We start from the raw sequence: 122,081 nt of genomic DNA, 5'->3' as shown, positions 1-122,081 counted from the left end.
ACTTGGGGATGAGAGAGGTAGAGCGAGAGCTGCATCAGAATCCCCTAGAGGGCTTGTTAGACCCTGACCCCGGGCTCCACCCTAATTTCTGACTCAGCGGGTCAGGGGTGGGCCTGGGAACGGACATTTCTAACAAACACCTTGGTGATGGGGCTGCTGCAGGCCCAGGGAGCCACTTAACGCAGTCTCTTTCACTCAGCCGTCGACAGTGACTCGTGAACTCCGAGTTAAAACATTTTTAATAGCTCTCTGATGTTTTGATATATCCCACTAGGAGCGCAGTCGGACTGCCTCCCTTGTCCGACTTCTTTCTTGGTACTTATACTGCCCACCGAGCATACATTTAACTTCATTTGTTGTATTTTTTTCTGACGTTTTTAGGGAAAGCTTTTTAGAAGTTTAACCTTATTTTGTAATAATGTAAAATATTTACATGCTTTCAAAATCGTATCTTCCAAGCAAGGTACATGGACAAGAAGGCAGTGTGTACTTGGGTCCGCTCCACCCTGTCCCTTCCTTCTCCAAGTATTCTCCTTCCATAAAAAAAGTTCATGCGTATCTGTCCTTCCCTTTCTTGGGTAGGAGATTGCAGACCACACACACACATTCCCCCCCTCGCTTTTTTTCTCAACATTTCCTGGAGATCGTTCCTGTTGGTGTTTTCAGTCCCGCAGAACTCTGTTATGTAGCCATTCCGTGGTTTGTTCTCCTTGGCCCCTATCCGGGGAGAGAAATGGTTTTGTATTTTGCTGTTTCATATAGTCCTGAATCAAACAGCTTTGTGTGTGTGTCTGTTGGGATAGATCCCTTCAGGGATTGCCGGGGCTACGGAAAACATGTGATTTTGCTAGATGTTGCCAAATTCCCCTCCATGATGGTGCGCCCTTTGGAAGCTACAGCTGGACCTCACTGAGAAGGTGGTCTTTGGGAACCCTAGGGGAAGAGCGGTTTTAGGAGCCCTTGTCTCCAAAGCCCCAGAGCAGGGGCAAGGCCTGTGGCAGGCATGATCTCTTGAACTCGTAAATGCTGTGTGTGATTCAGACTGCTACAGTCATTTCGTATTTTCTTTTCTTTTTTTTTTTTAACTAAAAAAAATTCTTTTAGGTTCATTTTGAGAGTGTGTGCATATTCAGAAGAAGAGCAGAGAGAGAGAGAGAGGGGGGGCAGGGGGAGAATCCGAAGTGGAGCCCGACGTGGGACCCGAACCCACGAACCATGATTACGACCTGAGCCGAAATCAAGAGTTGGAGGCTTAACCTACTGAGCCACCTCTCCATGTTTTCTTTATTTAAAAATATGTAAACCGACAAGGGCTAACTCTTCAGTGCTCTTCATTTAGATGCACTCATCCAGTCTCCTGTCTATGTTTCATCTCCTGAGTTTTAGGCCGTGTTCGATCCATGAATGCCGGAGAAGGGGACTGTTGTCCTGGTTAGAATTGTTTACTCGAACCTTTTGGCGCTCTTGGCGTGTGCCAAATTGTCTTCGTGTCAAAAAGGAAGGCGACTCTGGGGCTTTATGTCTTGTGCGTAGTCTCTGCGTATTGGCTGTGGTTCCTTTCCTGCTTTCTCCCGCCGCACACAACTCGATTACTGCCAGCGTAGATTGTACTTTTCCCCTTTGATCACACCCGGGGTGGTAACTGTTCTAGAGACCGGCTGCTGGGGGAGAGAAGAGCCGCGTGGAGAGCGGCCACGTGCACATGTCACAGCGGTGAGAGCGGGGTGCAGTGGGTGTACCTTGAACTCCAGTGCTGGAGGGGCAGGATACACGACTCGTGATTTAACGTCTGTATTTTGGCAGGACAGCGGACGAGCCGACAAGGGAGCTCTCTGTCATCCCCATCGTGTTGACTGTGGGAAATTGCTTTTCTTTACGCTTGGCCTCTGTGGTGCAGCGCTGTGGGAGGGAGGGCTCACTTGCTTCCCAAGCACGCGCCTCGCGATGAAGGGAGGGCAGAGTTTATACGCTGAAGCGAGGGGTCAGTTGCCCATCTTACAGGACAGACTACACCTGGGTTTCTGCTTCTAGAATCTGAATGACTTCTGGATCTTCTTTGTTTTTTCTCATTAACCTCACTCCCCACTTCCAAGCCCCAAATGTGAAAACCTTGTATGTGCAGATACTCGGGGAGGACCACGGGGGAGGGTTTCTATATCCTGTGATTATGCATCTGACATTAGGCTTCCCCACGAAAGAGCTACCGGTTTGAAGCATTCATTAATTTTCATTACTGTGCTGACACGGTACGGGAAGTATAGCAAACATGCTTTACACAGGATTGAACGGGCTGGCGGGACCTCCCCGCTTGTGACCTTGGACGTTTTTATCGTCCGTTTGAAAGTCCGTTCTCCGAAAAGCTGTTGAGCAACGGAGTCATGTATGGTCTGTGGGCAAGTGCATGCGGTGTTCGGGTCACTGACGGTGCTCTCTCTTCAGCCCCCCGTTTTCAGACGGGAACATGCTGCCGGCTGCTGAACCGTAGCTTGCGTTCGTTAACCGCAAACCCGAAGAGTGGCTCTTTCTGAAGATTTTTCTGTAAGGCGAAGGCTAGATACGTTATATATTTCCTTTGACGTATTTGTTCAAAGGTAGAATCATTGAATCCCTCGCTTGGAAGGGCCTCGAAATTGGTCGTCCGTCCCTAGGCCAGGCACCCCACAGCTGGCAGCCTCCAGTATCCCGGCGAGGAGGTCCTCAGAGCGGGGACACCCAGGCCTCCAAACGCAGGTTCCTCGGTCTCTCACCAGCACTCGTTCACGTTGAGTTACAACCCGTCCGTCTTGGCCACCCGTCCGTGCGGGAACCTGTGGAGTCCCGCAGGCTGAGTCTAATGCTTTTAAGATAAGACATTGCCCGTTAGGTTGTCGAGGACACCCACTTTGCTAACAGGCTAAAATAATCTGGACGTCTTCGAGAGCTTGAGATCAAGTGAGAGGAGTGTTTTATTGCAGAAGTTACTATTTCCCTTTACTAAGATTATACTAAAGAATTTGAAGAAAAATTATACTGTATGAGAAATTTGTGTCAACAGATATTTAAAAGCTTTATTTAAGATCTTTTACCCAACATCAATCTGCAACTAAAAATACTGAGCTTGAAAATACACGTATTAATTATGAGGGACGCCACCCATCAGCTGCAAATTGGCTGAACCTTTTGTTTTTCTCTGCAACTCTCTCATGGTTATAGTGTCCCGATCCTTTTATACTTCTGTGTTAAGATTTCATAGCTTTGCATGTTTAAGGGCTGGTAACTGGTAAGCAAATGACAGAAATGTTCGCTGTTGAGGGAAGGAAGGGTCTCCTGGAACCTGTATCTTCAGTCAAGCAGCATCGACAGAGCCTGTCTGCAGATTAATCAGCACACAATAAAATTAAGAAATAGAGACGCAACCCAGAGCCGTAGAGAAGAGTGTTGAGCACGGAGCCAGGCTGTCTGGAGGTGAGTCAGTCCCAGCTTTGAGGCTTATTGGTTGCTTGACCTTGGGCAGGTTAGGGAGATGCACCTGCTCGGGCCTCAGTTTCCATTTGCGGAGTGGCCTTCTCTCCTCGGGCCGGCTTGCGAGTGCAGAGCGCGTGTGCCCAGTGCTGAGGGTGTCCCCGGTGCACTGTGCAGTGTTTGGACAGTAAATGGACGGCCCCTCTCTGACTTCTTGTAGCCAGCTCTCACCTGGTGCCAAACCGCCTGTAGCTTAGCAAGCCCTCCTAGAACCTCAGCAGAAAGGTATTTTGCAAAATTTGTCGTTGTTGCAAATTAAGCGCTTTAATTTTTCTTGTGGTGTCGTAACAAATTGTATAGACTCAGTGCCTTAAAAGAGCACAATATATTATTTTAGGGTCGTGGAGGTCAGAAGTCTGAAGTGGGTCTCATTGGGCTAAAATCAGCGGGCCACCGGGCTGATTCCTTCTGGAGGCTCCGGGGGAGAATCCGTTGCCTTGTCCTTTTCCGGCGTCTAGAGGCTGCCCACGTTGTTCGGCTCACGGCCCTTCCTCCGCCTTCAGAGGCAACAGTGACCAGTTGGGTCCTTCTCAGGATGCCACCTCTTTGCTTCTGGCCCTGCTGCCTCCCTCCTCCCCCATTGAATACTCTCCTGTGAGCACCTTGGCCCTCCCGGAGGATCCGGGGATAATCTCTTTGTTTAAGATCACCCGGGGAGCAGCCCTGTCTAGCTGCACCCTTGCCGTGTGAGGGAACGTATTCACAGGCGGAGGAAGGCAGGACCGTGACGTAGATTCCGAAATGCCCTTCCCACGTGTCTCGGGGAAAAAAAAAATCATGGGAAGTAATGGTTCTACAAGTGTGAAAACCCCGTGTCCTTCCCAACTGAAAGTAACTTTTAATTTAGCCTTGTGTTTCCCCTGAGGCATAATTTATAGCTGTGAAGTACTCAAACCACATTTGGTAATTTATGCAACTTTTTCTGTAGACCGTTTAGTGCCAAATTCAATCCTCCTGTCGTAATTGAGTCCTAACATCGTTTAAAAGTTGTTGCATAAACATCGTAGGAACATCAGATTTATAGCTTTCTGAAGGTAGGTACGGGCGTTTTTCTTTTAGGTAAAGAGAATACCTTTATGTTATTTTAGTTGAGACATCCCACATTCCTGAAATGCAGAAAGCAAACACCCCTGTGATCTTGTCCCTCAGATAGAACCCCTTGGGACGGTTTGCTTTGGACGGAGACTTCCAGGGGGTAAAGTGCCAGTTGTTGGCCTTGTTTGAGGCATTTTTGCACAAAGCAGGGCATCCTGACGTCCTCTAGTCTGTAAGTGTCAACCTAACGTTGATTCTGTTCCAGCTGTTGTCCACTGTTACGAATGAAAACTCTGGGGGCGCCTGGGTGGCTCAGTTGGTTAAGTGTTTTGACTCTTGGTTTCGGCTCAGGTCATGACCTCACCTCTTTCTTGAAAGAAAGAAAGAAAGAGAGAAAGAGAAAGAAAGAAAGAAAGAAAGAAAGAAAGAAAGAAAGAAAGAAAGAAAGAAAGAAAGAAAGAAAGAAAGGAAGGAAAGAATTCAGAATCTGAGTCTCAAAAATTTGGACAGTAAATAACTTTGTGACTTTGTAGTTGTAGTGGACCTAAGATAAAGGCTTCGTGCTCAACGTGATTGAAGGTGAATGTCGTGCGGCTCTTCTGGTTGCTGTAGGACAAGTGGTCTAGGGTTGTGTGGGCAGCTCGCGGCTGGCCTGGCGCTCGCGTGGTGTCGTCAGGTGGGGGGGTGGGGCATCTGGGCCTGCTGTTAAGCTCTGGTTAGATTCTCATCTCGGTGACAGCATCTTGGGTCAGAAAAGACTGTAGCCGACAGGTTTCTATTTTTAGTTGTGATCGACTTCTTTGAAGATTAGAGCTGTTTCAAAAATAGCTGTTTTCCTACTGTTGGTGATCTAAAATCGAAGTGGTACATCTGTTTCTGAAGTCATATTTTGTAAATTGGACACGTTCGTGTCTTTTTAATGGTGGTATAAGTTCCTAATTACTTTCTCTACAATTGAGTTCCCAAGCCCTTCTGTTTTAAAGGTCTGAGAAAAATGTTGAGTTTGTTGAAAAAGACCCATTTATGCTGAAATCACTGAAGTCATATTTTTTAATTCTTTTTCACTCTGTGTTTAGTTAGTTCCTATCTGCTTTTAGCATAAAAACTTTTGAATAACATGATTAATACATATAAATATATACTTGTAAACATTTCAGAATACAGTCATAGTTCAGGAAATAATGAAGGTCTGGCCAGTCATGTTACATGTTACAGCATGTAACAGAAAATCCGGTTAACTATTGGCAGAAGTAATAAGAAAACAGGTTCATATAATCAGAAGCCTGGGACTCTGCCTGCCTTTGTTAGGGGTGTCCGAGCTGGACTTTGCTCAGCGGGTCTGGGCGGCGCCCCGGGTGGTTACAGCCCTGTCTTCAGAGCAAGGTGACTGTCCCAATGTTTCCCTTCACATTTGAGTGGCTCCTGTGCCTATGCTCCTCTCCCCCCTCCTGCCAGGGTCCTGCCGGCAAGGCAGTACCCTGCGCAGAGGGTGACTTGTGGTCCGCAGCCCCCTGGAGCCGCCTATGGGTGTGGGGGCCACTGTGTGCTCCCTAGTCCTCCTGTCTCCACGTGTCCCCTGGAGTGACGAGAGCGGGGTCATACTTGTAGTCACACACGCAGGGAGAGAGGTTTATGTTAATGGGATTATGCTTTGAATTACCCTTAGTAATTATTTTGAAGTCTCCCCTTTCCCTCCCTCTCTCTCCCTCTCTCTCCCTCCCTCTCCCTCCCTCTCCCTCTCTCCCCCTCCCTCCCCCGTCCCCCTCCCCCCCCCACAGGGATCTTAGTTGTTGCAATAAATACTTTGACTTTACTTTTTTTTTTATTTTTTTATTTTTTTCAACGTTTATTTATTTTTGCGACAGAGAGAGACAGAGCATGAACGGGGGAGGGGCAGAGAGAGAGGGAGACACAGAATCGGAAACAGGCTCCAGGCTCTGAGCCATCAGCCCAGAGCCCGACGCGGGGCTCGAACTCCCGGACCGCAAGATCGTGACCTGGCTGAAGTCGGACGCTTAACCGACTGCGCCACCCAGGCGCCCCTGACTTTACTTTTTTAATAGGGTTCTCAGGGTGGAAAAGTAAACAGGACAATTTCCTGAACACGGTTCTCTAAACTTGAGCACATCAGTCTTAAGCCTCATTTTTGCTTTTAGTAGCTACTTAAAAAAAATTTTTTAATGTTTTATTTATTTATTTATTTTTTATTAAAATAATTTTTTTAACGTTTATTTTTGAGAGACAGAGACAGAGTGCAAGTGAAGGAGGGGAAGACAGAGGGAGACACAGAATCTGAAGCAGGCTTCAGGCTCCGAGCTGTCAGCACAGAGCCCGACGTGGGGCTTGAACTCACAGACTGCTGAGATCACGACCTGAGTCGAAGTCGGCCCTCAACCGGCTGAACCCCCCGGGTGCCCCCGTAGCTACTTTCAAAGAACTGAATCCTTGGTGTTTCTCCCTCTGTTGCTCATGGGATTAAAGTTGAAACATCAGCTTGGACGTTCTGTCTTACCATTCAGACCTCAAAGCTCTAAGGCCTTTTCTACTTTGTGGCTATTTTGGGGACTCTACAAAGTATGTGTTGCTGATTACTTATCACATTAGCTGAGATTTCATTCTTTAAGAGTTTTAGCTTCAACTCCTATCTTCCCCTTTTCGTGCTCTGACTCTCCAGAGCCCGTTTTCAGGGGGCATCGCAGGTTTTCATAACCCTCGATCTGAAGGTGGAAGAGAATTATGATAATAGGTGTGTATTCTGGAACATCACGGTAGCTTTTCTCTATTCTGATTCCACAGTGTAGCTAGAGCCTCAGTGGGTTAGAAGAATTTGGTCTCCAAATGTAAATCGGGGGGCATGGTTCTGTCTGCTCGGGCTGCCTTTGTGGCTGAAGCAACCCAAACTTGCAGTTCTGGAGGCCGGGAGTCCAAGATCAAGGTCTCAGTAGGGTCTGCTGCTGAGGCTTTCCCTTCTTGCCACGTAGACAGCTGTCTTCTCTCTGTCCTCCCACAATCTTGTCACATCCCTGCTGTCTCTCTCTGTGCGTTCACATTTTCTTTTCTTAGAAGGGCACCAGTCAGATGGGATCAGGGCCTGGAGACCTTAAAGACGTCATTTAACGTAATTGCCTCTTCAGAGACCTGATCTCCAAATATAGTCCCATTCAGAGCCACTGGGGTTAGGACTTCAACGTGACTTTTGTGGGGGAACACAGTTCAGTTCAGAACAGGCACTGAGGTCAGCTGGTCACATTTAAGCCCACAGTTACTGTGCTGGTTGACCTGTAATCTTTTAAAATTAAATTTAGGACACAAATTAAAGATTTATTCCATGAGAGAATTCAAGAAAATTACAGTCTCCATTTACATGAGTTTTACTGTTAGGATTTTCCTGGGAGCTCACTTGGTGGGGGGGCATAAGGGGCATTCATCGTTCTGTTCTGTGTCCACATGTATGTCCGCTGGAGACTCTGGGACGAGGACGGGCGAACACCAGTGAGACAGGGGACAGCTTCCGTGTGGTTGCCCTTACTGCCGTGTTAGCACAAGAGTGGTAATTTTTGTACATTAATCTTGGAACCTTCTAGAGAGACAGTAGGAATGGCAGTCCACGGTAAGAAATGTGCTGCTAACTGAATATTTTCTTACTTTAATGATTTCTAAGGTGGCTGCCAACTGAATGTAAAACATAAAAATTGTTTTTATTTTAACAAAAAATGTAGTAGGAGGAACCCAAAATACTTTGTGTCAGGCCTCGTTCAAGGTTATTTGTGTGGCCGCAGCCCTCGGTATTATTTTCCTGCTTCGCAGATGGCCCTCGGAGGCACAGGAGGGTGGCGGTGTCCCCCGGCTGACTCAGCTGATTAAGTAGGTGGCGTTGGCGAGGAGCCGGGGCCGGGCGGTCAGGCTGTCAGCGCCCGTGTGTCCGGTCCCCTCGCCCCCGCCCCTGATGCTCCGCTGCCCGGAAACACCGCTCCTCTCAGCGGGGACTCGATACCGTTCCATGGTTTGGGGGAGGTGTTTTGTTTGGTCTCGTCTTGTTTTTTTTAATGTTCACGATAGCAAAACAAGCAACTGTGTTAATGGCCCGCATCAATTCCCAATGATTTCCTTAAGATCAATACGAAAGCCATTTGGATAATGGTTTTGCTTCAAGTTTGAGGATCCTCGAGCGTAAGAGTTTGAGTCATCTACGTTAAAAGGTTCTGTTGTAGCTTAGGAATGATGTGGTCGTGCTATGATTTAATGAGAGCTAATGGACTTCCCGTTGCGTTGGGGCTAAGATGACAGAGCCGAGTTAAGCCCGAGCGTGTGGCCCGAAGTCGGGCACCCGGTTCGTAACTAGGCCCCGCCCGCAGCCCCGTGGCCCGAGCGCCTCGGCCTCTCACGTGCCGCCTGCATGTCACCTTCCCGGTCGGTGAGGTCGGGTGCTTGCCGGCATGAGCGGTCAGTGAGGCCCGCCGGGCGTGGTGTGTGTCACGTGCACGGACACTGTGCCGTACGTCTTAGCTCCTGCCAGCGTGTCGATGCATATCGAGTCTGTTTCAGTGAAGAAATGCGTGTTCACTTCTCAGGGTTTCCTTTTCTGCACGGCGTTTGCGGCTGGTCTCACAAAGTCAAGGAAAGCGATGGCTGTGGATCACGGGCTCGGGAGGCAGCTGGAGGGAGCCAGCTCCCTCTCTCCTGAGCTCCGTGGCCTTGGGCAGGGCGCTCCGCTTTTCTGATCCTCATTCTCTGCGTGGGGAAAGGGGTCCCTGCCTCGTGGAGGTGCCGTAAGGGAGAAGCTGGGTTACGGGTGTCAGGTGAGATCAGTTATTTATTTACTCGTTTTTTATTTTTGGGATCAGTATTTAAAGGTATAGAACGATTTTGTTTTGTGATGTCATTTTGCTAAATCTAAAACTGTCTACAGTTAGCAACTCAATAAATTCTAGAGCTCATGTTGCCCGTTTTCACCTAAAACTGTTGTAACTGCCTTTCTCTTTATTCCTGTTGTAGGTGCTGGGGATCAGAATTTATTTACTTCTATTTATCCAACGCTTTCCCAGCAGCTTCCGAGGGAACCGATGGAATGGAGAAGGTGTGGCCTGTTTGTTTTTTTTGGCTTTATCTCCCTCTTCACTTTTTAGACATTTCTGTGAGCAAGTGAGGTAGTCAAAGTTAAAGCCTAAGTTCTAAAGTGTATTGGAACGAAACTGAACATGTTACAAAATCTCTTGGCCTCACTCTTTAAGGAGTGTGTTGGCTTTGTTACCGAGACATAGGGTGGTAGAAGCAAGACTGATCTTTTGAGTTCAGGGCCCTCTTTTATAGGAATGACGTGCGTGCTTCTTCCTGGTGGCTTAGAGTGTCTTAAAGACACAGGCATTTTGGAAACAAGACCTGCACTCTGACCCCGCACGGCACCGGAAGGTGTCGCCTTCACCTGTGCTCTCAGCAGGACCGCTCTCCTCCCTGAGCTCCTGTGCTCCTCTCTGAAGGATGAGCACGTTTATGGAAAATGCTACATAAAAATTGGGGGGAAACCAGATCAGCCGTCCCGTTTTCCCTTGCCTGTGTATTGTTCATCTCATGACTTGGTCGGAGAAATGGTTGGCGTTTGAATGATCTCATTGGGAAACTTCTTTCTGCCGAGATGAGATGTATTATTTCTGGAAGATGCTTGGATTTTGACTTGCTAGTTCGGGTAATCTGCTTTTAACCGGTTGTCACTCACACTCACGAAGTCCCGGTTGTCACTGTCACTGCATTATTTCTTACTGACCAGAGTGTGTGTTCCCTGACACCATGCAGATGAATGTGGCTTTCTGGGTGTCACTCACCAGGGCTCTCTACGGGCTCTGGGCTCGTGTCTGTGTCCGCCTGTAGCATTAGAAGGAAATGTGTTACTAAATTTAAAGTAAAGGGCAGATAGAAAATGGGAGAATCGGTCACCATCTGAGGAGGCCCAGCGCCGTCCATGAGAGACATGATTCGGCGGAGGAGGAATTCGTATCTGGAGAAGATTTCTCATGCACGTTATTCCAACATCCAGAAAGATAAAAGAGGTGTGTCCGTGAAGCAAGAAAAGGGCTTACGAGGAGACAAGGAGAAACTGTGTAGATTCAGCGTGTGCTCATCTCTTCGTGTTCCCGAGCCTCCCTGAGCCGGAGGAAAGGGCTGAGGAGGCAGGAGGGCGCAGGCACGTAGCCGGGCGGGGGGGGGGGGGGGGCGCCCCGGTGCAGCGGAGACTCCACACCTTCCCGGGGAAGGAAGAGAGACGGGGGCCTCGGGAGAGAAGGCCGAGCCCGTGTGTCTGCAGAGGCGGCTCCCAGGGAAGCAGGTCACCGGGCCCAGGACGGTGGCGGGCGAAGGCAAGGGCGCGCTGGAAGGGGGCAGGCGGGGCGTGGGCAGGGAGCGGTCGCCCACCTCTGCGGGACAGAGGACGCCCACCTCTGCTGACGAGGCACCGCGGAGCGGGGAGAAGTGCCATTATGGCAGCGGCCGGTCGGGATCTGAACAGGGGCAGCCACGTCGTGGCGGAGCTCAGGCCCCACCCCTGCTCCCCAGGCAGGAGAGTGGAGAATTCCTCGGGACGGGCCGATGGCCCCAGGAAAAGGCCTAGCGTGCTCCCACGCGCTCCCACGGTGCCTTCCCGATGGGAGCAGGAGGCCTTCTGAGGGCCGTGAGCCGGGGAAAGGGACCGCCGGGCTAGCTGAGGCTTGACTGTGTGGGTGGCCCTTGGGTTTCCGGCTCTGCCGGAGAGCTTGGGAAGGATTAGAAATGGTGACCGTGGGCTCGGGAAATGAAGAATGCCGCGAGACCAGGGGCACGTCACTGAGCCGCTGTAGCCCGAGTGTGTTGCTCGAGCGTGAGCAGTGGCACACACTTAACACTAGGGGAAGCACGCGGCAGGGGTGGCCGTCGCCCGCGAGAGGGCCGTCGGGAGGGTGCGGGGCGCGCAAGAGGACGGACGGGCAGGCGGAGCCTGGCCTGCACCTGTCACGGGCGGTCGGACATCCTGTCTCAGAGCGTTCGAGGAGATACAGTGGGTTGAATTGTGGCCCCCAAAAGACAGGTCCATCTGGAAGCTGTGAGTGTGACTTTATTTGGAAGAAGGCTCTTTACTCATCTGGAGTAGCGTGGGCGCTACATCCAGTGACAGGTGTCCTGAGAAGACACAGGCACACAGGAGAAGTCCGCTGGGGGTGGAGGCAGCCGTTGGCGTGGTGGGTCTGCCAGCGGAAGACCGCCACCGTTTGCTGGAAGGGAGGAGAGACCAGAACGCAGCCTCCCCCGGAGCTTCCAGAGGAAGCCAGCACTGCCAGCACCTTGGTTTCAAACTTCTGGCCTCCTGAGATGCGAGCGAGTTAATGTTGTGTTAAGCGTCTGGGTTTGTGCTAATGTGTGAGAGCAGCTCTAGGGAGCGAGCACAGCCGGGAGGCGGAGGAGGCTGGGCCAGGCAGCCGCTTGTCTGTGTGAGAGAGAGAAAGGCTTTTGGACACCATTTGACACGTTAAAGTAGGTACAGGTGGCTCTGATGAAAATTTACAGGTAATTGAGTAGATCTTGGATCTAAACTTGAAGCCGGAACTTTACTGGACGCAGTGAACAGGTGTGTGGTGGAGAGCCATCGGTGAGCCGGAGGACGGGGCTCTGTCGCCCTGCAGCTGGGGCTCGGTGCCGAGAGCACAGGTGCGGGGCCCAAGGACACGCCAAGATGCGGGGACAGCCACAGGTGTCGGAGCAGAGGCTAGAGAACCGGGGGCAGGCACCACGTTCCCCGAGGCAGATGAGAAGCTTGCTGGAGCCCACTGAAAGTCCAGTGGGGTGAAAGCCGACCGGAGCAAACCAGAAGCCGTGCCGGGCAAACAGACGGACAAGGACACCGGTCTCTAACGACACTGCAAATGCAGCGGGGCAGACCGCGCTTCTCAAAGTACTCACGGAAGACACCTTTCAACCTCGAGTCTGTGTGAGTCAGACTCCGGTGTGGAACGGAAGACCGAGTCGGCGCCCCTGCCTGTGGGCCCGGCTGCCGTGGGACTGAGAAGGTTTGTCCCTCGAAGGGCTGGGAGCCAGCTGGGGCCGGGATCTGTCACTTCTGGCTGCACCAGGCCACGTGTGTCTGCTCCCGAGCGCCATTCAGATGTTGTGTTCGTTGCTTGCCATGACGTGGCGCCGGTTGGGAAAGAAAGAAAAACGATAGAAACGTTTTCAGACACGTGTGATCGGAAACCTTCCCACCCTGAAGGAATAAAAGGACACGTCGCAACAGGCAGGAAAACGAACCCAGAATTCGTAGGATGAAAGGCACAGCTGCCGGTAAATGAGTCAGAAAAACATTTTCTGTTTTTCTGAAGTTAAGGTGTCAGCCCTTTTAAAAATTAAAAAATCTAAAACTTTAGAAGTGGGGAAGAAGCAGAGGGAAGAAAGTACTTGATGTATTCAGGGAGAAGAGAGACCTTTACTCTAGTCTTAGAAGAAAAAAGTGTATGCATATTAAAAGATGAAAATGTAACAAACAGGAGGACAGAAATAGATGGTTAAGCTTTCGAACCAGCAGAGAAAAAGGATGGAAAAAGAAAATTTGATTGGTTTCCCGAAGGACAGGAAGGAAGAGTGAGCCCGCAGGTAGAAAATACACAAGGTCAGGCATCCGCATGATCATGTTAAATGTGGTTAGTTTCAGTTTATTACACGTAGACTCTTTATTGAACAAAACGTACAAAATCCAGCTGTAGGATTTCTAGGGGTGGAAAATCCAAGTGTGGAGGAAAGATACCCGTAGCATGGTGGACTTTTCACAAGCGCAGTGATCTGGCACCCATGCCCTGATAGCCTTTCTTTGGGTGTCTGCAGCCTTCCGGGGCTCCTCTGTCCCTCCTCCCTGGGGGGTGGGGGGCAGCTCTCTGCCACCAGTCGTCCTCTGTTTTGGATAATACAGGTGATCACACAAGTATGTGTGTGGCTTAAAGCTTTCATATCTTCCAACTGCGCTTCTGGGAATCTCTTTTTTTTTTTTTTTTTAACAGTAACTTCTTTTTATAGTGAAACTCTTAAGTAAAAGCCGTTTTTCTCAGAAGTCTGTGTTGCAAAGAAGCCTGTGTGTGCCACTGAGTAAAAGGACAGACTTTATGGAGAGGGAGCTTTGATACGTAATTTTGAGCCTTGTTGAGATAATTTATGGAGTCTTTTTGGACAGAATATTATCGCTGTAATTCAGGACTAATAGCATATGTGTACTTCCAAACTCACGGATGTGGTTACAGTTCCTGGCGGATTTTTCCCTTTTCTTTCTGCTGAACACCCTTCATTTTCCTCAGTGACGTTTTAAAAATTGTTTGTAGGTCCTATGGCCGTGCTCCAAAGATGATTCACCTGGAATCCAACTTCGTTCAATTCAAAGAGGAGCTGCTACCCAAAGATGGAAACAAAGCTCTGCTCACTTTCCCCTTTCTTCATATTTATTGGACGGAATGCTGTGTAAGTATTTCTGTAGGGAGACAATTACGAGAAAATGCCTTGGAGCAGGATTCAGAATTCACGGGTCTAGCTTTTGTTCAGGCGGCTCTAATTAATCAAATTGACTTTTCAACGTACTCTGTTTTGGTGTGCTCTCTCCTCCGTTCCTCAGCCGAATGTCTGGCTTCGTCCTTCCGTGTTTCTGCTCTGGTCCAGTGCGTCGCCCTCTTGGTCATCACCAAGTACGGTCTTCTTGTGTTTGGAGATCTTGTGAGCCCCCCGCGCCCTCGTGGCCTCTAGGTATTGTTAATATTGACTCCGAGCTTCCTTTTCCAAACTCCCCACGTTCACTCTCAGGTGGTTACTTGACTTCGTAATCCTTGTTGGTCTCCCCTGCTGGTTTGTAGGCTTTCTGAGGGCAGGGGATGGCCCTGCTTCCCCACCACCGTGGTGCCCGTACAGCGGGCGCTCCACGACTACCCGAGTGACGCTCGACGTCACAGCCCTTACGTGTACTTTGCAATCGTGTGTGTATGAGCCCAGAAGGAAGCTCGTCACTCTTGATAGAACTCTTGTGCCCTGAACTGAGAGGACACCCTGTGGGTCATTTCTTCCTGTCTGTTTCGGCTCTAATAAAACAAGCATTTCATGATAAATAGCACACATAGGTCATTCCACGTTGTGACAGTTTCACTTGAACGTGAGCACGCAGAGGTAGCATTTTGTAATTATAATAAGAAAGGACTAGAAGCTTATGCCTGGACCCTTTTGCCTTTGCTGATTTTGTTTTGCAGCCTTTCCCAGTGGAGACAGTCGTGCAGGGTGGGCTTATACCTCCAGCAGTGAGCATGACGTCCCGTGGGAGATGTCCACCGGGGAGCTTGTCAGAGATCAGCGCCCAGGGCTTTTTTTGGGGTCTGGGCACGTGGGCACCCTCTGCCTGCCTCGTACCAAAACTCTAGGCTCCCAGAGGGCAAACAGGTGTTCAGCACAGGCCGTATTTGTCCATAGAGCCCGGGCCCCGTGAGGCCCTCCGGTCACGTGGTGGTGGGAACCATCCCACGATCCGTGTTCCCAGGCCTCAGCCAAGGGCCCACCCTGTGAGCAGGCCCACGGACGGCCGTGCCGGGCCCGCGGTGCTAACTGCCCCTTCTCTCCACGCCTGCGCGGTGGCAAGTTTCTCCATGCTGTAGTTAGTGTTTTCCCCTGCCACTAATAAGCTATGTCTGGGGGGCCACGGAGACCACCGGATTATCTTGCCCCTCGTCCGGCTCTCCCGCTTAGGTTGAGCACCCAACAATAATTCCTCTGAACTGGTCTTCCTTGGGGCCACAAACACATTCTGCCGAACGGATCAGCCAGTGCTCCACTCCAGGAAAGAGCCTGCGTGGACCTCTGTCTCATAAGATGTTGTCATCAGGTATCCTTGCTTATCTCGCTGCTCAGGTCGTCCCAGATTTGGCCAGGGAGGGTCACTGTAGGCTGGCCCCGTGTCCTTTTCAGGGACGTGTCTTGAACTTTCCAGCACAGCACGGTATCCCGGGCTCTCCTGCCTTCGCTGTCCTTGTCCTGGAATCAGCCATTTCTTTGCAGAGCGAGCCCTCAGGCCTCTGGCAGTGAGGGCGTGTCGGTGCCTGTGGCCCTTGGGCGGGCAGAGCTAGGAAAGCGTGTGTCTGAGGGACCGTGGGCTGACACCCGTGCCTCCCGATTTGAGCCTCACCCGCGGGGCTCTCTGTTGCCGAGTCCCATGCCGTGTTTGCATCTCCCGTGGCTCTGGACAGCATCACCACGGTTGACACGTGCAGACACAGTCTCAGCATCGCTGTACCTGCGCGACAGCTAGAAACACAGCTGCCGAGGCGTCCGTGACTATTCGCGGGCGGCTAACGGGTTCACGGCGTGTCTTCCTGCCTGGCCGGCAGACCAGGTGCCCGGACGTCTGACCCCGAGCGAGGGGCGTCTTTCTGCTTGTGTAAGTCCACTTTTGTGTCTTTGGAAGTGCTTTGTACTTTTCTCCATTGTAGATTTTAATGGTTTCTTGTCAGATTTCTAAGATTTTCCTTTTTTTTGCTAATGTAAGTGGGGTTTTCTCCCTCATTGTATCTTCTAGTTGGTTTGTTTTGTGTATATGAAGGCTGTTGATTTTTTTCAACAAGGTTGATGTTAACCTTGATTTCTCTTATTGTTTGAGTTAGTTTTGTTGCTGATTCTCTAGGGCCCAAAGTCTGGGGCTTTTCCACATATCCTATCGTGTCGTCTTCTCTTTCTCGGTTCTTATGCCTCGGGTTCGTTTTGTCTGTCTGGACCCGTTGTTAAGGAGTAGTGGAGGTCGTGGGCATCGTCGCCTGGTTGCTGACCTCAGTGGGCTGCCTGCGGTGTGTGCCCAGTAAGGAGGGAGCTGGCCCCACGACTCACGCAAACTTCCATGAGCACGTGAAGGGGCTTCCATCCGCTCCTGTTTTCCCAAGGATCTTCATTAGGAATACATCTCGAATTTTGGTAAAGCCTTTTTCAGACTCCATGGAGACAGTCGTATGGGCTTTTTCCTCTTAAATTCATGGATGTGTTGAATCGTATTCATGGATTTCCTATTCTTGAGCTGTACTTGCATTCCTGGTATAAATAACGCTTGGTCAAAGTATTGTTTTCTTAATGTGGTAGTAGTGTCTGTTGATTCAGGGTTTTTTGCGTCTGTGGTCACAAGTGATTGGTCTATAACTTCTTTGGTGCTATCTTTATCAGGTTTAGGTGGCAATACTGTACTTGCTTTGTAAATATAATTTGGAAGTTTTCACTTATTGTCTATTTGTGAGACAATTTATGTGGCTCTGGGACTGTCTAGTCTCTCAGGTTTGGTGGAGTTCTCCCTTGACACCTTCTGGACCTGGCGCTTTCCTGTGGGATCGCTCTTTGATCGCTTTCTCTATCCCTTTTGTGGAAACGGGTCTGTTTCAGTTGCTTGTCAGTTTTGGTAAACTACCTTTTCCTTAGAAATTCTGCATTTCAATTAAGTTATAAAATTTAATTTCATTGGGGTGCGCCAAGTGGTCTTTTTTGGCTTTAAAATATGCTCTGTGGCGGGGTGCCTGGGTGGCTCAGTCGGTTGAGCGTCCGACTTGGGCTCAGGTCACGATCTCACAGTTTGTGGGTTTGAGCCCCGCGTCGGGCTCTCTGCTGTCAGTCTGTCAGTGCAGAGCCTGCCTCGCACCCTCTGTCCCCTTCTCTCTGCCCCTTCCCCACTTGCACTTTCCCAAAAATGAATAAATACTAAAAAAAAAAAAAAGAAAGAAAAAAAAAGAAAAAGAAGAAAATACGTTCTGTGGCAATAGTTATTTCCCCATTGTTATTTCTTTGTATATTTGTACTTTCTCCCTTTCTTCCTTGATTAAATTAGCTATTAGTTTGTAGTTTGATGATTCTTTCTACCCAGAGAAGCAGGGTTTTATTTTCTGATACACTATTCATCTGTTTGCTACTTTATTAATTTCTGCTTTCATTTTTATTATTTCCTTCCTTTTGCTTTCTTATGGTTTACTTTGTTCTTTTTCTAGGTTTTGGTTTTCTTTTTTGGGGGGCTAGTTGGGGACACATTTATTTTCATTTTAAATATAAACAATACAGGTCTTTAAAGATAGGAATTTCAATCCCAGTATTCAGTAATTTTTCAGAAATTCTCTGTTTGTTTGTATTGCCTCTCTTACCTCATAGTTTAACATGAAGTTTTCTTTTTTTTTTAAAAATTTTTTTTTTTCAACGTTTATTTATTTTTGGGACAGAGAGAGACAGAGCATGAACGGGGGAGGGGCAGAGAGAGAGGGAGACACAGAATCGGAAACAGGCTCCAGGCTCCGAGCCATCAGCCCAAAGCCCGACGCGGGGCTCGAACTCCCGGACCGCGAGATCACGAGATCCCGCGAGATCGCGAGATCGTGACCTGGCTGAAGTTGGGCGCTCAACCGACTGCGCCACCCAGGCGCCCCTAACATGAAGTTTTCTTATTTCCAGAAAGAAATTCTTTAAAATGTTTACTTTAAAACTTCTGATTTTATTGCATTGTGATTAGGGTGTTGTTTATAATATTTCTGCTTTATGAAACTTATTTTTTCTCTGTGACCTAATAGTTTTTGTGGGTATTCTGTGTGTGTCTGAGAATGTATTTTCACTTTTTTAATTTTTATGTTTTAATTTTTTAAGTTTTTTATGTTTCTTTATTTTGAGAGAGCGGGAGAGAGAGAAAGAGGGGGGCAAAGAGGGGTAGAGAGAGGTGGAGAGAGAGAATCCCAAGCAGGCTCCACACTGTCAGCACAGAGCCCCATGAGGGGCTTGAACTCACGAACCATGAGATCCTGACGGAGTCGAAATCAGAGGCTTGACTGACTGAGCCCCCCTCAGGCACCCCTCTCTGCTTTTTCGGTTGTAACGTTAAATGTAGATCCGTAAGAGCTGCCTTACCGATTTGCTGTTTGTGTCATTTATATTTCAATGTTTTGTCCACTCACCCTGCCTCAGCGGACAGCAGTAGGTCGAAGTCTTCTATTGTTGGTACGTGTCTGTGGCATCTGCAGTTTCTGTTTTGCGTCGACGGGTCACGTATCACTTAGTGCATAGGTTCGTGGCTATTACAGTTTTTATGGAGTGAAATCTGTCATTTTAAAAAGTGGTTTCTGAGTAGAGCATATCATGTTTAGGAAGGCCTTGTCTGTCTGAAGATGATAAGTGGTTCTCTCCTATGTTTCCTTGTAAGAATTTTATTTATTTATTTATTTATTTGTTATTATTTTTTAATGTTTTTATTTATTTTTGAGACAGAGAGAGACAGAGCACGAGCAGGGGAGGGGCAGAGAGAGAGGGAGACACAGGATCCGAAGCAGCTTCAGGCTCCGAGCTGTCAGCACAGAGCCCGACGCGGGGCTCGAACTCGCGGACCGTGAGATCATGACCCGAGCTGAAGCCGGACGCTCAACCGACTGAGCCCCCCAGGCGCCCCATCTTGTAATAATTTTATAATTTGTGTTTTATCCTTGGATCTGTATAGCTTCAAGGTATTTTTGTGAGTGGCGGGAGCTGTGGGGGTGTAGGGTCTAATTTTATAGTCTTAAGTGGGTAGCAGATTGGTCTACCGTCATGTTTTAATGGTCTGTCTCTTTTCCAGTTACTGAAAATGTCACCTTTGTTTGAAACCAGCATCACGTATGCACAGTATTCTGGACACTTCAGTTCTGTTAACTCCTGTCTATTCTGTGCCAGGGCCAGACTTGTAATAATTCTATTTTTATATGTATTGATATGGGTTCTTTTAAGAGAAATGCCCTTGCTAGTGTACAAAACTTATCTTCCAAAAGTGACTGTATCCACATACTCCATCGTCCCCCATGCTCTTCTCCACATGGCAGTGACTTTCTTCCATCGAGAGGAAAAATGGTCGTGTTTCCTCTAGTTGAATCTGAATGGGCATCTGACTGGCAGGAGGGACACTATGACTTTTTTTTAAATATATATTTAAACAATTTTTTATTTTGAGAGAGAGAGATAGCAAGCGGGGGAGGGGCAGAGAGACAGAGAGACAGAGAACCCCAAGCCGCTTCTGTGCTGCCAGCGCACAGCCCGATGCGGGGCTCAAACTCAGGAACTGTGAGCCAAAGTCAAGAATCGGATGCTTAATTGATTGAGCCACCCAGATACCCCGACACTGTGACTTTTGAGACTAAGTCATAAAAGGTAATACATCTTCTGTGGTGTCCTCTTGGGTGCTTGCTCTCAGAGCCCAGCCACCGTTCTTTGTTTTATAAATTGTTTTAAATAAGTTTATTTATTTATTCTGAGAGAGACGGAAACAATGCAAGCAGGAGAGGGGCAGAGAACGAGGGAGAGAGAATCCCAAGCAGGCTCTGCCAGATACAGGGCTCAAAGCCATGAAGCCGCGAGATCATGACCTGAGCTGAAACCAGGAGTTGGACGCTCAACTGACTGAGCTCCCCAGGTGCTCCCCCAGCCACCATTCCATGAGGAAGTCAGGTGTCCCCGCGGGAAGGCCACCTGGGGAGCGTCAGTCCCTGCACTCCGGCAACGATCGCCTTCTTGTTGCCTTGTCCGCAGCCTGCAGGCGCCACGGGGGGGGGGGGGGGGGCAGAGGAGCTGGGTGCCCCATGCTGTGTAGACTGTAGATGTGTGAGCAGAGAGAGGGGATGGGTCGCCTTGTAGCAGTTTGCCACAAAGCCACGCAGAACAGGAGGAGAGGTCGAAAAGAAAAGGAAAGAGCAGAGGGGTTTGCTTGGGATCGCCTTGAGTCAATTCGGGCGACTGGGGAAGAATTTTAGTAATCGCAAAGCTTCCCATCTGGGAATGTGGTTTTATTCTCCATCGTCTCTGCCCTTTTTTTATGCCCTCAGTCACGTGTTCTAATGTTTTCCCTAATTCTTGCATTTTTATTGCTAAAGTTTTCGTAGACGTTATGAATGAGGGGTTTTTTTTCCCTCTGAAAATTACATTTCCTAGTAGGGAGCCCGTGTTTTGCGGTTGTTTTGCATTGGTTTTATTATCTATTAAGGAAAGTTTTCTGGGGCAAGGTGATCATAATTGGAATTTTAGGATGAAGAGAGAAACTCCCGTGTTGTTGTAGCAGTCACTTTCCGGTTCGTGGTGCAGACCCTGGGCATCCCTCCTTCCTGCCAGTGTGCGCCTGCACCTGCCTGCTGGTCCCTGCCGTCCCTGCCGTCCTCCAGGCTGGTTGTTACTGGTTTTGCCTCATACACTTACATCGTAGAGATGAGTCTCTCTTTGAGTTACCACTTCTGGTGCCTGCCCCCCTTTCTGGCGCACAGGGGAGAGTCCTTCCAGTTTCTGCAGATCTGAGCAAGTCTTTATGTTTGCAGAATATTTTACTGCATGTACAATTCTGCTCTGACAGCCGCTGTGTTTCGATTTACATTGTGACCCATGAGGAGTCTTTGCTACTTTCACATAAACTTTTTTTTTTTTCCCCCCTTCTGCAGTTTGAGATTTTTTTTTTTCTCTTCATGGGTGTTAAACCTTGTGTGATATGCCCTGGTGTGCTTTTCCTCATGTTTCTTGTGCGTGGATTTTTTTTAGGCTTTGTGGGTCTGTAATTTTAACTTAAATTTGGAACATTTCTGGTCGTTACTGTAGTTACTTGTTCTGTTCCTGCCTCTCCTCTCCTCTCCTCTCCTCTGGGGACCCCAGTCACTCACATATTGGCCCCTGGAAGCCCTACTGCTCAGGGACACTGTGCTGATGGCTTTGCAGTGTTTCTCTTTGTCTCATTTGGATGGTTTCTGCTTCTGTGTGTTCAGGTTAACTAATTGTTCAGTCTGTGGTATCTAATCTGCTCGTAACCCCCCACTCAGGGTATTTTGCAGTTCAGACGCCGTGGTTTTCAGCTCTAGAAGATCCTTAGGGGTCTTTGCCTTTTTCAACAATTATCTTCCATGTTAAGCGGAAGCTTAACATCAGTTTTTTCTTTGCTTCCTTGGACACACTGGATATGGCCGCAGTAAGGGTTCTCATGGTTTTGTCTGCTAATTCTCTTACGTGTGTCATTGCCACATCCATTCTGTTGGTTGATGTTTCTACTTGTCATGGATCATATATTCTTACTTCTTTGCCTGCTTGGCAATTTTTTATGGGATTCCAGACATCGTGAGTCTTTCATTCTTGGAATTCTAGACATTTTCTTCAGCTTTGCGTAATTAAGTTACTTCAGATCCTTTTAGCTATTGCTTTCATGATTTGGGGGTCTGAAACAGTGGTCAGCCTGAGACTAATTCCTCCTTCCTTCCTCAGTTCTCCTCCCAATGCCCTGCGGATTCGGAGGTTTCCAGCGTGGTCTGTGGGAGTAGGCCCTGATCCCAGGCCCTGTGGGTGTTGGGTCCCGTCTGGATGGGTCTCTCCTGGCTTTGGGTAGTTTGTACACTCCTCTGCTGGTCAGCCCCTCTGAGCGCTCTCTCCAGGGGCCCCCTGACCTCTGACCTGTGACATCACGGCCTTTGCGTCCGGGGCCCTGTGTTTGCGCCGCGCGGGGCGCCTGGGAGCTCCGAGCACTCGGCTGGCCCGCTGCACGGCTCGCCTCCCGTGTCTCCCTCTCTGCGTTTTGGTTGTTTCCGGTGGTTGGGTCGGTCTGCCCCCTGCCACTTCACCGTGTTTGGAGGCAGCTGTCCTGCTTATCGGTTGAGGTCCCGTCTGCACCCGTTGACTTCGAATTGGGGAGTGTAATCTGTTACTGTTAGTATCACTTTGAGTGCTCACGTTGTCCCAGATTTGGCTTCTGTGACCTTTTGACATGTCCCTGTTCTCGGAGCTCTCCCTAACACAAGACGTGCCAAGGTCAGCTCGTCCCTTCCCTGCCTGAGCCCCGGGGTCAGCCGCTTCTCCAGGGAGCACTGGTTCCTTCTAGTGGGAAATGGTATTTAGAGACCAAGCCCTGGACTAGACGTGCCCTTTGCTCTGGAGCACGTATGTGTGCACAGGCGTGTCCGCCCCCACACACGTGTACACACGCACGTTCCGATTGCAGTCCTGGTGCCTTTCCTTTCCACGTTTGCGACTTCCTTCTCCGAGAAGCCAGGCACTCCTTGTCGTGCGTATGTCTGCTTACTCGAATAATCGCTGTCACTGAGCGTTCTCTCACTGCTGTCCTGCTCCTCTCCCCCCACAGGTGCCCTCTCCCTGCCCTGGGGCTGATGCTCCCCACAGGACCGCTTCCCTCCTCACCTCAGCTGACCCACAACACCCAGATGAGGTCACCCCAACAGGGAGGCCCTCTTTGCCGTCCGGGCCTCTGACACCTCAGCCAGCCCCCAAGCCTTCATCGTCTCTCTTGGGGTGTCACATCTTGCACTCTGATACCCTTCTTGCCCTGCATGGCTCTGGTTCCCCGGGCGGGGCCACTCTGCACCCTCCCTGCCAGTGGCTTCTTCCTGTATTGGCTTTGCTTTCTGGAGACACCCTTCATCTCATTGGCTCAGCCTGGGCTCTTCTGAACGGTCACCGGGTCTTTTTAGTAATGTGCGGGGTTTGCTCACTGTTGGAAGCCATGGCCCAGATTATCCACTGCTCATCTCCCCCAGAACTTCGGGGGACTCCGCCCTGCCTGTTGCTCTGCGAGGTCTCTGTCCCAAGCACAGTGTCCCGAGAGGGGATGCTGGTGTCCCCTCAGGGGGTGTGGCAGCCCCCCCCTGGTTTGTAGACCTGGGAGCCAGGGCTGGGCTGGGCAGAGGGTGCCTGGTCCCAGCCCTGTGGCGGCGGCCTATTTCAAAGCGGTCGGGGTGTCTGTGGCCTTTGGTTTCACTCTGCAGGTGTGATGCACTTAGGCCCCTGGCCTGGCAGAGCACCAGCAGCGTGGAGTGGGAGCATCCAGTCCGGGAGCTGCCCTTCTGTGGAGGCTGCGGCGTAGGAACACCTTCCAGGGCACGTGGAGTCTCAGAAAACCGGTCTTTGCGGGATGGCTTTCCTGTTAATTTTTCAGCAAAAGATCTTTCCAGATTGTATTTGTATGTAATGTAAACTGAGGATACGGAGGTTTTAAAAATCAGACTAAAAATTATAAGTACTGATTTCTGGAACTTTTCACTTACTGATTAAACCAAAGGAGGGGCTGGGTGCAGAATTTGAGGTTTCTTGTTCATGGCTCGTTCCCTTTAGCATATTCTATCTAGAGAGGCTAAAAAATCCAGAGAAAGTATGGGCAGGATAACAAAGAATCTTTCTATTAAAAAAGGGGAAAATCTATGTATTTATAAATAATAGCTAAAAATTACAGTTTGTCCGATTTGGAAGTGAAGCATGTTGGTTTTAGATTTTTCACTCTGAATTTGCCAAGTGGATTTATGGAGCATAAGGGCAATTATAGACCATCGCTGATAGCAAGTAAACTTTCTGTGTCTCCGCCTGTCTGTGGAGGGGCTGAGGCCGGCCCGTGGGCTTTCTGTGCAGGCCGGCGTGTGCATCTCTGAGTCCGGTAGTGTTGACTCTTTAGGAGCAGGACGGCTCCCCTGTTGGTCCTCGTGAACTGGAATGGCTTTCAGGAAGCCCTAGGTTGTCCTTTTCCCCTGGGTTTGCATCTGAGGCTGCCTCGCCCCCATGTGGCCTGCAAGTGGCATTGGCTTTCGAGGGGTTCTGGGCGCCGGCAGAGGGCTGAGGGGCTACGGAGGAGGCGCCCGGAGGGGCCCGGGCATCCGGCTTCCTGCAGGTGCACGGCCTCTGGCCTGCAGGTCCCAAGCCGGGTGGTGGTGGGGGCCGCTTAGCCCCACTGACACGGCACTTGCCAGGATGGGACTCATCACGTAGTTGGTGTGCACAGGGCCTTTGGCATAGCAGACCTGAGTTTTGTTTTGTTTTTTAATTTTTTTTTTTTTAATGTTTATTTTTGAGACAGAGCATGAGCAGGGGAGGGGCAGAGAGAGAGGGAGGCACAGAAGCTGAAGCAGGCTCCAGGCTCTGAGCTGTCAGCACAGAGCCCGACGCGGGGCTTGAACTCACGGACCGTGAGATCATGACCTGAGCCGAAGTCGGACGCTTAACTGACTGAGCCACCCAGGCGCCCCAGACCTGAGTTTTAAAGTCCCAACTTACCCAGTGGACTGTGTTGCCTTGGGCAGCTTACTAGGCTCTCTCTCTCGGTCTCTTCCTCTGTGACACTGGAACCATCTTCCCTCGGCATCCCTGGGCCTGCCCAGAGCACCCACAGGCGCCAGGCTCTGCGTGGAGGGCCCCATCGCGAAGCTATAAAGCGCGGCGGCCAATGTATTCTCTGTTAGTACACACGTGTTGCTGTTAAATTAAAGGGCGTTGATTAACTTTCCTTCACGGTGACTTATTTATTTTTAGGATACCGAAGTGTATAAAGCTACGGTAAAAGACGACCTTACCAAGTGGCAGAATGTTCTGAAAGCTCATAGCTCTGTGGACTGGCTCATAGTGGTAGTTGAAAATGATGCCAAGAAAAAAAACAAAACCAACATCCTTCCCCGAACTTCTATTGTGGACAAAATAAGAAATGATTTTTGTAATAAACAGAGTGACAGGTAAGTGGATCTTTAATTTTACCTCATTGGCAGACCCCTGGGTGATAGAGATGGCTGGTTTCTGCGTAGGGGTACTTCCTCAGCGAGTGCACGGGGCGCCTGACACGTCAGCACGTGGGGGTGCTGCACACCGGGTCCCCGCTCATGGAGCTCCCGGTCTGCTGGGTGAAACACGGGCAGCTGTAACCCCCGGCGTGCTGCCCGGTGACCGCGGCGGGAGAGACTGCACAGTGGCTTCCCTTTGAGGATCCGTGGCGCGTGTTGGTGTGGCCAGGGCTTGGGGACACCTTGTGTCCTTGTGTACGGGAGGGTCCCTTAAGCCTGTGGTGGGTGTGTTTACCTTCACACCTGTTCGGAGTTCCTAAGAACCAAAATCCTGAAATGCCGACTGTATCTTTAGAATCTTCAAAAGCGAACCACGAAACCGCGGCGGCCGCTGTGTCGCGTGGACTTCCTTTCCCCGTGCTCGGCTCTGTCCGGCCCTGTTCTGGCTGCTGGGGGTCACTTCCCTCTCGGCGGTGCCACGGCCCCGCCGGGCAGGCTGGCGGACTTCCTGGTGCCTGCTCGACGGTGTGGTGTCACGGCCGGGCGGGCCGGGCGTTGCTTTGCGCCTGCGTCGCCACACCTGTGGTCGCCCCGGTGGCAGGTGCTCAGAGTGGAGCAGGGGGCCGGGCTACGGAGCGAGGGGAGGAGCCCGGGCGGAAACCCCGGGCCCGTGGCCGGAGTACCGACCGACACTGCCACGCGCTCTTAGAATTCCGTGACCGCGTCCAGTGTCAGGGCCCCCCGGTGGATCAACGGTTCTTCAGGGGAAGGAGCCTCTGTGGGCGTCCTTTTTATGTTCCACACAGTTGTGGGCGCTGAGTGATGTTCAGACTTGTTTTGCTTATAGTTTGAGATAAACGTTAGATTGTCGAGCTCACGGTTTCTCTTAGAGAAATTTTGTGCCATCTGGACTTGGGGGATTTTTTTCCTACGGTCTGTTATTCCTGAGTTAGTTGTCCCAAAGGAATCGGCTTAGCATGTCAGCAAGACCCCAGAACTGAGGATCCTTTCCCTGTGTGGTTTGGCTGTGCGGGCTCACTTGCTCTGGAAAGGGGAGCCGGCTGCCGGGAGGCTGGCAGGGAGCCCAGCTCTGGGCCCCGTCGGGGGGAGGGACGGGAAGCAGGGTGTGGGGCAGCGGAGCCGAGGGGCTCACCAGCGGCCAGGCCACACGGCCTTCCGGTCATGTTTCTTTGGGATTTTATTAAGAACATAAATTGGTAGTAATGGGGCAGATTGGTCTAAGCCTGTGAGATGTTCGAATTCTATAATTTTTTCAAAGTGCCCATTGACTCCTTTTAAGGCTATGGTGTAATTTTATCTAATCGCTTAAAGTACGTTCCTGCTGAGCCCACTGAAACCTAACTTGTCTTCAGTGACGAATTCTTTGTACATAAAATTCAACTTCCTGAGATTTTCAGCATTTCTCAGTATATAAACATGCCTTCTAACGTTTTGATTTTCATTAATTTGCAAGCTACCTTCAACAAATCTGTTCTTTATTATTTTTTTCAGTGAAGAGCTGGGTCCATACCTTCGAATTTGGAAATATCTGTATTGACAGTTGTTGTATTAGCCTGTTTGATTTCTGGCCTTTGGAAACATTGGCCCACCTGGCCCTGCGGTGGCTTTCTGTTTTCTTTAACTTTAATCTTGTACGCAATTTCTGATTATAAACACTGCACGTTCATTGTAGGATTATTAGAAGAAGGTAATGAGCAAAACGAAAATTGATCTTAACTCTTGGTGTTTGGTATGTGTTTTTCAACCTTTTCCTCTCTACGCACGCTTAGACACGGGTAGTGTGTGTGTGTGTGTGTGTGTGTGTGCACATGATACACCACGCATTACATTTTGTGTTTGCTTTTTCCGCCTAATGCGTTGTAAAAATGTTCCCGTGAACAATAAATGTATTTCTCCACCATTATTGTCAGTGAGCACGTAACACTCCATAGCAGAGATGGTATTGGAAGTTGTTCACCCAGTCCTCTACTGGACAGACACGTTACCGCCTGTTATAAACAGCACTGTAAACATCTTTTGGGCTCGGGTGTTGTGTACGTCCTTAGTTATTTCCTTAGGATAAATCCCTAAAATGAAAATTGCTTGGCCCAAACGATTTGTGCATTTTTCAGGCTTTTGGTGAGTATTTCAGGCGTTTGGTAAAGGGTCAGAGGGCTGCCCCGTTAGCTGTGTTCGCAGCGGCCCCGGTGACTGGTGGAGGCCCGGGCCTCTGGCTCCCTGCCGCCCTGGGCAGCGGCCGCCAGCGCACGCCGAGGAGCCCTTCTCCACGCTGGCGCCCGCCGGTCTGGTGAGCTGTTCTGGGCTGTCTCTCTTGAGTTAACCGCCTGGGCTTAACGCGAACTTCTGAAGCACAGTTCTTTTTTGTTAGAAAAAGAAAATCTAGAAACTGCAAGTTGAAGGCACAATAAGAGAGAGAACGTAATGAACGTTTTGTCTGCTTGGTAAGCACCGGCTCACGGAAGACGAGGACCATCTGGGCGGTCGGCGTTTGCCGGCAGTTTCCTTCCCCATCCACCCTGTGGCTTTAGGGGACAGTCAGGGGTACGTGTCGATGATGACCCAGGCTGGAGGATGCCTTGAGGATACATGGCCGAACCGATAGACTCTCGCAGCTCATGCAGGGCATAAAACACGTCAGTCCTTCAGGGCTGTAGGAATGAGCTGGCGGGACGCCTTGTCTTTCGTGGTAACAGGCCCGTGGGGTGGAGTGACTGGAATGACCAGCTACTGATTCTTAAGTTTTCTTCCTGGTACTGGTGGCTCACCTGGTGGATCATCTAGGCCGTGGGCTTCGCGTTTTGGTCCGCTGGTTTGTGATGCCAGAGGTCCAGCCCTTCCTCCAAAGGCTGTGATGGCACACGGAGACTTAGAATCGGTCCGTTTTGCTAGTTGCTAGTAAATAAGGCAACACATTCACCACGGAGAAATATCGAAGCTCACAGCATCAGTATTTTAAAATCATTTCTGAGTTCATGTTTATTCATCTTCTTTCTAAATTTTTATCATAAAAGATAAAGAAATCTATGTTTTCCAACCTGTTAGATGAACATACTGCCTTTTCCAAATCCATTGGAAACTTGTAATTTTGTGCCTTTGGTATTTCCGTGCCACAGATAGTCTTTTTAAAACAAAAAAAAATTTTTTAATGTTTGTTTCTGATAGAGGCAGAGCACGAGTGGGGGAGGAGCAGAGAGCGAGGGAGACAGAGAATCTGAAGCAGCCTCCAGGCTCCGAGCTGTCAGCACAGAGCCTGACACGGGTCTCAGAGCCACAAACTGTGAGATCACGATCTGAACCGAAGTTGGATGCTTAACTGACTGAGTCCCCCCACTGGGTGCCCCCAGATAGTCTTTTTGTAGGGAAATTGTATCATACCTACATGTTAAGCCATATTCTTTAAGCTTTTATTTACTGATGACTTCTAAACCCTGCTCTTGAGGAGCTCACGGCCTAGGGCCCAGGGGGAGAGACGGAGCTATGGAGAGGGAGTGTATACTGCGTGACACTCACCGCCGGGGTAGTGGGGTCATAGGGCAGCGGGGGAGAGGTTCCGGGAGGACGTGCGTCAGCCGAGCCGGATTTGGAAGGGTGAACGGGAATGTGCTGGATGAAGAGAGAGTAGAGCTCGAGACGTTGGGTGGGCTTGGCTAGGAATAGTGAGAAGGGCTGGGCAGCCGGCCCGGGGCAGGCCGCAACGACCCTCGTGTGCCATGCCAGTAACTCTGAGTGCTGTCCTGTCAGGTACGGGGGACCAGCGGCGTTTGTGAAGTGGGCAGCGCGAGTGAGGCTTGGGAGCTGGTTGTGTGGGGATCGCCTTACCTTCCAGGGGGCCCTGGAGGCCGGATCTGAGACGACTCATCATATACCCCCCCCGCTGCCGGGGTTCTGCACCACTGCTGCTCCTGTGGTGCTAAACCAGTTCACGATGAAACCTTCTCCTAATCTGGCTTCTCAGCATCTGCCTGGTGGTTGCCAGCGGTTAACGAAGGAAGGAAGTAGGGGCGGAAGCAGTTGGGCTGCGTGCTGTGCTCGGAGAGTGTTTTCCAGACCGTCCGTTCGTGTCTCTGCAGGTGTGTCGTGCTCTCCGACCCCTTGAAGGACTCTTCTCGAACTCAGGAATCCTGGAATGCCTTCCTGACCAAACTCAGGACCTCACTTCTTATGTCTTTTACCAAAAACTTGGGCAAGTTTGAGGACGACATGAGGACGTTGAGGGAGAAGAGGACGGAGCCAGGCTGGAGCTTCTGTGACTATTTCATGGTCCAGGTATGGGACTAAGTATAGAACTAGACGCTTCCGTCTTCTCTTCCTTTATAAATAAGGCAGGCTTTTTGTGGTCGCTCGTATCAGCATAGTTTTTAAAACCAAGAGACAAGGTAGTAGCTAACAGATGTTTCCGTCTTTGGGCTCATGAAGCAGATCAGAGGTGGTCTCCTGGGTCATTCTGCCGTCAGCTCTCCTGCTCAGCATCTATCCGTTTTCGAGAGGGCCTTGTCCCTCAGAGTGATTTTGGTTTTGTTAGTATCTCGGGCCTTCTGGGGTATCCGCCATGGAAGTGTCTCAGGCAGAGGGGCCCTCGCCGTGGTGTTGATCCTGAGGACAAAGATGCCTACTGCCTGCATGGCACCGATTACATTAGGGCTCCCCGGGGACATTTATTTCCTCTGTAGCTTTGATTTATTATTATTATCTTTTTTAATGTTTGTTTATTTTTGACAGACAGAGCATGAGCGGGGGAGGGGCAGGGAGAGAGGGAGACACAGAATCCGAAGCAGCTCCAGGCTCTGAGCTGTGAGCACAGAGCCCGACGTGGGGCTCAAACTCATAAACCGTGAGACCATGACCTGAGCCGAAGTCGGACGCTCAACTGACTGAGCCACCCAGGCGCCCCTGTAGTTTTGACTTATAATCTGGGGTTCTGATAAAGGCTAGTTTCCAGTGAACCTTTCTAACACTGCAAAGAGTGACAGGAACGTGGCCCTTAGGTTTCCTTATTCTTGTTCACCATGTTGAGACAAAAAAAATTTTCATATTTAAATTGCACTTGTGTGTTAATTACTGAAGAAATAATGCACTTTGAACAAATAAAAGACCAATTCTGATTAGAAATTTTGATGTTTATCTCTGACTCTATTGCTTATGTCTTAGTGGTATTTGGGTGATCGGGCGCACATGAGGGAATTACGTGTGTTCATGTTCACGGGATGAGTGACCTGTTACCGACCTTTCCAATGGCCTTGTCACTTCGCCTTTCAAGTATATCTACACTTGATTTCTAAGAGTTATAAACCCGGAGGGGGAGAATCTAGGTGGACCCAATGGTGTCAGATTGGACTCTGAGATACCATTGTGAACCCATGGTGGGATGGATGGATGGATGGATGGATGGATGGATGGACGGACGGACAGGTGGATGGATAGATCAGGAATATAGATCCGTGTGTGTGAGGATCGTACGTACGCTTGTATTTCCTCGCCCCGTCCTCTGACAGGGCCTGGAGAAAAGATGACTTCCCGGTAGCGGTAAACCCACTTAGTGCTAATAAGGTCTTAGATTCTAAATTCCGTTCTGAAAAAGTGCCAGGGCTTCTGGGAGCAGTGGTTGATTCTCGGGCCGGTGTAGTCCTGCGGGGGCCTCGTGCTGTCAGCTTGGAGCCTGACTTGGGACTCGGACCCACGGCCATGAGATCATGACCTGAGCTGAAAACAAGAGTCGGCGGCTCCACCGACTGACCCCCCTGGGCGCGCCCTGCCTGAGCGTCACTCTTAGTGCCGCAGGCTTTTCTCCGTTGTAATCTTTACTGGCTACACATTGTTTCAAAAGTCGACTGACATGTTTGCTTTTTTAAAAACTTTTGTTTGGATCACCAGGAGGAACTGGCCTTTGTGTTTGAGATGCTGCAGCAATTCGAAGATGCCCTCGTACAGTATGATGAACTGGACGCCCTGTTTTCTCAGTACGTCGTCAACTTTGGTGCTGGGGGTGAGTAGTGAACTTGTGGAAGCAAACTCGAGTCTCAGCATAGTTTTCCTCACTTTTAAGTAGTCTGCAGGCTGCCATTATTTAGCCATGATTTGTTCCCCCAATAATTAAATCACCGTTTGTTGCTTTATGCAAATTACATAGGATGCATTTTTGTGGTTCTAATAGGAAGTGAGACGAGAATTGAGAATTGGTCGTTTTCATTGTTAGAAGAATCTTAAATAAAAGCATTTAAGAAGAAGGTATTTTTTGTTAGGTATAGAGAGTCATCTCTACAACTTACAGCTGCCTAGGTATGCTTCCGATGCTGTGCCTCCTTGCTAGCCTAAGAGTGGGCCTCCTGTACCGTGTTGACAAGTTGTCTTTGTAATATTTGGGTGCTCGTTGCAGAGTTTTAAACGACACCACTGTAATGAGTGTTCACCGCTCTTTTAAAATTTTAAAGTCTTGAATTATTTTGGAAGTACAAAATTAGCACAGCGAGACCATGTACAGAGAAAAACGTTGATCATTCTCACTGTTTTTTGGTTGATAACTTGCTTTGCTGGAAATGGCATCATACACATCATGTGGACGTTTGTCCGTAGCTTGTCGCGCTTAGTAACAGCCCTCTGTGGGCATCGTCCCAAGTTAGCACATGAGGTTTTGAGCTGTTACTATCACTAGCTGCATCATGCCGTGCAGTGTTTATCTGAGCGTCCCTCGGTGTGGGACATCTGGGTTGTCCCCAGTCCCGCCGCCGCAAACAATGTGGTGCCAGACATCTTTGTCGGGTGTCCCGAGAGAACCCTGATACGGTGTGTGACGAAAGGAGTGATTTCGGGGAACCGCGGTGTCTGCTAGAAAACCTGTAGGACGATGAGGTACCGGGACAGCCCGCTGAAGCCCCGGGCACTGGCTTTCTTCTAGAAACGATGAACGCCACCCATTCGTTCTCTCTCAAACCCAAGTTTGGGAGGTTCAGGTTTGGATCTCTTACTTTGCTGAAACACAAATGTAAGCATAGCCAGAGCAAAATATTTACTAATTAAATTTAAAAATTTTGAGAAGAGGCAAAATTACATTTTATGTATCCATATCATACATGTTTAAATATCTTACATATCTCTTTGAGCATATTTCACATAAAATCTTTGCCCTCTTAGTTTTAAAATAAATCTGGGACCAATTAAAATCCGAAAGTAAGCCTGGACCAAGTTGTGCAGCTCAATGATAAGACTGTTCATTTTTGTTCACTGATTTAGTGGATGCTTATTGAGATCTGTGTATGTACCAGGTGCTGTTCTGAATGTAATAGGGAACAAAACAAAACCCCTTCCTTCATGGGGTTGACGAAGGGGAAGCATAAATAACTTACGGTGGGAAAATAAATAGCTTGAAGTCAGACAGTGTGATAATGAGAATAAACAACTTGACGTCAGGCAGTGTAATGGGCGCGGGCCGCAGGAGGGGTTGTGGGTGAAGGGGCAGAGTGTGACGCTAGGTGCTGGGTGATCTCGGACAGCGTGGTCCTGGAGGCCGTCTGAGGAGGCGGCACCGGCACAGAGGCCCGAGTGGAATGTGAGAGGCAGCCAGGGGAATGCTAGGCAGGGGGCCGGCCGAGGGGCCTGCTGGTGGAGGCTCCCGGGGGGGTGGGGGGGGCACCTCCCTGAGTGTGCACTTGGACAGCTCTGTGTAAATCCCGGTCAGTGAAGGATGCTGTTGTAAGTTGGCACTCGAGGTGTTTACTAACGTCAGCGTGCCGACACGGAGTCATACCCGGTGGGGACATAGCATGAAATGGTATAACCGCTCTCTTTTGGAGTGAGTGAATAGATTCAATTTTTGCCATATGGATTGAATGACTAGTTATCATGGGCTCTTATGCTTACTTTAAGACCGTGTTTGAGTCTGGGGCTGTCCGTGAGAATTGGGGAGCCTCATTGGAAGAATTGGAAGGTTTTGACAGGCAAGAATTTTTACCTTCTACCCCCCACTACTACTCCTTCTTTGTGCCTCCTGTCCTTCCTCTAGGAGCGTGATTTAGGTAGCTGACACGGTTGAGTTAGAGACAGGCGTGAGGCTTAAGGATGGGTGAAAATGGGTGAGGGAGACAGAACAGACAGCACGGTCACGTGAACGGGCTGCTCTCGGCGCCCGGGCAGAGGGGAGCCGGCACAGCGTGCCCCAGCCCAGGCCTCGAGCCTTCTCCCGGAGCTGGCCGAGCGCGGAGCCTGGGCCTCCCTGACCCCGAGCCCGGCAGTCTCCCGTTGCCTCCCGACCTGCTCGTGACCCCCTGGGTGCGGGACACCGGTGTGCCTCGTGGCCCGGGCGCGCTGCCTTGTGCCTGTCATCAGTTGCCGAGTACCGGGCGGGCCGCGGGCCGTCACTACCCGGTCCGCACGTCTCTAGACTGGTTCCGTGCCAACGCTGAGGGGGCGGACCGGTGGTGAGGGGGCGACCGGTTGTTCAGCTGCCCGTCGGTACCCGGGGTCCCGCAGCCCCGAGCGAGAACCTCGGTGAGGTGAAGTAATGTGTCGTCAGCGCCTTTCATGATGTGTGTCTGTTTAGATGGTGCCAACTGGCTGACTTTTTTCTGCCAGCCGGTGAAGAGCTGGAACGGACTGATCCTCCGAAAGCCCATAGACATGGAGAAGCGGGAGTTGATACAGAGGCAGGAAGCCACCCTGTTGGACCTGCGCAGTTACCTGTTCTCTCGCCAGTGCACCTTGCTCCTCTTCCTGCAGAGGCCGTGGGAGGTGGCCCAGCGCGCCCTGGAGCTGCTGCACGGCTGCGTGCAGGAGCTGAAGCTCCTGGAAGTGAGTCCCCTGTTCCCCGTTTCCCCGCTGCCTCATTGTTCAAACACAGGACTCCGAGCCCCAACCCCAGGCATCGAACCGTTGGTGCCTGACGGAAGAGTTTTCTTTTTTTCTGAACGTTCTTAATTTTTAGTGTACCGTTTATTCCCCTTTACGTGAATTAACCGTTCAAAAGTGTCATTTCCGCTCTCAACGCGGTGGAGTTCGTGTGGCCCGAAGCAAGGTGTTTCTTCATATAAGTTTTTCAGGTGCCTTTGGCTTATTCTGGGGGTCAGGGCCGGGGGTCGGAGGGGGCGGGCTGGCCTTCCCTGAGAAGGAGAGCTCACCTGGCGGACACGCAGTGTTAGGTTTTGTAGGTGGACCTCCGTCTTACTGCAGGACCGTCTTTTTGTCTTGCACGTGAACACACGGGTAGCACCATGAGGGACGCACACCGGCTGTGCCACGTGCGTCAGCAGCACGGTGTCTTGGCCACGTACGTCGTGAATGCGCATGCGCATGTGCGGGTGAGTGGGGGAGACCAGGCAGTGAGGCTTGACGCTGTGCGTCACTAGTGAGGCGTTTGCCTTGAAGGATGGCCTCCCTCCAGGCCCGCTGTGCTCGCCCACGGCCCACGGACCCAGACACGTTGCAGTGAAGTAAAGGGAACTTTATTGACGGTCTCGTGGGGGGTGGGGGGGGTCTTCACCTTTTTTGTTTCTTTACCCGGAAAAAGGCACACATGCACATACAGAATCTTGCACACAATTTCAGAGGATTCGTAGACACCCCCACCCCACCCCACCCCACCCCGTTCCCCGGTTAAGAACTAAGTGAGTGTTCGAACTGCATCTTACAAATGAGGAAAGTGGGCCTGGAAATGGTTAGACTTACCCAGTAACACAACCAGTCTCAGCATCAGACCCTCCACGCCAGACTCGCGTTCTTTCTGTCACACCCCTGCCAGCGTGTCGAGGGCCGCAGTTATAAGAGGTCCTGGCATATAATTGTACTGCATGAGCCGAACCATGGTGGAGTGTCTTTCGTGATACGGTGACTTGGATCCTGTGTATCCTAGAATGCTAAGTAATAGCCTTAACACTTAGTTTGAATAATCTTAATTTAAACAATGTTTTTTTACCCAAATGAAATTATTTTAGTTGATTTCTAAAGGAGAAATGCTTAGCCTAGCTGAGCTACAAACTCAGGAATGTAAGAATTTGTATCAAATTATTTTTCTTGCCTAGATACCTAATCGAGCAAATGAGGGAAATAGCATTTTCCACCTTGAAATGATACTCTTTCGGCTTCATCTAACCACATAGACTTGGGTGATCTGCTTTGGCCTCTCCGATCTGACCGTACAGACCAGGGGGCCGTGAGGTAACCGTTCATTAATTGGACAGGGCTGTCTGTGTTCGTGTGCCTAGATACTTCACCTGATTCCGAGATTTTGTCACCTTTAGCGGACGGGGGGGGGGGGAAGCAGGGTGTGTGGGAGAGGCCACGCAGTTCACGCTCAGTACCTTCAAAGCGATGACCCCAGGAGGGTTATTAGGAAGCACTGTCTACGGCACAGCGCACGGGTGGGAAACCGCGGAGGGTGGTGCAGCCAGTCTCTAGTGCTGGTCCCCCTCCTGTCACAAACCGAAGGATTTAAGAATCTGTCCGAGAGGCTTTCTCTCGCCTTAGGAAATTGACTGGTCCCGGCACGGCCAGTCTGGCGGGAGAGGAGACACTGGGAGAGTGGTGAGGGCTGCTGGCCCTGCAGGGAGGGAGCCGGGCCCCTGCGGCCCCGTCCTTACACCTTCTGGAAGCTGGAGGGCAGGGGAGCCTGCGGAAGCGTTAAGTACAGCTCCCCGGATCTGGGAGGCCTGCCCGGGGACACCAGCACAGGGTAGGCATGGGGGGACCATTTCCTCAGATGCCGGCTCCCAGGTGTCCTGGTCCCACCACGGATCCCTTCTTGTCCCGACACACCAAATGGGGCCAGCGGGCTGCATGGGGACGTGCACGGTGGCCCGCTCTTCCGTGGCCCTGCCGCCCATCCCAGCTCGTCTCCCGAGCGCTGTGATACTTCTGGCCGTGGCAGGAGTACGCAGAAATGGGGCGCCCTTCCGGCTGGAAAGAGGCACGTGAGCAGCAGGTGGCTTGGGCTCTGTTCGGAGCCGCTCCTGGCTCGGGGTTGGCAAGTCAGCCGGAAGCGGTAGGATTCTGCAGGCTCTCGTCCTCCCCGTGCAGGTGCCCCGAGGGCTTGGCACACGCTTGGTGTCGTGTTGTGCACTTCACATCCCTTGTTGTAATGTTTCCGCTCCCTTCTTTCCTGAGTAAAGTGGTCATCGTCATCGACCCTTCCTCCGGGGGAGGCCGTCCCCCGCTTTCAATCACGTTGATTGCACTTGGCACCTCTCCGGTTCTGCCGTGTCCTGCTTGCTCTGCGTGGACCACAGCTGGATTCAGGGTGGGGACACACACCCCACTGTCCGCTTTCCCTTTCTCCATGCTGGCGACCCACCTTCTCGTTCCCTCTTCTCCGCGTGCCGGGCCATCCCTTGGCGTCCCCAGCGCACGAGGGCCATGGACAGTAACTGGGCCCTGGAAGTGTGGCCTGCCGGTTAAACCGTGTGGGGCCCAGAGCTGCCGACCTCCTCTGTCGACTCCGCTCGTCCCATAGCTGAGCCTGCGCAGTCCTCACACAGCACCTGCTCTCACGTGTGGTCAGCCGTCCGCTTGTAGCTGTCCGCTGGGAGCTTCCCTTTGTCCCCTGTCCTGTCCCAGCAATTTGGCCATAATCTCGTCATCAGGTGTCCTTGTGAGGGTCGGCTTTGGGGAAGACAGTCTAGCATAGGCTGGGAGGGGGGGCTCTGGAGCCAGACTGTCTGTGCTTGGACCCCACCTACCCCTCCCCGCTGGAGACCTTGACTCACTTACCCCTCAGAGCTCCCCTTTTCCACCTGTGAGATGGAGGCAGACCCGTAGCTGCCATTCGGGTGGTGAGGACTCAAGAGGTGACGCACATCCAGGGAGCAGAGCCGCAGCGCCTGCGTGTGTCAGCCCTTCGGACACAACTTGTCATCTCAGCCTCTCTCTGTAGGTTGGTTTTGGGTGAGGGAGAACACTGTTAGGTCCCGAGTAACAGTTTTTCCGTTGGCAGTTACCTAGAAAAGTTTACTCTTAGGGTTTCTTTTAAGTTTTTGTAGAAACTTTCAAAATCCCAAAGACCCCCAAATTATTTACGTTTTCTGTACATTTAATTCTACTCTAAAAAATAGACTCAGTTCCCGGTGTCTGGGATAGCTTTTTGGTGGGGTGTTTCTCGCATCCGTGTCAGTGGCCAGTGCGGAGCTGTGGCTCTGACCCCAGCCGAGGGGGCTTGCGATGGTGCCGTGTGCGGAGGGAGAGGCCGGGGACCCGGCCAGCTTGCCGGCTGGGCCCGTGCGCGGTTCTTTTGGGTTAGGCCGCTTTTGTGAAGTCTGTTAAGCCTAAGCGTTACAGCCTGTTGGTGCATTTCCAATTATGACATTTCTTTAGCAGAAGACGCTAGTATGTTTGCCTTTGTGATTCGTAAAACATGTCCTCGTAACAACCGCCTGGTTGATTTTAGCCATTGATGTAAAGTATCTTCTTTGAGAGTCGGAGGCCGTGCGGTGGCCAGATGCCGTGGGAGCAAGCCCCCACCTCTGTCATGGGACCTGGCGTCCCACATCACGGGTGCCGGTGAAGAGCCTGGGCCAGCTCTCATTCCAAATGTGTACAGCTGGGGATTGGGCCTGCCCTGTGTGCTCTTGAGGGATCGAGAGGGAGCATCCCTAAAGTATGCCAGTGCTGCGCGAGTTCAGATGACGCTTTCACAGGGTTTCTCTTTTTTTTGTACAACATTGAAAAAGATTTTCTCTCCGTTTACCAAAAGTTGAATATGTTCTCTATATAAATTTGGAAGGTAAAGATAAACATACAGAAGAAAATGTCACCGCGTGTCCTGATGGCAGGAGGTTTCCTTTCCAATCTACGGCCTTTCTGTCTACAGAGGAATGGAGTTGTTTAATCAGTCCTATTTTGAACATTTGAATTGCTCAGAATTATTTGCAATTGTGTCAGTGTGTATTCTCATCCATTTATCTTTACATGATGTATTCATGCAAGTGGACTTGCCCTTTCAAGGACACGTGTTTTTACAGCTTTTAGTGTGCATTGTAGAACTGCCTTCCAGAAAGATCCTCTCATTTTTCAGTTAACAGAGCAGTTCCTATTTCCCTGCATTTTTGGTAAGAAAAAAAGTAATAACGTGCAGATATTTTAGTGTTTACCAAATTATAAGTGAGAATATAAGGAAGATATTTTCTAGAAGGCCGTTATACATTTGTTACAATGACTGCCCAAATGATTTTTTTTTTTTTCCCAACGTTTTTATTTATTTTTGGGACAGAGAGAGACAGAGCATGAACGGGGGAGGGGCAGAGAGAGAGGGAGACACAGAATCGGAAACAGGCTCCAGGCTCCGAGCCATCAGCCCAGAGCCTGACGCGGGGCTCGAACTCCCGGACCGCGAGATCGTGACCTGGCTGAAGTCGGACGCTTAACCGACTGCGCCACCCAGGCGCCCCATCCAAATGATTTTTTTAAAAACGTGTCCTCCACGGGGTGCCTGGATGGCTCAGTCGGTGAAGCGTCTGATTTTGGCTCAAGTCGGGATCTCAGGGTACATGGGTTCGAGCCATCCAGGGCTCCATGCTGACAGCTCAGAGCCTGGAGCCTGCTTCGGATTCTGTGTCTTCCTCTCTCTCTGCCCTCCCCTGCTCACGCTTTTTCTCTCTGTCTCTCTCTCTCTTTCAAAAAATAAACGTTGAAAGAAAAGTTATGCATTAAAAAATAATAATAAAGTAAATAAAAACGTGTCCCCCTCAGTACCGATTTGTCTTTTGTTGGGTTCGGTTCTGATTATGTTCACAGGGTAGGCCAGGAAGGCTCGGGATCCCAGAAGAGTGACCTGGTCTAGAGACTGGCCGGAGCCATGCACAAGAGGCCAGTCATGGCCAGTCTGCTGGTTTGCGAGCGGGGGCCACGTGTGCTAGAAGCTTCCACATTAAACTGGATGGAACAGAAAAGGCGTGCCTTCCAGGCTGGCCCCTAGGATTGGCACCCCGAGGTTCGGGCTCAGCAGAGGGCAGAAGCAGAGGTGGAGCTGAGGGGTGTAGCTCCGGGTCGTTGAGTGTGTGCTGCTCCAGGCGCTCCGCGGGGCCCCTCCGTGGACAGGTGCCGTAGCCGAGGCGGCGTGCACTTGCGCGGCCCCGGGACCTGCACGCAGTTCCACAGCCTCCAGCCGCCGCAGCTCTGAGCCTTGTCCCTGAGCGCTGGGCTTGATCGTGACCGATTTTGTGCACGTTAGCAAAACGGGTCTTGGGGAGCAGAAGAGCCTAAGAGGTGGTTTTGGGGTCTGGAAACGCTCGAAAACTTTTCCACATAAATTAGGGGTAACTGCATGTTCACTTTATGCCGTTTAGGACTTGCTGAAGGCTTCATGGGAGCGCTGTGCCTGCGGATAGTGGGTGACACCTGTATTAAGAAATCAGTTTTAAAAGTCTGTTGTTTACAAAAGAGGTTCTCCAGAAGGCCCAGAAGTCTGTGGACAGGTGGTCAGCATCCTTCTTGTTCCATCCTTGTCAAGAGCTGCTAAGCCCACCGCCCGGTTCCAAGTGACACAAAGAGCTGTGGCAGGCTTGCCTTCAGCAGAGGAGAGGCTCATCTTTGCTGGGTTTGGGCAGCGTGGGGTTGGGGGGCTGTGGGTTTCGGGGGACTGTCGCCACCTGGGTGAGTCCCGTGGCACACTCGAGTGTTTGTTGACCCACGTGTGTCCCACAGGGGCCGCCACACCCAGACCGGCCTGCAGAGGCGAGCGGGGTTGTTTGAGTGGGTTTAGAACTGGATCTCGTGGAGACTTGTTGCCATGGCTGTAAACAAGCCCTCTTTCCCAGAGTTCGTGGGACTTTGGAACAATTCTCAAGCTGTACCACAGTGGACAGAAAGAACGTTTAGAAAAGACTGACGACACCAGACAAAAATCGGAACTCGCACGTGCTGATACAAGTGCGAATGTGTCCAGCCGCTTTGGAAAACTTTTTGTCACTGTCTGCTCAAGCTGCAACCCACGCCTGTCCGTGGACTCAGCAATCCCAGATTCCTAGATACGTGCCAAGAAAAATGAGTCCCGCCGAAAGACAGTAGGAGCTTGTGAACTATCAGGAGGGTCTGACCTTGGCTGACGTCCTGGCTTGGGTTCCCTGGAAACGGATGGAGCTGGTGCAGTTGTGTTCCAGACAGCCTGGCTTAGGACCGGGTCACCAGTCGCCTGGACTGGGAGATGACAGACGTCTGATGGGGAGCCCGTGTTCTCAGCCCCCCTTGATGGCGGCTCTTGTAACCGCCCCTTGCTGTACCCGTGCAGCTGTTACCAGAGACCGTGGCTCCCGTGAGCCGTGAGGCATCCCGAGAGACCCGGTGTTGATCTCTCCTCCTTGCCCTGATGCCGCAGGGATCCCTGCAGGAGAGGGGCACCTGATGCTGCCCACCTTCTCCTCCCGTGTGGATTGGCTCCGGGGCTTGGGGGTCTCCCGAGTCTGAGAAGGTTGCTCCCCTAGAGAGGCGGGCAGCACTACCAAGAGTTTTGCCCATAGTAGCCAAACCCCGGAAACCACCCAAAGGCCTGTGGACAGGTGGATGGACGCATACGTTGCGGCGGATCCGTAGGAAGGCGTACGGCCCAGCGGTAGGAACAGGCCTCTGACAAGCCTGGCAAGGTGGGATTGCACTGTTCCGTCTGTTCCATGTGATTCCGCTCATGGGAAGGGCAGCAATCAGGCAGAAGTCACCGGTGGCGACAGAGGACGGAAAGGGGTTCCTCTTGGGGTGGGTGTTGACCGGGAAGAGGGCCTCGAGGGGACTTTCTAAGGTAACGCAAGTGGTCAGTTCTCGATTTGAGTGCTGCTTATATTTGTACAACTTCACGGAGCTCTAAACTTAGGATTTGTATCCTTCACACATCTCCCCGTATGTGTTTGTAACTTAGTTTTTTAAAGCAATGAGGAAAGTATGGCTACGATTATACTTTAAGCGAAGTTTGTTTCACGAGTGTTTCTGGAAGTCTTAGATGAGCCACTTCTGAAGTCCTGGCTGCCGGAGCCCAGCTCTGTCAGGCCCGGCGATGTGTTGAGAAGCATGCAGAGGGTCGCTGGTCCCTTTGGGGTGTTTCAGGCCCGGAGATGTGTTGAGAAGCATGCAGAGGGTCGCTGGTCCCTTTGGGGTGTTTAGTTGGGATTTGCTTGGGAGCCAAGACGGACGGACACACGTAAGTAGCAGGGCGAGAGGCCGGTGCACCTCGAAGCCCGAGATCAGGGGGTGCTGTGAGGTGCCGCGGGCCGTGCCGATTAACACGCACGTGTCCCCCAGGAGGAGCTTCCACGGAAGAGGGTGTGTTCCGGGAAGTGCCAGGAGCTGCGGTCACCTCTGCGAAGGGAGCCCGTGAGAACGCTGAGGTTACCGAGCGGACCTGCGGGAGCCAGGGGAGGGACCGGCTGGGGGGCACCCGTTCCGGTCCCGGAACAAGCGCCGGGTCTGGGTAGTAGAGCGCCTCCCCTTGGTTCCTGTGCGGCACCTGCCGGCTGGGTCGCTCTGCTGGCTCTGGCCTCCGCCGCGGCGCAAGTCGAAGCTCCAGCAGCGGCCGGTGGCGGCCACGAGTGCTGCCCTGTTTACCCCCAGAAAAGCTGCCGCTCACTGACCCTGCTGCTTTCTCTTACACGCTGCTTTCCAGAGGGCTTGCTCCTTGCAGAAAAGAAAGATGCCAGGAACATACCTATTCCACGGTCTTTCCGTGAACTAAAACCTTCATATCGTGGCGTGTGCCTCTTTAGGGTCTGCACGTGCACACGGGTGCCCTCTGGGTGCCTCACTCTCAGGTTCTTGGCCACTTTCGCTCCTCCCAGCAAGTGCTCCGATCCCGGAAACCTGCCAGCCCACACCTGGCTCTTCTCAGTGTCCATTGCCCCATGTCCCCTCCTAGTGCTCCCCCTGCTCCCTGCAGCCCTTCTCGGTGCTCCCCTGCCCACGTGTTCTCTCTCAGAGCTCCCCCCTGCACCCCTCACTGTGGGGTCCCCTGCCATGGTCCCCCCTAGTGCTCCTCCCTGCAGCCCCTCCCGGTGCTCCCTGTATGGCCCCTCCTGGTGCTCCCCCCACACGGCCCTGTCAGTGCCCTCTTTAGCAGCCCCTCTCAGTGCTCCCCGCCATGGTCCCTTCAGGTGCTCCCCTCCCAAGGCTCTCCCTGTGCTCTTCCCTGCGGCAGCTGCCTGCTGTGACGACTGGGGTTTCCCTTTCCCTCTCTGGGTTCATCCGAATCAGAAGCACTGTGCACAGCCTTGATACGTGCCCTTTATTCTCGCGGGCAAGTAACCAGCGTGTGCCTGAGGAGAGGTGGCGTTCAGCAGAAGTTTCCACAGAATGGCTGCCTGTGGTCGCAGGGTCTTGGAAGGTGACAGTACCCAGGACATGTGGCACCTAGTTCGCAGGAGGGCCCGCCGAGCTGAGTCAGCTGACTGAGAGCCCACCCCGGTTTGACTGGGGAGGGAGGGACGTGCCCCATCAGGCTCCCGGGCTGTCTCCTGCTGACAGTTCTTCTGCGCGTCCCTGCGTGTGGTCCGTTGTCTCTGCCAGGTTTTCTCTTCAAACATCTAAATGGTTCATCTCATTTTGCAGAGACGGGCCAATTTGGCTTTTACAGGACCATGAAACGGCACCCTGGCTCCTTCTAGTTGGTTCCAGGTCCTTTTATTTGTGCTCAGGGTGTGTTGAAGGAGGCTTTTTGTCAGCGTTAGCAGCTTCCCTCGTCACCTGGTGTAGAATTACCTCTGACGTTCCCATTTTTGAATAGTTCGTATTAACATATCTCAGCAAACTGGGATACCAGATGTAAGATCCCTCATGACATTAGTGCCGTCAAGAAAACGGTCGGTCCTGTCAACTTTATGTGTTAAGATGCCATTGGTGGGAGACACATTCCTATTTCAGAGGTGCTTAAGTGTGGGAAAAAGTGCATCTCAGAATTGGTTCTGTGCAGTTGATGGTTTTTTGCGTATGTGGTAATGTAATATTTATCTTACTGGTCCTTTAATGGAGAGGCTCAAATACACACAACAGTCGAGAGGATAACGTGATGAACTTCTGGGTGACCCGTCCCCAGCTGCAGCAGACGACCATTCTCTTGTTTCATCCGTGTCCCTGCCCGCTTTCCCCTGCATTATTTTTAGGCAGATCTTAGACATCATGTTTTAATTGTGGGTAGTCGTTCGCTGTGTATCTCGAGGCAGCAAGAGTTCTTTTTAACAAACATAAATGACACCTGAGAAGATTACCACGTTGTATAATTCCCGAGTGTCACCTGACAGCTACTCGATGTTTGCATCTCACGTATGGAGCATGATCTTTCTGAAATGGGGCCCAGTGCTCATCTGAGGTCCTGGCCTCTGCCCTTTGTCATGTGGCCTCTTCAGACTTAGAGTGAGTGCTGACAGTCACCCTTTTTGTGGGCTTCTTTTCTTAATGATCTTTCCAGAATATATTATTGAACGTTCTATCCCTGCCCGGTCTCTCCTGTCGTTGGAAATGTAAAACCAAATACCGTGTTTGGACGTAGATCACCCCTCCCCTCTCCATAAGCGAGCCGATGGGATTATTGTTCCGTCCCTTCTCTCCCCTGAGAGTTTTGCAGATGGCGGCCCGTTATTTGGGCCACGCTTGAAGGGGCACACTAGGACGTGGGGGTTCCGGTGCCTTCCCTGGGTGCTGTCCTCACGGCCACACTTACACCCTCCAGGTCTCTGTCCCGCCTGGCGCTCTGGACTGCTGGGTGTTCCTGAGCTGTCTGGAGGTGCTGCAGAGGATAGAAGGTTGTTGTGACCGGGCACAGATAGACTCGAACATTGCCCACACTGTGGGCTTATGGAGCTATGCCACCGAGAAGGTAACCGTGCCAGATGCAGATGTGGGCGTTGTTCGTGGGCTGTGCGCCTGGGGCGGACGGGCGGAGGAAGCCGTTGGGAGAAGCGTCCGCTGGGTCACTGCACGGGCCGTTCTGGTTACTTCGGGGCGTGTCTGGTAGCAGGGATGCGCCAGATGGCTCCCTGACTGCTGAAGATGTTCCACGCCAGGAATTGGGGGAGGGGGTACGAAGAAGGGTGAAGCCGGAAGCGTGTAGAGATGCAAGTGGCTTCTGCTTAAGTGACTGACGGTCACCGCGTGTGCGCAGAGGATGGCCTGCTGGCGTCAGGGTGGCTGGGCGCAGACCGGGCGGGAGGCCTGGGGAGGCTCAGGACGGTGTGGGTCGGTTAGTGGCGTAAGCTCAGGACTGCCGGCCTCGGAAATCACCCAGAATTCTTGCACACGGGTGTGAATCCGAGGTGGTCCCAGTGAGATACGTGTTTATATGCAGGTGAGAATGATTTGGATAGGAAGGCTAAATTTCCTCTAGGATCTAGTTGGATTTTAACTTGCACATTCAAATTCATAAATTCTCTGCTGATCACTTCTGCAAATAACGGAAGATGGTGGGTTTATCTCAACAGCTAAGGTCCTTGGGCTATCTGTGCGGACTTGTGTCGGAAAAAGGACCCGAGTCAGAGGACCTCAACAGGACAGTTGACCTTCTGGCAGGTCTGGGAGCTGAGCGGCCCGAAACAGGTACTTCTGGACGCGCGTCTGTGCACTGGCACGGTGGGCACTGACGAAGACGCCGCTTGCGTCTTGCCACATTTAGTTCACGTTCTGGCGGTGTAATTGCTCCCATTTGGGAGATGGCGCCCCTTGTTAGCTGACCAGGTTAACACACAGAGTGTTTCACCATTTAATAGTGTCAAGAAATGTTAGAGATAGCGTAAGAAATTGGAAGGATTTTAAAAACCGTTTCTGAGTTTCTCATAGGCTTGAATGGGCGGATCATGACTTTTTACAGCCTGTGTCCAGTCGAAATGCACCAGTCTCCCTCTGAATTAACAGGGGACCGAGTTTCCTAACAGTATGGCCAGAGAAACCCTTTTACTCGGTAAACTACTCCTAGGTCATAAAGCCCTTTGAAAGGAGCCTTCCCGATTCTCGGAGGTGTGAACCGAGACGTAAGAGTGTGATTTAGCCAAAGCCTTGCTGAGGTCTGGCCCGCGGGCAGACCGAAAGTATCCGGCGGGCCGTGCGGTGTTCACATTCCACGGTGACCACTTGGGTGAGACCACTTCCGATCGTCGTGGAAGTGACGGAATTAAAAACTCTGGTCTCAGTCAAGAATGAAACACCACGTGAAGGGTTCCAGACTATTTCGTGACTGTATTGCTTGGACAAGCACGGAAGTAGGGATGGAGTTCTGGGGGGCACGGCTGTTTGTGGGTCCACAGGCAGCAGGTGCAGGTGAGTGCCTCTCCCCGTGGCATTTGAGGGTGACTGTAGACTCATGACGGGTCCGAGGATGTGTGTAGGAATGCAAGTGGCTTCTGTGTAAGTGACTGGCGGTCACCCCGTGTGTGCAGAGGATGGCCTGCTGGGGTCAGGGTGGCCGGGCTCAGACTGGGCGGGAGGCCTCGAGAGCTCAGGACGATGCGGGTTGGTTAGTTAGGACTGCCAGGCTCAGAGTCACTCAGAATTCTTACACACAGGTGTGGATGAATAAGGATGAAAAAGGACTGAGGGTAAATAAGGACTCTTATTTCTTTTTAAGCCAACACAGCTCAGAGTCCTTATAAGAAGCTCAAAGAAGCATTATCATCGGTAGAAGCTTTTGAAAAACACTACTTAGTAAGTATTACAAATGATACCTGTCTACCCACGGCCCAAGGCTGTCTCCAGAAGGCTCTGTTGACCTTCGGACTGAGAATGGGATAGTGTTCGGGACCTCCTCCTTGTGGGCCTTCTCCACTTCCTGGCGGGTGCCCTAGGGAGCTACGGGTGACACCCAGGATAGTTGCTGTTCATTAAATGTGCATTGGTATCCATGGTGCCATAATTAGGCATGAAAGCATCTTTGGATGTTTATAATTTTGTTCAGAGTGATACTGCGCGTTCGATGCAATAGAAATTGTAAGAGAGGCTAATGAATGGTTTTGTGCATACCAGAAAATACGGTAGACTTGAACAAATCTATTGTGCTTCATTTTAAAAGATTTCAATTTGGAGAGACCGTAGGAAGCGCAGTGTAGGTAGGAGCTCGGTGGGCCAGCCGGACTCCTGACTTGCAGGTGACTTGGGAGCATTTGATAGAGCGTTTTTGTCCCTATTGTCCAGAAAGTGAGAAAAATACTAAAAATGTTACCCTATATGGGAAGTACTTTGAGGAGTTAAATATTCTGTGCCTGCTGAGTTCCTATTTCTTTTATCATTAGGCTTCGTAATTCACGTACAAGTTGATGACTTTGCATAAATCACACATTACATAAAAACGCAGCACGACAATAGACGTAAAGTAAACAATGATGTTGTTAACAGCGAAGTCTTTCGCTTCAGTGCTGGGCAGATCCGTGGGGGGTTGCCCAGTGATCAACTACGGGCTCATGCGGATTTCTGCTTTCCCGCAGGATCTGTCGCACGCGGCCATCGAAATGCACACGAGCATCGGAAGGCTCCGGTCTGCTAAGTTTGTTGGGAAGGACCTGGCAGAGTTTTACATGTAATTGAATTTGAAATTTTCTTTGAGTTTCAGACATTTCACACACGTACTGAGAATGTCAGGTATGGGGTTAACACGAAGCATACATAAATGTGTAGAATGAAAAATGTAGAATATGTCAACCAATCCTTATCAGGTGTTTTTTTCTGTTTCTTCTAAAAACCAAATGGAGAGATTCCTCAGCCTGTTACTCTTAATATCTGTGTTTCTTTGTGATCTCTCTGTGATCTTTGTGTTTCTTTAATTAAATTAGTGTAACGTAACTATATACGCAGATGGTATACGTAACATCTATGGTATGTAATAACTTTACTCAATGAAAGAGTTATGAGGAAATGGTTACAAATCTATATCCAGTGGCATAAACTGGGATACCGATTCGTAAGTATTTTGTTATATAGCATTTTCCCTAGTTACCTCAGTTGTCTTCTGGGAAGATGGACAGCCTCGAGGTCAGTGATGTCAACGTCCAGGAGAGTGGGGTGCTCATGGCGGGTTGAGGGGCGGTGTGCCTGGTGCAGACTAGCGCCAGCTTTGGAGTCGAAAAGACTCCGCGGATTTCTCACATGGCTGATGAAATCGGCCCTTCGAGGAGCTGGCGGTGTGCTTGCTATTTGAGCCCTGGAGAGGGATGTAAATCCTAAGGGAAGAGACGGTTAAGTTTGCTTAAATGTGTGTTTGAGACGCTATCTTGAAATCTGTCATTAAGCAAGTAATTTTATTAGCCGAAACCAGAAAAGAGAACTTACTTTCACTGATTAAAGTGGCCGCAGAGGGCTTCGTAAATCGTCCTGAGGGAACACGCGCTCGTAGCCGCTAGCCAGTCACACACCTGAGGACAGGGCTAGAGTGTGGCACTCCTGAGCCTCCATCTAGTAAATCGGAGGACTGAGTTTTTAGTCGTTGGAGCGAAGAGGCCGCCCCCTCGGATGCTGTGAGCCGAGCCCCCCCTGGACACTGGCTCTGGCGAGGCTGGGAGCTCCAGCGGGCTGGCGCTGGTCCGCCCAGAGGCTTGGCTCCCGGCCCCCGCTTGCCGCAGGCTCGCTGGGGGGCCGCTGGCCTCCGTGTCCAGGGGCTGGGCGCTGGCCTGTAGACTGCCTGCTCTAGAACATGAGAATCTTTGGCTAGAGATAGTAACTGAAGAAGTATTAAAGGTTCTGACCCCTTTGAAACACGGGGACGTAGGAATGCCAACATGCGTCGTTTGATAGCTTACAAATGTATGTGATTTGAGAATTTGAGAACCTTACTTCTTCGAGAGTAGGCTAGTCAACACTGGAAGGTCTCCCAAGGGTGCCTAGAGCGGACGAGTGCTTGTTCCGCGCTGGCCTTTGTCTAGCGAGCTCAGGAGAGCCCGGACCCTCCAGGGAAGGACGGGGGGGTCCGTGTCGTCACCGAGGCTTTGGCAAGCTGTCCTCAGTTGTGCCCTGTTTTACTCTAAACATCTTGAAGGTTTAAACCGGGACTGGAAGATCCTCTTGGGCGATGTGTGTTGCTATTTAAATTCTTCCAGGTTCTCTGTAAATCTCTGAGGCCTGGCGAGGGCCGTTTGCCCGAGTTTCAGAGCCTGTCCGAGCTCCCTCTCAGTCGGGCTGTACGGACCGCTTCTGCGTGTGCCCGTCTTTAGCAGGTGCTGTGGCACCGACACGGGTGGACACGGGCGTCAGCGCTTCCTGGCCAACCAGCCGCGTCCCCGTGGATGAGTCCTTCACCTCGCCTCGCCCTTGGCCTTCCCACGCGTCCTGCTCCCGTGGGGAGCGCCAGAGAGGGACTCAGACGGCACAGGGTCGGTGCAGAGGGCGGCGGGCAGGGCGGGATTGTCATGAACCATGACGAAAGCTTCTGTGTGTTGGTTTGCAAGGAGGAAAAAGTCTCCACAGAAGGCGGAAGTGTACCTTCAGGGAGCACTGAAGAACTACCTGGCTGAGGGCTGGGCGCTGCCCATCACTCACACGAGGAAGCAACTCGCCGAGTGTCAGAAACACCTTGGACAGACCGAAAAGTATCCTTTGGGTTTAATATTCCCCGCGAAATAGGAGACTTGCTTTCTGTCCGTACGAGCAGCGGGGCCCACGGTGAGCGTTTGGCAGACACCCAACGGCGAAGAGAGGAGAAGCCCGCCTCGTGCTCACGGACCGGGCCGCCTGTAAGTTAGGGGCCTGGTCGGCACGTCTCACGTCTGTCCTGGAGCTCCTGATAACGTAGGCCCCGAGGAGACTCCGCGCCGGGCTGCACGTGGAGGCTCTGGGGACCGGGAGCCCCTGGTGCCGGTGCCGCTGGGGGAGTGGGGCCTCTTCTCAGATCCTTGACTCTCCTCCAGCTACCTTCAGACCAGTAGCCTTTTGGCCAGCGATCACCACCTGACTGAGGACGAACGGAAGCACTTCTGCCGGGAGATACTCAGCTTTGCCAGCCGACAGACGGACAGCCCAGGTCAGACCCGCTCTTTGCGGGGAGGGGCGGGGGGTGCTTTCAAGAACCTCACTTTTGAAAACCCGCTTCGCGCTGAAGCAGAGTTGGCGCACGGCGTTCTAGTAGTTTCGGGTGTGGGCGTGGCGATTCAGCGGTTCTCTGCGCACTCCGTGCTCGTGCTCGTCACGACAGGTGTGCTCTTCATCCCCGCCCCTCCCGCCTCCCTTCTGCCGACCACCAGTGTGTTCTGTATTTAAGAGGTCTTTGTCTCTTTTCCGTTCGTTCGTTTTGTTTCCTCCTTTTTATTTTGAGAGAGCAAGAGAGAGAGCATGAGCAGGGGAGGGGCAGAGAGAGAGGGGGAGAGAGAAGCCCAAGCAGGCTCCGCGCTGTCAGCACCGAGCCCGATGTGGGGCTCGAACCCACGAACCGTGAGATCGTGACCTGATCCGAGATCAAGAGTCAGACGTGTAACCGACTGAGCCACCCAGGCGCCCCTGTTCTGTTTCTTAAATTCCACATATGAGTGAAATCGTGGTATTTGTGTCATTTCTTTCTGACAGATACTCAACTTGACCAGCTGACAGCCCTGGTCAGACTCACTTTTAAAACTTCTCCTTGTGAAAACTTTCAAATACTGTAGGAAAGTAAAAAAATAACACAGTGTATAACACAGGCTACCCACCTAGATTCAGCAGCTGTTAACTTTTGCCATGTGGCAAACATGTATCTGTATCTTTCTTTCTGCTGAACTTGGCAGTGACTCCAGACCACATGACACACTTCACCCTGAAACTGCTTAGCGCGGCCTTCTGAAATCAAGGGTACCCCCAGCCACCCAAAGAGCAAGGTTCTGACTTCAGCTACTAAGTGGTCTATATTCAAATCTTCCTAAATGGTGCAAAAGAAATGTTTTTATAAAGTATTTTTAGTAGAGTCCAGTCAGGGATCACAAATTGCATTTGATTGTTATATCTCACTTCTCTTTTAATTACTTTTTACTTTTTTATTTTTTGAGGGAGAGAGAAAGCGTCAGCAGGGAGAGGGACAGAGAGAGAGAGAATCTCAAGCCGGCTCCGCGCTGTCCGTGCAGAGCCCGACACGGGCTTGATCTCGCAATTGTGAGCGCGTGACCCGAGCCAAAATCGAGTTGGATGCTCAACCAACTGAGCCGTCAGATGCCTCACTTCTTTTTTAATTTAGAACAGTTCTTCCCATCTCTTTTCCTTTTTTTAACATGCTGTTTTTAATATACCAGCTTTATGGAGACACAATTCACCCATTTGCAGCGTACAATTCAGTGGCTTGTAGAATTTTCATAGATACGCATGGCTATAGCCATACAGTGAATTCTAGAACATTTTTGTCTCCCCCAAAAGAAGCCTCATACTTATTTCTCCCAGCCTTCCTCCTACCCCCACCCCTGGCAACCACTGATCCACTTTCTATCTCTGTAGATGCCCATTCTGAGTATTTCACGTAAATGGAGCAACCACACGTGGTCCTTTGTGACTAGCTCATGTCCCTGCGTGTCACGTTTTTAGCACTCATCCATGTTGCAGCCCGTGTCGGTGCTTCCTTCCTTTTCGTGGCTGAAAGTAGTCCTTGTATGGATGGACCGCACTCTGTTTATCCCTTTGTCCACTGTGTGACATCTGGGTTGTAAGATGCTGACCTTTTAAAGGCATCGAGCCCATTGTCTCACAGGCTCCCCACCTTGTGGAATTTGCTGAGTGTTTGCTCAAGGGAGCATCACCTAGGAAGGTAGGTCTGAAAGGCTTAGATTTAGGCCAGAGATTCAGCAGATCATTTCATAAGTGGTGCTGTGTGGTGAGGTTAAATTTATTGTAACATTTAGCTCCTCGTGTTTAGTTTTTCAAGAAGAGTGCTCATTTAAGATGGTTACTGCCTGAGTCCACTTAGACTGCCATAGCAAAATGCCTCACGCCAGATGCTTAAACAACAGACATTGTTTCTTGCAGTTCTGGAGGCTGGACGTCCAAGGTCAGGGTGCCAGCAAGGTTGGTTTCTGATGAGGCTTGTCTTCCTGACGTGTCTTTACGTGGCAACAGGAGAGACAGAAGTGGGGTGGGAGGGGCAGGGTGGAGAGGGGTGGGGGGGAGGGCGAGAGAGGGGGAGCGCTCGCTCTACTGTCTCCTGATAAAGACACTAACGCTTCATGACCTCATCCAAACCTCATCATCTCCTAAAGGGCCCATGTCCACATACCATTGTACTGGGGGCTAGGACTTCCACTTAAAAAGGGGGACCACAGTGGGACCCCTGAGGGCTCAGTCAGTTAAGCTTCTGACTCTTGAGCTCAGGTCACGATCTCACAGTTTGTGGGATTGAGCCCCATGTCAGGCTCTCACTGACAGCACGGATTCTCTCTCCCTCTCTCTCTGCTCCTTCCCCGCTCATGTGCATGCACTCTCTCTCTCTCTCTCTCTGTCACTCTCAAAGTAAATACACTTAAAAAAGAGGATGGGGTTGACCACAGTGCAGTCTATAGCAGTTTTTAAGTACTTGAAAGCCAGTGTTTCCAAAGATTTTGGCTTCAGGTAGGTAGATATACGGTTGTTGATTGCTGGGGTGCATTTCACTCAAATTGAGCTATCTGGATGGTTTCTCAGGAGCAACATGGCATTGGTTTGTTTGTGTTTTTTTAGATTCTTTTTTTTTTTTAATTTTTTTTTTTTAACGTTTATTTTTGAGACAGAGAGAGACAGAGCATGAACAGGGGAGGGGCAGAGAGAGAGGGAGACACAGAATCCGAAGCAGGCTCCGGGCTCCGAGCTGTCGGCACAGAGCCCAACCCCGAGGCTCGAACTCGGGAACCATACGATCATGGCCTGAGCCGAAGTCGGACGCTTAACCGACCGCGCCACCCAGGCGCCCCTTTTAGATTCTTTAACGTGCCCCAAATGGTCATTGGCAGAGCCATGTGCCATGTCTGCTTTATGTGACACGTATGTGAGACTGCACAGGCACACCTCCTGCCAGTGTTCCTTGACGACGTCTCTGTAGGGCTGAGATAGTCTGTGATTGACCACTTGTGCTGCCTTTCCTTCTCTCCTTCCTTCCTTTTAATTAAAGTTTATTTATTTATAATTGATAGTTAAAAGGGGGAAAGAGAGCACATGTATGAGAGCTGGGGAGGGGCAGAGAGAGAGGAAGAGAGAATCCTAAGCAGGATCCGTGCTGCGCTGTCAGCGTGGAGCCCGATGTGGGGCTGGAGCCCATGTTCCAGGAGATCGTGACCTGAGCCAAAATTCAGAGCCAGACACTCGGCCGACTGAGCCACCCACGCCGCCCCTCAAGTGCTTTTAGAACATTAATCTCCGCAAGTCTTTCCTTAAGTTGATTAGTGTTTAATAAACTTACCAGTCTGGCAGCCTTGTACATTTTCTGGCAAACCAGAAAGAAGGCCAGAGAGTACAGCGGGTTCTCCCGCTTAGTAACTGGGAGGCTGTGGCCTCGCTGCCCTCTGGGGGTCCAGGACACAGGGCTCCCCACTGGCTGGTTTCATAGGCTGGCAGGCACCTGGGTTTATTTCCGGATATATGGGGGGGAACGTGGGCGTCTTTACTTGAGAATTTCTTTTTGTTGAGAATTTCTTTATGTAGGTGGGAAAGCGGTGGAGTTCTTTGAAACAATTCTAATAATTGGACTATTTATAAATACTGTTTTGAAATTCAGGGGTTAATTGACCTGTTTTTCTCTTAGGTTTGCCAAAACAGAGCTTACAGACCTTAATTTCTTCACATTTTATGACTTCCAGGAGTTATCTGGGCATGTGTTTATGCTTCCCTTTTGACCAAATACCTCGTTTAGCTGTGTGAAGACGGCGCGGGGCCGGGGGGTTTACGCCGTCCCCTCTGAATAGCGTCGCTTCCTGCTTCTCGTGCCCGGTAGCGACCGAGGCCCCGCCGCCTGCAGGCAAGCCAAGGTGAGACCTGGCGACTAACTCGTGGTGATGTGCGTTTACAGGTCAGAAAATAGTACTCCCTCTGCACTGTTTTGCACAACTGAGAGACCTCCACTTTACCCCTTCCAACGCCGTGGTCCACGTGGGGGGGGTTCTGTCCGTGGAGATCACCTTGTGCAGCCAGATGCCCATGCCCGTCCACGTGGAGCAGGTCGCCATCAACGTCCACTTCAGCATCGACAAAAACAACTACCGCAAGACCGCCGAGTGGCTGACCAAGCACAAGACGTCCAATGGGACCATTAACTTTCCGACAGAGACCTCGCCTCTCCCCGCACCGCAGAACAACTTACCCGCACTGGAGTTGTATGAGATGTTTGAGAGAAGTCCTTCGGACAATTCCTTGAACACAACGGGGATTATATGCAAGAATGTTCACATGCTCCTGAGAAGGCAGGAGAGCAGCACTTCCCTAGAAACGTCCTCCGGTGTGGCTCTGGAGGACGGGGCCCATGTGCTGAGATGTAGCGGTGTGACTCTGGAACCGGGGGCCAATAGGATAGCGTTCAGGACGCAGGTACGTGTCGAGGTGGGGAGCTGACTTTAAAGACAGGTCGGGAAGGGTGTCGAGCTCACCCCAGCTGTTGGAAGGGTGGCGTCTCTGTGCCCTACCCTGGGTTTTGTTTGTATCCTTAAAGAAAAATAGACTGACGTTTTAAAAACTCTTTTAGGCGCGCCTGGGTGGCGCAGTCGGTTAAGCGTCCGACTTCAGCCAGGTCACGATCTCGCGGTCTGTGAGTTCGAGCCCCGCGTCGGGCTCTGGGCTGATGGCTCAGAGCCTGGAGCCTGTTTCCGATTCTGTGTCTCCCTCTCTCTCTGCCCCTCCCCCGTTCATGCTCTGTCTCTCTCTGTCCCAAAAAATAAATAAACGTTGAAAAAAAAATTAAAAAAAAAAACAAAAAACAAAAAACTCTTTTATACTTAAACAGATTTATGGCAGTTGATACATTTTTTTACAAATGTTTGTTTGTTTGTTTGTTTGTTTGTTTGTTTATTTTGAGAGAGAGGGTGCAAGCATGCTGGCCGGGGAGGGGCAGAGAGAGAATCCCAAGCAGGCTCCACCCGCGAGCCCGGACGTGGGGCTCGATCTCATGAATCGTGACCTGAGCCGAAATCAAGAGTCTGATGCTTAACTGCCTGAGCCACCCAGGCACCTGGCAGTTGATACATTGTGAAAGAAGTTCTTAACGTGGATAATTCTGTTTGCTCTCGCTGGTATTAAAAAATACCATTTGTTGGCCTGTGCTTTCAAAGAAGGTGGCTGTCATACTAAACTTTGTTTCCTTTTGTTGGCTGCTCGGCTGTCAAATTAGCGGCTCTGACCTCTCTTCCAAACCTTGCCCTCAGGCAGAGAGCCCTGTAGTTCCTGGACTGACGACGTGGCCAGCGCAAAGTACCGCTCGCTGTTGGTCACGAGTTCTTAGTGTAGGCCCAGAGCAGGGCTCCGATCTCATGCCGGATGTTCCATTAAACGCCTGTCGGAAGAGAACGCCAGTTTGTTCCATTGAAAATAACGGACTAGAAGCAGAAGGGCAAAGTTACGCCTCAGTGACTTAGGAAATCCTCGACGGGGGTGGAGGGCGCTCCCGAGCGACCTCCTGCGCGGCTGGCCCTGGAAGTGCAGGGCGGAGGGGGGAGGGCGGGGCGGGGACGGGCCGCTAGGACGGCACAGCCCTCCCTCGGAAGATCCATAGATCGATAGTACAGGAGTGGGGGTGACTCGCCCGCTTGTGCCTCTAGGCCAGGGAGCCCGGAACGTACACGCTGCGGCAGCTGTGCGCCTCGGTGGGCCCGGTGCGCTTCGTCCTCCCTCACCTGTACCCCCCGGTGCAGTACGACGTGTACTCGCAGGAGCCGCAACTGCGCGTCGAGCCGCTGGCCGGTGAGTGGGCGCCGGGCTGGGCGGGGCCCTTCCCGAGGGGTCCCCCGGTCCCTCTCCGCAGCCACTGCCCTTTTGTTAAGTCCTCAGAGTAGGAGGAACTGGCGCAAAGACCACGTGGCGCTTAATTGAAAGCACAGAGGAGTGAATTTCTCAGCTGTTTAGGCCGAAGACGACGTATTTACTTGGCTTATTTCTTCCATTTGGGAAGAAGAGTCAAGGAAAGCATTTTTTCTATTTAATCTCTCCATACTCCCTACTTTTCTTTTTTTTTTAAAAAAGCCCCCCATGGCCTCCAGGGAAGGCCCTCGGGTGCTGAGCCGTCTCGGCCGGTTCCAGGGCACCACCGGAGGGCCTCTGCTGACACGAACCTAGCGCCGTGGCCCCGAGGGCCCAAGTGCTCTGAGCGCCATGGTCGCGGTGCTCATACCCTGCTCCCGGCCATGGCCCTCACTCCCGTTCTTGCCTGCGCCTTCCCGCCCCTCTCACCTGTTTCTTCCTCCTCCCCCTTCCTCGCCTCTTGCCTTCTTCCTTCTGCCCGTCCTGGGGTGGGATTCACAGAGACCGCGGCCCACCTCCGCCCTCCATTTCCTTCCGGGAGAAAGCAGTGGCTGCACCTTCTGCCCAAAGGTCCAGACCTAACCCGAAGAAGCCAGAAGCGGTTCTGAATAGCAGCAGTACATTCGATTCCACGTCTGGTCTTTAGTGTCCTCACCGGATTCTCTCTCGCTGCCTTTTTGGCAGATCAGTTTCGAGACCCTCACAGACGTGGTTGCCACTGTGATCCCCAGGTCTCTCCTTGGTACTGACGGGTCTCAGGTTCTCTTGTTCCCAGCGAGGGCCCCCTCAACCGTGCACCCCACGTCACCGAGATGAAGAGTGAGGGTGGAGGGGTGGGCCGTGGGGGGATCATGGAGCACCTAAAGGGAACACATCTGGTTTAGTAGGAGAAACGGAGCATCCTTTTAACCTCACGGTAGGCCTTCCGTCCACTGATTGTGATACTGATCGCTGTCTTTTTCCCTTTAGATAGCCTTCTGGCTGGTATCCCTCAGAAGGTAAAGTTCACTGTCACCACTGGCCATTATACAGTAAAAAACGGGGACAGCCTGCAGCTCAGCAACGCGGAAGCCATGCTCATCCTGTGTCACGCAGAGAACAGAGCAGTGATCTACTCCAACACGAGAGGTGAGGCGGCAGTCACCTGGTGAAGGCGGACCCTACCGTGTGAGGCTGTAAGGCGCCTGTCGTCCAGGCCGCGCTCAGGCGGTGTCTGAGGACCACTTCTCCCTGCAGCTCTCTCATGGCAATGGCCTGCCTGTAGGTGGGCTAGGACCCTGTCGCTGGATGGGACATTATATTTGGGGGGGGGGGGGGGATGGACTGAGAGCCGTGCATATGTTTGGTGGCCAGGCGGTGCTGAGCTTGCTAAGGACTTGTAATGCAGTATCATGGCTGGGGTCCCTGCTCCAAGATGATGCCCTGTCAGCCTCCAGTCTCCTCCTACCTCCCCGCCCCCACCCCCATCACCAAAAAGCAAAAGCAAATCAGCCTTTTTAGGCACTGGGCAGAAGCCCTAAAAAAGTCCCGTGTCCCCCGGTCCCCAGGCAGGAGGTGTGGAGAGAGGACACTGGTCCCCTTCTGGGCAGGCGTTGGTCTGGTGGTGGGACGGAGCGGGAGCACGTGATGCAGGGAAACACACAGTAGGCCGTGGGTGGGCCCTGTGGGAAGTGTCCCTTTTCTGCTTTCAGACTTAGCACAGCGACCGTTCTCTGGCCCACGGCCAGCCAGCTTCCAGACAGTATTACTGTCTTAGAGGGTTTGTTCCCGATTTTCCTGCCTCTGCCCTCCCACCGTAATCCTTTCTAGTACACTCTTCTGCACACGTAGCAGCAGCAGGAGTTGGGCTGGACCTTCACTGCTGAGCCTATCACCTACTAGTAGAGAAAGGAACAGCGGAGGGAATGTGTTAGAAGTGACTCTTTCTGTCTTTCCTAGAAAAGGCTTCTGATGCATTGCTCCGGGTTCAGTCGTCTGACAAGGTCACAAGCATCAGTCTGCCCGCTGCTCCTGCGTACCACATGATTGAATTTGAACTGGAAGTTCTCTCTTTACCTTCAGCTCCAGTAACTGGAGGAGAGAGCAGCGTGCTGGGGATGACAGAGTCCCACAGGAAGCATAAGGACACACAGAAAGCCGGCCAGTGCATGGCTACCACAGACCACAAAGTAAGGAGGGGCTGGAATCGCTCAGCTCGGGAAGGCAGCCTCTGCCTGCCGCACTCGCGCGAAAGAGGGGGCTTCTGTTGAAGTGGCAGATTGCCCTTTCCTGATGTCACAGCCTCTCGTTGGATTTAGCATGTGTAGCTTCGAATCACCCCTTCTTAGATAAGGGGTACGTCGTGCAAGGACAGAGACAAACAGTCTCTGAGTTTCCTACACCAACTCAAGAGGGAAGGACGGTGTATCGTAAGAGAGAATGTTTGCTTAGGGGAGGGAAGTTTGGGTCTGTAGTCCATTTGTCTTGATGAAGAGGCTAGGCTGAGTTCTGTGTCTTGGTGTGCTTCCATTTCTGTCCACTGAAACGCCCCATCAGACTTAGCCAGGAGGAAGCGCCATCATTTTACGCTTTGATGTTGATGTCGATTGACCGTTATCTCAGAGATCCATGGCTTAGGTCCACATCCACGGTCCTTCAGCTCAAGGACTGCGTAGCTGCCGTTGTGCTCATTCGGGCACGTCCATGTCTTGCAACACAGATGTCACTTCTGAGGGTTTTTAATGGCCCCACAGGACTGTACGTATATGCACCCCTTAAAAAGCTGCTGCCGGTGGGCCTGGCTTCCAGTCACCCTGAATTTGCGTGCTGAGACCCTCCGCTCTGGGACAATGACAAGTCTTGGCACACCCTCCACTGCGGGAGGTATCAAAGACACAACAGGTGCTGGGACAGCACGAAGGTCTGAGTGACAACCGAAAGCTGGGACGGGACTGAATGACGAGGTTCATCTCCTACACGAGGCCGCTCCTTCCAGACTGGGAGAGGCGGGTGTTCCCAGTTGGTACAGGGACCAACTCGGAGAGTCCAGCGAAATGGACAAACAGGAATATGCTCCCAGGAAAGAACAAGACAAAACCTCAGGAAAAAGCATCTCAGTGAAACGGAGACAGTTTACCGATAAGGAGTTCAAAGCGACCGTCACGAAGACGCTCACCAAACAGGACAAAAACCGCTGGACACCAAACCTCGACAAAGAGATGGGAAATACAAGAACGTACCAAAGAGAAATCGCAGAGTGAACAACAGAACGGCTGCACTGAAATACAGACCAGATGAAGCAGGAGAAAGGATCAGCCACTCGAGGTCAGTGGAACTCCGTCAATGAGAGCAGCAAAAGAATGAAAAGAAGTGAAGACAGTCAGGAGCTCGTAAGACATCAAGTAGACTGACATTTGCACCATGGGGCTTCCAGAGGAGGAGAGAGAAAGGGTCAGAAATCTCCTTGAAGAAGCAATGGCTGAAAACTTCCCTAACCTGGGGAAGGAAACAGGCATCTAGATCCAAGAAGCCCAGAGAGTTTCAAGGAAGAAGAACCCAGAGAGACCCACACCAAGACACCTTATAATTACCTACCAAAAAGTAAAAGCCAGGAGAGAACCTTAAAAGCAGCAAGATGAAAACCACTTGTCATGTACATGTACGTGATGCTAAGTCTGTCGGCGGACTTTTCGGCAGAAACTTTTCAGGCCAGAGGCAGAGGCACGATACATTCAAAGCACTGAAAGGAAAATCTCCAACCAAGAATACCCTCCCCGGCAAAGTTACGACTCAGAAGTGAAGGAGAGGTAAAGGGCTCTCCAGAGAAACAAAAGCTAAAGGGGTTCATCACCACTAACCCGGCCTTGTTGCAGGGAATTCTTTAAGCTGAAAAGAAAGGGTGTTCACGAGAACACATGTGCGAGAATAAATCTCACTGGAAAGGTAAGTATATAGTAAAAGTACTGGGTTAATCACTTACAAAGTTAGCATGAAGGTAAAAATAAGTAGTAAAAATAACTACCATTATAATAACTCATTAAGGAACACACAGATAAAAAGATACAAAGCATGACTCAAAAATATCAAATGTGGGGGCGAGGAAGAATAAAAGTGTTGAGCTTTAGAATGGGATCAAACTTCAGTATTAACTGAAAATAGATTGTTACAGATACAAGTTGTCACATGTAAGCCACGTGGTAGCCACAAAGCAAAAACCTGTAGCAAATGCACAAAAAATAAAGGAACATAAGCATACCACCAGAGTCATTAAACCACAAAGAGAAAAGAAGAAAGGAACAGAGAGAAACTACAGAAACAGAAAACAACAAAAATGGCAACAGGCACGTGCCTGTCACTAATTACTTTAAACGAACTCACTCTGTGTCCGGTCAAAAGACACAGAGCGGCTGAATGGGTGAAAAACGCAAGACCCGTGGATATTCTGCTTACAAGAGGCTCACTTCAGATACAGGGACACACACAGACTACAGTGACACCAAATAAAGAAATCAAAAATCTAGAACAGCTAGACTTCTATCAGACAAAATAGACCTTAAAACAAAGACTGTAATAAGAGACAAGGGGGAGAGTGTTACTTAGTGGGGTCAATCCAACAAGAAGATACAACACTTGTAAATGTTTGTGTGCACAACACGGGAGCAGCTAAGTATGTAAAGCAAATGTTAACAGACCTACAGGGAGAAATGGACAGCAATACAATGATAGTAGGGGATTTTAATGCCCCATTTATATCAATGGATAGATGATCCAGACAAAATCAGTAAGGAGACATCGGCCTTAAGTGACACATTAGACCAGATGGACTTAACAGATGTTTACGGAACATTCTGTCCACAGGCAGCAGAATACACATTCTTCTCAAGTGCACATGGAACATTCTCCAGGATAGATTGTATATTAGGCCACAAAACAAGACTTAACAAATTTAAGAGGATTGAAATCACGTCATGCATCTTTTCTGACCCCAACAGTATGAAACTAGAAATTAATTACATGAAGAAAACTGGAATATTCACAGATATGCGGGGATTAAACAACAGGTTACTGAACAACCCCTAGGTCAAACAAGAACTCAAAAGAGAAATCAAAACATGCTTTGCGACAAATGAAAATGGAGATGGGACATACCCAAATTGGCCAGATGTGGCAAAGGCAGGGCTAACAGGGACGTTTGTAGGGATAAATGCCCACCTCAAGAAACCGGAAGTCTCAAGTAACCTAACTTTACACCTGAAGGAACTAGAAAAAGAGGAACAAAGCCCAGACTTAGTAGAAGGAAAGAAATAACAAACGTTAGAGCAGAAAGAAATGAAGCAGACTAAAAAGGCAATAGGAATGATCAATGAAACTGGGAGCTGGTTCTTTGAAACGATACAGTCGACAAACTTTTAGCTAGACTCACCAAGATAAAAAGAGAGAGGACTCAAATCAGAAATCGAGGAGATGTTACAGCTGACACCACAGAAATACAAAGGATCACAAGAGACTGTTAACGGACAATCGTATGCCGACAAATCGGGCAACCTAGAAGAAAGGGATAGATTCCTAGGAACATACCACCTACCAAGAGTGAACCATGAGGAAACAAAATCTGAACAGAATGATTACTAGTAAGGAGACTGAATCAATAATCAGAACCTCCCAACAAGTGAAAGTCCAGCCAGAAGGTTTCACTGGTGAAGTCTACAGAATGTTCAAAGAAGATGTATTAATTCTTAGTACATTCTTACTGCAGTTCTTAAACCCTTCGAGAAAACAGAAGAGGGGGGCTCTCTTCCAAACTCATTCTACGAGGCCAGCACTGACCTGGTACCAAAACCGGAAAAGGACACCACAAGAAAATTACAGGCCAGTGTCTCTGATGCGCTATGTGCAAAAGCCCTCAACAGAATGTTAGCAAGCCGTATTTAGCAATACACTAGAAGGATCATACACATGATCAAAAGGGCTTTATCTCAGGGATGCAAGCATGGTTCACCAGCCACAAATCCGTCCGTGTGATACACCATGGTAACAGTAGCGAAGTGAAGGCTGAAAAGAGACACAGGAAAGGCATTTGGCAAAATTCGACATCCATTTATGGTAGAAACTCTCAACAAAGTGGAGATAGAGGGAACATACCACAACGTAATAAAGTCCACGTATGACAAGCCCACGCTAATAATGTGCTGGACGCTGAAAGCCTTTCTTTTAAGATCAGGAGTGAGACAAGGATGCCTGCTCTTGTCACTTTTATTCCACGTGGTACTGGAAGTCTTTGCCAGAGCAGTTAGGCAAGAAAAAAGAAATAAAAGGCATCCAAATCGGAGGGAAAGAAGTAAAATGTCACTATTTGCAGATGGCATATTGCGTGTGTGTGTGTGTGTGTGTGTGTGTGTGTGTGTGTATACATATATATAAAGCTCTAAAGGCTTCATCAAAAAACTTAAATTCAGTAAAGGTGCAGGATACAAAATGAGTATGCAGACATCTGTTGTGGTTCTCTATACTAATGATGAGCTATTGGAAGGAGAAATAAAGAAAACAATTCTATTTACAATTGCATCTAAAAGAATAAAATACCTAGGAATAAATTTAACCAGGGAGGTGACAAACCCACATACTGAAAACTACAAAACAGATGAACACAAGAGAATCTAGAAACATAAAAATAATATAAAAATAGGGAGGGGTACAAAACATAAGAGCGTCTAAAATACAGAGAGCAAAATGAGGGGGGCTGGAGGGGTTGTGGGAGGGGGGAGGGCCAAATAGGCAAGGGGCACTAAGGAGGACACTTGTCGGGGTGAGCACTGGGTGTTGTGCGTAGGGGACCAATCACTGGATTCTACTCCTGAAGTCGTTATTGCACTGTAGGCTGACTAACTTGGATGTAAATTTAAAAAATCAATCAAATAAGTGAAATTTAAAAAAAAAGAAAGAAAACTACAAAACTTTGATGAAAGAAATTGAAGAAGATACAGATACATGGAAAGATAACCTGTGCTCTTGGATTGGAAGATTTAATACTGTTAAAATGCCCATAACTACCCAAAGCAATATACAGATTGAGTGTAATCCCTACCGAAACTCTGATGGCATTTTTTGTAGAAACAGAACAGAGAATCGTAAAATGTATGAAACCACAAAAAACCCCAAATACCCACCACTTTCTTGAGAAAGAATAAAGCTGTGGGCACCATGCTCCCTGACTTCAAACTATATTACAAAGCTATAGTAATCAAAACATTATGGTGTTGGCATAAAAGCACATACACAGATCAGTGGAACAGAATATAGAGTGCAGAAATAAATGCACGCATATATGATCAGTTTATTTATGACAAAGGAGCCAGGAATGTGTAATGGAGAAAAGACAGTGTCTTCAGATAAATGCTGCTGGAAAAACTGGGCAGCTACATGCAAAAGAATGAAGCCGGACCCGTGTCTTACGCACAAAAAAATAACTCAAAATGGATTAAAAGCTAGAATGTAAGACCTAAAGCCATAAAATCCTAGGAGAAAATAGGTGGTGAGCTCCTTGACATTGGTCTTGGCAGTGATTTTACGGATCTGACACCAAAAGCAAAAATTAACAAGTGGGACCACATCAAATAAAAAAGCTTTTACACAGCAAAGGAAACCATCCACAGAGTCAAAAGACAACCTACTGAACGGGAGAAAATATTTTCAAATCGTATATATCTGATAAGGTGGTAATACCCAAAATATATCAAGGACTCCTACAACTCTAGCAAAAGCCCCCACAACCTGATAAAAATGGGCAGAAGATCTGAATAGACATTTTTCCAGAGAAGACACACAGATGCTCAACATTACTAGTCAGGCTGATGGGATGTGCAGAGACGGAGCCCTCATGCGCTGTTGGTGGGGATGCCGACTGGGGCGGCGCTCTGGAGAACAGTATGAACGTGCCTCAAAACATTAAGAATAGGGGCGCCTGGGGGGCTCAGTCGGTTGAGTGTCCGATTTAGCTCAGGCCGTGATCTCATGGTTTGTGGGTTCGAGCCCCGCATCGGGGTCTGTGCTGACAGCGCGGAACCTGGAACCTGCTTCGGATTCTGTGTCCCTCTCTCTCTGCTCGTCCCCTGCTCACCCCCTGTCTCTCTCTTTCTCTCTCTCTTTCTCTCAAAAATAAACATTAAAAATAGAACTACCCTACAATCTAGCAATTCTACTTCTGGGCATTTATCCAAAGAGAATGAAAACAGTTACTTGAAAAGGTATCTGCACCCCCGTGTTCACCGCAGCTTTATTTGCAACAGCCCTAAGTGTCCAGCGATGGATGAATGAATGGATAGAGAAAACATTGTGTAGATGCACCGTGGAATATTACTCACCATAAAAAAGAAGGAAATCTTGCCATTTGCAATCTTCCCGTGGACCTTGAGGACGTTACGCTCACTGAAATAAGAGAAAGACAAATACCATACGATCTCTCTTCTATATGGAATCTAAAAACAACTAAAACTAAGCTCATAGATAGAGCAGACCGGTGGATGCCAGAGGCAGGGGTGAGAGATGAGACAGGAGAAATGGGTGAGCTGGGTTTTTTTGTTTTTTTGTGTGTGTTTTTTAGTTGAAATAAGTCGAATAATTAAAAAAAAAAACAAACATGCGTTAAACCTGTAGGATAACAGGCTAACACACACAGTCATCGCAGAGAGATGAGGCTTAGAACACAAGACTGGTCAGCACCTCAGGGATAATGTTTTAATTTTCATTTGAAATTTTCTTCCCTTATCTGGTAACAGAGTTCAGGAGGTGAAGTTGATACTTACTTCAACGTGAGCGTGAAACCAGGGCTGGATGAACATGCATCTGTGCTCTGTGTCATTTGTTCCAGGGGGAAGTAAAAGGAAGCTTGAAGCAAGGCTCATGCCCTTAGCGGAGTTACCAGCTGGGTCCACACCGCGCCCCCAAAGTGCTTGCTTCTCTGTTACGTAGTCGTTGTCGTGTGGATTATTTGGCTAATTCATTTTGTAACAGTGATTGATCATGTCGACTTGACAGAGCACTTTGTTATAACCTCCCGCACGTTAAAAACCGCCTTTGGCATCGCGGCCATGTCAGTGTGGGAAGAGCGAGGTGGCGCTGGTGTTCCTTGCCACGGCATCAGCTCTGGAGCTTTGGAGACCGTTCTGGTGACTCCCGCACATTTGGCCGCTTCCGTGTTTATTTTTCTCGTCTGTGTACGTAGTTTTATGTTTCCCCTTTGTTCATGCATGTGATTAATGGAGGTTTGCTTTCTAAGCAAGAAATGGCGAGGCCATCGAATGTCTAAGAGATTGGCAGCCACCGCTGATTTGGATGGATGGTGTGGCGGTGGCTGTGGTCGTCGAGTGGTCTGAACGCGTGTCCCTCCGTCTCTCCTCAGGTGTCCATTGACTGCCCGTGGTCCATCTACTCCACTGTCATCGCCCTGACCTTCAGCGTGCCCTTCAGGACCACACACTCTCTTCTGTCCGCCGGGACACGGTAAAGGTGGCCCCCAGGCCTTGCTCCTGCCCCACGCCCTCCTCCACGGAGCCCCTGGCTGCGCAGAGCTCGGCCTCAGGGACACCGAGCATGTTTTCTTACGTAACCGTGACGCCGCTTTCCACGTGTTGAGATTCACAGGGATTTCCTGCTGCTCTGTAACAGCCGGTCCGGATTCACATTTCCCCAGATGTCTCAGAAATGCCTTTGTGCGGTTAGGATGTGGGCAGTGGGATCCAAACCAAGGCCCCATTTGATTATTAGAGACTTTCTTCTCTCCTGTTTCTCAAGCCAGCGACCCATTGACAAACTTGGGTCATTTCTCCTCTAGAAGGTCCACCATTCTGAACTTGACTGGTCAGGATCTTGTGGGTTTGGGTAACTGTTTCCAAAGGCAACTGTTAGTTCCGTCTGAGCCAGGATTTCAGCCCCAGCACTACTGACGCTCGGGTCCGGTAGCTCCTTGTTTGGGGGGAGCCGTGGGGCTTCTGCACACCCCCGCCACTCCCGTTTTATGCCCGTGGCCCTCCCCATCCTCCCCACCCCCACTGTGGCCACCAGAAGTGTCTTGAGGTGTAGCACCACGTCCCCTGCAGGGGCAAAACCGCCTCCAGGGGGGAAGCGCTTCTGCTCTAGAAGCCGGGTTCTATTCTGATTCGGCCATTGGACGCGAGCGCTTGGAGGCGGAGCCCTGTGCCGTGTGTCCCCGCCAGGAGACCGTTTCCCACTGTCCCACCATAAGTGGTGACGTGCACACTGCTCCCTGGGCTCAGGGCTGAGTCTGGCCTCTCGTCACAAAATTCCTTTTGTTTTCATCCGTTGATGACCTCGGATGACCTTTGCATCATTTGGGAACAACGGTGTCGGAACTGTATTTAGAGCGGGCGCTCTGCTAGCGGCTTGCTTGCGTTTCCTTCACGTTACGGGGAGGGAACCGTAGATGTTAATGGCGAAGACACCAGCGCTTCCGAGCAGAGCCTGGGTCGCTTTATGCAGACTTGTCGTCGTGTGCATCAGGGGTCAACGTGGACCCCGCACTTCGTTTCTCCGGGACCATCACTCTCTCCAGCCTAACTCCCCGCAAGCTGCTGCGTGTGCAGAAGTCCAGTGACAGCCGTGTAACGGCACTGGGTCAGAAACAGAACGTTCTTTAGTCCGGTTTTCCTCAGAAGCAGCTTGCTTGGGGAGATTGGGTTTTGGTGGGGACACTTTCCCCCGTAAAATCGAAGGTGGAAACACACGTAACAAGTGGTTCCTACTTCACTTCCCCAGGAAGATCTTCTCAAGAAACCAGAGTACGTTTACTGAAGTTCTTAAGTTTCAAAATCACATTCTTTCTTTTTCTGCTTCAGGAAGTACATTCAAGTTTGTGTCCAGAATTTGTCGGAACTTGACTTTGAGCTGTCGGACGGTCACCTCGTGGATCCTGACAGTAACGCCGACCTACGGCTGGTGCCGCTGAACGCGAAGTCCCCGCAGGTAACGGCTCTCTGGGGTGGAGCGTCCACCCCCGGCAGGAAACGGCGGGGGCCAGGGTGCGACGGTGGTTCCAGCAGGTTTTGATGAAGTCATAGTCTGCCTGTAGAGTGAGCCTTGCAGCCCCGAGAGTGACGTCCCGGCGATAAGCGCGTCTGCTCTGAAACGGCCGCGTCTTTGCCGTGACGTGCGTGCTGTGCCTCCTGCAGGCTGGGCGGCACGGGGCGGATTGGGGACAGTGCTGTCTGCGTTCTGAGAGGGGTTCAGCCTTAAGTTTGCCCTGCTGTGTGCACAGCTTTCTGGGAACACCTGTCCGTGCCCGAGGAAGACCTCTCGTGCCTGTGTAGCTTTGTAAGGCATCCCACCCGTGTTCGCGCTGCCTGGCTGAGCGCAGACCTTGCCGTCGCAGACGTTCAAAGGGTTTCTCAGGATGTGTGATCTGTAGCATTTTTGAAGGACTTCCCCCGGCTAAGAGCTGACCCATTTCAGACGCTGGCCCAGTTCATCCCTGTGCTCACGGGCGGTACTGGTGCTTCATTCAGGCTGATGTTAAGTCTAAAGTCATTGGCCTGAACGTAAAGGCGACCTTTGCCATCGGTTGATGGCATTTCCCAGTTTGGAAACGTACGAGACACCGTGTACTGATAAACGTTCTTGAAGCACTTTTATGGTCCCTTGTGCCATGAAGCTTACGGAGTCGGAGAAGATTAAAACCTTTAACTGACTTGGCGCAGTCTTCCAGTGGAGAAGGGCAGGAGGACCGTGGGGCACGGGTGGGAGCACCAGGAGGCGGGTCCCGGCGGTGGGCTCGGAGCGCGGCTTGGGGTGCGGTGTCTGCTGCGTCCGTGTGCGTGATGACGGTGACTCTTTCTGCAGCACATCCACAGCAAGCAGTCGGTGTTCTTTGTGTGGGAGCTGAAGTGGACGCGAGAGCCTCCCCCTTCTCTGCGCTGCCGGTTCTCCGTTGGATCCTCCCCGGCTTCGGGAGGACGGCTCTCCATCCCCTTAAAGCCGTACACTTACGACTTTCAAGTGGAAAATTTTTTCGTATGTATTGCGTTCTTTTTTGGTGGGAGTGTGGGGTGGGAAATGGAAGGTGGCATCATCCTCCTTTTAGTGAAGAAAAAACCGGGTAGAAAAAAGTCTTCAGAGCAACGAGGCAACAGATCGAGGAAAGTAGTTAACACCTGGAGCAGCTCAGTCGCTGGCTGATTTATTGTAGACCCGCGGGTCCTTTTCGGGTGACACGTGTGGCCCTGGCGCAGGCCTGCCGGTGGCCTTCCGATGGGTGTTTATAGAGACCCAAGGCTCCTGATCTCTGCTCCCTTTTCTCTCGCCCACATTCAGAATGTCCCGGAACTATTTCTTAGAGCCCTTTCATCCTGATCCTGGCTGCCGCTCAGGGGGGGTTACTTTATAAGGCACCTCTCCGGTTTTTTAAAAGAAAAGCTGACAATATGTAGAAACTGACTTCACGAGTATTGCGAAGATGTTCCCATAACCTGCGCATGAAGCGCGGGGCTGAATGTAGCCTTGAGCTGGATGAGGACACGCGGCTGTGTGTTCGTTTCTTTGGCGAGACGCTGGATGCTGTGTCAGGGAAATCAAAACGCAAACACACGATTTTGTGCTGTTTCCTTCCCTTCTCTACTGCTGAAGTTGTCAGGCACTCTGGGGTGTGTTTGTGCGTGTGGCTCTTGCTCTGAGCGGGTTTTTCGGTAACCCCTTTCGGCCAAAAGACTGTTTTATTTCACTGTCTTTATCAGACTTAGATTCCGGCGTAGTCACCAGCATGATTCGTCTTTTCGTGCCACAAGCAGGAGCCTTTTTGGTGTTTTAACACCAGCGCCACGACCACTCCCGTGGCGCAGAGGCCGTGACTGCGTCTGGCCTGCTTATTACCACGCGGTAACTCGCCCGCGGTCACGCTGTCGCGTCTGGCTTTGCTGCTTCCTCTCCACGTGGAGAGCACAGAGACATTTCTGGTGGATCGCTCTTTGAAAACGCATTCTCTGGGGCGCCTGGGTGGCTCGGTCGGGTGCTACCGACTTCGGCTCAGGTCGTGACCTCGCGGTCCGTGAGTTCGAGCCCCGCGTCGGGCTCTGTGCTGACGGCTCGGAGCCTGGAGCCTGCTTCTGATTCCGTGTCTCCCTCTCTCTCTGCCCCTCCCCGGCTTGCACTCTGTCCCTCTCTGTCTCTCAATAAGAAATAAACGTTAAAATAAAATTAAAAAAAGAAAACGCATTCTGTGAGGCCCAGAAATTAAAGACGCCACTTTTTTTTAAGGAAAGCTGTTTTGAGATTGAGATACACAGTCTATACACCATGAATTTCACCCATTCGAAGTAGACGGTTCAGCACAGTCGGCATATTGACAGAGTTATGCAGCCATCATCATGGTCTCATTTTATTTTTGTTTTTTAAATGTTTATTTATTTTGAGAGAGAACGAGAATGTGAGCAGGGGAGGGGCAGAGAGAGAGAATCAAGCAGGCTTCCACACTCAGCATGGATCCCAATGTGGAGCTCGATCTCACAACCCTGGGGTCTGACCTGAGCCAAAATCCAGTCGGACACCCAACTGACCGAGCCACCCAGGGGCCCCCAGGCTCTCAGTTTAGGACACTTTAAACATTTTGCTTTATTTATTTTGTCTTTTAAATATTTTTTAAGTGTTTCTTTATTTTGACAGGAAGAGAGCGAGCACGAGGCGGGAAGGGGCAGAGAGAGAGGGAGAGAGGGAATTTCAAGCAGGCCCCGCGCTGTCCACACAGAGCCCGACGTGGAGCTTGATCTCACAAACTGAGATCATGACCTGAGATCAAGAGGGAGACTTTCAACCGACTGAGGCCCCCCACTCTGCCCCGGGCGCCCCTTCATTTTAGAACACTTTGATCTTTCTGGAAAGAAACCTTCTACCCCAGCCCGAGGCAACCTGCAGATCTGCCTGTTCCAAACACTTCCTGCACACGGGAGCATGTCACACGGCTCTTTCTGCGACTGGCTTCTTTGCCTTGGCGGACTGTTCCCAGGGTTCACACATTGTGTTGCTTAGATCAGACTTCAGACTTCAGTGGAGGAAGAGTATTCCGCTGTGTGCATAGACCACGTTTCCTTTCCCAGTTGTCGGTGGCTGGCCGTCTGGGTTGTGTCCGCCGTGGAGGGGACACACGTGGCGGGGGCTGTTCCGAACAGTAATGCCGTGAGAGTCCCCGTGCGAGTGTTTGCGAGTTCAGCTCTGGTGGGCAGATAACCGGGTGGGGTTGCCCGGTCCTGTGGCAACTCTGTTTACGGTTTTGTGAAGTTGTCGCGCTGGTTTTCAAAGGGACACCGTCGAGTACCCCCCAGCAGCGTGTGAGCTCCGGGTCTGCACATGCACACCGACACTTGTTTTGGTGTCTCCTTGCTTCTAGCCAGCCCCGGGGCCGTGAGGCGGCATCTCGCCCTGGCCCTGTTGCCACACTTCCCTGACGGTAAATGATGCCAGACGTCACTCATGCACTTCTTGGCCGCTTGCATGTTTTTCCTTTGGAAAGATGTCTGTTCGTATCCTCTGCCCATTAAAAAATTTTTTCTTTAATGTTTATTTACTTTCGAGAAAGAGAGAGAGACAGAGCACGAGTGGGGAAAGGCAGAGAGAGAGGGAGACACAGAATCCGAAGCGGGCTCCAGGCTCCGAGCTGTCAGCACAGAGCCTGACGCGGGGCTCAGACCCACGAACCGCGAGATCGTGACCTGAGCCGAAGTCGGACGCTCAACCCATTGAGCCACCCAGGCGCTCTGGATGGATCCTCTGTCTTCCCGTCCCCCTCTCTGTGCCCCTCCCCTGCTTACCCTCTTTCAAAAATAAACACCCCCCACCCCCCACCCCCCCAAAAAAGAGAGAGACTGAGGTGCCTGAGGTGGGGACTTGCCAGGCACGCCGTCCCTCCAGGGCGATTGTTTAGGGGCCGTGCGCAGCACCTCTGCTGGCCGACTCCGCGAAGGGCTGAGCCGGCCCCTTCCCTCAGCCCTCTGGCACGTCTGTGGGCAGCACCCCCGTGGCCTAGAATAGCGTTTCTCCAGGTTGTTTCTGCATCTGTGCTTGTCTGTCTCTTTCTTGCCCAGACGTTATATAACGTGAGAGCTGAGATCCTGCCCCCTTCGGGAACGGAGCACTGTAGGACGGGCTCGCTCTGCTCCTTGGAAGTGTCTATCACGCGGCTCTCCGACCTCTTGGAGGTGGATAAGGATGAGGCACTGACAGAATCCGACGAGTATTTTTCCACCAAGCTTATGTATGAAGGTAGGTCTGGAGGCATCTCTTCCCCTGGCTGTTGTGCTAATCCAGTGCTTGAAGTGATGGTGCCCTCCCTTTCTCACAGTATAGTGTTCTTTGTCTGAAGAGAGAATGTTCTAGAATCAAAAAAGCTCATTCGAATGTTGCGTTGTATAGCAGGTTCCTAGGCTGGCAGGATGTTGGACTTGGTTCTGGGGAGGCATTCTTCCTACAGGTGTTTTTAAGCAGTCGTTGGGCTCAGTGCTGGCAACACGGGGGCCCCTAGAGCTGCCGTCCCTCTCTGCCTGGGGCTCGGGGCCTTCCCGTGGCCGTGGAAGCGAGGCCAGAACTCTGGCGCTCAGCGGCCCATGCGCCCTGGAGTCCCTGCCCCTGTCCTTTCCCTTCTGGCCTCCTGGAATCCCCCGCTCCGTCCCCCACCTGACGCTGACCCCCCGCCTGGGCCCCTCTGCTCGCTGACTCCCCCCCCGAAGCCCCGCTCCGCCTCCGCCAGGGCCGTCGGCGTGGAGTGTCGGGACCTCTTAGGCTCTAAAAAGTGGTTGAGGAGCCAAATATTTCTTTCTTTAGCTACTTAAAAAATAACATTACACGAACTCATGCTTGAAAGATAGCTGTTTTCCAAAACAAGACAGAACAGTGAGAAGGGGCGCCTGAGTGACTGTGGGTTAAGCGTCTGACTTCAGCTCAGGTTCTGCGCTGACAGTGCAGAGCCAGGTTGGGACTCTCTCTCTCTCTCTCTCTCTCTCTCTCTCTCTGCCCCTCCCCATCTCATGCTCTCTTACTCTCGAAATAAACAAACTGGAAAAAAAAAAGGAGAGAAAAGAAAATAGACGGGTGACCTTGATTTGAGTTCTTTCAAATCTGATTCCTGGTTCCACGGAAGGCAGCTGAGCCTTCCTTTCTGCCGCACTCGGTCTGCGGTGACACATTGTGCCGGCTGGAGTGCGTGATGGGACCCCAGGCCCGCGTAGATCTGTAGTTGGTACAGGGCAGTATTTCAGACAACCATCTGTGACACTACACCAAAACATGACAAGTGCTGGGCTTTTAGAGGCCAGTTACAGGGTGGAATCTGAAATCATGTGAATGAACTTTTCGTACTCCGTTTCTTTAAATCCTTTGACCTGGCTTGTGGTTTGACTCTTCTTTCTTTCTTTCTTTCTTTCTTTCTTTCTTTCTTTCTTTCTTTCTTTCTTTCTGAGAGGGAAAGAGAGTGAGAGTGCATGGTGCTGGGGGGCGGGTGGGGAGAGGCAGAGGGAGAAGGAGGGGGAGGGAGGGAGGGAGTCAGTCCCAAGCAGGTTCCACGCGCAGGGCAGAGCCCAACACGGGACTCTTTGTCACAACCGTGAGATCATGACCTGAGCCGAAATCAAGAGTCACATGCTTAACCGACTGAGCCACCCGGGCGTCCCTGGCTTGTGGTTTGAAAGGCTCTTCTACCCAGGCAGCATTTTGTGACACCATGGCTTGGTCACTTGGGAAACGGGCCTCCTGATGCACGTGGACCTGCACATGCTGTCACCTTCTGTTCTACCGTATGACACGTTCGCACCCGTTTCCAGCTCCCGCTGAGCTCATTAGGGTGGTCTGAGTCCTGGGACACTGCCTGGATCCCAGTGGCAAAGCCAAGCTTTCCAAAAGCCCAACTTTGATCAGAGTTTGAGATTGTATCATTGGCACCTTGGAAGTGACGGGCTCCCGCCACTCGTTCCCGAGACCACATCTGCCGAATTCCCCAGACTGAACGGCACCGCTAATGCCGTCCGCGGTGAGCTCGGTAGTCTGTGACCCGTGCTGCGCCCGGGTCCACGTGCTGAGCTACCGGAGACGGTGCCTCGGGGGGCCCAGGGTGAGGAGCACACAGGACCTCCCTCTAATGATTTGCAACTTCTTGTGAGTCTGTAACCATTTCTGAGTTAAAGTTAAAAAGATGTTTACTTAAGGGTTGCATTTAATAAAACTAACTTGACTGCTTCAGGAAGGACCTGCTTAAGGAAAACTGGCAGTTTTTATCCCCAGATGTGTGGTGTTGGGGAGCCCACCGCCACGACTCTCCCGCCTGTGGGGCCTCGGTTCACGCTGGGACCCGCGGTCCTGCCCGCCCAGCGCACAGGGCAACACGGGGGGTGGGGGGAAGGCGGGAGTGTGAAGGCAGCGTTGGCCCCGTACTGCCCTGGGGACCACGCACAGAACCGCTCCAGCGTGTCCCTCCCACATGCGGCTTCGGCCTCTGCGTGTCCTTTGGTACCACCTGTCCCCAGAGGCTCCTCCTCCCCGTCTGTAGGCAGCCTGCCCTCTGCTGCCCCTTCTTTGCTGCTCGTGAAGCTTCTAGTCCTTGAAGCCCCTTGGCTCCTGCTTTGCGTCCCCTTACAGAGGGGACGCCGTAACCTCTCTGCAAGGTCGTCCACTTCTTGAGGACAAGGCGCCCCTCCTTTTTGCTTTTGAGTGCCTTCCCAGTTGGGGATTCACATCGTGCCGAGTGACCTCCCGTTTGTGTTGTAGAAGGTGCCAACGACTGCCGTGCGCCAAGGCTCTCTGAGGCGCGGGTGGAGGTGCTCTCTATACGTCTCTTTCCGTCCCATCGAGAGGCTTGTCTGAGCGGTGGAGTTGGGATCGGGACCCCTAGTCTTACGCCACCGCTTACCAGACGCGCCAGCGTCCTGCCCTGCCCGCGTTCCAGGTTGAACAGCCAGGGCGGCCACCGTCTTGAAACATCACACACGAAGTTTTCAAGTGAAATTGAATTGCTGCTGTTCATTTCTTAACTTGAGGAGAAAAAAGTGATTTTCCCTATGCGTCTAACACGTATTTTCGTTATTCAGCCGACGCGTTTTATGTTCAGAAGCAGTTAGGAGACATTAAAATACAGACTGTGTCCGGTTTGGGATTTTGCGCTCTGGGGCGTGGGACTATTGACGCCTCTTATTTGGGTGTGGAAACCGAATGCTTTTGCCGGGGCCAAACCTGTGCTCTCGTCTGCGTTTCAGTGGTCGACAACAGTAGCAACTGGGCGGTGTGTGGGAAAAGTTCTGGCGTCATCTCCATGCCTGTGGCCGCCCGGGCCACTCACCGCGTCCACATGGAGGTGATGCCCCTCTTTGCGGGTTACCTGCCCCTTCCCGACGTCAGGCTCTTCAAATACCTCCCCCACCACTCCGCGCACTCCTCGCAGCTGGACGCTGGTAAGGACTCAGAGATGGGGTGCGCTCGCCATCGGAGCGAGAGACGGCTCCGTGCGGGGATGGGGGAGGGGGGCTCCGCTCGCAGGGCCCGCGCTTCCTGACCAGTCGCGTGTGCTCGGTGCCGGTGGCGTCTAACCGAAAACCCGCTCGGGGTTACGGGTTGTAGGCGCCTGCTCCGGGGCTGGGTCCTCTGAGGGCCCGCGCGCCGGATCCCCTTAGGGGTGGCCTCGTTTAACGTTCTCTCGCTCGGAAGGAAGGTCAGCTTGGGTGGCTTGCGGCTCCCCGGGGCAGGTAGCAGGTCCCCGTCGCGGGCCCGCGCCTCACTTCCTGTGCGTTTTGCAGATAGCTGGATAGAGAGCGACGGGCTGTCGGTGGACAAGCACGTGGACGAGCAGCCGGACGGCGGCAGCGGCGGCAGGTGCAGGGGCAGCGCACACCTGGCCTCCGGCGGCGGCGAGCACAGGGGTTTGCCCATGCCCCGGCTGCAGGCGCTGCCTCCCGGCCAGGTCTTCAACGCCAGCGTGGGCACGCAGGTGCTGGTCATCCCCAGCAAAGACGACCACGTCCTCGAAGTCAGCGTCACATGACCGTGCCTCGGGTCCTCGCGCGCCCCAGGCCGTTCGTGGGTGCGCTTGAAGGGGTCCCGCCTCCTCTGCCCCCCATCGTCACATCCTAGCGCTAACCGGACTCTCGGTGATTCTGCCTGGCCGTGGAGGCGTCAGAGAATGTCAGCGCGCAGCCGGTCGGCCGAGTGACAGCGTCATTTCCGTGTTGTCCGTGGTGTAAGATTCCCCGTTATTTCTTTTTTCCTCCCTGTCCTTGTGCCGGCGCCTCCGGGGTTTGCCTGGACCCCACCCCCGCCAGCCCTCTCCCTGCCCCTGGAAGGTCTGTGCCCTGCTCTCTCACCCGGCAGCCTCCCGGTCTGCCGGCTCCTTATGGAGTCCGTGGGCCTTCCAGGGGGACACACGGCCACCCTCGCCGTCTTAGTAGTGACACGTGTATGCCTTTCTGGGCACACGGCTGCCCTCTTTCTGGACCGGTTGGATTTGTAAGGCTCCTGAGGGATAAAACACCGTCCTTTACCCAGATGAGTTGTGCTTCTCTAGAATAACACCCTTTGAGAGCGGGTCAGCGAGGCTGAGTGCTGGAGGGGGGAGGGAACTGAGCCCCTTCTGTGCCTTGGGACGTCACACTGGGAGGGCCTGGAGCCTCCGTTAGCTGGAGCCATTTTAAGGTACTTTGGGGAGACTAGACCAGGGCCTAAAGGACCACTGGTACTGAAATAGTTTAGGAATAAACGTTTCTGGAACCCCTTTTCCCCATGATATTGATTGAATTATCATATGCGCTTGGAATTAAATATGTATTTATTTTAATTATCATTACATTGGGGGTTGGTACATTGTTTTCTTCTCACCTTAAAAGTCTTTCCATGTCATTGTCGCTGTGTAATCGATACTTTCTTCCGCACCTTAAGTCCTAGAGGTTAAGAGGCTCCATTTCAGTGGAGATTGGCGGGGCCCTGTCAGTGTGCTTCTAGTCTGGTTGTGGGAATGACGGAAGTCTTGGAATATTCTCTGCCGGTCCACTAAAATTGCAGTCGTAACCGTACCAATGGATTAATTTGCTCTCGGTTGTAAATTTAATTGTACATATGGTTGATTTATTATTTTTAAAAGTACAGACTAACGGATGTAATGTTTATGTAGAAGTTGCACCAAAAATCAAGGACAAAATAAATGTGTGTTTGTTTTTACTGGTGTGAGAGTCACAGCTTGTAAATAAGTGTTGGCTGTATGAAACCTTTTCCAGCTCTCCAAAGCAATGTATTTTTGTACATAAGAGATAGAGAACTCTTACTTCCCCGGGAAAGCGTGGTCAGAACGGAGCCCGGCAGGCTGATGCAGAAAGGGAGTGCGGTCAGGCCCAGAGGGCACGGCCTCACGCCCAGCTGGAGACGAAAGGGGCCTGCTTGTCACCTGCCAGAGAGAGGCTGGAGGAGGCTGGCGTTGAGGGGGTGGTGGGGACTTGGGGCTGCGGGGGTGAAGGGGCAGATCAGAGTCCTTGTTCCCACGCTTCTGTGTTGTCTCTCAAATCACTCAGAAAATAAGGTGGTGTGATTCCCCCGCACCCCACCCTGTGTCTTTTTCGTTTACAGAAATTGGAGATACGTAAAGAAGATCAATATTTGTGAGTTTAATTAAACTTTTCAGAAATTAATCTTCCTTAGGTGCACTTTAAAACTAATAAACTTGGTCAACTAGGCAAATTAGAGCTTCGGAGTCTTATGATAGTTTAGGGTTTCTAAAATGTTTGTTTTGTTGTAAAAATTGATGATTGCCCTACGGATCTGCCAAGCCCTGTGGATGAAGAGATGTTTGAGACGTGATTCCGCCCGAAACACCTCACGTGGTCAGTCTCGGAGCCACCGTGCCTAATGCGGCTTTCCCTCTACACTCCGGAAGGGGACGTGTGATTCGATGGTTACCTTATTTCTGTTTGATTGTGTGTGTGTGTGTGTGTGTGTGTGTGTGTGTGTGTGTGTGTGTGTCTAGGTTCCAATCCCAGGATGAAATTCTCTAATTACGTAATATATATAGAGGGAGAAAAGGGAGGGGAAATCCAAAATGTTCATGGTGGCTTCTTACTGTCCTCAATTTATATGAAATAAAATTTATTGGAGGTTTGGTTTTTTCTTCCCCAATTACCTGAGAGATCTTTTGCAACCTAAGTTACAAGGGTGCCTCTGTTTTTATTTTGTTTCGTTTTACCCAAAAGAAAAATGTTACCTATACCTTCGTCTTTTTTTTTTTCTTGAAGACAGTAATTCGATTTTTGTTGTGTTTACAATGAAATAAGGCTCATGTGTTTGCGACAGGCTGGTTTTGTTAGTAAAGATGTAGCAGCTGTTAAATAATTGTGAAGCCAGATATGGAATGTGCAGCTAAAAAGCAGAATGTGCAGCTGTTTTACAAATATCTGTGGAACATGTAAATACTAGCAAGTGGAAAAGGAAATAAGTTATAATTTTGGTGAATTTCATGGGGTTTCCTATGATTGGAAAAGTTATAACTTCTGATCTAATGTGGAAATTGCATTTAATCTGAAAATGACTATTACCTACGGTCCATTGTCAGCACAGCCGGTCGTGGGTTGGATTCTTATATAAGGGAGTCTTGGTTGATATCCCATAGTTAGTAGAGAAAATACACACAGGCTACTATCCAGTTTTTCTTTAGTGTTTAAAAGAAGAGTGAGTTACAAAATGAAATGAAAGAAACACTCCAGAAGTGTGCATTGAACGAAAAGGATACTACTTTTTAAAGAACAAACTACACTGATCTAAATGTTTTGCGGTCAAGCGTGATCTTTAAAATAAACCCTACGTGATTTTGGAATTTGATTTTTCATGAAAGTGCCCCCCTTTCTCTAAATTTATTCATCATATACGTCAGGCCGTAAGACCCAAAAGTATCCTTAATACAATTTGCTGGGATTCTGTGACTGGAAAAGGTGACAAGTTGGTGACTTTGACACTGCAGGTATTAATTCCATTTTCATGGTTTACTACGAGAGTCATTTTTCACATTATTCTGTAATATATTGTTAGACTAAAACCATTGTATTAAGACTTTAAAATGTAAGCATTATAATTCTGAAAATACAGATTTTAAGAAGAAACTTGGCTGTTTTGAACTTCATTCTTTTGGTGAGGAGCATGAAAGTTGAGTGTGTGAAGTTAAAGAATTTTCTGGTTTTCTCTCCCTAATGCTTCTTCCTGACTCGAAGCATAGATTATTTGCTTTGTGGGGAGCACAAGGGATTTTTTCATAATTCATTACCCTACAGGAACAATAGCCTACAGGAACAAAGACATTTGAGTGTTAAGGGCTTGGGGTTGTGGGGTTTTTTTGTTTTTTGTTTTTTGTTTTTGCTTTTTGTTTTTGTAGCTCTGTCTGCCAATGAAGTTAATTGCCTTTGTGACGTTTGGTAGCATCGACGATTTCTTTAGTTTACTCCGTCTCCTTGTTTTTGGTCCCCCCATTCATAATGCAGAGCTTAAATAATTAAGCGTGGGGTCAGAGCGCCTCACCCACTCAGGACGTGAGCCTTCTGGGCAGCGGCGCAAGCGGGACCCAAGAAGGACAGAGCCCCAGTCCTGCTTGGTACCCCGGGTACCTGCGCGGCTCCGGGCGCGGGGAGCGGGGCCGGCAGTCTCACGCCCCGCCTCGGGGTGCAGTGGGGGCGGGGCCTGCGGATGGACTCTGTCGGGGCGGGGGCGGGGCCCACGGGCTGGGACTCTGCCTCGGGGAGGAGGCCTGGGCGGGGCTCAGCCTTGGGAAGGAGCGAAGGCGGGGCCTGCGGGATAGGACTCTGCCTGGGGGTAGGGGCGTGGTTCAAGGGCTCCGGCTCCGCCTGGTGGAGGAGAGGGGGCGGGCCTGCGGGCTGAGGCTCCGCCTCGGGAAGGAAGCGGGGGCGGGCCTGCGGGCCGGGCCTCCACCACGGGAAAGGGGCATGGGCGGGGCTCAGCCTCTGGAAGGAGCGGAGGCGGGGCCTGCGGGATAGGACTCCGCCTGGGGTGGGGACGTGGCTCGCGGGCTCCGCCTCGGGGAGGAGCGGGGGCGGGCCTGAGAGCTAGGTCTCCGCCTCGGGGAGGAGTGGGGGCGGGACCCGCGGGCCGGGACACTGCCTCAGGGGGAAGGGGGCGTGGCCTGTGGGCAGGGCTAAGTCTCGGGCTGCACCGTCCCTCCGGGTCGCCTGGGGGCGCCGTGGTGCGGCGCCGCGGCCACTCCCGGAAGCGCTCTCTTGGGGTTGGCAGTGCTGGAGGCAGAGGCTGCTCGACAGCACACGTGCGGCAGCCGCGATGAAGTTCGCTTACCGGGTAAGCGAGGGCGCGGGACCGGGGCCGCGGCGCTGGGTCCGGGGTGGGGGGCGGTGGGGCCGCACTGTCTCTCAGCCTGTAACCTGCGCGGCCGGCCCCAGGGCCATGGGCGGACGTCCCGGACCCGGACGGAGAGGCGGGCCCCGGCCCCCAAGCGGCAGGTGTGGGCGGGAGAGAACGGAGCCCTAGCGGGATGAGCATTGACAGGTCAGCCCTGGACTGAAGGCCTGATTCGCGGCTGCACGCGGGCAGAGGAGCCGCAGAGCCGAGCCCCGGAACGTCGCCTTCATCTTCCTTCGCTGTCAGGGTCACGTGGCTGCCCGATGGTGGGGGCACTGGCGGTTTACCACCCCGTCCACACCTTGTGGGTCCCAATTCTTGAGGGTAGTTCTGCCCCCGGCCTCCTGCCTGGTCGCGTGCCTCTCTCCCTGGTTCGTGCCAGGTCCTTAGCGCCTTGGCCTGGCTCTGGCCACTGCGAAGGCCTTCTTCAGCGCCACCCCGCACTTGCTGGCGCTTGCCCCTCAGTGCTCTCTTCCCCTGCCACCTAAACCAGGAGGGGATGGGTGGCGGCTCTCCTCCCGCCCATAGCCAGCTCCTCTCTGGCGGCTGCACTTCACCCGCTGTCTCCGTTCCTTGGGGCCACCTTCCTGGTCGGGACAGCATCACCGAACCGCCTCCCCGCTCTCCCTGTTGTTCCCGCTGTGGTGAGCATGGTCTTAAAAAAAAAAAAAAAGGGGGGGGGTGGGATTTGAATCACAGCCGGCCTCTGCTTCAAATGTCCTCCGCTGGCCAGGCTTCTCCCTCTGAGCTTCCTGAGGTTATGAGGGCCGTCACTTCCGGATGCTGGCCCTGCTGGCTCCTTCTCTCTAGGTTCTGGTTCTGGCGGCCCCTCCAGGGGTCCTTCCCTGACCAGTCTCGGAACTACCTCTCTCTTGCAATCGCTACACACGCTCTGTAGTTCCTTCTTCAGTGCCCCGCCCCCTGGACATAGACTATGAGGGCATCGGGGCACAGACCGCAGCATCCAGCCGCATGTCCAGGGAACACATGAGTTTGGCGATGAATGAATGAATCAGCTAATAAATTGGAGCCCAGCAGGTTACTTTGTTCAAGAAGCCTTGAGCCCCAGATGCCCTTGGAATGCCCTTTTCTCCTCCTGAAACGTGGGTCCTGTTCTCTTCTGCACTTGGCAAACGCCTCTGTCCTTGTACGCGTCCCACATACTCCCAGTGCCCCTCTCCCACCTCAGCAGGAGCTTAGGGCCCCTGGGGGTTGGGCTCACTTTGCTTTCCTCCCTCTCGCTCAAGGCTGGGCTGCACAGGTGGCCAGCAAGTGTCCCAGGGGATGCGTGGAGGGACCCCAGGAATGACCAGGGACCTGGGGGGGAGCAGGGAGTCTGTGCTGTCTCCTTGACCAGAGAGAGGCCTCGTTTAGCCCTTTCCCAAAATTGAGACTTTTGTACTTTTGTTGTGTTAAGATGGCTTTATTTTCTTTCCAGTTTTCGAATTTGCTGGGGACAGTCTATCGGTGTGGAAACTTAAGTTTTACATGCGATGGAAATTCAGTTATTAGTCCTGTGGGAAACAGAGTGACGGTGTTTGACCTTAAAAAGTAAGTGTGTTACCAGGATGTTAACGACAGTGACCGCTATGGCGTGTGGGCAAAAGCTGACCGCGCCTTCCTCTCACTAGTGCCCCCGTTAAGTGCCGCAGCCCGAAAGCCTGTTCCAGGGTGTACGGAGTGTCAGCGGGTCAGGAGTGTGCCTGGTCCCTCAGCTGAAGCTCAGTATCTAGGTTGTTGACCTCACCTCCAGGGCAGAGCTCCCGCTGCTGGGCTGCCTTGTCGCCGGCTCACTGCGGCTCAGTTCTGCCTGCTGGGTGTGCTGTCCTCCCGGACAAGCATGTGGCTCTGTCCTTCCTTCTCAAGGGGAAGGACTCCTGAGCGGTTGTCACTGCTTCCCACAGTCGTGTGGCCGGGGTGAGACCCTCCCGTCGCCTGGGTTTCTGTCCTGCTCTGCAGGCCTCAGCCTGTCTGTACGGTGGGACGATGGTCCACGTCTTTGCCGAGGGGGACTTCTGAAGCTCCTGAGAGCAGTGCTTGTGGGGGAACTCAGGGCCAAGTGCAGGCCTGACCGTCACGGCTGCCGTGGCGTTTAAATGACATCTGCTGGGGCTTGCTGGAGCAAGGAGCACGCGCTCGTTGGAGGAAAACTAGAAAGTAGGACAGTAGGGAACCAAGTTAGACTCTAAGCAGCGGTTACCCGTCTTTAACGTTATTTTTGCGTTTTTGCACACTCTCCCAGCTCTGGAAGAACAGTTCTGCCTACGTGTGCCGACCTCGTGGTTAATCCTCTCTGTTAACGTGTAGCTTGTTTCCAGTTTTCCGACTTAGTAACGTCTGTAAAATTCTCCCCAGATGTGGTTCTACAAACAAAATTGGCAAACCGAAGCCCAGTTTTAAGCTTCTTAACCTGCTTTACCAGATACTCTCCGAGGACCTGTTTTTCTTTCTACTTTCCCAACCGGGAGCTCTGGCCCCAGAGCCAGGAAGGGACAGGAAGGGTGGGGAGGGGAAGGGTCTCAGGCCACCCCTGCCCCCCTCGTCTGACAACTGAGACCAAGGACACGGCTCTGGTTTTGTCTCCTAGCAACAAATCCAGCACTTTGCCCTTGGCCACTCGGTACAACGTTAAGTGTGTCGGGCTGTCCCCAGACGGCCGCCTGGCCATCATCGTCGATGAAGGTAAGTGCCCTTGGCCGGGAAACAGCGGCTCAGGTGGTTGGGGCACATGAGGCCGTCACCCTGTCCTGCTGGGGGTGTAGGCCTCCGCGGTCCTGCCTGGGGCCCGGGCGGGCTTTGGGATGAGGGTTTGGGGGCGGGGGGGGGGGGGGGACGCAGATGCGCCTGGGTGTCCCGTCTGGGGCAACCGCACATCCGCCACTTTCCCTTCCTGCAGGGGGAGATGCGCTGCTGGTCAGCCTGGTCTGCAGGTCTGTGCTCCATCACTTCCACTTTAAGGGCTCCGTGCACAGCGTGTCCTTCTCCCCTGACGGCAGGTGAGGGCTTGGCGCGGCCTCCGTGACCTGCGCGGCGGGGCTCGGGGGGGTGCTCTCGACAGGAGGTGGCAGCGCGGGAGCCTGTGCTCAGGCCTCATCTTGATGCGTGTCTGGGCTCCCGCAGGGCTGCACGGCCACAGGCCCCGCTCCCCCCTACTTGAGGGCTGGGGCTCCCACCCTGAGTGGGAGATTCCGAAGGTCCTTGTCCAGGACCGCCTCCAGACAGCAGAGCCACAGAGGGGCCCCTGTCTCTGAGTGGCACTGACCCCCAGCCTCGACGTGCACAGTGAGAGTGTTGTGTGCAGACAGGGCCCTGGCTGGACCCAGCCTTGCTCTGGGTTCAAGGGCCACAGGAGAGAGGGCCGGTTCCCAGCATGCTCACACCCAGGCTGACCCTGATGTGCCCTGGAGGGGGCAGCCCTGGATTTCGGCCGTGAGCCCCCGTTCCACGTCCACACTCAGAAACTGCTTAGAACGGCCTCCAAGGCAGTGGCCACTCCCCAGCGCCCGTCGTGCAGAGCCCTGTTGTCCTTCCGGCTCCCGGGGCGTCTGTCCCAGGCTGGCGGGCGGCCAGAGGTGTGGCAGCATTCAGGGTGCCTGCAGGGTCGGTCTGTCTCTCTGACTGTCCACCTGTCCTTCTTTGGCCTCAGTCCCTGTAGGAGGAGAGGGGACCTGGGGGCCATGGAGAGGCAGGACCCTATGTTTTGCCTCTCGTAGGAAAACGCCTCGTAGCACGTGCACTGTCCTCAGAGGCTGAGCTGGTCTCGGGACTCCATGGGTCTTATGGATCAATGGCCCCTTTTCTGTGGCAGGAAGTTCGTCGTCACAAAAGGCAACATCGCTCAGATGTACCACGCCCCTGGGAGGAAGCGGGAATTCAACGCGTTCGTCCTGGACAAAACCTACTTTGGGCCGTACGATGAGACCACGTGCATCGACTGGACGGACGACTCCCGGTGAGGCCTGCGGGCGGGGCCTGAGGGGGACGCCTAGTAGCTGGCCTCTTGTTGGGGGGGGCAGGGGGGAGCCTGGTGACTCTTGTCGAAGACCAGAGTTTCGGTCTGGAGTGGCCTCCGTCCAGCCTCACGAGGTGCTGGAGGCAGGATGGGCTCCTGGTTCTGAGTGGGGCCTGCGCTGCCTGGGGCATCCGCCCCTGGACGCCGGAGCGCAGGATGGCAGCCTTGCTGGGGATGCTGTATCCGGTGTGACACGGCCCAGTCGGTGCCACCAGATGGGCGGAGCAGCTGTGTCCACGGCAGAGTCGGGAGCTGCTCCCAACACGGGGGCCGGCCCCGTCCCCTCACGGCCGCACCCCTAACCGCCCTGAAAGGCACCTCAGCCGCTTGCTCGCTCCCAGCTGCCCTGTACTCTGTGCACGGGGACAGTGGAGGCTGGGGGTCAGTGCCGCTTTGCACACCGGCCACCGCCGGGTGAGAGGTGGGGCACAGTCGCGGGCGGTTCCCAATGCGTCTGCGGGAGATGGCCTCGTGCTCCTAGTGCGTGGCTCCTCTATGGACGGGCAGGGGCGGCGCCCTGTAGCCATGCCTTCCCGCCTCTTCCGCGAGGCGAGGCGATGCCTATTCCCGCGTCTGCCTGTGTTCGTGCCCTAAGCAGGGCCCCCCGCGCGGCACCCCGTGGGCACGGTGGTCCATTCTCAGGGCTCCCTTGGGCTGCCCTGTGGGGAGGGCTGTGACCCGTCCACCAAGACACGCAGATCAGCGCAGTGCAGGCCCGGCTGGTCTCCCTGGGTCTCTCCCCTGCACTTGTGTGGAGCTCCACCACAAATCCCGAGGACGAGCTGAGTCTCTTTTGTCCAGGTGCTTTGCGGTCGGGAGCAAAGACATGTCCACATGGGTTTTCGGAGCCGAGCGTTGGGACAACCTCATCTACTATGCGCTGGGAGGACACAAGGACGCGATCGTGGCTTGCTTCTTTGAATCCGGCAGCCTAGATGTACGTTTCACTCGCCCGATGCGTCCCAGATCTCAGCTACGCGCCAGCTGCCCCCCCCCGCCCCCGTAGACACAGGTGCCCCCCGGGTTACCTGGGGGTGTTCAGGAGCCAGCGGCACCTGTTGGCTGCCCATTGGCCATCGTCTCTGCCAGTGCTCAGGGGCAGGCTGCAGACGGATGTAGCTACGTGGGATTTTGTCCACCACGTGGCTGGCGCGGGCTGACCCGTGCCCGCTCCCACACGCTTCCTTTTCCAGCTGTACACGATCAGCCAGGACGGGGCCCTGTGTGTGTGGCAGTGTGACACCTCCCCCGAAGGCCTGAGGCCGAAAGCCCCCACGGGCTGGAAGGCAGATCTGCTGCAGGGGGAAGAGGAGGAGGAGGAGGAGCAGCGGGAGGAGGAGACCACAGTCCGGGGGAAAACCGCACCGGCCCCGGAGGAGCAGCAGGGAAAAGTGAAATACTCTCGGCTGGCCAAGTAGGTGTCCTCACAGAGGCTGGCGGGGGCCTCACGCCCTCCAAGGCTGAGATGTGACAAGGAGGCACAGAGGGCCTGGGAACCAGCCGGGAGGCCGCCTGGTGTCCCAGGTGCAGGGTCAGGGAGGGGAGAGCCTCGGGCAGAGGGAAGGAGAGGCCGCTGCAGCAGGGCCCGGGTCCTGCATGGAGCCGGGGCGCCTGGCCTGGGGCACAGGCATGAGATGGGCCTGGCGCCCCGTCTCTCCATCCACGGCTCTTCTGACCACCCCCCCCCCGTCCATATAGGTACTTTTTCAATAAGGAGGGAGATTTCAACAACCTGACTGCTGCGGCCTTTCACAAAAAGACCCACCTCTTGGTCACCGGCTTTGCTTCTGGAATCTTCCACCTTCACGAGCTCCCCGAGTTCAACCTCATCCACTCCCTGAGGTGAGGGCCGGGGGGAATGGCGGGTTGCACGCGTGCTCGCCGGCCCCACCGGACGACGGCGGGGAGTGAGTGCGGGGCCGTGCGAGGTGAGGCTGTGGGACGGCCAGGCGGGCGATGGGCAGAGTGGGCTCGTGGTGCCGCCTGCCCACCCTTTTCAGATGCCCCGCCTTCCTGCCCAGCGTCTCCGATCAGAGGGTCGCTTCCATCGCTGTCAACGGCTCCGGAGACTGGATCGCCTTTGGCTGCGCAGGTTCGTCTTTGTGCGGGGTCCGGCCAGAACAAGACCAGAGCTCCTGTCCCAGGACGACCGCCTGTGGCCCCCTCGCCTCCGGGGCCCGGTGCCAGCGAGCACGGCCGGTCGGCCAGCGGCCCTCGTCAGGAGCAGCGGTGCAAGTCCACGAGCGACGCCTCGCTTGCCGAGCCCCTGTCTCCGTCAGCCGGGCCCGTGGCCGTGGGCCTCGGGTGGGCTCCGTTAGGTGACGGGGCCGCCGCGAGGCAGTGACACGGGGTGGCAGCGTCCCTGCCGGGTTCCCTCACTCAGGTGGATGGTGACAGAGGCGCTGGCCTCGGTGGGTCGGGCGGTCCGGTGCTGGCACGAGGCAGGACCCGATGGGGCGCGGGGCACAGTATGGTGGGCAGGTCCCCAGCCCCTCCCCACGTGTGCTCCGTAGGCCTGGGCCAGCTGCTGGTGTGGGAGTGGCAGAGTGAGTCCTACGTGCTCAAGCAGCAGGGCCATTTCAACAGCATGGTGTCTCTGGCCTACTCCCCCGACGGGCAGTACATCGTGACCGGTGGGGATGATGGCAAGGTGGGGCTGGTCAGGTGGCCAGGGCCGTGGCCTGGGGTGGGAAGGATGTGGGGCCTTGTCTGCTGGCTGGGGCACCGGGGGCTGGCCCAGCCCGGGAGACCCAGGCTCCAGCTCCGGGGTTCAGCCCGGAACTCACGGGCTTGCCCGCTCCATCTGGGCTCGCGGGGAGGGGTTCACAAATGACCTGGGGCCGTTTGGCTGTTTCTCTGTCTCTGCCTCGGATTCCCGCACACGTGCGCCCGCTTGTCCGTGGTGGCAGCCGTGGCATGTGGGTGCGGGTACGCCCCAGGGTGACACAGGCCCCACAGACCTCTACCCTCCCTCACGTGGAGGCGGCAGAGAGGCAAGGGGCAGATGGCGTCTCTAGGCTCGGTGGGCACACGGTGGAGTGTGCACATGTGTGCGTGTGCGTGGTCCTGAGCTGGTGCCGGCCTCCCTCTCCGCGCTGCAGGTCAAGGTGTGGAACACCCTCAGTGGCTTCTGCTTCGTCACTTTTACGGAGCACTCGAGTGGGGTCACCGGCGTGACCTTCGCTGCCACTGGCTATGTCATCGTGACCTCTTCCATGGATGGGACCGTGCGTGCCTTTGACCTCCACAGGTGACCTTTCTAACAGTCTTTCTCTGGGGCGGGCCGTGATCGCGAGGCAAGGGTCGCGGGCGTACAGACGAGGGTTCGGGGAGGGCCCAGGAACCTGAGCGGGGGCGTCCGGGACTCTGAGCGTTGCCAGCTGGACTCGTGTCTCGGGGCAGGTACCGGAACTTCCGCACCTTCACGTCTCCGCGGCCCACCCAGTTCTCCTGCGTGGCCGTGGACTGCAGCGGGGAGGTCGTTTCGGCCGGGGCGCAGGACTCCTTCGAGGTCTTCATCTGGTCCATGCAGACGGGGAGGCTCCTGGACGTAAGAGCCGCACGGCTGGGGGCCGGGGTCGGGGGCGCAGCCACACGCAGGAGGGGCGCCTCTGCAGACGCGCGGGGAGCAAGCAGCTCCGGCTTCAGGCCGGGGCTCCTCCCGTCCTGCGGGGATATAGCCGGCCCGTCCTGCGTCCTCGGGGCAGCGGGACCTCGTGCGCAGCACCCTCGGGGCGGGTGGCCTCTTCATACCTCCTCTTCGGTCGCCACAGGTTCTGTCCGGCCACGAGGGCCCCATCAGCAGTCTGTGCTTTAGCCCGGTGAAGTCCGTCCTGGCCAGTGCCTCCTGGGACAGAACGGTGCGCCTGTGGGACATGGCAGACAGCTGGAGGACCACGGAGACGCTGGGCCTGACCTCGGATGGTGGGTGCACGGGCCAGGGGAGGGGGGCCGGCGGGCGGGAGTTCTGACACAGGGAGGAAGGCTGCGTTAGACGGGGCGCTGCCCGTCCATCTTGGTTGTGGGTTGAGGGACATCGGGCGTGGTGTCCCTCGGTGTCAGGCTCCTCTGTAGGACAGTCGGGGGCCTCGCGCGCTCGCTTGCTCAGCTGCCGGCCCCGAGAAGCAGCCAGCGCTGTCGGGCGGAGCCTCAGGGAAGACTCCGGGGTGACGGTAGGCTGGGAGGCAGGCCCTGCCACCCGGGCTCTGGCCGTCTGCGCGTGCGGGCGAAGCTTTACCTGCCCCGCACACGTGACGTTTGCGTCGTGGGCCCCTGGGACTCGCAGCCTATGCGGTGTCTCTGCTTCCTGCCACCCCGCTCGGCTCTAGTTCGTGCTCTTCGCGGCCGGCTGTGTCCTGCTCTCCGTGTGCCGCACTCCCGCCGGGCCTGGCCCCTCACCACCGCCCCCCCCCCCCAGCAGGCCGGCCTCCTGCCTGTCTCGTGACCCCACCTGGACCCTCTTGCCCCCTGAGGCAGTTGGAGCCCTGCCCTTTGCTAGCACGGCCTCAGGGCCTCCCTCGCAGGGTGGGGCTTGTCTGGGGGAGCTTCGTGTGCCTCCACTGGTGCCCGCCTGGCTCTCCTGCATTGACACCGGCTGAGGACGGAGGGTGTGGCCTCCTGCCAGCGCTGGGCTCCTTCTCTGGCCCTGATCACGCGTCTCTTTTCAGCCCTGGCTGTGACCTTCCGTCCCGACGGGGCAGAGTTGGCCGTCGCCACACTGAACTCACAGATCACCTTCTGGGACCCCGAGAACGCCGTGCAGACGGGCTCCATCGAGGGCAGGCACGACCTCAAGACAGGCAGGAAGGAGCTGGACAAGGTCACCGCCAAGCACTCGGCCAAGGGGAAGTGAGTGCCTCAGTGAGCGGGCGCAGAGCCCGGGTTGGGTTTGCGGTTGGCTGGCGTCCGTGTCTCTTCCCCTCCTTGGCCTTGTGGACCGTCGGGGACTGCTGTTTGCACATCTGCCTCTGCTCCTTTTGGGTGTGGCTCTTGGGGTGGGGTCACCAGGTAACCCAGGTTCACTTTTTCGAGGAACTGCTGGAGTGTTTTGCAAAGTGACGGCACCATCTGATATCCCCGCCGGCAGCGGGAAGGGTCCCGGTTTCCCCACGTCACCGTCCCCGTCCCCATCCCCGTCCCTGCCCATTACTGCCAGTTTTTCTAAATCACAGCCGCGTGGGACGGGGCGTGAGGTGATGTCTCGACGTGGCGCTGACTTATCTTTTTCTTTTTTTTTTTAAATTTTTTTCAACGTTTTTATTTATTTTTGGGACAGAGAGAGACAGAGCATGAACGGGGGAGGGGCAGAGAGAGAGGGAGACACAGAATCGGAAACAGGCTCCAGGCTCTGAGCCGTCAGCACAGAGCCCGACGCGCGGCTCGAACTCACGGACGACGAGATCGTGACCTGGCTGAAGCCGGACGCTTAACCGACTGCGCCACCCAGGCGCCCCTGACTTATCTTTTTCTTAAGGACCGATGCTGTCAAACATGTTTTCGCAGGCCGAGCGGCCATCTGGACGTCGTGTCTGGAGAAGCGTCTGTCCAGGGCATTTGCTTGTTTTAATTGTGTGTTTCTCGAGTTGTGTACGTATTCGAGACAGGAGCTCCCCGACAGACCTGTCCCTTGGAAATCTCTTTTCTGCTCTGTGGGTTCTCTTCGCTTTCTCTGGTGTGTTTTCAAGCGTGAACGTGTTTATTCTCTCTTCTGTCGGTCGTGTCCTTTGGTGTGTGGGACAGTCGTCTCCCCCCGTGGCCAGGCCCGTAGGCACCTGGTGTCCGGGGATGCAGGGCCGAGGAGGCCCCCTGCCCGTGGTTGCCTTGCGGGTGACAGGCACAGTGGCCTCCTTTTCCTCCTGACTTCAGCAAGGAAACATCGTGACTGGAGCCACGCGGTCCTTTCGTGAAAGGGCCGTGTCCGTTGGGAGGTCCCTTCTTGGGGGGCCTGCTGCCTCGGAGCCTTGTGAGCCCCAGGCCAGAGCCCCGCAGACGATGCCTGCTGGGCTTTGAGGGAGCGCCACACGCTAGGGGTCCCTGGGGGTGAGCGTGCGTGTGTCCCCTCTGCTCAGGGCCTTCACTGCTCTGTGCTACTCTGCGGACGGCCAGAGCGTCCTCGCGGGAGGGATGTCCAAGTTCGTGTGCATCTATCACGTCAAGGAGCAGATCCTCAGGAAGAAGTTCGAGATCTCCCGCAACCTCTCCCTGGACGCCATGGAGGTGAGCGGGTGCCCGGGCCTGGGCTGCCCTCCCCACGTCCTGGCGCCACGGGGACCGGGAGGAGGCTCTAGGCGTGTGTGTGCCTGCCTGGGTCCCCGCCCCCTCCCGAGGGATTCTGGGTGCGGGTGTCCCCATTTCCCTGAGGACGGCAGGCTGATGGGGCAGACGCCCCACGTGCGCCAGCCTCTTGGAGGCTGACGGGAGCCCTCGGTGCAGCGCGTTAGGGAATCTGACCGCCGTGGTGGTGGCAGCGGGGCCCCTGCACGTCCGCAGCAGCTCTGAGGGCGGGTTCTGCTGCGCAGCGGGTAGGGACGCGTGTCCCATGTGCATCCCACACAGGGCCGGGTCTCCGTCAGTATTTGTGGCACGTGAGGAAGGCAGGGGACAGGGGACGAGTGAGACATCTGGAGCTTTGCCCTTCTAGGAATTTCTGAACCGGAGGAAGATGACAGAGTTTGGCAACCTGGCGCTAATCGATCAGGACGCCGGGGCAGAGGACGGAGTCGCGATCCCACTGCCGGGTGTGAAGAAAGGTGAGCGGAGGGCCCCGCGTGTCTCCAGAGGCCCCGGCCACAGCAGGCTGCGCTGCCCACCTCCTTTACCCGCGTGACAGCAGCCTGGCTCAGCGGCTGGCACCCGGCCCTGTGCCTCGTGCTCACCCACACGTGGGCCACGGGGAGGGCTCCGGGGTCAGGGAGCTGGCGGTCCAGGAGGCCCACAGGGTGCGTGCCCCTCACGGGGACGGGGCAGGAGAGCCGAGGGCCTGGTAGACCGTCAGGAGGGGATACCGCCAGCTAGAGAGCCCGTGTGCCAGCCCTGGGCAAGCAGCTGCTGTGCAGCTCCCCGCCCCCCCTTCCCCGTGCTGGCCTGGGTCGGCTCATTCCAGCCCTGGCTCGTGCCCCACCACGTGCCTGCGGGCCCACCCCGCATGCTGGGGAGTGGGGGCTCCTCAGTGACTGGCTGGGTGACGGACCCAGGACCGCACGATCGCCGTGGGCCCTGGAGCAGCCCTGCCTGCACCGAGCCCCTTCTCAGGAACCTCTTAACGAGAGGGGGGTCTGTGAGCCCTCAGTGATGGGCAAGGGTACTTCTCAGCCTGTCTGGAGACCTTTTTTTTTTCTTTTTAAATTTCTTAATGTTTATTTCTGAGACAGAGAGAGAGCATGAGTGTGGGAGGGGCAGAGAGAGAGGGAGACACAGGATCCGAAGCAGGCTCCAGGCTCCAAGCCGTCACCACAGAGCCCGACGCAGGGCTCAAACCCACAAACCGTGAGATCATGACCTGAGCCGAAGTCGGTCGCTCAACCGACTGAGCCACCCAGGCGCCCCGTGTCTGGAGACCTTTGATTGTCACAACTCGAGCAAAACAGGCACTGTTGGTGGTGAGTGTGGGGGACTGAGGGGTCCGCTGGACCCATGAGAACCCAGCCCCATGTGTTGGTCCCCCTGAGGTCAAGAGCCCCCAGAGAGAATTTGTGGGGAGATACACACGAAGTGTTGCTGAGCTGGCTTCCAGGTGGCTGGGGGCCAGGCAGAGAGGAGCCTTTTCTCAGGTGATGTACATGTCCTTGAGCTTGGAACATAGCACCCCTCACACTGCAGATTTGAAAACAAATTTCAGGAGCGCCTTGGGGGTGCTCAGTTGGCTGAGCCTCCTACTCTTGAATTCGGCTCCGGTCACGATCTCGTGGTTCATGGGTTCGAGCCCTGCGTCAGGCTCTGTGCTGACAGTGTGGAGCCTGCCTAGGAGGCTCTCTCTCCCTCTCTCCCTGCCCCTCCCCCACTCCTGCTCTCTTTCTCTCTTTCTCTTTGTCATAAGAAATAAACTTCAAAAAGTTAAACTAAAACAGGTTTCCAGAGGAGATGAGGACGAGCCCCTACAGATGCATGGGGTGGTGACCAGGGAGGACGAGCCCCCCCCCCCCCCCCCCCAGAGCTGCCCTGTGAGGTCGTGCGTCTCATGCACTGCACAGAGTGCTTGGCAGAGTGGCCGGTGGGGACCGGAGCCACCCTGCCCTCGGTCTTTGGGTTGTGCCAAGGCCTTTTCGCGGAATAGGGCAGGTGTCTGTCGGCCAGGCTGAACGCCCACAGGAGCGTGTGCTCCAGGGGCTCGTCTGCAGAGGCCAGCGGCACCCGTGAAACAGCATCTGGGGCCCTGGCACGAGACTCCCCGCGGGGCCCCGGGGCCAGAGCCGCCGCTCCCGCTGGGCCTGGAGCAGCAGGGCAGCCCTCCTTTTGCGGAGGGGGAGGGCTGCCCTGTAACCGCGAGGCCCCTGTGTTCCAGGTGACATGAGCTCTCGACACTTGAAGCCTGAAATCCGGGTGACTTCGCTTCGCTTCTCTCCCACTGGTGAGCCCCGGCCAGTGGGTCGTGGGTGCCGGGAAGCGTGGGGGTTGGTCCCGATGGGCTTCCGGGCCCACGGTGCACGTGGTGGGCCTGGCACCTCTGTTCAGTGACGAGGTTGGTCACAGCTTCTGGCTGGCTCTGGGCCTCGCTGTCCTCCATGCGTGACGTGTGGTCTTTGTTCGCTCCCGACACGCTGGGCTTTGAGGCGGAGGCAGGCGGCTGCGCCGAGCGTCCTCACGTGTGCCAGTCTGCGGCGCGGCAGGGGAGGGTCTGTGCCCGCAGGGCCTGGGACCGTTAGGTAAATGCGGTCCCACAGGGCGGACAGGAGTGGGGGTTGCAGTGGTCTCGTCCGGGGGGTGACGGCCGACACTCCCCAGCATCAACAGGGAGGCGGAGGCAGCAGGGCACAGAACGGCACGTGGCCGAGTACGGCCGTGCAAGTCGGGGCGCAGACCGTGGCCCAGTCTCGCCGGCTGCACAGTGGGGATGCCACGTTGCCGCAGAGCCGGAAGCCCACGGGCTCACGGAGGACTTGACCGGGCCTGGTGCTCACGGGACGTGAGCAGACGCACACGGGCTCTGCCCTGAAGCGGCTGGTGGCTGGGGTGGGAGCAGAGGGCGGGCGTCCCCGTGCCCCTTTCTTGCTGATACTCTTGGGACCGCGGGGACTTATTCGGTGCCTTTTAAGTAAAAGCGGGGAAGGTGAAAGTGGGTGTTCAGGAAACCCCCCGACTGCCTAATTCCCAGGGCGCTGCTGGGCGGCCACCACCACCGAGGGGCTCCTCGTCTACTCCCTGGACGCCCAGATGCTGTTTGACCCATTTGAGCTGGACACCGACGTCACCCCCGCACGCATCCGGGCGGCCGTGCGCCAGCAGGACTTGACCAGGGCCATCCTCATGGCCTTCCGGCTCAACGAGCGGACGCTGCTACAGGAGGTCCTGGAGTCGGTGCCCTGGGACGAGGGTGAGCGCCGGACGGGCCCAGCAGCTTCTCGGCCCCTGCACGCGCAGGGTGGGGTCTAGGCCGCGCTCGCCTTCTCTCCCGCGGGACAGTTCTTTGCAGAGTGAGTACAGTTTCCTCCCCCTGCAGTCGAGGTCGTCAGCTCCTCGCTTCCTGAGCTGTACGTGGAGAAAGTGCTGGAGTTCTTGGCTTCCTCCTTCGAAGTGTCTCGCCACCTGGAATTCTACCTCATATGGACCCAGAAATTGCTCCTGGTTCACGGGCAGAAGCTGAAGTCTAGGTGAGGGGTGCGTCAGCTGTGACGCCCGGTCTCCCGTCACTCAGCTGCGCTTTGCTGCAGGTCAAAGGGGGAGCCTTGTGCGCGCGCACACACACACACACACACACACACACACACACACACACACACACACGAGAGGGCACAGCTAGCGCCTCGGAGAGTGCTGTGCGCTGAGACAAGTCTCCTTTCCAGAGCAGGGAAGGTGCTGCCGGCTGTTCAGTTCCTTCAGAAGAGCATCCAGCGGCACTTGGACAGTGTCTCCAAACTGTACGTGTGGCTGGTGGGGTCAGTGGGTGGGGCGGGGTGGCCCGTCACCAGCTGGTTCCACGCTGGGGGCTGCCCCGAGTCGTCTGTTTTGGGGACAAAACACTGGGAGGTGTTCCCTCCCTCCCTGGTGAACTGAGCGCACGGGCCACCCGCGGCGGGACTCGGGGCTGGCAGGCTGCAGGTGTGGCCGGGATTTTCAGCGATCCCCCAACGAAACGAGTTCTCTGTCCTGTCGCTGGATGGTTCGTTCGTGGCTCGTGCACCTTCTGCCCCCTGCCCTGAGGCTCAGCAGAGTCACAGCGGCCGTGATCACCACCGCTTGGCCTTTCCTGGGCCCGTTGACTGGGCATGTAGGGGGCCTGCGGTCTTCGGGTCAGTGTTGAGGTGTCCCAGCCCTGTTTCCAGAGTGTGTTCTCTGCCCTTGCTGGTGACTGCCCGGTGTCTATAGAGGCAGGGCCTGTGTCAGTCCTCGACTGCCTCCTCAGTCTTCAGCCCACAACAAGCCCTTCCTTCTAGTGTCCTGGCCGCCCGCTGGAACACGCCAGGGGGCGAAAGGGGTCTGTGTTAAAGTCTGCCGCATGCTCAGAAGAGCCTTCTCTCTGTTGAGGCTTCCGTGACTCGACAGAGCTCAGTCCCAGAGACCAAGTGCCTCTCGTTAGACGGATTCTTCCGGCACGTTCACGTAGATGCGTGATAAATGCTTCATTCCTTGGACGTCCATGCTGCTGACGTGTAGGGTGCTGTGGGCTTTTGTGTATTGATTGGGAAAGCAACACTTCGGTTACGTTGCCAAACCTAGATTTGGGGGGGGGGGGGGGGGCAGTTTGTTTGTTTTTAAAGTTCATTTATTTTGAGAGAGTGAGCGAGCACATGCACACGTCAGCAGAGGGAGGAGGAGAGAGCGTCCCGAGCAGGCTCTGGACGCAGGGCTCGATCCCACGACCTATGACCTGAGCTGAGATCAAGAGCCGTGACCAAGCCACCAGGGCATTCCACCTCGATAGTCCCTTACCTTTAACTCGTTCTCACTGGGTGGCTTCCTACATGGAGACAAGGGTGTGATTTTTTCCCTTTATTTTGTTAATGTGGGGACTGACCTGATTGGGAGCGTCCCTCTCTGCTCTCTAAAAGGCCTTCAGGCTCTGCACCCGCCCCTTCCTCCGTGTCTGGTGGGGCTGGGGAAGCTATCGGGATGGGGTCCGGGCAAGGGCAGGGGCGGTGAGGGCGGACCAGAAGAGGTGGGTCTTACGGCCGGGTCCTTGAAGGCTGCCACTCCTGCAGGGCTGGGTGGCTCAGAAACCGAGTTAGGAGGGGCAGGTAGGGGGCTCCTGTAGTCCCTGGCTGGTTTTTCTTAGGGTCACAGGGAAGGCGGGTGCCGGGTGAGCCAGAGTCTGGATAGAAGAGAAAATCTGCTGCTCTTACTGACGTGACTCCTGTGCGCTTTTCACAGCTGTGACTGGAACCGCTATAACATCCAGTATGCTCTGGCAGTTTCCAAGCAGCGGGGCGTAAAGCGCCCCTCAGAGCCGCCGGGAAGCGAGGAGGAAGCGGATGCGTCTGACGACGATGACACTCTGCACCCGCTCGGGGAAGGACAGGAAGACGGGGACAGACAGCTGGTGTAGAGCCAGCCGCGTTCGCCACCCCACATTCCACGTGTTTCGGTTAAGACTCCCGGAGAGATGGAACCACGCGGCCTGGGCCCAGAAGCAAGTGGGAGGGCCGTCTGAGGGCTGCGTAGGTCCCCACGCCGGGACTCCTGTTCCCACGAGAACCAGACGTGACAGCAGCGGCAGCGAGAGCGCAGGCTTGTCACACGGGCCCGGGGCCCGCGGTGTAACAGCGAACGTTGCTCATCTCCTGTTGAAAACGCCTTTTACAGAAGCAAAAGGGTTCATTTTTATAGGCTCAAATTTTGTAGGACTATTATTTATATTTTTAATACACTCTTGACGACAGATTTAGAGATAAAAAGGATGAGGTTTTGTACATAAAAGTGGATTAAATCTGAACTCTGAATTGAGAATGTTTGTAACATATCCTGGGTCGTGCAGGAGGATAGGGTCCCCTGTCTGTTGGCCTCCTTGTGCAGGGGGCGTGGAGGAGCAGGGCAGCGGGATCACCCTCGCGGCCCCCAGGCTGGGCTGCCTGCCTTGGGGGTCTGTGCACTCTGACCTTGGAGGGGCGCTAGCAGCCCCAGAGCTGAGACCGGACAGCTCCCTTGGGGAGCTCACGCAGGCGCAGGGGGTGACACGAGCTGCTCTTCCGTGGAAGGCCCCTGAAAGCCTCACCGAGCAGGGCACAGAACCAGCTTCTCCCCAGCTGGGGGCCTGTCCTAGGGGCTCAGTAGCGAGGGCCACCAGGGTCAGGAAACTGGGCCGACCTGGGTGCAGCCCTTCCCTGAGGCTGCCTGGAGGCCTACAGGGTCGGGTGCGGGTGGGGCAAGCGCCTGGGGGCCCTGTAACCCTTGGGGGCCCATGTGCAGGTGTCACCGGGTGTTTGTGTCCCCAGTTCTCCCCACGCTCGCGGAGGCTGGAAAACCAGCCAGTCTTTCCAACTCACCTCTGCTTTCTTGCTAAGTTTCACATGTGCACGTTGAAGTTACGAACACTGATAGCGGGAACTGGTTTAGAGTGCAGTTGGGAGGCCAGCAGCGGGGGCTCTCAGCCCCATGGCTACTGGTCCACTGCAGACCCCAACCAGGAGAGACTTTCCTCCCGCCCCAGCCAATGGGAATCCACTACACTTGCAACTCCCAGTTTACTCCAATGGACTGTTTACAACGCGCCCCCCCTCCCCCAGCCCCAACTTTATAAATGAGCCTTCACTGGTTCGACTGTAGTTTCAGCTCGGTGGTAGGGCTCCTGTCTCCAACAAACCCATTTTTGCCTGTAAAATAACCGGTGGCGTTATGTTTGACAAAGTGTAGCCGAGCAGACCCTGGAGAGGACGGAGGAGTGGGAGGTGGGGGCACTGCAGGGCCTGGAGATGTGGCCGGCCTCCTACACGCTCAGCAGGGAAGCGGCTCTCAGCTCCCAGCCCTACTGAATCAGAATCTGCATCGTAGCCCTCCCTTCCCCAAAATGGAGACGTAGTGCATGTTAGCATCATCCCCGTGACCCCCGTCGCTCTTATCAGCTCCTGTTCTGGAGGTGACACTGAGGGGACAAATGAACGCACCCACCCGCCGGTCCCCCAGGAGCCATGTAGAAACCAGAATCCCCGTGGGAGAGTTCCCAGCTGCAGGGAAAGGATTGAGAATGGCTCCCTTGGGACCAGAAGAAATTGGGTCCATCTGTAGAAATGGAGGGGTCACGGCTGAAGGTTCAGGAATAAACACAATGATTGTTCCAAGCTCATCTTTGGTCCTTTTAGAATATCCTGAATTTATTATCGTAGTTTCCCAGGAAGATCTCTCTGCAGAGATTTACCCTAAGTCTTAAAAAATGGAAAAATTTAAACATCAATGACAGTGGCAGCTTTGGGTTGAAATGCACAATATGTCTGCAGTGCTCCAGTGGCTTCCAAAAGTGACCACTTAAATTATCTTGGGGGCACCTGGGTGGCTCAGTGGATTAAGTCCAACTTCACCTCAGGTCATGATCTCTCTGTTCCTGGGTTCGAGCCCGCGTCAGGCTCTGTGCTGGCGACTCTAAGCCTGGAGTCGGCTTCAGATTCTGTCTCCGTCTCTCTGCCCCTCCCCCACTCACACGTTGTCTCTCAAAAATGAACAAACGTTTTATACATACTTATATAATATATATATTACATATAAACTCTTGGACACCTGTTAGTTTGCAAAATAATAGATTAAGGGAAAGTATAATAACTCATCCAGGCGGCTCACGTGACCTGAATCCAGGATAACAACTAGGTATTTTTCACGGGAGAATTCCAGCTAGTACCTGAAAGAGTCCTGCTATCCCCACTCAGCAAGGATTTAATGCATGGAGACACTCTGTGCATCCGAGGCAGCGCGCGCCTGCAGCAGAAAACAGACATCCCCGTGGCTGTCCTCTCCCCAAACCGACCCGGGGAGCCTTTCCAACCAAGCTCAATTTGCAGGAAATGCGGAAGGCGGAGCCTCGAGGGGGCTCCCATCCGGATCCCGAGTCAAACACCACGAAAAGACGACTTGAAATGTGAACGTGGGTTATTCGCCATCAAGGAGCTGCTCCCAAGAGTGCTGACAATAACGAAGTCTGGAGTCTGACTCTCTATCGGCCTCGAGCCGCGCCCGACCCGGGTGCCACAGCCCGCCCAAGCTGGGTAGGGGGTGCTTCCCGCCCCGGGGTCCGGGACCCCGAGCCCAGGGCAGCAGCAGCTCCCCGGGCGGCGGGACACGCTACTGCGTCGACTCACGCAGACAACAACCAGCACACTCGCGGGAGAGGGGCCGGGGCGGGCGGACGGTGCGCAGGCGCGGCCCCGCCCACCGGCGCGCTCACGGGAGTCTGGGCCGGGGCGGGCGCCTTGTGCGCAGGCGCGAAGCACGCTCGTTCCGCTCAGGCCTCCTCGGTCGCTGGTCCCTGCGACCCGCCGTCCCCGCGCAGTCATGGCGGCGGTCAGGGCTCTGGTGGCGCCCAGGCTGGCGGCGGCCTCCGCGTTCGCGCCGCTCCATGCACCCGCCCCGCGCGCGGCCCTACACAGCTCCGCGCCGCGGCCCCGGGCCAGGGTCGCGCTGGTAAGCGGACTTCGGCGGGCGGGCATGGGGCGGGGCTACCGCCAGAGGTCACGGCCGCTTCCCATCCAGTTCCGCCCGAGGTCGGGCCCTCCTCACCCCCCACCCCCGAGGTCGGGCCTTCCTCACCCGACCCCCACCCCGAGGCCCGCCCCCCTTAGCCCCTCCCCTCCCCCTCCCAAGGTCGGGCCCTCCTCACCCCCACCCACTCCCACCACCCCCACCCCCCGGGCCGTCCCCCAGCCCTCCTTCACCTCTGCCCGCGGCGGTTCTTATGGTCCTCACCGCCACCCTACCGAGGCCCGCCCCCTACCTCTCTCCTTGCAAGTCCCTTCTTCACGCCCCTCCCCCTGGCCGGCTGCCTCCAGGTGGAGTCCCCCTTGACATGCCCCCGCGCTGTCCCGCAGGTGCTGTCTGGATGCGGAGTGTACGACGGGACTGAGCTCCACGAGGCCTCAGCGTAAGCCCTGGAGGACCCTTTGCCTTTTCCTGAGCCATTTGGAGAAATGTTTGATTAGAAAGGCAGAGGAAACGAGCCACCAGGCACGGGGAGGCACACAGCGGGAGCCAGAGATAAGTTCTCTAAGTGCCACCTGTAGCGTTGTCACTCAGAGACAACCATGGAATACATCTCGTGTTTAACACCCATGGTTAACTTCTATTTTTATTTTTAAAAAAAAATTTTTTTTAACGTTTATTTATTTTTGAGACAAAGAGAGACAGTATGAATGGGGGAGGGTCAGAGAGAGAGAGACACACACAGAATCTGAAACAGGCTCCAGGCTCTGAGCTGTCAGCACAGAGCCTGATGCGGGGCTCGAACTCACAGACTGCGAGATCATGACCTGAGCCAAAGTCGGACACTTAGCCAACTGAGCCACCCAGGCGCCCCACCCATGGTTAACTTTGAGGTCAGATTGCGTCATCATGACTCTAGGGCGATGAACGCCTGGGTGGCTCAGTCGGTTAAGCGTCCGACTTCAGCTCAGGTTATGTCCTCGCGGTTCGTGGGTTCGAGCCCTGCGTCTGGCTCTGTGCTGACATCTGGGAGCCTGGAGCCTGCTTCCGATTCTGTGTCTCCCTCTCTCTCTCTGCCCCTCCCCCGCTCACGGTTTGCGTTTATCTCAAGAAATAAATAAACATTAAAAAGTTTTTAAAAGAAGGCTGTGAGGCACGAGGCACCTTCAGCTGTGGACGGTGTTTTTGATGTAACCTGTCAGATGTTAGTAGCGTGTGGCTTTTTATTAAAGGCTTCTGTGAGCAGGACTGGTAGATGTCAGATTTGGAGTCGGTGGGCAGGGAGAGTTAGGTCATGGTTGGGGAACCTCTGCCTCCCAAGTGCAGGGCCTGAGCGTACCCAGAGTAAACTGAGGCCCCTCCCCATCCTGCACCTGCCTGCGTGTGCGGGTGTGGGCACTGGACATGGAGTGGTCTTTGGAGTGGGCAGAGCTGGCAGGCGGCAGAGGGCCAGGAGAGCTTCCAGAGCGGGGCTCGGAGCAGGGGCACGAGAAAGCAAGCGGGCTGCGTGAAACCTCTGGGGTGTGGGCAGGGAGCTCTGTGTGGAGAGCTCTGCAGGTTACAAGGACGAGAGCCTGAGTCCCAGGGTGGTTCTACCGGGTCACTCACTTCATGTCTCCTCCTCTGAAAGGGGGACCTTGAGAGCCCCATGTCTGGGACAGATTTGGACTTGTGCCTGGCACACAGCAGCCCTCAGGGAGACCTGCATATCTCTCTCCCAGCCCTGTGACTATCCATGGGAGAGGCGGGAGAGAGTGAGTGTCGTGACCGGAAGCCCCCCTCAAACCCTTGAGGGCTGCGTTGATTGGCCTGTGGGAGGAAGACCACCCTGAAGCAGCCTGGGGTCCAGGCTGGGACACCAGTCAAATCACCCGTCCCTGCACCCCGGTTTGTAAAGGGAGCTTGGGGACTAGCTGGGCTCTGCAGGCTAGTTCAGGGACAGCGAATCTGGATTGTGGCCATTTGGGTCATCGGCAGGCCACCTATAACTTTTTGTAAAGCAAGTAGGATGTTAATGTGCACGAGGGACTTCTGCAGGGCGCTCTGCAAAAACCCTGCTTGTAGAAACACGCTAAGAGGTAAAGCTGGGTTGGGCATGTTTCAGTTCTGTGTGATTTTCTTCCATGCAGGGTACTGGTTCACTTGAGTCGTGGCGGGGCTGAGGTCCAGATCTTTGCTCCTGACGTCCCTCAGATGCACGTGATTGACCACACCAAGGGGCAGCCTTCTGAGAGTGAGACCAGGTGTGATCCTGCTCCTCCATCCTGGAATGTGGGCACGGGCCTGGTACAAACTCCCTGAGAGCCGGCATGCTGGGTGGCTTTGTCCTGGCGGGGACTCTGCCTGTGCTCTGAGTTCTGAACTCAGTCATTCAGAGCCCCCGTCCTCAGGCTGTCCTGTGGTCGTGCTGTTGTTATCGTTTAATGCCTACCAAAACACGGAAAGGATAGAAAATTCTGGCTAAGTTCCTCCTATCTTTGTTTTGACCCACTTCTACTTTTTTTTTTTTTTTTTTGTACTATTTATACCCTCGGTGGGGCTTGAATTCACGACTCTGAGATCAAGAGTCATCCCCCCACCTTTGTTTTGGTCAAGGCTGTGCCTCTCAGCTGGGTCTCATGCCGTGTTCACCTGTTTGGGCCCCAGGTCTCTGAGCTGGCTCGAAACGGTGTTTCTGTCACTGAGGTCTGTGCGGTCTTTGTGCTCTCAGAGCCTTCCTTCTTCTCCAGTCTTGCTCCAGTGTAGGGATGGCCACACTTGCCCGCTGGCTTCACACAGGGGGCGCTCTTTCTCCTGGGAGCTGGTGTCAGCTGGGCCCCCCCCCCCCCCCCCCGCTTCCTTTTCTGCCTGGGACACTGGTCCTGGCTGCGAGGCCTGGGGGAACACGGCACGGCGCCTACTGTGGCTGACCCTGGTTTCCTTCGCTTACCTGTGCGGCACCTTGGCCTTCCCCTGCTCTGTCCTGTCTTTCATCCGTCCCCAGTTCTGAGCACTCCAGATGCTCCAAATGGCTGTGTCACCTTCTCTAGGTCCTGACCTCGAGTGCAAGTGCTGGTGCACTTCCCTGGCCCGAGTACATGTTTTCTTGTCCTGTGGTAGTGTTCCCCGCCCGGCGGCCCCCCCCCCCTCCCACCCCCGTCCCGTTTTGTAGTCTGCAGGCTAAAGTTTGCTTCAGGCCTCTTTTGTGTTCTTTCCCAGGAACGTTCTGACGGAGTCTGCAAGGATCGCCCGCGGCAAGATCACCGACCTGGCCCGGCTCAGCGCGGCGGATCACGATGCTGCCATCTTCCCTGGAGGCTTCGGAGCCGCCAAAAACCTGTGCGTGTGGGGTCTCTGGGGTGTTCGCTTTTCACCTGTAGCGAAGCCGGGGACGGAGACGGGGTGGGGACACGAGCAGCCGTTGGGGATCTCAGGTTCCAAAGGGCTGCACGGAGCTGGTCTGTGACAGGGAACCGGCGTAGCTTGGGGCTTAGGTCAACAGTTAGCCAGACGTGCTTTTTCTGTCACTTCTCCCAGAATGCTCCTGGGCTGCTGCTGCGGGGGTGGGGGTAGGGGGGGTAGGGGCTTTCTCTGATCTAACCCTGTGCCCTGCCGGTCTCCGTGTCCATGTGAAGCTGCTGTTCCGGTGGGCCGTTCAGATGCTGGTCCCAAGTGGAAAGGTTTTGCTCTCTGGTTGTCACCCTGGTAACTAGATCTGCAGCCGGGAGGGCTCGCTCTGGCCTGATGTCCTGTGGGTTTTAGATCCTCTTTCTGTGCGCATCCCAGAAGCTCTCTGCGCACTGGCCTCGCCATCCAGCACATCCGTTCCGAGGCGGCTTTGGCACAGCCGTCGTGGGTGGGAAGCCGGAGGGGGGGGGGGGGGGGGGGGCAGCTGCCTTGGGTCCTCGTGCTCACTGCCGCCCTCGCCCTGTTGGCTTGGCTGGCCAGTGCCCCCCCCCACCCCCCCCACCCCCCACGGCGGTGCAGCAGCTCCCTGGCTGGCTCTGTGGGTGCCCCACAGCCAGATGTCAGGTTCCCTGATGTGTATGCTGACCCCTGGCGGCTCCCCTCTGCCTGCAGACATCTGAACAGCTTTTGTCCACATCCCAGCCCTGCGTTCCCAGCCCCTCGTGGCAGTGCCTCCCGCTCCTATCCACTTTGTCTTCCAAAAACCAGCCTTTCAGGCGACTGCCACCTTCACGCACCTCTCGGCAGTAGATGGCAGAGGACGGCCTGAGTTGCTGGCTGGACTTCCTCTTCTGCCAGACCGAGGTTTTTTCGTCGGGAGGACGAGCCTTATCTGTGACCCTTAGCTCCTCCCTGAGGATGAGGGCACTTTGGGGGTCTGTCGGGGTTGTGTCCCCGGCACAATTGACCACCCACGCTCGGTTAACTACAGACACGAGGCGCGCTGGGTTGTCGGTGGGTCCGTGTCTGTGTGCTCAAGGAAGTAGTGGCCTTGGGTCAGTGCTATTGTCTGAACCCACTTCCTGGGGGAAGCTGTGGCTTATGGTCGCTTGCCCTGTTTTTCCCAACCTTTCTAGAAGTCAGGCAGGCGCCCGTGTCCTTGGTCTCCGAGGCTGAGGCTGCTGTGGTTGTCGGTTGTGCAGCGTGCACGCGGAAGGCTAGTTCGCTGGGGATGCGAGTTCACAGCGGGAACCGGGTTCCTCTCGTGTGGGGCCTCAGGCTCCTGCCCGGCCGTGTTTCCTCCGCCAGAGGTTCATACGCGTGGTCGTGTTAAACTAATGAGGTGGAGGTGTCTTAAGCTCAGTGATGTGTACTTTGTGTTTTCCGCCAACGGGGTGGCTTGTCGGTGGCCCTCTAACCACCTCACAGCCACACACGCAGATCCCGTTGGGTAGACGACCCAGCTCTGACGGACACCGTGTTTCCAGTTCCCCTTTTGTCTTGAAAGCTGTTTGGAGGTACAGTTGACACGTGTTTAAAGAGTAAAGTTGAGGGGCGTCTGGGTGGCTCAGTCGGTTGAGCGTCCGACTTCGGCTCAGTTCGTGGTCTCGCAGTTCATGAGTTCGAGCCCCGCGTCGGGCTCTGTGCTGACAGTTCAGACCCTGGAGCCTGCTTCAGATTCTGTATCTCTCTCTCTCCCCTTCCCCTGCTCATGCTCCGCTTGTCTCTCAAAAATAAACAAATGTTAAAAAAAAAAAAAGTGGGGTCCCTGGGTGGCTCAGTCGGTTGAGCGTCCAACTTCAGCTCAGGTCATGATCTCGCAATCCGTGAGTTCGAGCCCCGCGTCGGGCTCTGGGCCGACAGCTCAGAGCCTGGAGCCTGCTTCTGATTCTGTGTCTCCCTCTCTCTCTGCCCCTCCCCTGCTCACGCTCTGTCTCTCTTTGTCTCAAAAATAAATAAAAACATTAAAAAAAAAAAAAAAAAGTAAAGTTGGCTGCGTTTGGACATGCATGCACCCCGAGGATGCAGCAGCCCCTCAGGGTGGCACACCTCCCTCGCGCCCACTGTTGTCCGGTCCCGGGGCTGTGACGCTGCCGTGGACCTCCCAGGACGGAGGAGCCGCGTGTGCAGAGCGGACAGCCCAGAGACGGGGCTCGTGGCAGGGAGCGTGTACTTTGGGATTCGGTGGGTGTGACCAGTTGCCTCCCAGAGCAGTGCGGGTGCACACCCGCCGGCTGTAGGAGGGGGGCCACGCCGGACGCCTTCGCGGTCATCGCTGCAGTGACAGAAGCCGTGTGTCGTCTCACCTGCGCCTTTCACCTGGTCAGTGGGGGGCCTGCTGGCTTTAGGTCCACGGCCTGCGCACCTGTCACCTTCGGTTCGCTGTGGCATCTGCTGCCCTTCCCCGCTGCCGTTTTTGCTTCTTTCTGACATAAAGTTAGAAAAAAACACGTACGTGTAATTGTACAAAACACACGACACACACGTGAACTGCTTGTCGCGGGTGCTGGGGAGGGAGCAGAGCCACACATAACGTTTGCGGGGTAGGGTTGGAGGCGCCCCAGGCTGGTGGACACCAAACTGTGAGAGGCCTCTTCTCTTGCTAGGAGCACCTTCGCCGTGGACGGGAAAGACTGCAGAGTCCACAAAGACGTGGAGCGCGTCCTGAAGGAGTTCCACGAGGCCGGCAAGCCTATCGGGTACGTAGGGGTGGGGAGTGCAGGGCTGCACCGTCCTGAAAGCCTGTTTTCGCTGAGGGGTTCACACGGCGTCCTAGGCACCTTCCAGCTCGGAAAATTCTGTAGTTGTGTGCTTAGGTCAGTATCACTTGGTGACTTAACAGGAAAGAGAGCTTCTAGGAGGTTCCCCAGTCAGTCCTTCCCTGACCGCCAGCCTTTTCCAGTGCTCATTCTCCTCTCCTGACCTCTGCCTTCTGTCCTCGCTCCGGGCAGGCTGGAGCCAGTCACACACGAGCACCGTTCCCCAGCACCTTCCTCTGGGCCTGCACGCTCGTTGCGTGCTTGGGTCTTTCACACTTGTCTGCACACCCAAACTCACCGGACCTTGCTCTTGTCGAGGTCCGAGGTCCTGGGTCCTGGCAGGTGGTGAGGCCGGCCACCCCTGCCACCAGGAGCATGATGGTGCCCCTGTTGCCAGATCTGAGCCCCTGAGACTCGGCTTCCACGGACGCCTGGCCCCTGCTCTGACGAAGGTCGGTGTTTGTCCGTGTCAGTGCGCCGGAGCGTGCAGAGTGCACGGCTTCGGGTCTGCTGGTTGGAGAGACTCCCTCGGGAGCTCTGCGGTGAGAGATGCAGTGAAGACAGCTCATTGTGGTATAGACGGGAGCACTCCAGATCCCCTCTGACATCTGTGTGAACAGGGCTGTGTTAGAACCCTCCCACCTGGATGGGATATAGCGCCTGGCAAGGACAGTCCCCGCCCAGTCACTCTGCGGGGAGCCCCCTCCTCACGAATGGGGCTGGCCTCGGGTCTGCAGGTCGGGAGCATGTCTGCTCGCACAGTGCCTTCTCAGTCCCGAGCCTGCTCGGAAGAGACAGGCAGCAGGTGACGGCCATGCTCCACGCCTCTCTCTCCCAGAATGCTGTCACTGGAGCGGCACCCACTTCTGTGGGCTGAGCGCTAAGGGGGACCTTAGCGCCCTGCTTGTCATGAGCACAGGTGGAAGCAAGGGGTCCCGGTGGCTCGGCCGCCTGTGTGTATGTCCTCTGACCTCCGTGCAGGAACGGTCCCAGCAGGGGCCTCTGTCCGGAGCACATGGCTTTGGCTTGCTTCGGTGTCCACAGCCCAAGACCAGCACGGCCGGCCACACAGACAGCCCCACTTGAGGGCCGATGCCGCCGGGTGTCTGTGCAGGCTCACGACACAAGACACTCTGGAGACACTAGGTCCGGGAACTGTGTCAACTTGGTGGCTGGGGGAAATTTCTGTCCGGGGTTTCTAAGTAGGCGGGTTAGCTGTGGGGTTTGAAGCACTGTGTAAGTTTGTTTTGACGATACTTTTTCGTGGCTTGTTATGATAGCTCCTACGCGGGGCCTTTAAAGGCCGTGCAGGAGAACCAGCTGGGTGCTGTGGAAGATGAGCCAGAGGAGAGGCCTGTGTGGGAACACGGTGGCCCAGAGAGGTCTGGGCGACGGCTGGAAGGGTTGTGGACCCCGGGTGAGGGGAGGGCAGTCCCCGACAGCCACACGCTGGGGCGGCCCGGCCCGTAGCCGCTATGGTGGATGGCCCGTGTGCCCCCTGAGCGCGCGCTGACACGGGCAGGGTGCCGGTGTGATGTCTGGTGCCCAGAGGTCTGGTGTGGCTGAACCACCGTGCTCGGGAGCGACTGGTCGGGAGTGCCTCCCGACTGCGGCCCGTAGGGGAGTGAGCGGAAGCTCGTGTCACCTGCGACACCCCTCGCCCCGTTGGCCACGGCCGCCCTGGGCGGCCCGGCTTCCACCTCTCAGCTGCCAGGCCCTCTGGCTAGTGTTGGCACTCATCCCCAAGGTCAGGGAGGTTTGCGTGCCTTGCTGCGCCCCCTGGCCTGGCGTCCACTCGTGTGGTCCCGAGCTGACCCTGTCCTTCACTCTTCAGCTTGTGCTGCATCGCTCCCGTTCTCGCAGCCAAAGTGCTCCGCGGCGTCGAGGTCACCGTGGGCCACGAGCAGGAGGAAGGCGGCAAGTGGCCCTACGCGGGGACCGCAGAGGCCATCAAGGCCCTGGGCGCCAAGCACTGTGTGAAGGGAGTGACCATATCCTTTCTGGCAGCCAGGGTGGCGGTGGCGGTGGCTCCGGGGACCCCTCCTCTGGCCCTTGAACCGGGAGCTGCACTGCCGGGGGCACCTGGGAGCACATGCGTGACACGTGTAGGGTCCGATGCCGGCACGTGTCCCTCCCTGGCCGTGTTTCCAAGCCGGCCTGGTGGATGCGGGCTGGGTTCGGCACACCCCAGGCACACAGGGCCACCTGGTCAGGCGAGCGGTCGGCCTCAGGCTCGACGGGGATGGCTTTCTGGGTGGGAGGCTGGGAGCTGCCTGCCAGGGAGGGGAGTGAGCTTGCGCCCCAGGGTGGGGTGGAGGCTGCCCGTGGATGGGAGCAGTACCGGGGGGTTTCCTGGCTTTGGTGGAAGTTCCTCTGGTGGTGTGGACCGGAGCCAGCCCAGTGGCCTCATTGGCCCCTGATCCTCCTGCAGGTGCCCGAGCACTGTGCACACAGAGCCTCAGGCCAGGGCTGACCACAACCCAGGTCCACACCTGGACCCAGACCCAAGGAACAGAGCAGCACGGTGTCCCGGAAGGTGCTGGAGACAACACCGTGACCCTGGGTGTCTGTCTCGAAGGTGCTTTTCTCTCCTTGGAGGGCCGTTTGGCTTACAGACAGTTTCGGTTAAGTGCCCACCTCCCTCCTGCGCAGAGTGGCCGGCCCGCCCAGCAGCTGTGTGGGTGGAGCTGGCCCGGGGCCTTTGGGGTAGGTCCAGGAGGGCACCTTATAGGGAGGGGGCAGGGCCAGTCCCATCAGCGCTTGGCGTCTGCCCGACCAAGGCGAGAGCTCGGCTTGTGTCGGGGGAGGGTCCCGGGTCGGATTGGCCTCTTGTGGCCGACACTCGGAGCGGCTCTCTGTTCCGGTTTCTCAGACGAGGTTGCTGTGGGGCCGGCGCTCCTGTGTATGCAGCCCAGGTCTGCAGGCGGGCCTGGGTCCCGTGGGGGCCTGCCACCTTGAGGGGTCTGAGGAAACCAGCGCTGGGCTCACTGAGGTCGGGACGCGTGTGCTCTGGTTACGGGGTGTGAGTGGCATGGGACATGGACCCTGGCCGCGGGGACTGCGGCAGGAAGGATTCCCCATTTGGAGCTCCATTGAGAAGGGCGGCGGAGCACACTCTGGGGGTGGGCGGGGGCGGGGGTCAGGGTGACGCTTCACGCCCGCCACCCCTGTGTCCTTGCCGGGTGACTGTTTTCCGTAACTTCCGTGCACGAAGCTCACGTGGACCAGAAGAACAAGGTGGTCACGACCCCGGCCTTCATGTGCGAGACGGCGCTCCACCACATCCACGACGGGATCGGGGCCATGGTGAAGAAGGTGCTAGAACTCTGTGGGAAGTGACAGCGCCGTGAGCCCCGCCTCCTCCACCAGGTGGAGCTAGTGGCCTGGCTTCCCGTGCTGCCTGCCGTGCGGCAGGAATTCGATTCTCTGCTTGCGTCTATAGGTGCTTTTTGTCTGAAGAGGAACCCTTGGCTGGGGTCGGCGGAGGCAGGCAGGGCCCACACTGAGCCTGCGGCTGGTGCCTGCTTGGTGCCTGCGGGTGCAGGAGCGGCTGACATCCTCCTGTGACAGAGATTAAAATGGGACCTGCTCTTTCAGGAGAAGAATTGGGGCACAACATCCCACACTCTTAGGTTTGGCCGGCCGTAGGGTCCTTGGTGTCTGGGGGGGAAGAATTTTTAAGTTTGTGGGTCTGGTAATTAGGAAACCACGTCACTGAACTTCTTGGTGATTGAGAACTCTGTAACTTGGAGTAATGCGTTCAGAAATGACACGGGGGCTTCATTTGAGGCCGGGGGAGTTTGCTTTCCCAAATGGACGCCGGGACGGCCGCGTGTCGGGCCTCCTGAAGCTGGCACGCGGGAGCACAAACCAGGGCTCTAGCTTTCCAGAAGGGGGGGGAGGGTGTGGCAGCCAGTCTGTGTGGTCGGCCTGCTGGGCGGAGACCGTCGGGTTGGTCCCAGGCCACGAGAAACAAACAGCCGGTGTCGGATGTACAGAACAGGGGCAATAAAGCGTCTTGTAGCCGCACCAGCCGGTGTCTGTCGTGCGTGTGCTTCTGTTTTGGGGAGAAACGTCGAGGGCGGCACCTGAGTGAAGGGCAGGCTTCACCCCCTGTGGCACATCCCTCCTTCTGTCCGCCTCCCGTGACCCCCGGGAGGGTGTCCCCGCACACAGCTGCCATTGCGTCCGTCTGTGCCTCATTTGCTTTTGAGAAAGCTGCGGGGGTCGGCACAGCGGGCCGTTGAGTGTGGTGCAGCTGACGCTGAACTGTGTGGGTGCTGGCCTGGGAACGGGGCACCGAGGCACAGGCCCCTCACGCCACCCTTCAGCACTCTCTGCTGCCGTGAGAGGTAAGTGACAATGAGCCTTGTGGTTTTTCCGGGCTTGGAGGGGAGCACGGAGAGCAGGGCCTGTGGACAGGGCAGTAATGCCTGAAAGCGTGCCCCCTGGCCCCCCCCCCCGCTCGCCTGGTATCTGCCAGCCGGCCCCGACGTTTCCGGCCCTTCCTCCATGGGCACTCCATTCTCTGCGGCCTGACCTTCCCCCGCTGAAGCAGGAGCCCCCTCAGCACACCCACCGGCACCAGCCTCGCTGGCCGGGATGGTCCTTGCCCTGTGCGCTGTCCGGGGGCCCGTTAGAGGTCAGGTCACGGACGACCACCTCTCTCTTAAGAAACTTGTCTGTGGAAACACTTGTTCCGTGTGTACACCCGTGCACGTGGGGGCGGGGGGGCTGGATCACCAGCATGTGGTTCACGGAGTTATCACAAGGCGAACACAGCTGTGGAGCCAGAGGACCTGTCCCTGCCACCACCCCCCCCCCGCCCGCCACCACCACCAGGGATGGTGCACGTCTTGGTGTACAGGCTTTTCCCTGTGGAAATGTTCCCAAATGGGCTTCTCCACGGGCTTTCCCATGTCGCCCGAGCGCTGCCTTCACAAATGTCCTTGGTGTTTTGGCGCATGTCGTGGCCCCGGCTGTTGCCACATCCAGGGGCGAGGCCGCCGGGTTGCAGGGATGTTTCGAGCTTGGCTTTAGTGGGGAGGGTCCATGTGGCGCTGGGACCTGACCGGCCTCCTCTGTGTCCTCCCCGCCACCCGGTGGGCATGGATGGCGTGGCCCTTGGTTTTTTCTGGTGTCTCCTTGACGTCCGCTGAGGCCCATAGCCTTTTGTCTATTTCTCGGCCTTCTGACAATCTGGTTTGGTGAAGCACATGTTTAGGTTTCTCATTGGAGCTACTCGTGCGTTCTGGTTGCACGTCCTCCGTGGGTACGTGGGCTGCACGTGTCTACTCCCTTTTCTTCCTCAAGGGGCCGTGACGAGCAGCCCCTCCCAGTGCTTGTGCAGGCCCGTCCCCTGCCCTCCCTGGTGTGTGGGGTTGTCTTGAACTTCGCTCCCCGGGTCAGGAAGGCGTCTTCCCGCTCCCTGTTGTCTCTCTCCACCTGTATGTCAGTAGTCTGTCTGGAGGCCGCGTTTACGAATTCACCTGCTCTGCTGGCCGTGCACGGTGGCCCGGGAGCAGTCCCCCCCCCCGTGGCCACGGCGCCCCCGGGAGCTGGGCCCTGCACAGGGGTCGCCGCTGGCACTACCTGGAGCCCTCTCCCGCCTCCGCCCGCTCGGGGGTCTCCCCACGGGGCTCGGGTGACGTCAGGTGGTGTGGGACCCAGAGCCCGTGCTCAGGAAGTGGCAGGCTGGCTGGCTGTCACCTCCTCTCGCTGTGCTTCCCCGGAGAGGCCCTAGAGGGGGCAGGGAGAACGTGAGGGACGGTCCCCACGGAAGTGCTTGTGTGATGGCGGAGTGTTCACACAGCTCTGCGTGCTGGCCGTCGCCGTCCATCCTGTCCCTTTTCAAAGGGACGAAGTATCTGCTCTCCCAGTTCAGAAGGACACGCGCGCCTTTCCTCCTAAAATCCCGCCGCCGCGATGCGTGTGGTGACCACCAGCATGTGTGGCTTCCACGTGCCAGAGCCCGGTGGCACTTGCACCCGCTCACTTAATCCTTGCGGCAGCTGTGGGAGGGGCCCGGATTGCCCCATGCTGAAAGGTCAGGCGGAAGGACCCGCGTTGGAGCCCGTGCTCTGGAAGTAAACCCCAAGCATCGGGAAAGCCCGGAGAGTGGCCCAGCGGACCGGAACCAAGGGGGTGTGGCCATCTCTTCATTGACGATGAACGAGTGCCTCCTGCGTGGCAGGCACTGTCCCAGGGGTGGGGGGACAGGTGAATGCGAGGTGGCTGGCCGTGTGTGAACAACGTTCCAGATGGAACCCCGGAACCTATGGCCAGAGAGTTAATTCAAGGGCGGCACCGGCGTGGGGCGGCAGAGGGTACAGGTGACGTGGCTGGTGTCCGCGACAGGGCGGTTCCGGTGCCCAGAAGCCCCTTGACACAGAGGACAGGCTGAGGAGGATGCCCGTGGCTTGGGCCCTGCCCCCGCGGGGCATCTCTTCACCTGTCCTGTCCCCTCCACCCAGAAAGCCCAGCGCTCCTGGCCCCTCGGCTCCTTGCTTTAACATCAGCCCCCAGCAGGCGTCCCACACCCCCTGGCCCGCTGTTGTGAGCTCGTGGTCTGTATCTACGCGTTGCTGGTTTCTCATCTGCCCTCTGCATGGGCCAGGGGTTCCAGGAAGGAAGACACCAGCCTCACACGTGTGCCGGGAGCCCCACGGATGGTAGGCTCGGCCTGAATGCACCGGTGGATGCCGGGAGCCCTGAGGCTTGCTGCTGGAGCGTGCGGTTCGTGCAGAGCTCCATCCGGGTGCCCGCCCTCAGCCCAGCTCCAGGGCCCCCTTCCTCACCTCTCCCCACCTCTGAGCGACACCTGCTTTTCCTGCATTTCTTCTGCAAGGCTTCCCTTGGTAGCACTGTTTGCTCCGTACTGACTGTTTTCTAGAGCAGTTTTAGGTTCACAGCAAAATTGACAGGGCTCCCTTACACCTGCTGCTCTCGGATATGCATAGCCCCCCCCCCCCGCCATTATCACTGTCTCCCACTGGGTGGTGCCTCTTACGCGAACCTGCACTGATACGTCATCGTCGCCCACAGTTTACGTCAGACCCACTCTCGGTGGTGCGCATTCCGTGGGTTGGACAAATGTGTAATGTCACGCAGCTCCCGCTACGGTGTCTTACAGGGTGGTTGGCACTAATGGTTTTCTGTGCTCTGTTTATCCCTCCCTCCCTTCTCAGCCCCTGGCAACCCCTGACCTTGCTGTTGCCTCCATGGTCCCGCCTTTTCCGGGACGTCGCACAGATAGAATCGTACAGGGTGCAGCCTTTTCAGATTGGCTGCTGTCACTTAGTGAGATGCACCCGCGGACCCTCCGTGTCTTCGTGGCGTGACGGCCCGCTCCTTCTTAGCGCCGAATACCATCCCGTCGTCTGGACGCACCCGTGTGTTTGCCCATCACCTCCCGAAGGGCACCTTCGTTGCTTCCAAGGTCTGGCAGTTACGAATAAAGCTGCCGTAAACATCCGCCTGCGGGTTGTCGTGTGGACGTGAACGTTCACCTCCTCTGGGTAGACCTCAAGGAGCACGACCGCTGGGTTGTATGGTCAGAGCGTGTTCGGTTTTGTAAGAAGCCGGCAAACCTTCCTCCACGGCGGCTGCCCCTCCCTGCTTTCCCGCCAGCAGTGAGGGAGCGTTCCTTCTGCTCCGCGTCCCCGCCAGCGATCCGTGTTGTCGGTGTTCCGGGTTGTGGCCGTTCTCACGGGTGCACGGTGACGTCGTTGTCGTTTTCATTTTCGTTTCCCTGATGACGTGTGACGTCTGTATGTCTTCTCTGGTGAGGTGTCTCTTCAGGTCTTTTGGCCATTTTAAAATCTGTTGTTCATTTTGTTGAATTTAAAAAGTCCTGTGGAGGCGGGCGCCTGGGTGGCTCAGTCGGTTAAATGTCTGACTTCAGCTCAGGTCACGATCTTACTGTTCCTAGTTCAAGACCCACGTCGGGCTCTGTGCTGATGGCTCAGAGCCCGGAGCCTGCTTCGGATTCTGTCTCCCTCTCTCTCTGCCCCGCCCCTGCTCATGCTCTCTCTCTGTCTCAAAAATAAATTTAAAAAAATTTTAAAAAAAAAGTCCTGTGGATATTTGCGCTTTGTCAAAGTCTCCTCAGTTGGTGGCTTGTGTTCTCACACTTGGCGGGCTCTTTGGCGGTGTGCTTGTTTTTACTGTGGATGAATTTTAGTTTATCAGTTATGTCCTTCACGGATTGTACCTTCAGTGTTGACCTAAGAAGGCTTCACCTTCTGGGCCGGCCACACTTTCTCTGATGTCATGTTCTAGGAGTCTTATAGTTTGGCATTGCACATTTATGCCTGTGACCCATTTTGAGTTCATTTTTGTGAAGATTTGGGTTTTTGCATGTGAATAGTCAGTTGTTCGTGCACCCTCTGTAGAATAGACAGTTCTCCCACTATATTGTTTTTGCGCCTTTGTCCGAGTTCGATTGTTTTTGTGTGGATCTATTTCTGGGCTCTCTGTTCTGTTCCGTTGGTCTATTTAGCTGTGCTGGTACCCGTAGCACATTGTCTTGATGATGGTGGCTTTATAGGAATTTTTGGAATCAGGTAGTACCAGTATTTTAACTTTCTTCTTCTTTTTTTTTAATATTTTAGTTTTGAGAGAGAGAGTGCGCGCGAGGAGGGGAGGGGCAGAGAGGGAGGGAGACACAGAATCGGAAGCAGGCTCCAGGCTCCGAGCTGTCAGCACAGAGCCCCACGCGGGGCTCGAACCCCCGAACTGCGAGATCATGACCTGAGCCCAAGTCGGACGCTTAACCGACTGAGCCCCGAGGCACCCTGCCGTTTCATTGATTTCTGCTCTAATTTGTATGACATCTTTGTTTGTTTTGGATTCACAATATGCTTTTCCTTTTCAGATTTTCTAAGGTGGAAGTTCTGATTGTTCATCTCAGATCTTTTTTTATTTTCTAGCATATGCATCCGATGCTATAAATTTCCTTCTGAGCTCTGCTTTTGGTGCATCCCACATATTTTGAGAAGTTCAGATTGTCATTTAGTTTGAAGTATTTTTAACTTTCTCTTGAGACTTGTTTGATCCCTGTGTTATGTACAAGTGTGTTGTCCAATCTCCAAGTATTTAGGAACTTCAGTTATCTTTCAGTTACTGATTTCTGGTTGAATTCCACTGTGGTCTGAGAGCAGACATTGTATGGTTTCCATTCTTTTAAATTTGTTGAGATGTATTTATGGCCCAGAACGTGGTCTGTCTTGGTGAGTGCTCCGGTGAGCCTGAGAGGAAAGTGTTTCCTGCTGCTGTTGGATGAGGCGGTCACAGATGTGCCCAATGTCCAGTTGATGGGGGGTGGCGTTGAGTTCGACTGTGTCCTTAGGGATTTCCTGCCTGCTGGGTCTGCCCTTTTCTGAGACAGGGCTGTTGAAGTCTCCAGCTGTAATAGTGGGTTCGTAATTTCCCCTTGCAATCTATCTGTTTTGGCCACGTGTAGTTTGACACCCCGTTATCAGGCACATTTATGTCAAGGATCGTTACGTCCTCTTGGAGGATTGACTGTGTTGTCATGATGTAATACCCTTCTTTATTCCTGCTAATTCCCTTGGTTCTAAAATGCTGTGTCTGAAATTAATAAAGCTACTTCCACTTTTGGTTACCATTTACATGGTACGTCTTCATTTACTTTTAACCTAAGTGTGTTTCTGTATTTAAAGTCGGTTTCTTCTAGACTACCGATGGTTGGGCTGTGTCTTTTGATCCGCTCTGACAGCCTCTGTCTTTCTGTTGGTGCACTTGGCCCCTGGACATTCCAAGAGATAACTGGCGTAGTTGGGCTACTGTCTACCGTCGTTGTTACTCTGTTGCCCTTGGTCTTTGTCTTGTTTTTGTCTTCCACTCTGTTCCTGCCTTTCCTGGTTTTAACTGAGCATTTGATACGGTTCCATTTTCTCTCCTTTCTTAGCATCTCCGCTTATTTCTCTTTTGCCTTTTTCGGTGGTCGCCCTGCAGCTTGCGATACATTTACAGCTAATCCTGATCCCCTTTCGGATAACGCTGCCGGCTCCCGGGTACAGGGGCCCCTTAAGGTAACACGACCATCCTGCTCCTCCCTCCCGAGCCTCGCCGGGAGCCATGGTTCGTTTCACATACTCCTCGGTCACCACGACTACCCTCCTTGCCGTTACTTTGAACCAACTGCTGTTAGGTCAAGCGAGGAAAAGAGAAATACAGCTTGGAACTTTTCCTTCCGTGACTTCTGTTCCTTTAAGGAGATTTTAACGTTTCTTGCAAGGCAGGTCTACTGGCAACAGATCCCCTCAGTTTTTGTCTGAGAAAGATGATTTCCCAGGGTGTAGACATCTAGGCTGCTGGGCTTTATCTCTCAACCCTCTTAAATATTCACTGCACCGTCTTCCCGTCACATGGTATCTGGGGAGACACGGGAGGTCGTTCTTTGCTCCTTGGTCGGTAAGGTGTTTTTTTCTTCTCTGGCTCCTTTTCAAGACTTTCTTGATCTCCTGCAGTCTGAATACGACAGGCCTAGTTCGAGATGTGTGGCCTGCCGCCTTTAACATGCTCTACGCTGAGGGCAAGGCTGAGCCCCTAGGCACTGCTCCCAGCAGCACAGACTGTTCTGGAAAGGCGGCCCTGGCTCTAGCCCAGCAGATGCTGCAGTGTCTCCTCTCTGATGCACAGAAGCAGGAGGGCTGTGTGGCTTTGGACGTTCTCACTGGCTCTTGTTGGATCTGGAAGTGCTTCCCCCCGTGTGAGAAAGGACTGTGAGAAAGGAGTGGGCGTGCGCGGTGGGAAGACGGTGCCACAGCTGTGCCGGCCTGGGCGGGTGGGAGGCGCTGGCCGCACAGAGTCCAAGGCCGAGTGCTCCCTAGGGGCGGGGAGCGGGAGCCCCAGAGGCCCTGCTCCGGGTGGCGAGCTGGGGTGCCCGAGTCTGACAGCTGCACTGGTGAGCAAATGCCCGCAGACACACTTGCAGTCTGGGGCCGACCAGCCCAGATTGTGGACTCGCACAACCACGAACAGATAAAAATGATGTTTTAAGTAAGTCACGAGGCTTCGGGGTAGTTTGTTACTCAGAAGAGGCGACTGATAGGCCCCGGCCCAGGCTGGGCTGGGGACCTGTTCCATCCCCGATCCAGGGGTCTGTGCCTCTGGCTGAGCCCCAGGGGGTGGACGGGGCTATTCTTGTTCATACGGGGGCAGAGTCCCCCGCATAGGGCCTGGTGTGAGGTGTGCCCTGAATCGGTACCTGTGGGCTCGACAGGTAAATTCTGTACTCCAGGGCTTGCACGACTGCTCAGGTGAGCATTCCCTCGCCGGCCCGACCGGACAGCAGGGGATGGGGTCTGGAGAGTCAGCAGATCTCCCAGACACCGCATCCGGGCAGGCGGTAGAAAGAAGGAAGTGGGTGGATGGCCGGGTCACAGCCCGCCCGTGGCTGGGGTGCAGGGGAGGCCCATGCCTTGGCAGTCCACGGTGGGACTGGCCGTCTGTAACTTGAGACCGTCCTACCTGCCCTGGGGCCTGGCCCCCTGCTGTGCCATGTGCTGCTCCCTCACCCCCGCCACCCCCACCCCCAGCCCCACCCCCACAGGCTTGGGCTCTGAGGATCAGGAGGAGGGCGAACAGGGGAACCGCCAGGCGCAGAGTGCCGCGGGGTGAGTCCTCGGCTGGCGGGCGTCAGGGCGCCATGGCACTGGAGTCACCCTGCCACGGTTCCTGGCCAGGCTGCTGTCTTGTCAGGCTTTCCTTTGTTTTTAATCGTTGTTGTTCTTCTTTTCTTCTTGTGATAAAATGCGCATAACGTAAAGTTTAGCATCTCAGCCGCTCTAAAACTTTTCGGTGGCGTTAAGTTTGTGGCGTGCACCCGTCATCCCCGTCTGTGGCCAGAACCCATCTCCGTCTTCCCGAGCGGGGACTCTGTCCCCATAGAGCACTAACTCCTCTCCCCTCCCCAGCCCCCAGCCTACTACGGGTCTGAATTCGCTCCGGCACCTCCCCCTTTAGGCTTCGTGCATGATGGTCCCGTGAGCACGGCTATATGGGCACCAAGTGCCTGACTTCAGCTCTTTTCGGGAGATGCCAGAGGTGGCACCTGTGTTTATGTTTTGAGGAACCTCGTGCTGTTGCGTGCAGCGACTGCCCCGTGTTGCGTGCAGCGACTGCCCCGTGTTGCGTGCAGCGACTGCCCCGTTTTGCCTTGCCGCCGGCTGCGAACGGTTCTCCTCTGCACACCCTTGCCCACACTTGTCCCTTCCAGATAACTGCCATCCTAGTGGGTGTGAGGCGGTCGTGGGGGTTTCTTGCCGGGCCTTGTCTACAGTGCTCCCCAGGGAGCCGCTCTTGGCCTCGTAGGTCATTTCTCAGTGGTTCTGCTGCCCCCACCCACTTGCTGGACACGCAAGTGACCCAGAGCCCCGGCTGCGACCCTGCGTGTCCCTCATTCACTTCTGTGCCGAGTGGCTGCCATACGTGGGCCCTGAGCTAGATCCTGGGTGGACAGTAGGGGTCAGGAGAGAGGTTCTTAGGAGCGGCGGTGCCGTGGAGACCTCTGGGCCGGCAGAGACACCTTCAGGAAGCCTGGCCGGACTCACCTCTGAGCCTCCCCTGGTGCATCCGCGGGGGCTGTGGCGGGGCTTGGCGAGCTGTTTGCGAGGGGCTTCAGGGGTCCCGGGTGTTGTGAAAATCGGAAACCGTTGTCCATCCAGGAGAGAAACAGAGCTTTTAGTGTGGGGGGGGGGGGCACTCTAGGTGTTTGTGTGCTCGGGGTTTGCCCACGTGTGAACAGGGGCTTTCTATAACAGACATCCCCAAAGAGACAGGCCCAGCTCCCCCAGGTGGCTGTGGGGCTCCAGTCGGGTCCTGAACCTGTGCTCCCTAAGTGCACATGTGACCTCAGGTCCTGAACCCCTGCTCCCTGAGTACCCGCGTGACCTCTGGGGCTGAACCCGTGCTCCCCGAGTGTACGTACGACCTCTGGGGAGCTGCTTCGGGAGCCACAGGTGTGTTGCTTTGGATGTCTGAGAGGCCGACAGGTCCCCATCTCTGATGACGGAGTAGACTTGGCAAAGGCTGGAGCTCTGGAGGAATTCAGACGCGCTCCATCACCCACTGGTGCCACCGGTCCGTGCTGGTCTGTGCTGAGAGCACGTGCCCCTCGACCACCACCAGCACTGCCCGGGGCCCAGGGCGTCTCCTGTGCCGGGGGCGGCGTTTGGCCAGGAGGGCCTGGATCCTGGTTCCTGCTCAAGCAGATCCCAAGACTGTCGTGACCGTAGAGGGGCAGTGAGAACACCTGCCCACGGGGCTCACGGGAGCTTGGGGTGAGTGTGGCTGTATGTATACAGTGGTATGTGTGCACCTGTGTGTATATGCAGGTATGTGCAGTTGTGTGTATATGTTGCTGTGTGTGCACGTGGGCTGGTATGTGTGCTCAGAGGCATACGTACAGGTATGTGTGATCGCGCGTACGTGTTGGTAGGTATGCGTGTGTAGGCATGTGTGCTCATAGGTGCCTACGTAGGTATGTGTAATCATGTGTAGGTATGTGCACACGTGTAGGTGTGTGCAGGAGTGTAGTTATGTACGCGTGTGTTTGTATGCATGTGTAGGCGTGTACGTGTGTGCAGGTGTGTACACGTGTGTAGGTGTGTGTGTTAGTGTAGGTGTGTGCGTGCATGTGGGTATGTGCGTGCGTGTAGGTGTGTATATGTGTGTAGGTATGTGGACATGTGTAGATATGTACACACGTGTAGGTGTGTGCGCGAGTGTAGTTACGTACGCTTGTGTATGTATGTGGGTGTGGGTGTGTGCACATGTAGGTGTGTGTGGGTGTGTGCGTGTGCTCACGTGTAGGTGTGTGCGCACAAGTAGGTGTGTGTGTAGGTGTGTGTGCACATGTAGGTGTGTACACGTGTGTGTGTGCATGGCTAGGTATGTGTGTAGGTATGTGCGTCTCTGTGGGTGTGTGTGCACATTTAGGTGTGTGTGCACTTGTAGGTGTGTGCGCGTGTGGGTATTTGCGTGTAGGCGTGTGCGCACGTGTAGGTGTGTGCACGTGTAGGTACGTGTGCTTGCACATACGGAGGTGTGTGTGGTAGCGTGTAGCGTATGTTGGCACATACACGTGTGTGGGCACACGGGTGTGTTACATACGCGTGCAGGCCTGCGGGATGCGCGCGTGAACGTGAGCCTCTGGGATGGCGTCAGGGAGGTGCCAGCCTGCAGGCGCTGCGTAAGCGGTGACTGTGTTTATTGCGTGTCTTGCAGTGTGAGTTTCCTGTTCGGAAACCACCTTAGCCGCAGAAGAACGACCCCCGAGCGGTCGGGTGGGGCCGTGGGCCAGTGGCCCCGCGCCGTGAGCCGTGTGTTGAGCAGCAAGGGAGAGGAACGGGGTGGGTGGGTGCCGCTTCTGGCCGCGGGCCGCCGCAGGGTGCGCCACCTGCCGCTCCGGCAACAGGGGGCCGGGTCTCCTGCCCCACCTCTGCCTTGCTGGGAAAAGCTTTGGGCGGCTCCGGGAACCCCCACCTCTCCCGCCGGAGGGGCGGAACCCAGGGGACCGGATGTGCCCAGCAGGAAGCCGGAAGGGTCCCGACTGCCGTGACCCCAAGGGGCTTGGGTGCTGCTCTGGAGCGTCTGCGATTTGTGGGGTGCAGGGGTCAGTGGCGCCCGGGGGTGGCCTGCCCGCCCTGTCCACAGGCCGCCGCAGAAGTGTCCTCGGGAGCTGCCGGCACCCTTCCCTCGGGCCGTTCTGAGGGCCAAGTGAGGTCACACCTGCGTGAGACTCCGCAGACGAGACTGGCACTTTCGCACCAAAACCCTGTCCAGGGAGGCTTTGGGGTTTGCCGTGCGGGACTGCAGAGGGTCTCCTCTCGGCCCTCGGGCCCAGCAGGCACACCCCTGGTTTCTACTCAGTAGTCAGCCTCAGGGCTCTGCTCACATTTGCCCCCCATTCCTTAGGCTTCCCAGAACCTTCTAGTTTTGGGGCCCCATCGCTTAGGTCACCATGGGTCTCCAGGGTGTGGCCCCACAGTCCAGGTACCATCCATATTTTATCTCACCTGTCCCTGTGGACCCGGAACATCGCCGTGGTGCCACCACCGACCACGCAGCAGACTCCCATAGTCGAGGCCACGAGTCCAAGGTCACGGTTCGGGAGGCTGGCTTCCTCCTGAGGCCGCGAGGGAGAGTGTCCCATGCTGTCTTAGCTGCTGGCGTTTGCTGACGGCTCGGCGGTTGCTCGGCCTGTAGAGGCCTCCGTCCATCGCTGCCCGAATCCTCAACGAGACGTGCTCCCCTGTGCCTGCGTGCACACCGCCGTGTTGTAGAGGGATGCCAGTCCGTGGAGCAGGCCCAGCCTAGTGACCTTGTTTCAACATGCTCACATCTGCAGAGACCCTGATGCCAAATAGGGTCACATCCCCAGGTACTGGAGGTTAGAATATGCCAGCGTGAATCTGGGGAGGACACGTTCAGTCCTTTACAGTAGGCGCTAGGATCTCGTTTGTAAGTGAGGAACTGAGGTGCAAAGCGAGGGTCCCTCCAGAGGCCCCGCAGCCCCAAGGAGGGCCACTGGGGGGACCCCAGATGCTCTCTCTGCACCTCCCCCCCGACCATGGCTTCCAGGCCCTCCTGCATCTTGGTGGTCGGGGCCTGTGGTAAGTCTGCCCTCAGGTTCCCTGTGACTCTGGCTGAAGGTCACACTGGCTGGGCTGCCCGAGAGGACGTCTGCCTCTCAACTTCACGGGTCTTGTCTCTGTGCAGAGTCTCCCAGGACCCCCTGAAGCTCCTCGAAGGCACAGGCCCAGCCCCACGCCTCTGCCGCTGAGAATGTGGGGCCGAGGGGCCGTCACAGTGCCCCGACTGCTCTGATCTCTCTCTGTAACTTCCCCTCTGGAGGCCGCCCCCCGACCTAGCCGTCGGCCCCTGGCCTCCCTCCTGGTCTCCGCGTGCGCCCCTGAGTGTGGTCTTAGCTCTTGAGTCCAAAAGAAAAGGGCGTTCTGCAGGGAGTACGGTCAGAGAAAAATTCCTGGAATCGTCTTTACAGAACACAAACGTCAATGTCTTTTCTGGATGTTCTCTTCAGTGTCTTCTGCCTCCTTTCCACGCTTCCCTGCACTTCCTGGTTTTGGCTGAGGTCAGATAGCAGAAGTACTGAAATATTTCTCCTTAAGTGTCTCATGGTACTTCTGGGCTGGCCCAAAACAGGAAGTTCCGTGGGACATGTCTCCAGAAGTCTCTGTGTCCACCAAGGACTCCGTGCACATGACCTGGGGTCCCACAGGAGCACTCAGACTCTCCACCAGGGAGGGACCCGTTCCTCCTGGCTCGGGAGGACACCATTAGCTTACTGGGGAGAAGACACGTTTTGGGGGAAACTAGGAACCTGTGTTCGTGTCCTCGGGCTTCTGAGTAGACACTTCTCCCAGCCCTGGACGCCTCTCTCTGGTAGAGGCTGTCCTGTCCCGTGTCCTCACCCGGCCGTGCCTCCGCGCATGTCTGTGTCATGTCCCCTCCTCACACGGGCACAGTCATGTGGGTTCGGGGCCACCCCAGTGACCTCACTTTAACTCGATCCCCTCTGTAAAGGCCTCGTCTCTACAGTCGTATTCGGCATGGATCTTAGGGGGACAAAATTCAGCCCATAAAACCATCTTTGTTGTTTTCTAAGTCAACGCGAGGTGGAAGGTGAGCTTGCTCTGGGGGCCACGGCAGGCAGCCGTCCGGGCCCCTCTGACAGCCTCCAGGGGCCTCGCCCTAGCCACCGCGGCCCAGCCCAGGACGCAGGGCTCGGAAGGCGCTGGCGCTCCCCAGGCCAGACACCGTGCCCCCCTCCGGGGCCCCCAGCTGGCTGTCTGAAAACTCCTTCTCCAGAAACAACCTGACCCGGGCGTCCAGGGATTCTCAGAGGAGGGACGTGCAGGTGGGAGTGGGTTAGCCTCAGGATTGCCCCCGCCTCGTCCGTCAGTCCTGGCTCCCTTTTGCCTCCCAGCCCAGACGAGAGCCGAAGCGCTGGCCACGGGAGCCCGAGTGCCCAGAGTGCCCCTCAGTGGGGTGGGGGCGGTGAGGCCCGAGGCCAGAGGGGCCGGAGGGGATGTGGAAGGGCTTCTGTGGGGATGCAGTCCCTCCAGCAGCCTGGGGGGGGGGCAGCGCCCAGACTGGCTTCCCCACCTGCCCAGCTGCTCCCGCAGGGCAGGGTGGCGCTCGGGGCTTCGGCCTGAGCGGAGAGGGGCAGGTGGTGCGGGCGTCACGGCCCTCAGCTGCCTCTGGTGGAGGAAGTTGGTCTCCGGAGCCCCGTGGGGGATTTTGAGGGGGATTTCCAGCCAGGAGCCAGTTTTTATTGAAAGTGCTTAATGGGCCTGAAAGGTCTGTCCTTTATCAAATGAGTCACCTTGGAGGGGAGACAGCGGCCACAGCATCTTGGGGTCCCGAGCTGTGCCCTGGCTCGGTGGCCGGGCGGGTCCAGGCCAGGCTCTGGAGGGAGGGCCAAGGCAGGCCTCCTCAGCCCGGCCCTCCATCCGTACTGGCGGGCGGGCGCCGTGTCCGCGGTGGTTACTTCTGTGTGTCACCTGCATTTCTGTGCATCTGTGAGGGTGTTTCCTGGCGAGCGTGGCATTTGATTCGGTGAGCTCTTGCCCGCTTCCCCCCGCACCCCCGCACAGCCCGACACCAGGAAACCCAGGCCGACACCAGGACTGTGTGGAGCCTGTGGGACACCCCCCTGCTGGCCAAGTCCCCAGACATCGGATCTCCGCTGCCGCCGTCCTGATGAGGGGCTTGGCCCGCGCTCCACTCCCCCGGGAGGCTCCCGGGGCCACGCTAGCTGTGAGGGCAGGCGGTGGGGGGCGCCGCCTCCCGCTGAGCTGGGCACCCGCCCCTGGGCGGTGCAGATGCTGCCCACCGTCCCAGCTGACACAGAGGTGGTCCCGCCCGACACGGTTGTCCCCGGCCCCTGCTCACGACGGCGGCGTGGGGAAGGAGAGGGAGGACCGTCCAGGCTGAGCCGGCCACGCGCCTCATACTCGGTTACGTCCCTGCCGTGGACGTGTCATAGCCAACTTGCCAAAACCGGAGGACGGGAAAACCAGCGTCTCCCCTGCCAGCCTGGAGCAGGCGCAGCTGTGCTTGTGTTTGTGGTGTCTCCGCACACACGCGGCCGGCTCACAGACCTGGTAATCGTGCGCAGTTTAGCACGTTGTAAAAACCTGAGCGTTACTGCCATTCCATCGTCCCTTCTCTGCCTCCCTCCCTCCCTGCCTCCCACCTTCCCAGCCTCCCTCCCTGCCTCCCACCTTCCCAGCCTCCCTCCCTCCCTCCCTCCCTCCTTTCCTGCCTCCCTGCCTCCCTGCCTTCCCATGGTCCTTCCTGCTGGCCCTGGGCATTTCCTCAAGGGGCATTTGCATAAGACTCCCTCCCCACCGCCTAGTCCTAACTGACCTTGGGGATTGTTTGCAACTTTTCGTGATTAAAGTGAAGTTGGGAAGGATGTTTTGGTCTCTGAGACTTTTTGCTCAGGGCACTTTCTCAGAAGTGGGGTCAGAGATTCGGGGTGTCGGGTTGGGGATGGTTTCCAGCCCCGTGAGCTCTTTTTTTCTTGGATGCTTCTGGGCCCCTGCTGTCCTGAGGGCCTGACTCCAGGGCCCTTCCGCTGTGGGGCAGGGGGTGGAGTGGGGGGGGGTGCAGGAGGGTCCCCAGGGCCTTCCCTGTGGGCTTTTGTGGTGAGATGCCCTTCTCCTGGGAAGCCCCACTGCCAGACCACTGTGGCCGTGGCCGTGTCTCATTCCCTCTGTGCTCCCTCGGCCCTGGTGAGAGGCACCACGGGGGGCTCTGCTGCCTCTTAGTGGAGGGCTCCCCACTCTTCGTAATAGTCTGAAGGGAGCCAGGCTCTGAACACACTAACTCCACCTTCTCTGGATGGCTGGGTGGCCGGCCAGGTCTCGGAGCCCG

The 122,081-nt window shown here is 54.6% G+C and overlaps 3 protein-coding genes across 4 annotated transcripts; all 3 read left to right on the top strand.

The window, feature by feature from the left end:
- Positions 1–9,170: 9,170 nt before the first annotated feature.
- On the top strand, positions 9,171–76,960 carry TRAPPC10 (trafficking protein particle complex subunit 10). Of its 2 annotated transcripts, none has more exons than XM_040483792.1 (23): positions 9,171–9,335; positions 9,532–9,613; positions 13,863–13,998; positions 24,820–25,016; positions 29,153–29,348; positions 30,954–31,065; positions 33,616–33,863; positions 43,702–43,848; positions 44,450–44,564; positions 45,589–45,665; positions 46,442–46,533; positions 48,395–48,535; positions 48,854–48,966; positions 52,933–53,447; positions 54,671–54,812; positions 55,839–55,997; positions 56,931–57,037; positions 64,246–64,346; positions 65,699–65,825; positions 66,699–66,869; positions 69,929–70,106; positions 73,085–73,279; positions 73,622–76,960. In XM_040483792.1, the coding sequence occupies exons 2-23, from the start codon at positions 9,600–9,602 to the stop codon at positions 73,864–73,866; spliced, it is 3,528 nt and encodes a 1,175-aa protein (XP_040339726.1). In that variant the 5' UTR covers positions 9,171–9,335; positions 9,532–9,599; the 3' UTR covers positions 73,867–76,960. The 2 variants fall into 2 exon arrangements, with proteins under 2 accessions (XP_040339726.1, XP_040339725.1); XM_040483791.1 differs by having other exon boundaries at positions 9,176–9,335; positions 56,808–57,037.
- A 1,073-nt stretch (positions 76,961–78,033) lies between these two features.
- On the top strand, positions 78,034–94,332 carry PWP2 (PWP2 small subunit processome component). Its single transcript, XM_040483790.1, has 21 exons — positions 78,034–78,161; positions 79,660–79,772; positions 80,809–80,903; positions 81,118–81,217; positions 82,030–82,173; positions 83,035–83,170; positions 83,427–83,647; positions 83,932–84,075; positions 84,255–84,325; positions 84,747–84,883; positions 85,335–85,483; positions 85,636–85,783; positions 86,007–86,157; positions 86,901–87,081; positions 88,302–88,449; positions 88,874–88,982; positions 90,734–90,799; positions 91,544–91,762; positions 91,889–92,039; positions 92,232–92,306; positions 93,757–94,332. The coding sequence occupies exons 1-21, from the start codon at positions 78,144–78,146 to the stop codon at positions 93,929–93,931; spliced, it is 2,751 nt and encodes a 916-aa protein (XP_040339724.1). The 5' UTR covers positions 78,034–78,143; the 3' UTR covers positions 93,932–94,332.
- A 2,451-nt stretch (positions 94,333–96,783) lies between these two features.
- On the top strand, positions 96,784–107,183 carry GATD3 (glutamine amidotransferase class 1 domain containing 3). The gene is made up of 7 exons (XM_040483789.1): positions 96,784–96,990; positions 97,395–97,447; positions 99,135–99,248; positions 100,204–100,323; positions 102,999–103,091; positions 104,986–105,142; positions 106,362–107,183. The coding sequence occupies exons 1-7, from the start codon at positions 96,862–96,864 to the stop codon at positions 106,488–106,490; spliced, it is 795 nt and encodes a 264-aa protein (XP_040339723.1). The 5' UTR covers positions 96,784–96,861; the 3' UTR covers positions 106,491–107,183.
- Positions 107,184–122,081: the final 14,898 nt, after the last annotated feature.

Source organism: Herpailurus yagouaroundi, unplaced genomic scaffold, assembly GCF_014898765.1.
Source record: "Herpailurus yagouaroundi ecotype Mexico unplaced genomic scaffold, PumYag 162, whole genome shotgun sequence".
Taxonomy (NCBI): domain Eukaryota; kingdom Metazoa; phylum Chordata; class Mammalia; order Carnivora; family Felidae; genus Herpailurus; species Herpailurus yagouaroundi.
The sequence above is the reverse complement of the archived record's forward strand: the minus strand, read 5'-3'. Positions and strand labels throughout refer to the sequence as shown.

Excerpts from the sequence above, each read along its gene's own strand:
- TRAPPC10 (XM_040483791.1), top strand. Across the intron at positions 44,565-45,588 it reads AGCTGAGCGGCCCGAAACAG|CCAACACAGCTCAGAGTCCT; the intron begins GTACTTCTGGAC and ends TTTCTTTTTAAG. Across the intron at positions 46,534-48,394 it reads GACCTGGCAGAGTTTTACAT|GAGGAAAAAGTCTCCACAGA; the intron begins GTAATTGAATTT and ends TTGGTTTGCAAG.
- PWP2 (XM_040483790.1), top strand. Across the intron at positions 83,648-83,931 it reads AAATACTCTCGGCTGGCCAA|GTACTTTTTCAATAAGGAGG; the intron begins GTAGGTGTCCTC and ends CCGTCCATATAG. Across the intron at positions 84,884-85,334 it reads CCGGTGGGGATGATGGCAAG|GTCAAGGTGTGGAACACCCT; the intron begins GTGGGGCTGGTC and ends TCCGCGCTGCAG.
- GATD3 (XM_040483789.1), top strand. The coding sequence starts at position 96,862 with ATGGCGGCGGTCAGGGCTCTGGTGGCGCCCAGGCTGGCGGCGGCCTCC. Across the intron at positions 97,448-99,134 it reads GAGCTCCACGAGGCCTCAGC|GGTACTGGTTCACTTGAGTC; the intron begins GTAAGCCCTGGA and ends TCTTCCATGCAG. Across the intron at positions 100,324-102,998 it reads TTCGGAGCCGCCAAAAACCT|GAGCACCTTCGCCGTGGACG; the intron begins GTGCGTGTGGGG and ends TTCTCTTGCTAG.